General features: G+C 37.8%; 2 protein-coding genes and 1 pseudogene across 3 annotated transcripts; 1 reads left to right on the top strand and 2 right to left on the bottom strand.

Moving 5' to 3' along the window:
- Positions 1-8,930: 8,930 nt before the first annotated feature.
- FANCB (FA complementation group B) lies at positions 8,931-39,003 on the bottom strand. Its single transcript, XM_003261065.3, has 10 exons — positions 38,920-39,003; positions 34,842-34,962; positions 30,495-31,515; positions 25,149-25,301; positions 23,830-23,922; positions 18,714-18,848; positions 16,190-16,356; positions 10,220-10,650; positions 9,867-10,104; positions 8,931-9,345 (listed from the first exon to the last, which is right to left on the bottom strand). The coding sequence occupies exons 3-10, from the start codon at positions 31,443-31,445 to the stop codon at positions 8,931-8,933; spliced, it is 2,583 nt and encodes an 860-aa protein (XP_003261113.2). The 5' UTR covers positions 31,446-31,515; positions 34,842-34,962; positions 38,920-39,003.
- Positions 39,004-39,352: 349 nt separating this feature from the next.
- MOSPD2 (motile sperm domain containing 2) lies at positions 39,353-88,124 on the top strand. Of its 2 annotated transcripts, none has more exons than XM_003261067.3 (15): positions 39,353-39,471; positions 39,623-39,692; positions 58,915-59,070; positions 61,477-61,563; positions 63,254-63,408; positions 66,707-66,767; positions 69,106-69,144; positions 74,978-75,102; positions 77,346-77,522; positions 78,355-78,467; positions 80,598-80,694; positions 81,599-81,695; positions 82,128-82,257; positions 84,620-84,722; positions 85,613-88,124. In XM_003261067.3, the coding sequence occupies exons 1-15, from the start codon at positions 39,463-39,465 to the stop codon at positions 85,748-85,750; spliced, it is 1,557 nt and encodes a 518-aa protein (XP_003261115.1). In that variant the 5' UTR covers positions 39,353-39,462; the 3' UTR covers positions 85,751-88,124. The 2 variants fall into 2 exon arrangements, with proteins under 2 accessions (XP_003261115.1, XP_030663245.1); XM_030807385.1 differs by having other exon boundaries at positions 85,747-88,124.
- A 52,497-nt stretch (positions 88,125-140,621) lies between these two features.
- LOC100586236 lies at positions 140,622-141,139 on the bottom strand (annotated as a pseudogene).
- Positions 141,140-144,179: the final 3,040 nt, after the last annotated feature.

The raw sequence follows: 144,179 nt of genomic DNA on the forward strand, positions 1-144,179 counted from the left end.
GTGCACTGTGCGTGAGACCAAGCAGGGCGAGGCATTGCCTCACTCGGGAAGCGCAAGGGGTCAGGGAGTTCCCTTTCCTAGACAAAGAAAGGGGTAACAGATGGCACCTGGAAAATCGGGTCAGTCCCACCCTAATACTGCGCTTTTCCAATGGGCCTGGAAAACGGCACACTAGGAGATTGTGTCCCGCGCCTGGCTCGGAGGGTCCTATGCCCACGGAGTCTCGCTGATTGCTAGCACAGCAGTCTGAGATCAAGCTGCAAGGCAGCAGCGAGGCTGGGGGAGGGGCGCCCAACATTGCCTAGGCTTGCTTAGGTAAACAAAGCAGCCAGGAAGCTGGAACTGGGTGGAGCCCACCACAGCTCAAGGAGGCCTGCCTGCCTCTGTAGGCTCCACCTCTGGGGGCAGGGCACAGACAAACAAAAAGTCAGCAGGAACCTCCACAGACTTAAATGTCCCTGTCTGGCTGACAGCTTTGAAGAGAGTAGTGGTACTCCCAGCACGCAGCTGGAGATCTGAGAGCCGACAGACTGCCTCCTAAAGTGGGTCCCTCACCCCTGAGCACCCTAACTGGGAGGCACCCCCCAGTAGGGACAGACTGACACCTCACTCGGCCGGGTACTCCTCTGAGACAAAACTTCCAGAGGAACTATCAGACAGCTGAATTTGTGGTCTCACGAAAATCCGCTGTTCTGCAGCCACCGCTGCTGACACCCAGCCAAACAGGGTCTGGAGTGGACCTCTAGTAAACTCCAACAGACCTGCAGCTGAGGGTCCTGTCTGGTAGAAGGAAAACTAACAAACAGAAAGGACATCCACACCAAAAACCCATCTGTACATCACCATCATCAAAGACCAAAAGCAGATAAAACCACAAAGATGGGGAAAAAACAGAGCACAAAAACTGGAAACTCTAAAAAGAAGAGCACCTCTCCTCCTCCAAAGGAACGCAGTTCCTCACCAGCAACGGAACAAAGCTGGATGGAGGATGACTTTGACGAGTTGAGAGAAGAAGGCTTCAGACGATCAAACTACTCTGAGCTACGGGAGGAAATTCAAAACAATAGCAAAGAAGTTAAAAACTTTGAAAAAAAATTAGAAGAATGGATAACTAGAATAACCAATGGAGAGAAGGGCTTAAAGGAGCTGATGGAGCTGAAAGCCAAGTTTCGAGAACTACGTGAAGATTGCAGAAGCCTCGGTAGCAGATGCGATCAACTGGAAGAAAGGGTATCAGTGATGGAAGATGAAATGAATGAAATGAAGCGAGAAGGGAAGTTTAGAGAAAAAAGAATAAGAAGAAATGAACAAAGCCTCCAAGAAATTTGGGACTATGTGAAAAGACCAAACCTACGTCTGATTGGTGTACCTGAAAATGACGGGGAGAATGGAACCAAGTTGGAAAACACTCTGCAAGATATTATCCAGGAGAACTTCCCCAATCTAGCAAGGCAGGCCACCATTCAGATTCAGGAAATACAGAGAACGCCACAAAGATACTCCTCGAGAAGAGCAACTCCAAGACACATAATTGTCAGATTCACCAAAGTTGAAATGAAGGAAAAAATGTTAAGGGCAGCCAGAGAGAAAGGTCGGGTTACCCACAAAGGGAAGCCCATCACACTAACAGCTGATCTCTTGGCAGAAACTCTACAAGCCAGAAGAGAGTGGGGGCCAATATTCAACATTTTTAAAGAAAAAAATTTTCAACCCAGAATTTCATATCCAGCCAAACTAAGCTTCATAAGTGAAGGAGAAATAAAATATTTTACAGACAAGCAAAAGCTGAGTGATTTTGTCACCACCAGGCCTGCCCTAAAAGAGCCCCTGAAGGAAGCACTAAACATAGAAAGGAACACCAGGTACCAGCCCCTGCAAAAACATGCCAAATTGTAAAGACCATCGGGGCTAGGAAGAAACTGCATCAACTAACGAGCAAAATAACCAACTAACATCATAATGACAGGATCAGATTCACACATAACAATATTAACGTTAAATGTAAATGGGCTAAATACTCCAATTAAAAGACATAGACTGGCAAACTGGATAAGGAGTCAGGACCCATCAGTGTGCTGTATTCAGGAAACACATCTCACGTGCAGAGACACACATAGACTCAAAATAAAGGGATGGAGGAAGATCTATCAAGCAAATGGAAAACAAAAAAAGGCAGGGGTTGCAATCCTAGTCTCTGATAAAATAGACTTTAAACCAACAAAGATCAAAAGAGACAAAGAAGGCCATTACATAATGGTAAAGGGATCAATTCAACAAGAAGAGCTAACTATCCTAAATATATATGCACCCAACACAGGAGCACCCAGATTCATAAAGCAAGTCCTGAGTGACCTACAAAGGGACTTAAACTCCCACACAATAATAATGGGAGATTTTAACACCCCACTGTCAACATTAGACAGATCAACAAGACAGAAAGTTAACAAGGATATCCAGGAGTTGAACTCAGCTCTGCACAAAGTGGACCTAATAGACATCTACAGAACTCTCCACCCCAAATCAACAGAATATACATTTTTTTCAGCACCACACCACACCTATTCCAAAACTGACCACATAGTTGGAAGTAAAGCTCTCCTCAGCAAATGTAAAAGAACAGAAATTATAACAAACTGTCTCTCAGACCACAGTGCAATCAAACTAGAACTCAGGATTAAGAAACTCACTCAAAACTGCTCAACTACATGGAAACTGAACAACCTGCTCCTGAATGACTATTGGGTACATAATGAAATGAAGGCAGAAATAAAGATGTTCTTTGAAACCAACAAGAACAAAGACACAACATACCAGAATCTCTGGGACACATTCAAAGCAGTGTGTAGAGGGAAATTTATAGCACTAAATGCCCACAAGAGAAAGCAGGAAAGATCCAAAATTGACACCCTAACATCACAATTAAAAGAACTAGAAAAGCAAGAGCAAACACATTCAAAAGCTAGCAGAAGGCAAGAAATAACTAAAATCAGAGCAGAACTGAAGGAAATAGAGACACAAAAAACCCTTCAAAAAATTAATGAATCCAGGAGCTGGTTTTTTGAAAAGATCAACAAAATTGATAGACCGCTAGCAAGACTAATAAAGAAGAAAAGAGAGAAGAATCAAATAGATGCAATAAAAAATGAAAAAGGGGATATCACCACCGATCCCACAGAAATACAATCTACCATCAGAGAATACTACAAACACCTCTATGCAAATAAACTAGAAAATCTAGAAGAAATGGATAAATTCCTCGACAAATACACCCTCCCAAGACTAAACCAGGAAGAAGTTGAATCTCTGAATACACCAATATCAGGCTCTGAAATTGTGACAATAATCAATAGCTTACCAACCAAAAAGAGTCCAGGACCTGATGGATTCACAGCCGAATTCTACCAGAGGTACAAGGAGGAACTGGTACCATTCCTTCTGAAACTATTCCAATCCATAGAAAAAGAGGGAATCCTCCCTAACACAGCATTGTCCTCATACCAAAGCCTGGCAGAGACATAACCAAAAAAGAGAATTTCAGACCAATATCCTTGATGAACATTGATGCAAAAATCCTCAATAAAATACTGGCAAACCGAATCCAGCAGCACATCAAAAAGCTTATACACCATGATCAAGTGGGCTTCATCCCTGGGATGCAAGGCTGGTTCAACATACGCAAATCAGTAAATGTAATCCAGCATATAAACAGAACCAAAGACAAAAACCACATGATTATCTCAATAGATGCAGAAAAGGCCTTTGACAAAATTCAACAACCCTTCATGCTAAAAACTCTCAATAAATTAGGTATTGATGGGACGTATCTCAAAATAATAAGAGCTATCTATGACAAACCCACAGCCAATATCATACTGAATGGGCAAAAACTGGAAGCATTCCCTTTGAAAACTGGCACAAGACAGGGATGCCCTCTCTCACCGCTCCTATTCAACATAGTGCTGGAAGTTCTGGCCAGAGCAATCAGGCAGGAGAAGGAAATAAAGGGTATTCAATTAGGAAAAGAGGAAGTCAAATTGTCCCTGTTTGCAGATGACATGATTGTATATCTAGAAAACCCCATTGTCTCAGCCCAAAATCTCCTTAAGCTGATTAGCAACTTCAGCAAAGTCTCAGGATACAAAATCAATGTACAAAAATCACAAGCATTCTTGTACACCAATCACAGACAAACAGAGAGCCAAATCATGAGTGAACTCCCATTCACAATTGCTTCAAAGAGAATAAAATACCTAGGAATCCAACTTACAAGGGATGTGAAAGACCTCTTCAAGGAGAACTACAAACCACTGCTCAATGAAATAAAAGAGGATACAAACAAATGGAAGAACATTCCATGCTCATGGGTTGGAAGAATCAATATCGTGGAAATGGCCATACTGCCCAAGGTAATTTATAGATTCAATGCCATCCCCATCAAGCTACCAATGACTTTCTTCACAGAATTGGAAAAAACTACTTTAAAGTTCATATGGAACCAAAAAAGAGCCTGCATCGCCAAGTCAATCCTAAGCCAAAAGAACAAAGCTGGAGGCATCATGCTACCTGACTTCAAACTATACTACAAGGCTACAGTAACCAAAACAGCATGGTACTGGTACCACAACAGAGACATAGACCAATGGAACAGAACAGAGCCCTCAGAAATGATGCCGCATATGTACAACTATCTGATCTTTGACAAACCTGACAAAAACAAGAAATGGGGAAAGGATTCCCTATTTAATAAATGGTGCTGGGAAAACTGGCTAGCCATATGTAGAAAGCTGAAACTGGATCCCTTCCTTACACCTTATACAAAAATTAATTCAAGATGGATTAAAGACTTAAATGTTAGACCTAAAACCATTAAAATCCTACAAGAAAACCTAGGCAATATCATTCAGGACATAGGCGTGGGCAAGGACTTCATGTCTAAAACACCAAAAGCAATGGCAACAAAAGCCAAAATTGACAAATGGGATCTAATTAAACTAAAGAGCTTCTGCACAGCAAAAGAAACTACCATCAGAGTGAACAGACAACCTACAGAATGGGAGAAAATTTTTGCAACCTACTCATCTGACAAAGGGCTAATATCCAGAATCTACAATGAACTCAATCAAATTTACAAGAAAAAAACAAACAACCCCATCAAAAAGTGGGCGAAGGACATGAACAGACACTTCTCAAAAGAAGACATTTATGCAGCCAAAAAACACATGAAGAAATGATCATCATCACTGGCTATCAGAGAAATGCAAATCAAAACCACAGTGAGATACCATCTCACACCAGTTAGAATGGCCATCAGTAAAAAATCAGGAAACAACAGGTGCTGGAGAGGATGTGGAGAAATAGGAAGACTTTTACACTGTTTGTGGGACTGTAAACTAGTTCAACCATTGTGGAAGTCAGTGTGGCGATTCCTCAGGGATCTAGAACTAGAAATACCATTTGACCCAGCCATCCCATTACTGGGTATATACCCAAAGGACTATAAATCATGCTGCTATAAAGACACATGCACACGTATGTTTATTGCGGCACTATTCACAATAGCAAAGACTTGGAACCACCCCAAATGTCCAACAACGATAGACTGGATTAAGAAAATGTGGCACATATACACCATGGAATACTATGCAGCCATAAAAAATGATGAGTTCATGTCCTTTGTAGGGACATGGATGAAACTGGAAAACATCATTCTCAGTAAACTATCGCAAGGACAAAAAACCAAACACCGCATGTTCTCACTCATAAGTGGGAATTGAAAAATGAGAACTCATGGACACAGGAAGGGGAACATCACACTCTGGGGACTGCTGTGGGGTGGGGGGAGGGGGGAGGGACAGCATTAGGAGATATACCTAATGCTAAATGACGAGTTAATGGGTGCAGCAAACCAACATGGCACATGGATACATATTTAACAAACCTGCACATTGTGCACATGTACCCTAAAACCTAAAGTATAATAAAAAAAAAAAGTCAAAAAAAAAATTTTTTTGACTGATTACTAATAGCATGCGTTACTGACCATAGCACTGCTTGTACATTTAGTGGTAAGTGGCTGCTGCTATGGGGAGATGAATAATTAAAGATAAAATTAAGGATGCTAAAGAAACTTTCTAGCTGAACCTAGGGCCATTATGAGCCAGAGTTATGCACACAGGTACTTTTGTCCAACATAGTTGCTCACAGGTGTAGCAAAGCAAAAAATCTGAATAGTCAAAGCATGGTAGGTGTCTGATTTACTGCCCTTACTAAAGTTCAGGACCTGAATAGTATGACACCCTACTGAATAAAAAGGCAAAGCAGGATCATTGAAATAAGGCCCTAGAAAGTGACCAGACCATTAGCATTGCAAGGATATTCATCATAGTAGGATCTTACAGGACAGGGCTATTTTGTTGAGGCAGTAAAGCAATGCAAGTAACCGATATAGAAAGTCCAAAAATGGAAAACAACAAACCCTTGAAGAATTAAGAATAGTGTTTATGTATCAGCATTCTTTCCATTGCACCACACTGTCTTTAGCAGAAGCCTAAAACTCTTCAGATGGGTCACACATGAAAGATCTTTCACTCCCAAATTCTTAGAATGGAAAGTAACATTTTTGTAATTTAGAAGACAAGGAAGAAAATGGAATCCTCTCAATTTCTGATATTGTCCAAGTTTTAGGCAAAAAGGAAAAAGAAAGAAAGGAAAAAGAAAGCAAAGTTTTACACAGGTTTCTAGCCAAGAGAGTTGAAGTTTTTGTTTCTACTGGGGAGAGCAGGTAGAGATGTATGTTAATAACACCTTTTCCTTTCTAACACTAGAAACAATTGAGTAGTCAATTCTACATGGTATAAAGAGATGCTCTGAGGACAATAAGAGAGTCACTTGTGTACTATTAGAATTTTTGAAGGGTCTACAGTTTTTGAAATAATTTGCAACAAGAGTACAGGATCAAGGTGTTTTCATGCATCTCCTTAGCTACATTCCAAAACAAAATTCATTTTCAATTTGGCAGAGTGGATTTGGGAAGACTGTGTTTTTGAGGGGAGTCTCAGAGTTGTGACCAGGGCAGTGGTCAATAAAATATGCTTGTAGATGCAAAGAGACAACTGAATGATAAAAGTGGCAAGAGTGTCATTTCTTCAACTTTGGCTTTTCTAGTTTGTAGTAAGTTAAAAAAAAATACTGGAGTACAAAATTCACTTGTAAGTTATTTGGCCTATCTGTATCTTCTGGTTACATTGATAATTTAAAAATAAGCAATATGCTATTTTTAGTATCTTAACTTCCCTACACATAAACTATTACAATTAAATCCTGTTTAGTTTTTTTTTTTTCCTAAGCAACTCTACTAAGATGACTGTTTAGTTTTTTCACCATCTCTACTTTACAATTTACTTCCTGTATTTTATATTTGGTTGTTCTTTCAGAACATGTCATGGGCAGTTTCAACAGATAGCACATGACACATTTTCTTTCCAGATTTCTACAATTAATCCTGAATTTATTCCATTTCCATTTGCAGAAAGTCTGAAATATTTTCCATTGACATTTCATAGGGATAGAGCTGTAGAGTTCTATCTCAATTTGCAATGGATTACTAGGAAAGGAGGTCTCTTATTATATGGACCATCATAAAAACCAAGACAAGAAACTAATAACCTATATTCTCTAAAAACCATGTGAACGACAAGATCATTAGGTATAAGCATTTCTAAGGCATGAGAGAATTAGCACTTCACAGCCACAAGCACGAGATGCCACATTCTATAATCATCTTTATTTCTTTCAACTGAGATGGAAACTTGCATCTCACTTAAGGATTTTAGAGCAAAAAGGATCAGGAACATTTATTTTGGCCCATATCCTTTTGCGTCTTTTTCTTTCTCCTGACGTTCTCTTATTAATCCAGCATTCTTATTTTTCAAAGAAAAGACTAGGTTGAATTTTTATCCCTTTGAAAGGTATCTCACTGGACCCCTTATAAATCACTTCTAACTGAAGTGAATTTTCATTTATTTTTAAATTTCTCAGTCCCTAAGGAGTACCATATTCTTTATGTTACTTCAGTGAGAATTCTATATTTTAATTTTGCCTAGAGTTGGAATTTCAGATAGCTTAAAAGCGTTTTCATTTTTTTTTTTTTAAACAGTGGCCTGTAAGGTATACTTAGCCTTTTGAAAGAGAGATGCTTTTCTGAAAAATGCCTTACAATTTTCACATTCTTATAGACTTACATAATTTCAGGGCAGCTTTGTAATAACATTCAAATTGACAAGGGTTTCAAAAACTTTCATTTTAATGGTCTTGCCCAGACAATCTGCCATTTAAATTTCTGTAGGAGAAATACTGATATTTACAGAAACTTGTGGATCCTGACAACCTTCCTTAATTGATCTATTTGAAGTTGATTTTTACATGCTAGGTTTTACTAAGCAGAAAGCAAGAAAAAAAAGAAGTTTTTAAAAGATTTAGACCAAAATACTATTATGCCATTTCGGTCTTCACTTAAGTAACTCTAAGACAGGATTTCTCAACCTCTGCATTACTGACATTTTGGGCTGGATGATTCTTTGTTGTAGGGGGCTGTCTTGTGCATAGTAGGATGTTTAGCAGCATCTCCGGTCTCCTCTATCCACTAGACGCCCATAGCACCCCTGCCTCACCCCTTCCTGACCCCACAACTTCTGACAACCAAAAAAAAATCTCCAGACATAGCCAAATGCCCCTTAGGGGTAGAAGAGAGGGAGATAAAATGGCCCTAGTTGAGAACCACTGCTGTTTATTTTGTGCATCATCAAAACTAAAGTTTCTACTACAGTAAGCCTCGGTGTTTATTTTTACAAAGGAGGCATATAGCAAGTAGAACCAAAATCTTATATGGTGGTGAAAACATATTTTAAAATATGATCAAATTGAAATTATAATTATAAATTACTCAGTTTCTGTGCAACAAAGTCTGATTTGAACTGAACCTCAGCTACTTTCAAAGTTATTTCTCTGTAAAGGGCACCACTCACTTTTAGGTTCGTTTGCAACATTTTCTTCTTTTCTCTCTGAAGTTCTTTTCTGTAGGGATGGGTATTTTCCCTTCTGTCTGATAAAGCAGGTGCGACGACACTACTCTTTCCTTTGCTCACTTCACACCTCTGCATAAAATTGCTTTCATGTTTAGCTATGGCAGAAGAAAGAGAACTAAGGGTGACTAGTTCCTTCTCCAAAGTAAATGCCATATTATCAATTAGGAAATTCTCACTTCCTGATTTTAGATTTTTGAGGAAACAGTTTATAGGGAGAATTCTGATGAGATTATGAAGGCACTGGAACATAACTGTTTGATTCCTAAAATAAAAAAACAAACAAAATATTACAAAAATTAGGACAGCACAAAGCAGTCATGTACAATATACTGCAGTAATCAATTAATATTCATTTATAAACACCATAATGATAAACAGAACCAATTATGTACGTGAGCATTGATAAAATTCAGACTATAGCAATCAAATATACATATCCCATATCAAGTCAGTTAATATTAATCAGATTGTTTCCAATTAAAATTTTTTTTTCTGAGTTATAAGGTCAATATAATATTTTTTAAAATTTTACTGTGGAGGAGAGGTAACGGGAAATCTCAAAATAATTACTAGGCACTAAAAAAAGCCAAAAACAAATATAAAATTAAAACAGAGATCTTCAGTTTCTAAATGAAGCCAATGCGTCCATTCATGCTAGGCCATGGCTCTGTATTATTGCCATGGCAATAATACAAAACCCATGCAGATTGCTGATGAACCACACATTGATCACACTCATACACACTAACTTCTCTGGACTGATTACAATTTAATATGCATTACCTGGAATAGATTATTAAAATCCCTTCAAATGGTGTTCTCTGTTTCCAAGTGAAGAGTGTCCCATAGAAACTTCCCGGCCTTTCACAAAAGTACACTTCTGGAAATTCTTTGATTATTTCACACTTCATATGTTCTAAGAGCCACACCTTCATTGAATTCAGGGCATAGCTGGGTGATGTGATTTGAAAACAAGATTTGTGGAATGCTGCAAGAAGTGCAAAAAGATCTTCCACGTGCTCTACAAAAAAAGTCACAAGCTCTATCATTAAACTCTGCCCATTATCAGATAAACAGAATTCTTAAAATGTTCTAATTCAATTAAATATATAATCTAAAAGTGCCAACAAAATTACCTATAGGTTTCTTCTTTGGAAATGTCAGTAGGTACTTCCCAGTTGAAAGATCTTCTAGACTTAAAAAAACTCTGCCACACACAACATAACGATCTTTAGGACAGTTACCACTTTCTCTCTTCATAATTTGTAGCAGTACAGTGCAACAAAATTTACTGAATGCTAAAAGTGGTGAAAGAGATGTTACAGCAGTAATTATCTGTACACACTCTTTCTTAGATGGGTGTCCACAAACAAAGCTTTCCTCTTTCTTGCTATCAGAGGTCAACTTGACCCTTTTTGCTTCCAATCCTATTTCACACGGCATCAAGTATGGTGCTGGGAAAGGATTTGTACTCAACTTAATCACTCTATTTTGACACTTAAGAAGCCGAAATCTGGAGTCATGGGCTTGATCCATTAACAATGATAAAGTCACATCATTCAGGGACCTGTAAAAAACCCAGACTTTGGTTTAATCTAAAAGCTCATTCTTTAAAATCAAATTGATGATTAAATGTCATACAAACAACAGTAAAAAATGTTTATTCTTTCCTTTCCTAGAAAACATCATTTCAAATGTAAAATATATCAAAAAGTTAAGAGTAAAAGCCAAACACATTTTTAAAGGTCCTGTGATAGCACTTCTCAAAAGGCAAGCAAAAACACTGTAACTATGCTAGGTTTTAGGAAAGTAAAATTTTTAAGATAGAGGAATGGTATTAGGAATGATAGTAAGAGAAATTAAAGTAAGACAAAAATTTTTTTAAGATAAAGGAATGGCAAAATAATGCCTCGATTTTATCTTTTAGGTTGGTCTTTTTTTTCTCCTCTTTTTAAACAAGAAAAAACCTACTCATTATTTTTTAAGAGTTTATTTTGGTAATACGTTAGAATGCAAACAGCTCTAAACTAAAAATTGTATTTTTTGTTCCTCTAAATGACTTGAATAAAATCTGTTTTTTCAGTCAGAATATTGTTCATGCCTCAGCAATTATTTCCATATCTACATTTATAATAATTTATAAATATATACAGGCTTATTGTAGTACATTCCAGCATTGCCAAAGTTTATCAAGTAAAACAGGTAAGAATGGTGACATGACCAAAGAACTTTAATGTAGAAATTTAATACTGAAAACTCCTTTAATACAGGAATTTGACCATATGTCTAATGAGTTACACTAAAGATTTAAAAAGAACTCAAAAATCTTAATTTGCACTAATTGAACTATTGTTTTGTTTGGAATGCTGTTTTATGAATACTACATATATACTGTAGAGTAATTATGTAGTAGGTGCAACAGAGAATTGGGATTATCAACAGGGGAGAAAGAAGATATAGAAAGAAGAAGATACATCATGATGATAAGTAAAAACCTTGAAGTTTTTACATCATGGTGATAAGTAAAAACCTGAAGTCCTTAATCTGAATTGGAAGTATCAGAATGGACTTACAGTATATTTTATCTCTAAATAAACCAAAACCACAACAGACCAAACTAACAAAACACATATTTCCGACCTCAGCTTACTAAAAAGGCCCAGAAACAACAACCCACTGAGGATAAATAAGCACCTCTTGCACTCAAATTCTGATTTCTAAATTACAAACTATATTTGAGGGTCTAACTAAATAATTGATGAGAAGAGGTTTCTCTTTATAGAAGTACTCCAGCTAATAAATAAAGAAGCAGTAATAGAATTAGAATACCACCATATTGTAAAATCTAATGAAACAATGGAACTAAGCAATGAGCATCAATAGCTGCTAGTATCACAAAATGAAAATGATCACACTTTACATGCCTCCCAATGGAAGAAAGCAATACTATTAAGTATTCTGTTAACAAAAATTCAGGCATTATTCTGACCCAGTCTCTAGATCTAACCATCAATTTAGAGGAAATAACAGGAAACAGAGAAACATGTTAAGCAATATCACAGGAAGTAATCAGCAAAATCCAGTCTATAGAACTTCACAGGGCAAACTGCCTGGCTTCTATAAAATATACTTTGCATGAAAAAAAAAGACAGAAAAAGGATACCTACAGATTACAAAGGACTTAGAGATAACAGTCAAGTCCAATTTATAGTCCTTATCTGGCTCACGATTTGAAAAAATATTTTTAAATTCAGAGATGGTAAATTTGACCATTTACTGGGGGAATTACTGATAATTTTTGGGGGGTAATTATATAAGTTCTTATTTTTTAGATACATACACTGGAATAGTTACAGATGAAATAATATAATGCCTTTGAGTGCTTCAAAATAATCTGGGGGATGGGGGTGAGGAGTGCATGGAGGTATAGATGAAACAAGATTAGCAATGAGTTGATAATTACTGGAGCAGAGCGATGGGCAGAAGGGTTCACCACACTATTCTCCTTGTATGTTTCAAATGTTCTATATATAAAAACATTTTTAAGTAATTCTATTTAGCATATGAAAAAAAAGACAAGACAGAAAATAGAGAATAAAAAATTACCAGGCAGATCTAAAACAGAAAGAATAAAACTTACGATAATACAAATAATAATAAAACTTAGAAACTCAATGACTGGATTAAATAGCTAAATAGAAAGAACTGAAGATAAAATTAGTGAAAAGAATATAGTTCAGAAGAAATTATCCAGGTGAATAGAAAATATGAAAGAGATGTTGAGACACAGAGTATGGAATGAGAAGGTCTAACAGAGGACTAACTGAAGTTCCAGAAGGAAACAGATACTAGAGAAAGTTAAGAAGCATCAATATTTTGAGAATTAAGAACTAAGAATTTTTTGAATTGCCAGAAGAAAACAAAACAGTTTGAGGAAGCTCAACAATCTAAAGGAGAAAAAAAAAAAATCTGCACTTAATCATGTCATTGTCAAATATTTAGAAAAAGAATAACAGAATACATCCAAATAAAGTAAAAGGAAATAATAAAGGATCAGAAATGAACAGGGAATACACAATTGAAGATCAACAAAAAATTTAATTATTTGAAAAGATCTAATAAAATGGATGAAACTCTGGCAAGATCAAGGAAAAAGAAGACACAAATAAGATTTGAAACAAAAAGACACTGACAAACACTAACAACACAGTGATAAATATCTAAAGAGGATCTTAGGAACAACTTATGCTAATAAATGTAACAATTAATAGAAAAATATAAGCAAAATGTATTCAAGAATAAATAAAAATGTGAATAATCCTGTCACTATTAAAGAAATTGAATCAGTAGTTAAAAGTCACCTCACAAAGAAAATGCCAGATTTCTACTGCATTCCAGGAAACTACAACCAAATATCAAACAGTAGGTAATTGTAGGGAGACCCCCTGAAACTATTGCTACAGAATAAAAGATGAAATGCTCCTGATTACTGTAAATACAAAATTGCATGCAGGATTGTGTAAAGACAATGCCAGGTTGGACTGCCAGAACAAGCCAACAGCACGTGATGTGCTTCCCCCTTCAGAGAGCCTATGAATGGACGTGCAGTCAGGGAGGTTTCACATCACCAAGATTCCTATCCCAGAAAAGCAGATGTTCATAGCTCTGGGAATGGAATGCCACCCTTGTGGAGAGCCTATAAACGGACGCGGGGGGGGCGCCTGTCCATATGGATAAGATAGGGCTATAAATGCCCTCATCTTGCCACGGCTCTTCTAGGCCTCTTTAGGGTTAAGGCATACTCCCTTCTGAGAATTTCTGGTCTAACCGGTTGTCTAGCTTCACATCCTGTTTCCATGGATTGTTTGTAACCAGCTTTTATTGCAATTGTTACTGCTGATTAATATCTTGCTAATCATAGGTTATGGAAAGATTGTGTTTCTGTTTTAAGGCTCTGTTAGGAATTACTGATGCAAACACTATATTATAAATCTTATCTCTGTATACTGTACTTCTACATAAAAATGTACTGTACTTCTACATACAAATGTTATGTTAAAGAATTACTTCATCCCCATGCGACCATCTCACCTCATAATCAAACGACCCTAAATCCCTCACTAACCTACCCCTGCCCTCACTAAATAATAAATGCTGGTATATCCAGTGCATTGTTGGCACTGCGGGACCAGAAGGCAGTGACCTCCCAGACCCAGCTTTCACTATCTTGTGTGTGTCTATTATTTCTCAACCTGCCGATCTGCCTAGGAACAGAGAGAGAGCCCAGTTGCATTGTGGGCTGCTGGCCAGATCCCGCAATAGGTAATTCCAAATTTACACAAACCGCTCCAGAGAACAGGAAAAAAGGAAATATTTCTCAATTCATTTATAAACTAGTATAGCCTTGATACTAAAATCAGGCAAGTATCATTCAAGAAAATTTCAAGCCAATTTCACTCATGAATTTAGATGCAAATATTCTTGACCAAAGGATAGCAAACCAAATCTAGTGACAAACTGTTTATCACAAGAATGCAAGACTGATTTTATAATATAAAATTGATTAATATAGAGTACCACATTAAAGAAGAGAGAAGAAAAACCCAGATGATCAACCAGCCCAAAACAGCTTAGAAATTCACTGAAACAAAACAATAAATCCATATCTCAAACCCACTAGACAAGTAGTCTGGCTCCCTTACTGTGTTAAGCTGCTCAAATATACTGCCATCACCTATTACAAGGCACTACCTGGTTTCTCTCTGTTTGCGTACCTGTGGTTCAAATTCAATGTAGTTACTGTAATGCCTGTATTTAGCCTGTTTTGGCTAAAAAGCTCTTTGTTAGACTGCAGATATAGATGGCATGCACAATACTTCTCTATCCATGATTTCAACATCCCAAAATAGAATATCGTGTGTTATCAGAGAAAGATACTTTGTTATTTAACTAAATTTTTACCTATTCACTTTGGTCAATAGTCTCTAAGTATCCCTAATACCTCTACATATTTTGATTAGAAAGTTCTATATGCTGTTTGATTATCTTCACCATGAGACTATAGCATCTTAATTTCATAAACCTCATCCTCTTCATATATTAACTCAATGCATTTGCATAAAAGAGATACTTCTAGAGCTGTGCTGGCCAAGAGTAGCTATTAGATACATGTGGCTATTAAGCACTAGAAATGTGGCTAGTTGGAATTGTGATGTGTTATACATGTAAAACACACACCAAATTTTTAAAACTTTGTATGAAAAAATAAATGCAAAATATTTTATTAATAATTTTTATACTAATTACATGTTAAAATAATGTTTTGGATATACTGGGTTAAATAAAACATATCATTACAATGGCCAGGCATGGATGCTCATGCCTGTAGTCCCAGCATTTTGGGAGGCCAAGGTGGGTGGATCACTTGAGGTAAGGAGTTTGAGACCAACCTGGCCAACATGGCAAAACTCCGTCTCTACTAAAAATACAAAAACTAGCCAGACATGATGGTGTGTGCCTGTAATCCCAGCTACTGGGGACGCTGAGGCATAAGAATTGCTTGATCCCGGCCGGGCGCGGTGGCTCACGCTTGTAATCCCAGCACTTTGGGAGGCCGAGGTGGGCGGATCACGAGGTCAGGAGATCAAGACCATGGTGAAACCCCGTCTCTACTAAAAATACAAAAAAAAAAAAAAATTAGCCGGGTGTGGTGGCGGGCACCTGTAGTCCCAGCTACTCGGAGAGGCTGAGGCAGGAGAATGGCGTGAACCCAGGAGGCGAGCTTGCAGTGAGCCGAGATCGCGCCACTGCACTCCAGTCTGGGTGACAGAGCGAGACTCCGTCTCAAAAAAAAAAAAAGAATTGCTTGATCCCAGGAGGTGGAAGTTGCAGTGAGCCAAGATCATCCCACTGCACTCCATCCTGGGCAACAGAGTGAGACTCTGTCTCAAAAAAAAACAATAATAATAATTTCCCTTGCTTCTATTTACATTTTTAAATATGGCCTCTAGAACACTTAAAATTGCAGATGTGGCTTACATTAATTTCTATTGGACAGTACTGTTCTGGAGCATCAAGATAGTGTTATCATGTTGGAATTTACTTACAGCTTCAAAGAAGATGTAGTTTTCACTCCAACAACCAAGCTATCATCCATTACACGATACCATATCTTCTCTACTAGCTGTTCTGAATCTTGAAAATTGTCTGATAACTTTTCATCTAAGATATGGACAGAATTTTCTTCTTCACCACAAAGAGGAACAAGACATTCCTTATAAAAAAAAAAAGTTTAAATAACTGATTATAAAATATATACCATATGTAGCAAAACTAAAAAAAAAAAAGTTAAGTGTGCTTTTGACTAGGGCTTATGGCCCAAACATTTAAAAACAAATCATAACATATCATATTATAGATTATACACAATTTACTAAAATGAAATGTATAAAATATATAAAATTCCCTATCTATTCAGATCAAAAAGCATGGCATGACTGGGGTATGGCAAGATGGGGTATCCAACAGAGAGCCAAAAGGGAGGTAAAACTGGAGTCCATTTTGAAAAAAAAAAAGTCTGATAATATGTACCCCAGTTATAATGAAAATAATCCAGTCCGTATTTTATCAGTGACTTGCACTAAGCCTATAACTGTAAACTTTTGTATGAATAAAACTGATTAAACTATCTTTAGACTACTTATAGCTTATTGCTAAAATTTTATTCTTAAAGTCCAAGCCATACTCATTTCCACACACGTGGATATATGACATTCGAAACAGTAGTAATAAGAATAATAGCAATGATAATAATAATATACAACATCTATTGAGTGTTTATGCCAGGCACTGTTCCAAATGCCATTTGTGTATCAATTCATTTAACCCACACAATAACCCTAGTACCTTAGGTCTGTGGTATTATCATCTACATTTTACAGATTAGAAAAATGAGGTACAGGGAAGTTATGTAACTTGCCCAGGGTCACACAGTTAGCAAGTAGCAGGGCTGGGATTTGAACTGAAGCCAACTGGTTCCAGAGCCCATGCTCTTTCTTAACTATTACCCTATACTGCCTCTCTATGTGGTAATTACTGAAGAAAGATAGGGGCATTCACTCAATAAGAGACTAAATATGTTCCCAGGAATCTGACACTTCTGCCAGTAGCTGTGAGTTCTGAAGCAGGCTATTCATCTGAAACCTGGGGAAATTTTTACTACCTGCCAGGTTTGCTTTTAAAACTAACAATGTAAAGAGCCAAAAATGGGGCCTTGCACATAGTGGTTTCAATATATTAATTTCTAAACAACCCTTCCCCTTTCTAAAATTGGCAAAATCATTGAGATGAGGAAAGGAAATGGTGAAACAATTTTAACAATGACTTTCATGAGGTTTCCCAGGAAATTAGAACAGTAATATAGAAATGCAACACAATTTTTTTGTTATGTTTTATTACATTAACAAGATCATATTTTGGACCCAAACCCTTACATGGCTAAGACTGAAATATAAACACAAAGCATAGCCCATGACAAGAATGGTCAATCCAGAAGTCAGAGCTAGGCACTACAGTGACTTGAGGGAATAAAATGCAACATTAGTTCAGTTCTTATTGATTTACTTATAGTGTTGCTATGCTGTGCCTTTCTCTGTATGAAATTAATGTGCATAAATATTATTTTTATGAAGTTTCAGCAGTTTTTGCTAACTTCCTACATTAATATACTGACATAAGTTACCACATAAGAGACCTGAGGAGGTTCTTTTTTTTTTTTTTTTGAGATGGAGTTTCACTCTTGTCACCCAGGCTGGAGTGCAATGGCGCCATCTCAGCTCACTGCAACCTCTGCCTCCCAGGTTCAAGTTATTCTCCTACCTCAGCCTCCCAAGTAGCTGGGATTACAGGCATGCGCTACCATGCCCCACTAATTTTTGTATTTTTAGTAGAGACGGCGTCTCACCATGTTGGCCAGGATTGTCTCAATCTCTTGACCTCGTGATCCGCCCGTCTTGGCCTCCCAAAGTGCTGGGATTACAGGCATGAGCCACCACGCCCAGCCCTGAGGAGGATCTTATGATGATCAGCCACAAGGAAAAAGAGAGTAAAATTATAAAAAACAGATAGAAGGACTAAAAAAATCCATAGCAGTATAGGAACATTTGCTAGAGGAAAAAATAACCTTAGAAACAAACAATCCAACAGCCTAAAAGAACAATCATTATACTAATAATAAAATTATGTCATCACCAATACAAAGTTAAATAATACTCTGTATATTCTATTTAAGAAGTCAGTAAATACATAATTCACTTATGAGTAATTTCTATCCAAACAATACAAATAAAAAAGTTTAACAGTTAAATCTGTAAACAAAAGGACTTGTTCCCCAAGGTTCCTGATAACTGAAATTTTAATATGCTACAGAATTACCTATAAATCGATAAAATATTGGCTCCTTAATCAAATATTTTTCAATGTCATAAAAGTCCACCATTATAACCTCTGCTACTTTTCTTCTTGATCCACTGAGCAGCATTTTCTAATATATTCTAATATTCCAATTTAAATAACTTTTCAATAGCTTACAGATTTTCAATTCATAAAATGATAAAATGGTCACATGATTACTTTTACCTCCTCTGCACTTGATGTATTATCATCTTTTCCTTGAACCAGGTTTATTAAAGCTTTGTAAGATTTTGAAATAATTTTTTCCTTAAGCAAGAGATGCTGCCGTAATTCCCGAAAAGAAGAAAAACAAACCTGTAAAGTAGAAAGAAAAATAGTTGCAAGAAACATGATTTCAAATGAAACCAGACATACCAATAATTCAGGAAATACTTTCTCCAAATGTGCTTATCAATTCATTTTTCTATAGAAAATAAAATACTTCTCAGAGCAAAACTGTTTTGTTTATAGATTTTAAGTCTCTAAGTTTAAAAAATGTATCTTCTTTCAAAGGAAAATATAGAAAATAACTGCAACATAGAGCTTATGTATCAAATTGAGAGAGTGGCAATATATTAGCATGTTTCACTAGTGAGTTATTAAGTAACTTCGAATCAATGTAAATAAAAATCAAGGCCTACAAATACACTCACCCCACACAAAATAACTTTTTCTTTTTGAAATAGTTTCTGCTTCAAAAACAAGGCATCCACATAAGCAAAGACATCATAATGAATAGAAAATATCACTTTTAATCAGATACTGCTCGAAATTTTCTGTTCATGTAACCTTTATATCAAAATTTTTAAATAAAATTAAAATTGTAACAGCCCCCAAACTATGTTTATTTTTGTGCTAATAAACTCAGTGCTAGAGTCTACTGAAAAATACTAAAAACTACCGAAAAAAATAACAATTTGCCTCTGAACTGGGCATAGAGCAATCCATTCCTTTTATGATACCAGATAACTAGATTTCAGCACTAAGGATGAAACATTCACAGAATATATTTTGCTACTGAAAATTTAAAGAGTCATGTCATTGAACTGATAGAAGTCGTTTCATTTCAGGTGGATATCTGAGGCTGTTTAAGTATTCATCTGGCTTTTAATAAAACATATTTTTCTAAATTTAAAAAACAAAATGCACCACTATTTGGGATTCTTTTCTTTTAAATTACATTTCAAAGCAAGTAAATTCTTTTTCTTTTAATCAACAAATAGAAACTGGAGAGTGAAGACTGAATTATTCCTATGTGCTACCTTATTGCACAAAGTATGTAAAGTGTCTAGCTAATATTTTAAAACTTCTTATGTTGACCTAGTTCTGTGGGCTGCGCATGATTCACACTCCATCACTCAGTAATTTGTGACAGGGGGAGGGAGATGTACCCATCAAAGGTATGTAGCCACAACTGAGCTACTGGAGGGGTGGAGAGTAGAAGAAAAAACTATGTGGGCAGATTGAAATGCACCGTTGAAAATTATCAGTGTTCACTCTTCCTTCCTCCTTAACATGCCCCTTACTCCAGGACAACATAGTGATTGAGTAGAGTAATTAAATAATCTTGGCTGTGAAGTTTTGCTATAAAACTACAAAAATAAATTAGACACATGGTAAGAAATTTAAACAATGTGAAAGTACACCTCACCTTCTCTTCCTAGATGCCCAATCCCATTTGCAAAACCAATGGATTGTGTACCTTCCCAGAACTTTTCCACGTGCATGTTAAGGAATGCTTTTTCTTTTGCACAAACAAAAACCCACCCAAAACCAAATACAGGAGCATATCGTACTGCACGACACTGAACCTTGTTTTTTTGTTCTTTATTGTGATCTCTATCATACGTGCAGAAGAATACATGGTATAAAATAACATTTTACAGACTAATAATGAAGCCGACACCGATGTAATTCCACCCAAATCAAAAAGTAGCATTCCAGGAGCTGCCCAGGGGCCCTCCACAATCATAATTGCCCTTTCTCCCCTGGAGTCAATACTATCTTGGCCTTTTAAGATAATTTCCTTGCCTGTCTTCAAATTTTACAACCTTTGTATGAATTCTTAAGGAGTATTTTAAGTTTTTTGTGTGTTTTGCTTCTGAACCTTTTATAAATGGAATCGTTCTGCATGTATCAGGCTTTAGAGTTGCCCATGTTGTCACTAGTAGCTGTAGTTCATTCCTTTCATTGCTTTACAGTATTCCATCATATGACTACCACAATTTACTTCTCCACTCTCCAACTGATGGGTGTTTGGGTTATGCTCAGTTGTGCAGTGTTACAAACAATGCTGCTATGAACATCTGTGTACATGTGTACAAGATTCTCTAAGGTCCTGGTCTCCGCATCTCCCCTTCCAGTAACTGATTGGAATACAAATTTCAGGGGAGAAAGAACAGTGAAATGGACTCTAGTTCTAGCTCTGCAAGTCACTTAACCTTTCCGGCTCTCTATTTGTTACGTCATGTGCAAAATGGTGCAAAGGTAGGCTTGTTCATCTCTAAAAGGCCTTTCAGCATTTAGGACTTTATTATCTACGTTGAAAGCTACTGTTAACATGTGGATACTTGAAACAAAATGGATATTCAACTATCTCTTATCCACCACCTCCATTCCTCTCTTCCTTCCCTTAATGTTGTTTAAAGCCTTTCATATTTTCCCTGTCTCTGTGCTACATTCTGGATAATTTTTCTCATATATTCGGGTTCACTAATTTGCTCTGTATCTCTTTCATCTCTTTAACTGTTAAAGTCATCTATTGAGTTTTTTATTTCAGTGTGTTTTTGCTTGCAAGAGATGCTGTTTGGTTATTTTCTATGAATAATTACTCACGATGCCTTTTTTCTTTATGTGCTTAGTTATTCTGTGGACAGCTCATTTTCTTTGAAAAATTACTTGTGAGATTTACGAGGGCTAGGATGAATGTGTGTTTCCAGACAGGATTTTCTGTCTGTTTCTGTCAGATGCCTGGGGCACCACCAATTTAAGTTCAATACACATGCTCCTAGGGCAAAAGTAGCATCAGTGTTCTGCTTCTCTCTCTGGGTTCCAGCCTTGAAAGTTTGATTTGATAATTTATTCTTATAGTGTCGGCTTTTTGAAGCTTCTAAGAATGTTTTTAAAGGAGACTTCATCTATCATTTTCAGTTTTAATCAGGAGAGTTGGTCCGGCTTCATAAATTAAGCCTTTCATAAAGTCATGCTTTCATAAAGTACTTTGGCATCATTTCTAAATCAGTATAAAAATATACATTATTCTTTTTGACAGCTACATAGTATTCCACAGTTCAGGCACATCACAATTTACTTATCATACTCCTAATGATCTATGTTTAGATTTGGACCAATATTGTAGTTTATAAATACTACATAAACATTCTTGTAAAATCATCTCCATCCTCAGAAGAGATTTCTAGAAGTGAAACCGCAAGAGTAAAAAGACATAAGTAATTCATATTTTAGCAACTATAATAACTTTTCCTCTGAGAAGGTTGGGCCACTATACATTCGCAAAAATACTATAGAAGAATGTACATTTATATTAAGAAAATTAATATTTTGTCATGTATTATAATTTTTTTCACAATTTGTCTTATTTTACTTTGTTCAGGGTACAAAAATTTTGAATAGATCAATGTCTTCATTCATGGTTCTATTATGATGTTTTAGTTATCTATTGTTCAAATTCATGTCTATTGTGTGTTCAATAAGCATTTATTAAAGTGAACTCACTCTAATAATGAAATAGTTGCAAAATAATTTTAAAACAACCTGCAAAGTATAAATATTTACCACCTGGCCCTTTCCAGAAAAAGTTTTCCAACCCTAGGCAAAGAAGAAAAAGTTCAATAACACAGCAAGAAAAGAGACAAATCCAAAAGAGAGGATACAACTAGTGTGGCCTCCTCTTTAGCATAATTTTTAAAAGGGGGAAGGGGGAATTATTCTAGATAAAAAGACCAATAAGAGATATAATCAAATGAGAGTAAAAACTTTGATTGATTGGATCCTGGAAAAAACAGTTATAAAAACATTTTTGTGATAACTAAATATATTTGAATATGGACAAGATAGCAAATAAGATTAAGGGATCATTAATAATTTTCTAACTTTGATAATGGTATTGTAGCTGCATGAGGAGAATATCCTTATTTTTAGGAGATTCCTGCTGAAATACCTATGAGTGAAATATAACATTTGCAACTTTTAAATGGTTCTACAGAAATATATACACACACAAACACAAACACATGAGGCCAATAAGATTTTTTTTTTTTTTTTTTTGAGACAGAGTCTCAATCTGTCACCCAGGCTGGAGTGCAGTGGCACAATCTCAGCTCACTGCAAGCTCCGCCTCCCGGGTTCACGCCATTCTCCTGCCTCAGCCTCTCCAAGTAGCTGGGACTACAGGTGCCCACCACCACACCTGGCTAATTTTTTGTATTTTTTTTTAGTAGCGATGGGGTTTCACCATGGTCTCGATCTCCTGACCTCGTGATCCGCCCGCCTCGGCCTCCCAAAGTGCTGGGATTACAAGCGTGAGCCACCGCGCCCGGCCCCAATAAGATTTTTAAAAGTAACAAGAGTTGAATGTATTGGGGATACAGAGATAATCACTGTATTCCTGGAATGTTTCCGTATATTTGAAAATGCTATAAACAAACAAGGCAGCTTACAAAAGAACATACATCTTATAATCACATTTCTATGTAACGCGCATATTCATTTAAAAATCTGCAAGAATATACATGCCAAAGTGTCAAAATTGGTTACTGCAAAGTAGTGGAATCACAGACAATCATTAGGTTTTTTTTGTTTTGTTTTGTTTCGTTTTGACATTTCTTTGCAAAGCCTCAGTATTTTACAGGGAATGTTCATTACCTTGGTACATTTGGGGAAAAAAAAAAAACTCTTTAAGGGAGCTTTTTATGGAAAATATGAGAGTAAACTGTTCATGTCTGGGATGTATTATGATTTATCATATTCACTGCTACTCTAAAAAGATACTGTGGTACACTGATCTCAGAAAGAATCTGTTTTCAAAAGTGAGCTGCTTCTGTTTTCTCTCATGAGGCTTATTAAATCTATATAGTCTTACTACAAAAAAGGTATCATGTTTAGATGACACATTTATAAGTAATATCATAATATTTGTACAGAGGTGCCAAAAAGATAAAGATCCTTTGAAATACCATTTTTCCCCAGGCACCAAGTTGCTTATACTTTAAGGACCTTTCTTTCAATGTTCTTCCCTTCATTTAGAATAACACTAATGAAGCAAACAGACACTAACTTTCAGTCCTGTTTCTAGAGGTGGAACCACGAGGTAACGATTCTCTTGTTTGTCTTCAAATAAGTCATCTTCATTGCAATCCGATGGTTCACTCTAATAAATAAATAAATAAATAAATAAATAAATAAATACACTAAGACTGAAATTTTGAAACAATTGAAAATTCATAAAACTAACAAAATACAATTAAAGTATATCCAGTCAGAACAGTTTCCCATGCTACACACTATTTTATAAAAGGCAAACTATAGGCTGGACACAGTGGCTCACCCCTGTAATCCCAGCACTTTGAGAGGCCGAGGTGGGCAGATCACCTGAGGTCAGGAGTTCAAGACCAGCCTGACCAACATGGTGAAACCCTGTCTCTACTAAAAATACAAAAAATTAGCCAGGCATAGTGGCACGCACCTGTAATCCCAGCTACTTGGGAGGCTGAGGCAGGAGAATCGTTTGAACCCAGGGGGCGGAGGTTGCAGTGATCTGACATTGCACCACTGCACTCCAGCCTGGGCATGACAGAGCGAGACTCTGTCTCCAAAAAAAAAAAAAAGGCAAAGGCAAACTATATATTTTCCCCATCATCTTCTTGTAACTAGAAAAAAATTATTATGATTCTTACTACTACCACCTAACATTTATATACTGCTTTACAAAGTATCAGCTGGTTAGCTTTCTTTTTAAAGAGTAAACGTTTTTCCATTTATTTATTTAAGAGACAGTGTCTTGCTCCGACACCCAGGTTGAAGTGCAACATAATAATCATAGCTTACTGCAGACTTGAATTCCTGGGCTCTCATTAGCTTTTTAAAAAATCCTAAAATCCCATAACTGGAGAAAATTAAAATTATGCTAATTTTACAAATGAAAAAACTGAGGCTTAGAGAGATTTTGTATTGATCTGAAACTTCAGGGGCGTAATTTCCTTTATGTCCAATATCTCAAGATATTGTGAGCTGTTACTTCCTTTATTAAAGCAGTTTTGCTTCATTTTATTCCTTATTTAATCCAATATTATATTTATTGGTATAAAATATGACTTTCAGAAGCAAGAATAAAGTTAATTTATAGTACTGCCGTCACTTAAGTGTTCACCAAATGCACTATAATTCAAATTTATATCAAAAGCATGGTCAATCTGTACAACATTTGTTGAAAGGAGAGTCAATGTATATATTTAAAAGATTCAATCTATATATTTTTAAAGTTCAAAATTTTAAATATAAAACCACCAATATTTAAATGATAGGTCAAAGCTTTTGAGCACTTAAATTTTCTAAAATGGTTCTTAAAATACCATATAATAAGTAAATAGAACTTACTGAATAGTTTATTTTTCCAAGATCCGTTATTTTAAATGAAGTCAGGCAATCTGAGTTCAAGGAGTCCTTAAAAAGTAGGAGTACTTGTTCAGTTCCACTTCCAATAAAGTCATCTATCAGTACTAAGCTAAGTTTTTCCCATTTAGCAGCAACCTAAAAGAAAGGGAGCATTATAGGAGGAACAGACAAGAAAAAATCAAATGTGAAATAAATAAATTAAGTCCTTTTGTTTCATGTAGTTGTAATTTGTAAAACTCAATCTTATAAATGAGTAATGAAAACAGTAAAAACTAAAATAAAATAAAGATATTAGGGGATGAGGAAATATAAGAGTTATAACAACTTTATAAATAGCAAGGTGCTTAGATTTAATATTTTATTCAGGTTTGTCCAGGGACTGTCACATTCTTGATTTCTATATCAAAATTTTATTGTAATCTATTTATAAGTTCTAACACTTTCCATGACTAACCTTTGGAAATTCTAACATTTATCATGAGTCAAACTCTAGTGAAGATTCTTTCTCTCGCACAGCTAATTTAAGGATGACCCTCATTCCCATAAGTCTTAGTGGATATGTATTTATGATCAGACAAATTACCCAAGGAATTCAGTTGCATTAGGTAACCAGACAGTACTAGTAGACACCTTAAGAGCTCTTAATGGAAAATAACCTATAATGGAGTCAAGATGAGCTTAAAACCTTAAACCCTGACGTGGGTGTGGAGGGGAATACAGCTAGTATCAGGTACACAGGTGACGGGTCCTAAAAGTGGGACAGCCAGAACCATCCTAGCCTCTTGGAATTATTTGGTCAGTTTATATCAGAACCTGAGACCTCAAGTTTAAAATAGAGGACAACTTCTTAAAGGTACATATAGCTGAAAGCCTCAAGATTGGTCCCAGGGTAAACTAACACCATGAGGATCAAATCCCCCTTCTCCCTGAGACAAAAAATCTAAAACCCCTTCTCAGAATTCCAGGAGCACAGATACATCATCTAGATGATACAGGAAGGTAGCTCACATTAGAGCAACAATGAAAGTAAGGCTCTTCAACCCACATACCCAAATATGAATCTTCCCCGATAAGGCTAATTTCCAAAGTTGATTCTTCACTTGTGCAGAGAGACAGCTTATCTGTAAACCCATATTCTCCCTTTCTCCCACCAGTATCATGGAGTATAATGGACTATGGGAAGAGACATTAGTAATAAGAATGTGTTTGGCAGGCAAACAGCACAGAACTATGTATGCATGCATGTATGCACACACATATTTGCAATCTACAGCTCTAGAATAGTGCCATCCAATAGAAAGGTGAGCCCCAAATATAAGGCATATAATTTTAAATTTTCTGGTAGCAGTAAAAAGATGAAATTTTAATATATCTAACACAATGTATCTAAAATATTGTCATTTCAATTCAATGTAATCATTAAAAAATTGAGAGATGTTGCCATTTCTATTCATCTTTGAAATTTGATGGTTGACATTTATAACATGTTTTAATTCAGACTAGCCACATTTCAAAAGTTGAATAACTACATCTCGATAGTGGCTACCATATTAGACAGCACAGCACCAGAACACATTAACCTCTGTTGACAACACACCAACAGCTATGCTTCAGATATACTTGACAATGACCTCAATTTTATTGACAGATGGATTTTTTTTTTGAGACAGAGTCCCATTCTGTTGCCCTGGCTGGAGTGCAGTGGCGCAATTACAGCTCACTACAGCCTTGAACTCCTGAGCTCTAACAATCTTCCCACCTCGGCCTCCCAAGTAGCTGGGACTACAGGCATATGCCACCACACCCAGCTAATTTTTTAATTTTTTGTACAGATGGGGGTCTCATTATGTTGCCCAGGCCGGTCTCAAACTCCAGGCCTCAAGCAATTCTCCTACCTTGGCCTCCCAAAGCACTAGGATTACAAACGTGGGCCACTACACCCGACCAATGACCTCAATTTTGAAATGCCTGCCACATAGATTGTCAAAACTCGCAGAGACAATTTCTACTCAAGAGAGAAAGCCTAAGAAGAAAAAGCTAATCATATATTCCTTGAGATTCAGCTCTGTTTCAAGTCCTATTACCACATTAAACATCATACCTCGGGCTTTTATGAAGTGCTGATCTGGGAAAACACTAACCTTGATTTTCATTATTTACTCTAATTTATGCTTGTTTGTATTTTACCTATCTTTGTAAGCTGGCTTAATTCCTTCTTGGAATGAGGTAATAAAAGGATAGATGGATGGATGGACCGATAGCCAACCCAAAGGAAAACTGCTTCTATTGCTTTCTATTTTGGGGGGAAAACTGCTATCAAACACCCACCTTATTATTTAATAAGGTATTCATCTTATTACTCAAAACCTTTTACAAAATACCACAAACAGTAAATTCTTCTCAGAACTTAATGTTAGAAAAAAATCTTTTCCCTTGTAGTATGTTCCCTTCAGTTGTAAAACCCACCATATTTACTTTTTTGCCTTAACTGTTAAAACTAAAGGTAATTGTTCCAGTGTAATTACTTCTCTTAACCTGGGTTTTGGCATAATTATTTCTATTCCCACTTTATTTCTAGATTCTTAGCTCTTATTTCTGTTTTTTTTTAATTAATTTTTTTTTTTTTTCTTGCAGACAGATCTTGCTCTGTCAACCAGGCTGGAGTGCAGCGGGGCAATCTCAGCTCACTGCAACCTCCACCTCCCAGGTTCAAGCCATTCTCATGCCTCAGCCTCCTGAGTAGCTGGGACTACAGGCATGCGCCATGTTGGCCAAGCTGCTCTTGAACTCCTGGCTTCAAGTGATCTGCCTGCCTCGGCAGCCTGAAATGCTGGGATTACAGGCGTGAGCCATCGTGCCCAGCCTTATTTCTGTTTTTAAAGTAACTGAATATTTTACCCTAAACTAATATTTCCCTTTTTTTTTTAAGAAGTTGAGTATAAATGTAACACCAAGATAGAAGCAGGACCTGAATATGCCCAAAGTGGCAGAGTTAGAGGCAACTTTGAAGCACTTACTTGTAGATATCAGGGTGAATTCCAGAGCTTTTAAAACAGGGCATTTGAGAGCAGGTTAGAAGTACAGAATTCCTGAAGAAGCAACTTAGGGGGTAAGTCAGTAGGGACTTAGGTAAGTAACATGTGGAAAAGATAGTGGTCCATTGTAGAGAGAGTGCACTAGAATACAACTTCGGGTCAGGGAAGCAGCAATTATAGGTCCACCTACAGGGAATGATGCAGTCTCCTGCCTTGGGTAACATGTTAGCGGCAAAGCTTTACAGGGTCCAAGCAGGGGACCCACTTCAAGAGAGTGAGGATTGCAATTAATGACATATAAAGGAATTGTTTTTTCCTTATCTAGGTGTATAGGGGATCTTGAGTAGGTGCAAGTAACTGATGACAGCCCTGGCTTTTGTCTAACAGTAATACAACAGAGTAATAGCTACTACTTACTGAGTTCCTCCTGTGTGTCAAGCTCTGTGCAAGACACTTTACAATGTCATTTGACTTAATTCTCTCCTCTCAGAGTCAGGATGATCCCAAATTTCATAAAGGAGGAAAATGAGTTCACAGGAATTACATTCCTTAAGGTAACACTGGTAAGTGGCTCAGCTGGGATTCAAACCCAGGTAAGTGTGTTCTTTCTATTATATTACCTTGACTACAGTAAAAGACTATAGGGTATACCAGATGTTCTTCCCCTACCATTTCTTTAAAGAAAAAGAGAATAGAAAAAGACAATTCCAAATAACTTTCAAATAAATGTATAATGTGCTTTTAAAAGATTGCTTTCAAAATAAAATAGGATAGCTTTCAAATTATTTTCCTTTTGCATTCTCTATGTATTATAGAGGACACATATGTATTACAGAAATTCAAAATAATCCCTATTAATATAAAAGTACTTGGTAAGGCAAAGCCTGATTCACAATTCCAACTTGACATTCCTCCCCCCACACAAACAATAATGATTCACATTTAAAAATAAATTTCAAACTTTCTAAAACGTTTAACAATATTTCATATAGAGGTGATAATATAATGATATAAATTTTCATTGAGCTTCTAATTAAATGGACAGGGCACACAAAATAAAGCAATATCTGCTTTTTTCTCCTAAGTAGCACAAAAACTAAAAGTTGTATAGTGTACTAATTTTGAAAGAGACATTTCTAACTAGTAATGATGATTTGTCTTAATTCATAAACACTTCAAATCACATAACTGAATACATTTTAAACCAGGAGGATGTAACATTACGCAAAAATACAGAGTCAGAGAAATATTATTGGTGGAGACACCCAGTTACAAAACTCTAATTTCCTATTGGTTTTCTGTGCCTTTTTACCTGTTACTTAACACTCAATACCAGTGAATATTTTAGAGCAATTTCCAAACTTAAAAAAGTGAATACTTGCTCAAAGGTCAGTTCTGCATTTCAAAATATAACATAATAAAAATCTCTGAGTAAGTTTTTAGAAAAAGTAATGCTTACCACTTGTCTATGGAGAACAATTATTTGTCTCTCCAGATTTCAAGGAATTTCTCTATATTTCACTTTCAGAAATGAATCAGAGACAACAAGTAAATTTAAATAGATAATTATAAATGTCTAAAAAGGTAGCCGGACATGGTGACTCACACCTGTAATCTCAGCACTTTGGGAGGCCGAGGCAGGCGGACCACTTGAAGCCAGGAGTTTGAAACCAGCCTGGCCAACATGGTGAAACCCCACCTCTACTAAAAACATAAAAATTAGCCAGGTGTGGTAGCACATGCCTGTAATCCCAGCTACTCGGGAGGCTGAGGCAGGAGAACTGCTTGAACCTGGGAGGCGGAGGCTGCAGTGAGCCGAGATCACACCACTGCACTCCAACCTGGGTGACAAAGCGAGACCCTGTCTCAAAAAATACATAAAAAAATAAAAATAAAAAGATGGAAAACTGATTTGAATTTTCCAGGAAGGCTTATCTATCTAGTCAAATCACTAATAATCTTATTTTAAGTGAAAATGCACATCTACTATCATATTAATAAAAATTAGAAAGTTATAATAGAAAAATAAATACATAATTATAGTTACATATGTATTTACACATTTCCAAACAACTCGAAGGCTTTATGACTCAAAATGGCAAGACAAAAAAAACACCATCAGGTTGTACTCAGATGACCTTAAGAAAAAAGAACAATGTAATATATATCATTTCAAGTACAGAACTGAAAACTGACTTAGACAATAAGACTCCAGAATGAACTCTATGAAGTATACAAATGTTTAAAAGGTCTGAGACCACCAACTGAATTATTATCACAATAAGTGTTGTACCTGAAAGCTCTCTTTCCATACAGCACAAGCATTATTGGATATAAAGGATACAACGAAAAAGAGGTTTCCTCCACCTGAATCCATAAGTTGAACTGCACAAGGATCTCCAAATGGAAGCTGGCACACACTTTTAGGAGTTCCATTCTGAAATGAAATCAGCTGATTCTTTCGAGTAAGGGCAATGAGAGATATTCTTAACTGGTTGTTGATGATCTCAGTTGCACAAATATGTACACAAGTCACCACACTGCTGTAAGCAGGAGGAATAATGTATGTGTCACTTAATACTTCTTGACTTTCAAGAGAATATACACAAAATTTGGTATTCCAAATTGCATAATCTGATTTTGAAGGCTCTTGAGTACATTCTTCCTCAGATAAACAACATTCCTTTAGTCCCAATAAAACCATACCTAAATTTTCAATCTCCCCTGCCCAGTGAATAGAGGAAAAGTTACCTGACAAACTAACAACTTCGCCAGTTTGAGAAGAGATAAAGAAGAATGCTTTGACATGCCTCCATAAAATTAAAGGGCCATTAAGGACCCTTAGGCCATCCTTCATCTCATAGCCTAGTTTAAAACTCAAACGCATTTCAAATTTATTGGTACTGTGAAGGATTAGTAAAAAATATTCAAAAACACTATTCTTTTTATTGTTTTCTATCACAATATAAGGGAGGTTAATTCCAGTTCTGAAATCTGACACACAGTTGCAACACATGATTTTTAAGTGAGAGTTTTCTTCCTTTATGGTAAAAAATCCAGTGGACTTCTGAACAAATACTTTTGTTCCTCTGTCAAATACCATTCTTCTGACATGTAATATGGATGTTTTTGTAGGCTCTTTATCTGCGAAATTTCCTTTAGACAACTGGAAAACAAGGACTTCCCCATTATAACACAAGAGCCTTTCTTGTTCGTTAGATGACATTGCTTGTTTGCTAGTCATTCCACAATATCAAGTCTTTGTGCTGATCTAATTTTCAAATGCAAATTGATTCCAGTTGATGTTTCTAAACCTAAAAAAGAAATGAGGAAAAACTGCCATGAAGTAGGAAGCATTGAAAAGAAAACACGTTTCTGTTAGAGAACTACAACATAGGTAACTACAATTTTATTAAGTAAACATTTTAAGCTTTTTATGCTATTTTGACAATATCATACTTATAAAAAAATCCTAAATATTATTTCTGTAGACGCTTTAAAAAAGTTTGCTAAGAATACAAATAACCATATCAAAAAAGATAACTGAATGTGTTAACGGCATATATTTAAAGCTTTAGATGCTCTATTAAAAGTGACTTCAGATATTTATTCTGGCTCAGAAAATTGCTTAAGGGCTATACTTCTCTGTTTCAAACCTAACAACTCTAATGTGGTTTCCCACGCTCTGCCTTAGCCCCTTTAGAATGACAATTCAATTAGTGGTTTACTTGTCTTGCAACTCACTCTCCCCAAATACGTTGATTTTCAGTTATACTTCTCCCACAGCCCAGGCAATTGGGCTTCTGCTTTCTAGAGACAGGAGCCTATACAGGCTCTAAGACAAAAAAGAAACCCCAGGAATAAAAATAGGAGATGCTGTAACAAGGCTTTAAAAAATCTCCATAGGATTAATAAAAATAAATCTTAGTTTACAAAGGCAATGCATTTGTATGCATTTGTATGACCCAACAAAGTCACTATTCTTATTCAAATTAGGAAAAAATAGAGGATTAACATAATTTATTATAATGAACACAAGAATTAAATAATATCAATCATTCAAGCTTATTATATGGCAGGTACAATACATGCATTATTTAATTCTAATAACTATTGTCTTAAAATAAGTACCCTTATTATTCCACCTTTTAAGCAAGAAAGCCTTATTTTACAGAAGATAAGAAAATTTTCCAAGGTTACAACACTAATCCACAGTTAACAGAAATCAGCAATGGTGCTAGTTTGGAAAAGGGGCCTTCTGACTCCGGAGTCTACACTTTTAACTACCACTCTGCCCTGGCATGCATTCCCTTATTCTGAACAAACTCATTGTAAGAAAGGCAACTTGAGAGAATTAGTAAAATAAAGGACAAAAGAATATCCTCAATATTGAACACATGTATAAAAAAAGTTGTTGATATCTCATTATTCAGTCTTCTATATACTGCATACAAGAAATCCTAGCCAAAGCAATTAGGCAAGAGAAAGAAAGGACATCCAAATTGGAAAGGAGAATGTAAAACTGTCCTTGTTTGCAGATGCCATAATCTTATACAGAGAAAACCCTAAAGACTCCACCAAAAAACTGTTAGAACTAATAAATTCAGTAAAGTCATAGGATACAAAATCAACATACAAAAATCAGCAGCATTTCTATTTGCTAAAAAGTGAACTATCTGAAAAAGAAATCAAGAAAACAATTCAATTTACAAAAGCTACAAAAAAAAATAGATAACTAGAAATAAAGTTAACCAAAAAGGTCAACGATCTCTACAATGAAAACTATAATATACTGATGAAAAAAATTAAGATGACACAAACTAATGGAAAGATCCCATGCTCATGGATTGGTAGAATTAATACTGTTAAAATGGCCATACTACCCAAAGCAATCTATAGACTTAGTGCAATGTCTAGCAAAATATCAATGACATTCTTCACAGAAATAGAAAAAACAATCCTGAAATTCATATGGGACCACAAAAGACCCCTAATAGCCAAAGCAATACTGAGCAAAAAGAACGAACCTAAAAGCATCATACTACCTGACTTCAAAATATACTACAAAGCTACAGTAACTGAAACAGCACGGTACTGACATAAAAACAGACACATGGACAAACGGACCACAATGGAGAGGCATAAATAAATTCATGCACCAACAACCAACTAATTTTTGAAAAAGGTGCCAAGAACCACACATTGGGGAAAGGACAGTCTGTTCAATAAATGGTGGTGCTGGGAAACTGGATATCCACATGCAGAGACCAGACTCCTACCTCTCACCATATAAAAAATCAACTCAAAATGGATTAAAGGCTTAAATGTAAACCTGAAATTATTACACTACCAGAACAAAACATAGGGGAAACATTTTATGACATTGGGCTGGGCAAGGATTTTTTAAATAAGATCTCAAAAGCACAGTCAACAAAAGCAAAAAGAGACAAATGAGATTACATCAAATTGAAAAGCTTTTGCACAGCCAAAAAAAAAAGTAAAGAGACAACCTACAAAATATAAGAAAACATTTGCAAACTATACATCTGACAGGGGATTAATATCAGAATATATAAAGAACAGCAATATCCCAATTTTTTAAATGGACAAAATAACTTAATAGACATATCTCGAAAGAAGACACACAAATGGTCAAAAGGTATACAAAAAAAAATGCTCAATATCACTAATCATCAGGGAGACACAAATCAAAACCACAATGAGATACCACCTAATTCCAGTTTGAATGGCTATTATTAAAAAGACAAAGGATAACAAAGGTTGGCAAGCACATGGAGAAAAAGGAACACTTACACACTGCTGGTAGGAATGTAAATTAGTATAGCCGCTATGGAAAACAGTATGGAAGTTCCTCAAAAAACTAAAAATAGTACTACTATATGATCCAGAATTCCACTACTGGGTCTATATCCAAAGGAATGAAATCAATGTCAAAGAGATGTCTGCACCCCCATGTTTATTCAGCACTATTTACAATAGCCAAAATATGGAATCAACCCAAGCCAACAATGAATCAATGGATTAAAAAATTTGGTGTATACACCAATTTTTGGTGCATAGCGTGGAATACTATTAATACAGCCACAAAATTAAATGAAATCCTGTCATTTGTAACAACATGGATGGACTTGGAAGACATCATGTTAAGTGAAATAAGCCAATCACAAAAAGACAAATACCGCATGATCTCACTAATATCTGGAATCTAAAATTTTTTTAAAAAGAGTTGCTATCATAGAAGCAGCAAGTAGAATACTGGTTATCAGAGACTGGGGAAAGGAGAGAGGATGGGAGGATGGGGAGGGGTTGCTCAAAGGGTACAAAGCTACAATTAGATAGGAGGAATATGTTCTAGTGTCCTATTGCACAATAGGGTAAAGATAGTTAACACTAAGGTGTAATTTATTACTTATTACAAAATAACTAGATGTTTTTGAATGTTCTTAACAGGAAGAAAGGATACATTCATGAGGGAAGGATACACTAAATACCCTGACTTGACCATTATACGATATATATATATATGTATCAAAACATCAAATTGTACTCTCTAGATACATACAATTACAATGTGTCAATAAAAACAGGTAAATAGGAAAAAAGGAAGTCATTGGCTTACTGGTTTGTTGTTAGGCAATTAACAGAAAGATCTGGGACAACAGGCATCACAGAGTAGTTTCAGCTTCATCAGCAAAGAAGATAGGGTAGGTAAATCAAAGGTGTGGCTTTTACTTATGAAACTATGGTTTAGAGAAAATAAATATATTAGTTATATTCCATCAAAATGTATGAATAATAATGTATTTACCAAAGGTCCCATGTCAGGTTTCCTAGATTTCTAGAAAGGAAAAGCATGAAAATTACACATTCTGAGGTAAAGCTCTAAGAATTCATCATCTTTTACTACCTATTCAAAGTTTTTCAGATTTCTTAATATCAAAAACAAAAAACACCTCTGTACGAATTTTATTATTTTAATGTTAAATATCACAACTAATGTTTAATCAGTACAATGCTCTGGTTCACTTACCAATAACTTAAGTGTGATAGGAGTAAGGAAAATCTGATTATAAAATGGTCAGAATTTATGAAAGTTAGGCTCCTTACATTTTGTTCTTTAAATGTCATCAAGTTCCCTAAGTTAAAAACATCTATCTTCCAACTCTGTTCCAGTTGCCACTACTATAGTTCAGGCTGTGATCTCTCAGGCTTGAGGTAAAAGCTTCTTAGTTAGTCTTTCTTAATCTAATCTCTCTTCCCTCCAATATATCAACTCATTTATGCTATTTAATACATCAGTTAATTGTTCTAAAACACACACTTGATCCTGTCACTGTCCACCCCCTAATCCAAAAGCTTACATGCTCCTTGCCTTTCTCAATAGACCTGTGATTCTTGAATTACTACCTGGAAAAATAGATGCTAAACACTGTGTATTGAACATATGAATGGTGTAGAGAAAAAAAGCTTGCAAATCATTGCTATGAAGCTTAGCATGGCATTCAAAACTCTGTTGTATAATCCTAATTCAACCTGCTTTCAATACAATCTCCAGGCAAAAAGCAAACTTATTCTCATGAACTTAAACTGATCTAAAAACATAAATGACTATTTACGACTACTGAGTGAAAAGTTTTTGCAAGACTTATTGAATTTACATATATGTGCATATCCACTGTATTTTATACTGATGCAACATGTTTTGAATCTCGTTTGTTTTTAATGTTTGCTATTTATTATATCTAAGTAATACTTAATCATTAAAATTTAATTCATTGCTAAAATGAATTTTAACTTTTTTCCCAGCTTTATTGGGGTGTAACTGCTAAGACAGTAGATATTAAGTATTGCTGCTGCAACATCTATTTTTAAAGTTCTTGGCATGTGTTCATAAAACCTGCAGGCCATGAAATAACTGGCATTTTTTTAAAAAATAGAAACATATCTGGAAACAAATCAAACTAAGGTTCAATTTAGAGGTTCTTAGTCCAATTATAAGCAAACCCTATTTAAACCCTGCTTATCAGGGCCCCAGGTTTACTATTCTAGCCAATGGGCTATTTGACTTTTTACTTATTAACATTATAACAGTGGCTCCAGAAGATACAGAAGAAGTAACTAGGAGTGGCGGTGCGGGGCAGGGTGGCGGTGCGGGGCAGGGTGGCGGGGCGGGGTGTGGAAACCAGAAAGTAGATTATTTATAAAATACTACATAATTAATTTGAGCTTTTCCTGTTCTATATTACCATACATCAAAGTTGACTGTATCTATTTTATATATAAAATTAAAACAGATGTGTGTGTATACTAGAAAAATGATAATATATACAAGCATATGCTAACATAAAAATAGTAGGCTGGCAATAAAATTATCATCCTCATCTACTCTTTACTGCCCGCCTCTTAATAAACATGTTGTTCATTCTCTTTAAGTGCTCATAAATCATTTTGGCCCTATAAATGTGACAATTCTTTAAATAAACTATCAGTTTGGTTCCAGATTATCCTAGAAGAGCAGATGACATCCAAAAAGTCTAAGAAACCATACTAACTGTGACCAAGAGAAAGTATCCTTGGGAAAAAAGTAGAATTAAGACACCCAACTAAAATGGCACCTAATAATACTGAACATAATTTTATGAAGATAATAATGATAGACGTTGTTTTTCCAAGACATATGACATTGTTAACCAAAGTAAATTAACTTTCCTACAAAATAGGGCCACTGTTAAAAGTTTTTTTCTCCCTACAAAAGTTATTTATTGGGGCCTATACAGAATTGATCTCACCTTTTTCAACATTATCTAATATACCTGAAATGTGAGTAAATGTGAGAGAATCGTTATCAACTAAATTAGAGAATTTGGGAAGATTACATTAAAGAAGATTTTTATGTCATATTAAGGACTTCTAAATTTCTCATATAAGTAATGATAACCCACTGAAAGACTTCAAAAACAGAAATCACAGGACTGTACTCTTGAGTTATAAAGATCGTGGTGACAGTGTTAAAGATGTGAGTGAGATCAGACTGGAAAAAGAGCTAACAATTAGAAGAAAATTATGAGTACTTAAATAAAAGGGAGAGATGACGCTGAAGGTAACTTGGCAGTCAACTGAAATGCATATACCCAGTAGTTTCATTTGTAGATATAAACCCAGAGACATAATCCCACATATGAATGCATTGCTCTAGAATGCTCACTGTGCTGATATTTGCAATATAAAAAAGTAAAAACCTCAATGAACACCAATAGGGGAATGAGTATAGATGGAGTATCAAACAAGAGTTAAAAGGAATGAATTAGAGCTATCTATCTATATATGCGTGTGTATATATATATATATATATAAAATCATAGTTAAATTTCAAAAATAAAATGAATTAAAAATTAAGTTGCAGACAAATGTACACTGCAGTATATTATTTATGTAAATTAAAACAAAACAGCATTATATATGTTCTATTTACCTACAATGGCTACCTACATTCCCTGAGTGCTTTCTCAAGAAATAGTGCCATGTACTATTTTTTTTTTTTTCCTGAAGAAACAGTGCCAGGTACTGCTCTAAGCACTTTGGATTAACTCGTTTCTTCCTCACAACATCCTTATGACATAGGCACTGTTACTATCCCATTTTATAGATGGAGAAACTGAGGCATGGAGTTTCAGGATCTTCTCAAAGGCTTCCAGATAAGAAGTTACAGAGCCAGGATTCAAACCCAGGCAGTATGATCCAAAATAAAAAATGTAAAACTGTAAACATTTCATGCCAAATTCTGAATGATTGTTGATTCTGGACAAGGAAGTGTCCAGGATAGGTGAGTAGAGGTAGGAGACTTTAGTTATATCTGAAATATCTTTTAAGGATGTAGTCAAACAACGTTTAAACAATGTGTTCATTTTTTCCCATAAAAAATGTAAATATATTTAAAAGTCTAGGACAAAAGATGCTAACATGCCATTCTGTCATGGATGACTACGGTTGATGGAAATATGGGGGACTATTCTTTCAACTTGTTTGTAGTTTTCAGTATCTTTCAACTTTAAAAAAGGCAATATTGTATGCGCAACTATTTTCTTTCCATTGTTTTTAACTGACGAACAAAATTTGTTCCAGTCCCTTTAAATCTAAATCTTTCTCAACCTTGACACTATTGACATTTTGCGCTGGATAACTGTTGTGAATTTTCATGTACACTGGAGGATGTTTGGCAGCATCCCTGGTCTCTATCCACTAGTAGCAAGTAAGCATCTCTTTTGCCCCCGGCCCCCAGCAGTGGCGACTAAAAATGTCTCCAGAGGTTGCCAAAGGTCCCCTGGGTGGTAAAACCGCCCCCCCCACACACACACACCCCCACCCCCCGGCTCAACACAACTACCTTAATTAATAAGCCGAAACACGCTTTTATCATTTAACTTAATATAATTATTTGAGATTAAAGATTTCAGAGATATTTTGCTCATTAAGCATCTCACACTCCAAGTTGGAAGGATACTGAAGGGATGAAAAAAAGCTTTAAGCGAATGCAGCAGTTAAAATCCAATTATCATTCAAAGGAATGACAGACCCAGGTCTCGGGATGCCCGCTTCCTTCCCTCTTTCCCGCAATGCGGGGACAAGGGGAGGAAATCCAGTCCCATCGCCCCCTCTGCGAAGTCCCGGGAAGGGAAGACTCGCCAGCCCCATCCTACCTCAACGCAGCGGCAACATACCGGAGGCCCCACGCGGATACAGTAGCCATCCGCTCCAAACCTCCCGCCAGCGCGCTGCATCCTGGGAGGCCGGGCGGAGGCTGCGTTGAACGCAGAGGAGGCGGAGCCTAGAAGCCAGCCAGGAGACGGTTGCCAAGGGAGGCTGAGGAGGCGGGGCCCTGGGGAGTGTTGTGAAAGCAGAGAGCCGGCGAGCTCTCTAGGGCGGAGCTCCGCGGGGGAAGTGCCGGCGATCTCGCGGCTGGCGGGGGCGGGACCGCAGTGCGGGGGATGTCGCGGGGCGAGGCCCGACGAGAATCGAATGGGACCTAGGCTGAGGGCCTGGTCCCGCCTCCAGACCCAGGCGTCCGCATTGGATTGGGCGGTGCGGCGGCGCTTCTGTCTGCCTTCCGTGTCACGCGACCGCTTCCCCCTCCCACCCTTCTCTGTCTACCTCTGGGCGGGACTGCCGGGTGATGAGATACTCGGTCGGCGACGGTAGAACGGGCGACGGCGACAACCGCAATCACATCCACGACCGTGATCATGGCCGAGGTGAGGAGCCTATTGCACCGCCGCTGGCCCCCCGGACCCGGAAGCCGCCTCTGAGGCCCGGGGACCGAGCGCCCGTGTGCAGGTGGGCTGGGTTGAGGGTAAGCGGGTTGATGCAAGTAGTATCTAAGGTCCCGTCGTGTCTCCCATCCAGAATCACGCCCAGAATAAAGCCAAGCTCATCTCTGAAACCCGGCGGAGGTTCGAAGCTGAGTATGTGACAGGTGGGTACTCTGTTCCGGGTGTTAAGGAAGGTGTGCAGTGAGCATCCCCAACTTTGCTGGAGTGTTTGTGAGTGTATTTGTGGGAGGTGTTAGGGACCCTTTCGACCCTCACAGGAATGATGCTGGGCACGTCTCAAAGGTTTTCCTCTCCATGACAAGCCGTGTGCACTGCTTCAAATGGTCAAGTGGTGTGTCCCATGCTCCCTTTAAAGGGTTAATGTAAGTTGGAAATCGGTTAAGTTTTTAGCATGCCCTCGTGTTTATGGAACTTGCAGGATACTTGTTAGGCCCACAACACGAGTGACATTGTCCAGTCCACGGTTCCACTGCTGGCCTTTCACCAGCAACACTAGAGAAAATGTACCTGGAAACTGCCATAATACTATTGATGTGTACTTAATTGGGTATACAAATTCCTTGGATATTTTGTTTGATTTGGCTTTCATACAACCCGCATGCTACCCACAGAATAGGCCCTCCAATGCTGGAACAAGTTCTTATCCCAAACTGTATCTTGCAAAGTACCTATGAGTCCAGAATTGATTTATAGGTTGAACATTCTGTGTCCAGATGTCACAGATACTTGAGTTGTCAGGTACTTAACTGAATATTTAATACTTGTACAGTAAGTTTGTAAAACATACAGAATAACTTATTGTAAATATGGAATTAAATAAGGATTTATATGTTGCCTACCTTAAGATTGATTATAATCCTGACCCTGCCACTAAATAGCTTACTTGTCTATTCTGAGCCCGTTTTCATATCTGTGAAGTGCAAATAATAAAATTAGTAGGATTAATTTTTTTAAAAAAAACATATATCAAACCATCTAGCATGTCTTAACATATAGTAGACTCTCAGTGAATATTTTGCCTCAGTTGTCATTTTGGTTACTGTGAAAGGAGTTAAGCTTCTACATCTTGACTAGTACTCAGCAGAGGTTCCCTGCAACTTTAAACCATCCTAGATTATACATTAGTTGATGACATAGAACAAATATGGAAATCGGTTTCAAATACTTGTCAGCAAATCTTTTCATACCTCCTTGCCAATTTTCTTCACACCCCAAACTTTGTTCCAGAGAATTGCAAAAGCACTTGATTCACTTTTCACCCAGAGTTCCCATTTCTAATAATATAGCTGGTTCCAATAAAGAGATCCTTCTTCAATTGCTTTCTACAGAAATGTCACTATTATAGCTGTTAATACATGGTTTATAATATTTTAAGAAGTAACTCAGAATTCGACCTAATGAGCTAGTAACACCCCAATAGTCATTTATTTATGCCCAAGGGAGGAAGCAGAATACAGGCAGAAATTAGGCAATAAACAAGATCTTAAAGGTCATCTTGGGGTAACCTCCTCATTTTTAAAATGAAGAAAGTGAGGTCTAGAGAGATTAAGAGATTTGCTCAAAATCTCTGATGTTATTGGCTAGGCCAGGACTAGTGCTCATGTCTTCTGATTTTCACTACAGTAATCTTTTGGCAATACCATGATGTCAAGTTAGATCATGTCACTCTCCAGCTTGAAACCCTTCAGTGCCTTTCCAACTGCGTTTAGAATAAAATCCCAATTCTTTTATGGTGGCCTATAATTCAAGGCCATGTGTGATCTGGCTCTTGCCAGCCCCCCACCCCCCATCCTCATCTGTTACTACTCTGCTTGCTTAGTGCAGATTTGACCACCATTCAAAGTAAGATACGTGTTATATGTTGCAACCCAGGACAAACATGTGCACACTCACATAACTGAAGCAAAATTTCGTTAAAGAATACTTCTGAAAACATGTGACTCTCGATGTATTTTTTCTATTTGACTTCCTTTTAAAAAATGCAATTACCCACAAACTTAACATCACAATTTAAAATGTGACCCCCAGTTTGAAAAACCATGACTAGCCACACTGCCTTGTGTTCCTCAAACAGAATGAGGCTGTTTCCGTTTCGGACTTTTCCACTTCTCTTTGCCTGGGAAGATTTTACCCAGGTATTGCGCATGGCTTGGTCCTTTTTTCTCTTCAGTGTTTAAGTGTATCCGAGAGGCCTTCACTGATTATTAAATGTCTCCGTCTTGTTTATTTTCTCTGCTTTACAGCCCTTATCGTAATCTGTAATTATCTTGTTCATTGGTTTGTGTGTTTTTCATTTCCTCCAGTAGAATATACATGGGTTCTGTAGCAGCCTGTAGACATTGAGAGCAGAGGCCTTGTGTGTCTTACTCACCTCTGTTTGCCCAGCACAGTTATCAATATACACTTACTGAATGAATATAGCAATACTTAAATATATACGTAAGAAGATTGGTCCAATTGTAAAGATTTGCATGGAAAAAGAAAATAGAAGCCTTTGAAGACCTTCTTACCTTAAGGTTTCAGTCGTTTCCTGGAATATGACAACAGATAAAGGGAGAATTGGAAAGTGATAATAAAAGGGGTGTTTTTTTTTGTTTTTTTTTTAATTTGCCTGTGTTTTCCCCTTAGAATTTGCTTTTAGAAATTAACTCACCTGTGTTTAGAACATCCACTTTCCTTCTTTTTCTTTCACCCTTTCTATTGTCATTAACAATATTGTTTCAGAAGAGGCTTAAGGCAGACTTAAGCAAAGTTGATGTTTTTCCTAAAGGAAAATATTTATTTTCTGCAAGTGTGTCACTTCAAGCACAAACTGTATTCCAGAAATGCTTTTGGAGGTAGGTTCTTAGGAATCCCAAGCAGATTTTTGTGTCCATAGAAACTAAGTTACCATTATGTATAGATTTTTAGCTGGCAAAAAGAATGAAATATTACCACCTAATTATGGTACTTTTTTCCTTATTGTTTCTGAGAAATTCCATGCTGAGTCTCAAATGAGAAACATTTCCCATTCTTTCTTCCTCTTTCTCATGCCCAAGGAATGAGACCAATCTCTTGTGACAATAATTTATTAAGTTCCTTAAGTACTCATTATATGCCTAATTCTGGGAAGCAGTGTATCTATTAGAGAAAGAGCGGAGGAAGGGTAGAGCCCCTTCTCAAACTACTACAACCTAGTAGAGGCATTAAAACAGAGATAGTTATTAAAATTAAGGCAAATTGTATTAAGAGTAATGGTGCTGAAATATTTTCTGTAAAAGTCAAAGAGAGAAATAACATCTGGCTGGGGTGACTAGTTTAGCACAGAGTTAGAAAAAAATTCATTAAAAAGGGGATGTTTCTCACGAACTTTGGAAGATGGTAGAACTCAGCCAGGTAGAGAAGGTGATCCAGGCAGGTTGAATAGTCTGAACTGAGGCATTGAGGTCAAAAGGCATGGGGCATGTTCGGAAGCAATAGGAAGTCTACTTTGATAACCTTAAGCAGGGTAAGCACACATGGCTAAATACAGTGGGAATACAGTGTAGAGAGCCTTGGGCACCAAAGTGATGTGTTTGTACTTTAGTTAATATGGAGAGCCATTGAGAGGTTTGTGTGTTTTGTAATTAGGTTTGTTGTCTGGCTTTACAAGTATATGAATTCATTTAAATTAATTTGGGTCATACCAAAAATATCTGAAGAAACCCCCATAAACTCACCATTCAGAGATAGGTGTCATAACAGTGGATACATTGTTTACAGTCTTTTTTTTTTTTTTTTTTTTTTGAGACGGAGTTTCGCTCCTGTTGCCCAGGCTGGAGTGCAATGGCATGATCTTGGCTCACGCAACCTCTGCCTCCTGGGTTCAAGTGATTGTCCTACCTCAGCCTCCTGAGTAGCTAGGATTACAGGCATGTGCCACCATGCCCAGCTAATTTTGTATTTTTAGTACAGATGGGGTTTCTCCATGTTGGTCAGGCTAGTCTCAAACTCCTGACCTCAGGTGATCGCCTGCCTCAGCCTCCCAAAGTGCTGGGATTACAGGCGTGAGCCACCATGCCCGGCCTACAGTCTTTTTTCTATACACTTAAGAAAACAAAGTTAGAAGACTATTCTGGCCTAGGCGTGGTGGCTCATGCCTGTAATCCCAGCACTTTGGGAGGCCGAGGCAGGTGGATTATGAGGTCAGGAGATAGAGACCATCTTGGCGAACACGGTGAAACCCCATCTCTACTAAAAATACAAAAAAAAAAAAAACATTAGCCGGGTGTGGTGGCGGGCGCCTGTAGTCCCAGCTACTCAGGAGGCTGAGGCAGGAGAATGGTGTGAACCCAGGAGGTGGAGCTTGCAGTGAGCTGAGATCGCACCTGCACTCCAGCCTGGGTGACAGAGTGAGACTCCATCTCAAAAAATATATATATATATTCTGTATATAATTTTCTGTGTTATACATTTTTATTGACATGATTTTCTCTGTATTTATGAAGTAAGCAACATTGTATATTGCCATTTAATATTTGGTTCTATAAATAAAAGATAGTTTTCTTATCTTTTGTCTTAGAGAGTCCCTTTATGGACATTTAGATTCTTTCCAGTTTCATTTAATACAGTTTTTTGTGCAGTAGTTCAGATTATTTCCTTAAGATTCATGTTCAGAAATTGAATTATTGGTTTTAAGAGTGTTTATCTTTTTCAGGCCCTTGCTCATACGTGCTAAACTTCCTCCATGGAAGTTGCACCAACATTCATTCTTGCCGGCTTGTAGGAGAGTGTTAGTCTTACCACACCCTTACTCATATTTAGTGTTGTTATTTCTTAACTGATGGTTGTTTTAGTTTGCTTTTGATTGCTAATAAGGGTAAATTATTTTCATGCATTTACATCCATTTGTAGTTTAAACTTTTTTTATTAGTATGACTTTTAATATTGTCCTGGGCTTTTCTTGTTTATGTCACTTTTACTTTTTTTCAGTTTTTGAATATATTCGAAATTACCCATTCCTTTGTGGTTTCTTCTATGGCTATTAAGTTAATAGGTTGGTGCGAAAGTAATTGCAGTTTTTGCCATTAAAAGTGACTTTCTAGTCTTTTAATTTTTGTTTTGTTTTGGTTTACTATTTTTTTCTTCTTTTTTTTATTATACTTTAAGTTCTAGGGTATATGTGCACAATGTGCAGGTTTGTTACATATGTATACATGCGCCATGTTGGTGTGCCAACGGTTTACTATTTTTTAATTTTTAGTTTTGGAATTCTGTTTATGTACAAAATGTATAAAACGTGAATAAAATAAACACTCATGTGCTCGCTACTCAGCCGAAGAACTAGAGCCTCCGAGTACCTTTAGAAGCCTCCTGCATATCCCCATGCCTGCTATTCAGGGAACAGTTACTTTTTCTGCATTTGGTGTTACTCATTCTCTTACTTCTCATTAGATTTACAACCTATGACATATTCCTCACCAGTACTTCATTAGGTTTTGCCTCTTTTTGAACTTTATATTAAAGCTGAATATATTTTTTCATGATTTGCGTCTGTTGCTCAAAATTCAGTTATATTGTCAGATATGACTAATTTATTCCTTTTTATGGCTGTATAGTAGTTCATAGAATAAATATACCAATGAATGGGTTTGGGGTTGTTTCTAGGTTTTTGTATCATGTACAGTATAGCTATGAACATCCTTATACATGTCTGGTGCACACGTGCAAGAATTTCTCTTGGGCAGTGGTTCTCAAAGTTGGTTCAAGAACTGGGGTTCCTTGAGACGTTGCAAGGAGTTTGAGAGGTTAAAACTATTTTCATAATACTAAACTACCATTTTCCTTTTTCACCTTCATCCTCTCACAAGCATATGGTGGCATTTTCCAGAGGCTGGGTGGCATGTGATGATGACATTGTTCTGATGGCTGATAGACTGTGTGGTTTATGTTCTCATGTCTAATTCTTTTTCTCAATTTTCATACCTAATACAGTAACTAGCAATAAATATAACCCATATCAACAAAGAAGCTTTCGGGAGGTCCGCAATTATTTTTAAGAGTGTAAAAGGTGTCCTAAGACCAAAACGTTTGAGAACTGCTGCTCTAGGGTTTGTTTCCACCAGTAAAATGGGAAGGTGGTAGAATAGGCACATTGTTTCACATTCAACTTTAGTAGGTAATGCTGAACTGTTTCCCAAAGTGATTGTACCAGTTTTCATTTTAACCAGCAGTATTTGGGCATCCTTGTTTTTCTACATCCTAAAAATAGGCACTGTAACTTAAAAAAAAAAATTGCCCTTCTGATGGGCATGTTGGGAGATCTCATTGTGGTTTTAATGTCTTTGAATACCAGTGAGATTGAGCTTTTTTTTTTTCATACCTTTATGGGACCTTTGGTTTCTGCTTCTGTGAAAATTACTCCTTCCAACTCTTCTTGGCCCTTATTTCTTCCATGTAAACTTTAGAATCAGCTTATCATGTTTCCGCAAAACAACAAAAACCACTTTTGTTGGGATTTCAGTGGTATTATGTTAAATCAGAATATAATTTCATGGAAGTTGACATTATCATGGTTGAGTCTTTTTATCCAAGAACCTGGTATATATTTGTATCTGCTAAAGTCTTCCTTATTGAAAGATTTATCATTTTCCTTATAGTGGTTAACACAATCTTTTGTTATATTTCTTCCCAAATACTGTATGTGTTTTATTTTTGTTGTTGTTATTTAAATGGTATGTCTTAATATATATTTTCTAAATGATGGTTGCTCGTTTATGGGAAATATATATGACTTTTTTCCATTAATATTGAATTTACTCTTATAAATTCTGATAATTTACCTGGGATTTTTTTATGTACATAATAACCACCTTGAAATATTGATTGTTTTCTTTCTAACTTTCCAATTCTTAAATCTTTCAATGCTTTTCCTTTACTACATTGGCTGGAACTTTTAGAACACTGTTGAATAGAACCAGTGATAATAGCCTACTTATCTTATTCCTGATGATAGAAAGATAGCTCTGAACATGTCACCATTAAGTATGATCTTTGTATATACCCTTTATCAAAGTGAAGACATTTTCTTCCACTTTTGGTTTGCTAGTTTGTGTTTTTTGTTTGTTTTGTTTAGTTCCCATCATGATTGATGATTGAGTTTTACCAAATGCAGTTTCATCTTTTGCACACATTTATTGTATTTGATGACATTTTCATTTGGTTTTTCTCCTTTACTGTGTTAATATGGTAGATTACATTGATAAGGTTTTTAAAATAAATTGCTAAATTCAGTTTACTAATAGTTTAAGAATTTTACATTTGTATTCTTGAATTGGCCTATAATTTTCCTTTCTAGTGTTTTTCTTGTGCAATATTGACATCAAGATTATCTAAGCTTCAGAGTGAGTGTTCCCTCTTTTCTATTCCCTATAAGATATGTTCATTGCTTAGCACAACCTGATTCCCCAAACTCACCACTCCCCTAATTTATTATTGTTGTTTTATATATCAGTGTTTGTTTACTTACCATATATTTACTACTATTTTGATTTACCCTTTCTTCCTGAGTTTCAGATCTTGTATCCTGGGTCATTATTGTTTCATCTGAAGTATAACCTTTAGATTTCTCCTGGTGGGATCTGTTGGTAGTAAACTTTCTTGGTCTTGAAAATACCTTTATTTTGTCCTTTTTTTTTTGAAACAGAGTCTCGCTGTCGCCCAGGCTGGAGTGCAGTGGTGCGATCTCCGCTCACTGCAGGCTCCGCCCCCCAGGGTTCACACCATTCTCCTGCCTCAGCCTCCCGCGTAGCTGGGACTACAGGCGCCCGCCACCTCGCCCGGCTAATTTTTTCTATTTTTAGTAGAGACGGGGTTTCACCGTGTCAGCCAGGATGGTCTCGATCTCCTGACCTCGTGATCTGCCCACCTCGGCCTCCCAAAGTGCTGGGATTACAGGCGTGAGCCACCGCGCCTGGCCACTTTTTTTTTTTTAATTAAGCAATTAGCTTTGAGGAATGCCTTCATTTTGTTAGGCTGAAGGAGACAAAGTGGTTAGAGAAATAGGAGAACCAGGAAACTTTATTATTGTAGATAACAAAAAAAAGGAGAATTTCAAGGACAGGAAGATAAGCAGTAAATGGAAGAAACTCCTGTAGGGTAAAGGGAACATATATAACAGGGATTGTCCTTATTGATTACTCTTTCTTGAAAGGAAAATGACATTTAAAATGTAACTATACTACTGGAGAGTTTGCCTACGTGTCTAGACTATGAACCACTCAGGGACCAGCTCAGGCTCCACTCATCTTTGCATCTGCAATACCTGGCTCTTTTAGGCTAGCATGTGGCAAGTGATCAGAGATTAGTGCTCATAGGTAATGAGTTATTATTTCCAAGTGAGGAAGCCTTTAAAAGATAGATAAATAAACAGACACACTTGGATTTGCTTAAATTCTGCTCCATCATTAACATTCTCAAGATCAACCTTTTTAAAGTTGTCATCATCAGAATAAGAGGAAAAGATCTTAAGAGGTTATCAGATGAATGGATAAAGAAAATGTGGTATATATGCAACCATAAAAAAGGATGAGTTCATGTCCTTTGTCGGGACATAGATGAAGCTGGAAACCATCATTCTCAGTAAACTATCGCAAGGACAAAAAACCAAACACCACATGTTCTCACTCATAGGTGGGAATTGAACAATGAGAACACTTGGACACAGGGTGGGGAACATCACACACCAGGGCCTGGTGTGGGGTGGGGGGAGGGGGGAGGGATAGCATTAGGAGATATACCTAATGTAAATGACGAGTTAATGGGTGCAGCATAATAAAAAAAAAAGAAAGAAAATGTGGTATATATATATACAGTGGAATACTATTCAGCCTTTTAAAAAGAAGGAAAGCCGATCATTTGTAGCAATTTGGGTGAACTTGGAGGACATGTTAAGTGAAATAAGTGAAATAAACCAGGCCCAGAAAGACAAATACCACATGATCTCACATAAATGTTAATGTTTTAGATTTTTAACGTTGAACTCATGCAAGTAGTGAATAGAATGTCAGTTACCAGGGGCTGGAGGGGTGAGGGTTGAGGCAGGAGATTCAAGAGATATGAGTCAAAGGAAACAAAATTTCAGTCAGACAGGAGGAATAAGTTCCAGAGATACATTGTACAACATGGAGACTATAGTAAGTACAATGTACTGCATACTTGAAAATTGCTGAGAGTGTAGATTTTAAGTGTTCTCAGTACAAAAATAAGTATGTGAAGTAATGCATGTCAGTTAGCTTGATTTTGCTATTCCACAATATATAAACATCATGTTGTATACTGTAAATATAATTTTTGTCAATTAAATTAATTTTTTAAAAAGTTACCAATTTTTGTCCTTATTACGTATCTAAAAATATCAAGACTGCCTTGGAAAATATCAGATTGTAACTTCACATTGGAGACCAAATTTGGTAAACCTATTTATTTTTTAATGTTTCTTTTCAGTAATGACTTTTTGCAATGCCTGGCAAATATTCTTTGTTTTCTTTTTTTTTTTTACTCATCTCTTTAAGTTGTTTATACCTATTCTTCATATATCCTCATTCTGAATCGTTAGGGAAATGTGCAGCTCTAAAGAGTCTGTTACTAGGTGCTGGGCACGGTGACTCACGCCTGGAATCCCAGCACTTTGGGAGGCCAAGGCGGGTGGATCACAAGGTCAGAAGTTCAAGACCAGCCTGGCGAAGATGGTGAAACCCCGTCTCTACTAAAAATACAAAAATTAGCCGGTCGTGGTGGCGGGTGCCTGTAATCCCAGCTACCCGGGAGGCTGAGGCAGAGAATTGCTTGAACCCGGGAGGCAGAGGTTGCAGTGAGCCGAGATCGTGCCACTGAACTCCAGCCTGGGCAACAGAGTGAGACTCCATCTCAAAAAAAAAAAGAGTCTGTTACTAGAATACTGTCATTTCTAAGATGTCAGTTTGTTTTTAGTCATTGTCATTTGGAAAGCTTACATGAGAGGAGTGGTCTGTTTACCAAATCTACTGTGTGCTCTTGATAGTAGTACTCTATCATATGAATGTTTTTCATTACTGAAAATTTACCCTCTAACAAGAATTTTGGTTTGATAAGATCTCTAGTAGATTGAGTAGTGCTCACAGAAATTCCTAAAGGATTTTTTCTTCCTGCAGCCATTTTGCAAGGAATAGGAGGACAAAAATTTGCTACATTTCAATCAAAACTAGTTTAAGCTGAATTTGTAGTGACTATAAAGATTTGGCATATATGTGTAGAATTTTCTTTGATATTAGATAGTAGTACTTACAAGCTGGGCCATGATTTGCAGAAGCTTTTCTTTACCCATTATACTGCTATATATTCACAACTGACAAAGGACATTCATAGACTATTTTAAAGTTTTTCTACAAGTACTTACTCTATACCCAGATCATTGGAGGAAGAAAACAGATAAAAATGTGTAGGGAAAAATAAAAGGCATGAGAAACCCAATATTCATTTAATCAAACTTCCAGAAGGAAAAAAAAAGAGTGCTATTAGAAGAAATAATAATTGACAGTTACCCAGCATTTATAAAAGATATCAAATCCTCAGATTAAAGAACCATAAGAAAATCTGAGCATCATAGAGAAAAAGAAATTAATCTCAACGCTTATTTTAGTGAAACCAAAAAACACCGAGGACAGAGAAAATCTAACAACCCAAAGAGAAATGACACATTATCCACAAAGAAACAAAAATCAGACCGATACTTGATTTCTCATCAGTAACAGTATTGCCAGGAAACAGTGAAATAATTTTCTGAAAGTGCTGAGGGAAATAACTGCTCACTTAGAACATTTATTCAAAAGTGAAGGTAAAACTTTTTAGGCATACAAAGATTGACCATTGCTGAAAAAAAAAAAAAAACTACTACTCGTCTACTTCACTAGTAAGTAAATAGTACACCAAAGGAAGCAGAGGGATGCAAGAAGTAATGAAAAGCAGAGAAATGGGTAGGCAAATTAGTAAATAAAAAATCTAACTGTGGATAATAAGAAAAAACAGAAATAATAATGAGTAGAAGAAATGGAGGTAAAGTATTACAAGGAACTTTCAGAATGAGGATAGAGATACTAACTGCAGATTTTGTTGTTTTCAGTGTGAATACTTAAAATAAGCATAATCATTGAAAGACAGAAATAAAATGTTTGACTTCCACACCAGTGGAGGAATGAAAAGGGGAATGGAGGAAAAGTCCTCTCCAGGAAGAAGCAGAAAAGGAGAAAAAAAGCAGCATGGTTACCAGAAAACACAGAGGAAGACAGCAGAAATAATCCCAACTTTATCAATAGTTACTACAAATATAAACTGATTTCTACATATTAGATATCAGATTAGATTTTTAAAGATCTTAACTGCATGCAGTCTAAAAGAGACTAACCTAAAATAAATTAATCCTAGAAAGGTTGAAAATAGATGGAAAAAGATATACAAAACAAATATTAACCGAAAGTAATGTTGTTTCAGCAGTACTTTAGGTAAAATGTTACTTAGGGTGAAAGACATTAATACATATAAAAAGGGATACTATTTGTGATATAAGGAACCGTAAAAGGGTATAACACCTAGGAACTAACAACATAAAAAACTACCTAACCATATAACCTTGAAATACTCAAAGCAAAAAGCACCCAGAATCATAAGAGGAACTCAAGAAATCTACAAACATGTTGAAGGATTTTAACAACCCTCTTTCATAAATAGAACTAGCAGGCAAGAAATATTTAAGATTTAGAAGATTGTAACACTACAATAAGCAAATTTGATTAGAGATATATATGTGTGTGTATGTGTATGAGTATATAGACTCTCCTGCCCAACTAGTAGAGAATATATACTTTTTGAATATATATTTGTACTTTCAGAGCTTTTGCAAACATTCACCACATACTAAGTCATAAAAGGGGTCTCAGAAAATTCCAAAGAAGCTACATCATACAGACCATGCCCATACATTATTAAACAACTACATCAGAAGTCACATGTACTTAAAAACATGTCATATGATAGGAAACTAGAATAACACACCTCTAAATAACCCATGGATTACCAACTTCTCAGCAATGTGTTCTGTTAAATAACCTATGGGTTAAAGAGGACATCACAATGGAAATTCCAGAGTACTTAAAGTTAAGTGTATCTTCTAAAAACCTACAGCAAATGTCATGTTTAATTGGGGAACTTTAAAATAATTCCTATAAAGTCAGGAAAAAGACAATGATTTCTGCTATTATTTCAATAACTCTACATTATATAGGATAACTTAGTTATGAATGTGGCAGGAAAATATGAGGTGTAAAGTTTGCCAATCTTGCCATAGGCTTATGATGACAACACAAAATCCTCTAAACTGCCTAATCTAGCAAAGAAACATAAGGCTTTTATGGGAAGATCAAGGGTAACTTCAGCTTTATCTATGACATTCTAGTCCTTTTATTAAAAAAAAACAAGCAAATAACTTAATATTTGTTAATTTTGGGTTACAGCTACATAAATATTTGTTAACATTATTTTCTATTCTATAATTTTTTAACTTTTCAAAAGGGAAGGAAATAAAACAGTTTATTAGTGAAGTTCTGGGTCCTCAATGAACTCAAGATCTACTAGGGGATAGACTTGTACATGGCTAATCATTCAGTAATAAAGATTTAGCATGTACTTGCTGGGTGTTGGGCAGAGTTGGAGGGAGCAGGGTGTGACTTTTCAAAGTCCCTGACCTCATGGAGCTTAGTAGAGGAGACAGCATCAGTCCCACTCCTCTCATGTCATCCCCTATTTGAGGAGCTCCTCTCAAAATGACTGACTCTTACTATTATCCTATTAGTTTTGATGAAATTGGCTTTACATTCTCCCATTTGACCAAAATGAGCCAAGCGAATGGTTATAGATAGTGTGCTTATGCCAAGACCTTGAGGCAGAATCTGTAATATACAGGAATAGACCAAGGTCCATTATATCTAATTAACCTGGATAACTGGCTGGTGACTGATGAGGACCTGGAGAACAGTTTTGAAAGTTTAGCTTTGCTTGTTCAAGTGTACTAAGGAATCCAGCTCTTGAAGGATAAGAACTAAAGCAGAAAGCACCTCCCCTTTTTACAATAGACCAGAGATCAGCAAAGTCCTGTTTTTGTATGACCCTTGAGCCAAGCCTTTTAAAGGGTTGTTAACACACACACACACACACACACACACACGAGAGAGAGAGAGAGAGAGAGAGAGAGAGAGAGAAATCAGCAACAGAGAATATAATAAGAATATAATATGGCCCTCAGAGTCTTAGATATTTGCCATCTGGGCCTATACAGAATAAGTTTGCCAACTCCTGCAGTAGAACAACAGTTCTCAAAGTGTGGTCCCTGACCAGCAGCATCAGCAGTATGTAGGAACTGGTTACAAATACCAATTGTCAGATCCCACCCAGAATTAGACAGTCTAGGGGTGGGGCCCAGTAATCCCAGTTTTAATAAGCCTTCCTAATCATTCTGATACATGCTGAAGTTGAAGAATCACTGCTATAGACCAATGGCTTAATCCCATTATAAAAGATTACCTGTCTCTCAGTCTCACCAGTTTCACAAGAAAGTGGAGATTCAGAATAGGTTGTGGCCAACCAGCAGAGAATAATCTTGAAGGAATATTTTGTTCCTTTGTCTTGATCACACCCATTACTGACATTTACGCAGTCCAACTAATAGAAATAGTCCATCCAACACAAATGCTCTCTTAATGCCCCAGAAGGACTTTTGGTGGATCTATGCTCAGAGTCATGGAGAAATAAGAGATCCTAAGATGTTTTAAACTACTATAATGATCTAGAGTTATATGTTTCCTGCTTTGGAACATTAACTGTTCTCTAGTTTTCATTATTAGAATACTTTTATATTTTTTCAACCTTTATCTGAAATTTAGGCACATTTGTAATAACAATATACTTCCAAGATTTTCCTTACTGGTTAACTAATAGGTAAATTTGAATTTAGTCTTCTTTTCATAGTTAGCATTCTATCGTATGTTGATGGAAATTCATTTGTATAGTGTTTAAGTTTTTCAGTGTTCTTGATCTTTCTGAGACTGCAGGTAGACAAACCTCATTTTCATTTTACAGAGAAGAATAGAAAGCCTAGAGTGACTTGCTTAGCTTCACTATACATAGTGGCATGGGTCTTCCAATTCCATCATTCTACCCTATATCCTGAATGTGGCCAGAAATTTTCTCACATTGTTAGCCTTAAAACACAGTTTCTGACCTGTTGGTAACATCACTGGCCAACAAATGCAAGAGAAAAAAAGAAAAGTTAATAATAAAGTTTGCTATTTTACAAGTAAGAACTATAGTTTCTTTATCTTACAACATAATTTTTAAAAAAATTTTTTTTATTTAAAAAATTGTGTGTGAGAGAGAAACAGTGAGTGAGAGAGAACACACACATGCATGTGTATGGAGAGACATGAAAAGCTGAGACAGGTCATCTTTACCTTGGAACATTTAATACTATGTGTTCCTAGAGACATATCACCATTGTCATGTATCTTTAGTTCTTTCTCTGCCAAATTATGGACTTTACAATTTATTTGGTGCTAAGACACTTGTATAAATAGAAGAACAATTTACAGAGCAAAATTCATATTAGAACAGATAAATAGTAGAAAGGGCCAATGAACCATAGGGTGCTGATAGTTCATTAAGAAGGTTTCTTCATGAAGGATTGGCTGAAATTAGCTATTTTAAAGAAATACAGAGATGAGGCTTAAAAATCTACCACTTGGAATTAATGTTGTTTTTGATGTGGTTTTCACTGGTATTATGAGACAAGGTATCATTCGTGTATGAGGACAAGTATTGGGAGAATATATATATATATACATACACACACACACACATACACACACATCTTTTTATAAAACTGAACCCTTCTGATATGGTTTGGCTCTCTCCCCACCCAAATCTCATCTTGAATTATAACTCCCACAATTCCCATGTGTTGTGGGAGAAACTGGTGGGAGGTGATTGAATTATGGGGGCAGGTCTTTCCTGCGCTGTTCTCATGATAGGGAATGAGTCTCACAAGATCTGGTGGTTTTAAAAATGGGAGTTTCCCTCCACAACCTCTCTCTTTGCTTGCCACCATCCATGTAAGACATGACTTGCTCCTCCTTGCCTTCTGCCATGATTGTGAGGCGTCCCTAGCCATGTGGAACTGTAAGTCCATTAAACCTCTTTTTCTTTCCAGTCTCAGGTATGTCTTTATCAGCAGCCGTTATGAAAACAGACTAGCCGAGTAAATATATATATCTATCCTATTAATTCTGTCCCTCTAGAGAACCCTGAATAATACACCTTCTCACCCTCATCTCTACACTTTAATTGCTGATAGGTAAAGTTTCTCAAAAAAAGTCCTAGGGGTGTGTGTGTGTGTTTGTGTGCACACATGTGTGTTTTTATATCTTTAGATAACCTTTTGGGTGTACATCTTTAGCATCTTTCTGTAACATCTTGTCTTAGTCCATTTTGTGATGCTGTAACAAAATACCTGAAATTTCATCAGTGTTAGTCCGTTTGTCTTGCTATAAAGGAATATCTGAGGCTGAGTGATTTATAAAAACAGAATAGGGTAATTTATAAAGAACAGAAATTTATTTTCTCAGTTTTGGAGGCTGGAAGTCTCCGATCAAGGTGCCAGTACTTGGTGTCTAGTAAGGGCCTTCTTGCTGTGTCCTCCTGTGACAGCAAGTGGAAGGACAAGAGGAGGACGCTGCCACATGAAGCCTCTTTTGTAAGGGCCTTAATGCCATTCATGAGGGAGGAACCGTCATGGCCTAATCACCTCTTAAAGGCCCTACTCTTAATCCTGTCACATTGGCAACACCTGAATTTAGGAGAGGCTTGCTTCAAACCATAGCATATCTGAACTTACCCAAGGACTGGTTTTCTGAAATTTCTAATCATTTGAGGGCTCAGTTGTTTGAGGGCTTTGTGTGAAAGCAGCAAATTGTGTTGATATAAACACAATTATTTATCACCCTTGGCCTTGTGCTTCCAGGCAATGTTTTCTTACCTTCAATGCTCAGTTTATTCTGTTTCTTTCTCTGCCTCTTCTTTCTTTACCTCCCTCACCTTTCTTTTCTCTGTGTCTCATTCTGTTTCTCCTCCTCTCTTCCCCCTCAACCCTCTCCTCTATCCCGTTGTCGTCTGTCCTCTTCTACCTCTACTTTTCTCCTGCCTCTCTCCCCCAACCCCCGTGTGCCTAGCTGTCAAATCTTTGTCTTCTCTTTTCTTTCCCCCACTCTGATTTCATTTCTATTTGTCTAAGGGTAAATGGTCAACAACTAGCATGTTATATGTAAGAACATTAATAAAAATCATTTTAATATAAATGGGGATTTCTGATTTCAAAGATCAACATTGCTGAAAGCTATCAAAGAGCTGTGGGCTTTAAATTTCTTAGTAATGGGCATTCATTTGTTTATGGTATTCCTAGTGATGGTACTAGCAATGGTGGTAAAAATGACAACAACAATAGTGTTTTATTCTTCTTAATATGGCTAATATTTACTGAGTTTTTACCACTTGCCATATATTGTTCTAAGTAATTGGTTTTTAGAATATATCTGGGGACCCTAGGGGATGCGCAAGACTTTCAGAAAGCTGTGAGGTCAAAACTATTTTCATAATAATGCTAAGATATCATTTGCCTTTTTCACTTTCTTTACATTTGCACTGATTACACAGAAGCAATGGTGTGTAATCAGTACTGGCTGCTTCGCCCAAATCAAGGCAGGTTGTCATTGTAGTCCTCATTGTCAGCACTCTTAGTTTAAAAAAAAAAAAAAAGACAATTTTATTTTAGAATGTCCCTGATAAAACAGTAAGTTGTATTAAGTTTTGACCCTTGAGTACATGTCCTTTCAATGTTCTGTGTGACAAAATCGGGAAGTATGCATAAAACACTTTGCATGCTAAGTATGTTTGAGTTGCCAGCTGAATTAGTCACCTGTTTCATAGGCCACCCTTTTTACTTGAAAAAAATTTTTAAAAATATGCTTTGAATACTGATGAACTTTCAAATAGCAGAGCTAAACAACAATCTCTAAGATTACCTATCACAGAACCACTCATTTTATAGATTAGAAATAAATACAACCCAGATATTAAAAGCCATATCCAAAGCAACACTCTTACAAATGCATGATTTATGACCTCTTCTTATATTTTATAGTGCTTTAAATTTCCACTAAATTTAGTGCTTTAAATATATAAAATTAGTGCTTTAAATAAATACTTTTTCATCCGATCCTCACACAGCATTGTGAGTATATAAAACAGCTTAAAGATAAGGAACTTGAGACTCAAAGAAGACAATTCTCTGAATGCATTCTATATTTTCCTGGCCTTTCAGCTATTATCTCTGAGGGCCTGAAATAAAGCAGTGCAAATCAAGAAGAGATAGAATCCATAAAACCTGGCAACTAACTAGATGTAGAAGAAAAGGAAATGAAGGAGCCAGGGAATTTCCTGAAGTTGTTTTGCTTTGTTTTGTTTTGTTTTGTTTTTTGTATGAACCTTAGGAGGGTATGACTAACTGAGAAAAAAATGAGAAGGAATAGATTCCATCAGCAGATGTTTATGGAAGGTCTCTTCATTGGTACTACTGTAATCTGCTTTGGAGGATGCTTAGATGTATAGACTATCTGTCTCTACTGCCTATTTGGGAAATATGTCTTCCGGGCTAGTAACTCTATTTCAAGGTAAAAGTGGTAAGCACCTTAAGAAAAACTTAGTTCAAGTCCCATAAAAGTAATTGCTTTTGCACCAACCTAATACTTCTGGACTCAGGGAAAATTTTATGGAAAAGGGAGCATTTGAAAGGAGACTTGCAGAATGGAAGCATTTGGATGTGCAGAGACAAGGAAAGTTCAGTTACAGAATAATAGAGCAGGGCAAGGAAGGAGGAATGTCTGCTATGCAAGTTAGTGGGAATATAGTGTGTGTGTGAGCAATTGATGAGAAATTATTATTATTAGAAATAATTATTCCAAGAAATTATTGAAAATGTGTTGGCCAGAGTCTGAAAATAGTAAATACCATAATATGGCATACATGATCAGTTTTCCATAGGTACTTAGTTAATTTTTTTTTACTGTTTTTTATTGTTGTTGTTTTTTCTTTTTTTGTCTTTATTTTTGTATTTAATTTTTATTTATTTATTTTTTAGACAGAGTCTCACTCTGTCACCCAGGCTGGAGTGCAGTGGCATAATCTCAGCTCACTGCAACCTCCACCTCCCAGGTTCAAGCGATTCTCTTGCCTCAGCCACCTGGGTAGCTGGGACTACAGGGTGCGCCACCATGTCCAGCTAATTTTTGTATTTTTAGTAGAGACGGGGTTTCTGCATGTTGCCCAGGCTGGTCTCAAATCCCTGACCTCAGATGATCCGCCCGCCTCAGCCTCCCAAAGTGTTGGGATTACAGGCATGAGCCACCACACCTGGCCTACTTAATTTTTTTTTTAATGACACTTGCCAAACAAATGTCTTTTTAAAGTACAGCTTAGTTATTTCTTTACATATGAAATTTCTTCATTTTTCATTGACTTAAGAATTTCAAGTTCAGATAACATAATTAATCTTCCCAGATGTTGGTGTATAGTTTTAGAGAGGGCTGTACCAAATATTTTACTCTGGTGTAATTTTTAACATCTGTAGTGGCTTACTTAAACCTGCAGTCTTTAGATAACTGTATTCTCCTCACACTTGGAAATTCCATCAGTCTTAGTCCATTTGTGTTGCTATAAAGGAATACCTGAGGCTGAGTGATTTATAAAGAAAAGAGGTTTATTTGGCCCATGGTTCTGCAGGCTATACAAGAAGTATGGTGTCAGTATCTGCTTCTGGTCAGGACCTCAGGAAGATTCCACTCATGATGTAAGATGAAGGAAAGCAGGCATCACATGGTGAGAGAGAAAAGGCAAGAGAGAAAGGAGGAGGTGCCAGGCTCTTTTCAACAATCAGTTCGTGCAGGAACTAAGAGCAAGAATTCAGTCGTCATGAGAATGACACCAAACCACTCTTGAGGGGTCCTCCCCATGACCCAAACACCTCCCACCAGGCCCCACCTCCAACACTGGGCATCAGATTTCAACAAGAGACTTGGGGGAACTAAGCAAACCATATCAAAACAATAGCACCATCAATTTTTTAAATGGCACTTTTATCTGAACTACATCCCTGAGTCTATCCTCAAATAGCTTAACTTTGTCTTCAAAGCCTTTCTTCTCCTTTGCCATTAGTGGTCATTTTTCACTGCAGAATTAATCTGACTTGGATGTTTATTACTGTTTTTTCCCTAGATAAGTCAGATAAATATGATGCACGTGATGTTGAAAGGCTACAACAAGATGATAACTGGGTTGAAAGTTACTTATCTTGGAGACATAATATTGTAGATGAAACACTGAAGATGCTCGATGAGAGTTTTCAGTGGAGGAAAGAAATTTCTGTCAATGGTAAGCTGTTCAATTTAACCTTGACTGTAATATATCCTGTATAAATGGTATTGTTTTACATTTATCTAATCATGTATTTGCACATATTCCTAGCAGTCATGATAAACACCAGAATATAATTATTTATAAAGACCCAGTAATACTTTCAGAGGAACAGCTTATAAGTCTTTTAAGTGGGATCATTCGTAGGGAAATCAGATCACCAGAGAGCAGAATCACACTGAGATTCTTCATTCACAGCAGTTTCCTAATCTGTGTTTAATTCAGTACCATTAAGCAATAGCAAGACAGTATTTTTGCTACTAGGCCTAGAAATAAGGAGATACTGTCCATTTTTCTCAGTTGTTGCCTATGCCTTTCTCTATCCCCACAGTTCCTTGTGCTAATAGGTTAATAGGTACACCATATAGAATTGTTAAATGAATGAGAGTCACCCCAAAAATGCAAGCTTATCCCCAAGGAAGCCTATCACAGTCTTCTCTTGTTTTTATTTTTCTGGGTACATAGTAGATATACATATTTTGGGGTACATGCAGCCTTAACTTCTTAATTTCTAAGTCTGCTACTAGATAGAATTTTTTTCCAAAAATGGGAGTTTCAAGTCTTGGAGTTTTATAATGGTCTTCAAGTATATGAAGACCTGTTAGTTCTCTCCTCCAAAAAATTGAACAAGAAGAAACTGGCATAACTTCTGATTTCAGTTAGGCATAAAGCAGAATTTTCTGTCCTTGAGGATTATAACCTCTGAAGTGACTTCAATCTGAAGACTTAACACAAAATAGTCAACAATAAATCCAGAGCAGATACTCTCCTCACTCTTCATGCTTGCAGAAGGAATCCCTGAAAAGGGGATTAGTAAAAAATAATGTGATTGGAAATTTAACAACTGTAGGTAATTTCAACAGTGAAGCATTAACCAAAGAAAGAAATATAAATCTGATATTTTTAAACTATTTAAGTACCGAATAAATATTTAAACTCAACAATGTTTCTTTTCTTACACAGAATTGCTATTTTCTGGTGAAAAATAGCAGAGATATGGTAAAAGGGTTTGGGGAAAGATAAATCTTTGAAAGGTCTTAAGGTACTGCTGGTGAATGAAACAAAAGCATTGGCATTTGCTGCCTTGCTATGTTGGTCCTTAGCCTCCCCAAAAACTGGAGTGGCACTTTGTTCCTCCTGCTGAAGTTCAAGTTCTCACATTTTTTGTTTTCTTGTCTTCTCTTTTCTTTCTTTCTTTATTTTATTTTGAGGCAGGGTCTTGCTCTGTCACCCAGGCTGGAATGCAGTGTTGTGATCATAGCTCACTGCAGCCTTCAATGCCTGGCCTAGGTGAGCCTCCCACCTCAGCCTCCTGAGTAGCTGGGACGACAGGCATGTGCCACCATGCCTGGCTAATTTTTATTTATTGATTGATTGTTTTTTTTTTTTTTTAGACGGAGTCTTGCTCTGTCACCCAGGCTGGAGTGCATGGTGTCATCTCGGCTCACTACAAGCTCCGTCTCCTGAGTTCACGCCATTCTCCTGCCTCAGCCTCCCAAGTAGCTGGGACTACAGGCGCCCACCACCAAGCCTGGCTAATTTTTTGTATTTTTAGCAGAGACAGGGTTTCACCGTGTTAGCCAGGATGGTCTCGATCTCCTGACCTTGTGATCCTCCCTCCTCTGCCTCCCAAAGTGCTGGGATTACAGGCGTGAGCCACCGCACCCGGCCTAATTTTTATATTTTTATCTTTGTAGAGAGGTTGTCTCACTGTGTTGCCCAGGCTGGTCTTGAACTCCCGGCCTCAAATGATACTCCCATGTTCGCCTCCCAAAGTGCTGGGATCACATGAGTCACCATGCCTGGCCATTTTTCTTGAAGTATTTTCCACTTTCCTAAAGGTTTTTAAATGCATTAAAGTCTACTAGATAGCAAACTTCGTATTAGATTGGTGCAAAAGTAATTGCAGCATTTGCCATTATGTTTAATTGCAAATACCACAGTTACTTTTGCACAAACCTAATAGAAAAATACCATTTTACTAAAGAAATCGAAGTGATTTTTTTCTACTAATTCTGAGGCTGCAATGTGGATATTTACTAGAATGTTCTCTTGAAACTCTGATAGTGATATTTGTTTGCAAGTCATTATGTGAAATAATCAAAATGTGGAAATGTATCCACATAAATAATGACCTGTCAAGGGAAATGGAGTTTGTCCATTTTGGTCACCTGTGTCATTATTTAGTTTGTTTGCTTGGTAGGAAACACCACTTTATATTGCCAGAGATTTTCTTTTTGGATGTTTGGGTACATTATATCATTTTTAAAGATCAGAACTACTACATAACATTATCTTTACATTATGAGTTTTATTTTTAAACCCCTAAATTACAACTACTGATCAAAGCTTACCACTTTTTAGACCTTAATGAATCCTCCATTCCCAGATGGTTATTGGAAATTGGTGTTATTTATCTCCATGGTTATGACAAAGAAGGTAACAAATTGTGTAAGTATATTTAATTTATGTTCTGGCTTTTCAAGATTTTGAGATTGAGATATCTATGTCAACTGAGTTAAGAATTGGCAGAAATTTCTCCATCTGTAGCACTCCTCAAGTCTTCTGCAATGAGGGATTGGCAAGACCATTTTTACAGTGTTAGATACTTAGTAGCTGTGCATACTGTTTGCATTATAATAAAGTAAGCAATAAAGGCAAAAAATAAATGCTGCCTCCTACAGCATAAAGAAAGTTATTTAATTCAGAGTCATTATCTTCTTTCTAATCTGACTGTGATATTAAAACTCATCTTAGTATTTTTGTGGAGAATTTTTTTGACAGTTGCTAATGGTTGCTAAATAGGCCTTTTCCTTTTCGAGTCTCCCATAATCTCACTCTAGCTTTTTCTGAAATGTGTATTATAATGAAAGGAACAGTAACAATCATCTCTTTTGTTCCAGTGACTCCCCTGTTATACCTCTCTCCCACTTGCCCTAAATCCAGCCTGGTTTTATACCAGGGATGCAACTTGGCAGGCATGTTCAAGCCCCATACTGAACAGATGTCCTGCACTCATCTTCAGTCCTCCATAGCATGTGGTCCGTCTCTGTTTCAGCAATAGTCTTTTTGCATTTTCCTCTTACTGCCACCTCCTCCTTTTCAACCTTTTTTTCTCATTTTTCTTCTTCCACCTGTCCCTTAAAGGTGTTTCCCAGGCTTTACTGCTTTCTTGCTTCTTTTACTTTACAGCTAAGACAGTCTCCTTGGGTGATCAATCACGAGCATCTTGGCAGCTTTAGCTGCCTCCCCCGGCACAGTATTGACCCCACACTATCCCCAGGCCACATGCACATACCTAGCTACCCACTGACTGCCCCCACCTGACTGTCAGCAGCCTTTAGCACAACACACTACTGAACATCCATGCCCGTCCACTTGCTCACTTTCTGTATTGCCCACCTCAGGCCCAGTCACTGGCTCTTCCTCTAATATAGCTTCAATTTGGCCTTTTTTCCATCCTCACCAGCTACTTCCTCAGTTCAGTTTCTAACTACTACACCTTTGCCCCAGTCCCTTCCCAGGTCATAACCTGGTGGGTTTCCTTCTCTGCCTCCTCCACTCTGCCCTCTGTGCTATTGCCTGAAAGGTGTTCTAACATAGGAAAATCAAAGTGCCCTAGAGTTTCATTCACAGTCCTTCAAGTCCAGTTCTTTCTTATTTAGCTTCTCCTCTCACCACTCATCACATTTCATCTTGGCTACCACCACCTGAACAGTTTACCTTGCTCCACACACATGCACAGCACTGGCTCATGCCTCCATCGCCCTGTGTCAGTATCTTTCCTCTGGATGGAACATTTTTTCCAGTGCTCGACAAAAGCAATGACTTTCTTTTTTGTTAAGCAAAATGCAGAGCACATTTAGATTATTATTAAATAGTGTTTGTTCACCTGTATTTTCTTTTCCCTCTTACAAGTGAAATTTGTTTATTTCCTAAGGGAAACAGTCTGTCTCTCTGCTACTCTTTAATTTAAGCCTCCCAAGTGCAACTGTTTCTCATTGAAAATAAGAAAGAGATGTTTTTGATCTAAGAAATAAAATGAATTGTAAATGAAAAATGTCAAGGGAAAGGCAATATATATGTATAATGATATTATAATGCCATAAGTCTTGTTCTTATTTTTATCTTCTGCTTAAAGTCTGGATCAGGGTGAAGTATCATGTAAAAGACCAGAAAACCATATTGGACAAAAAGAAGCTCATAGCATTCTGGTTGGAACGTTATGCTAAGAGGGAAAATGGGAAACCTGTAACAGTGATGTTTGACCTGTCAGAAACTGGAATAAATAGCATTGTAAGCATTTTTCATTCATTCCAAATCAATGTTTATCATGGCTTCCTCCCTTTCTCCTGTCCTTGCTGCCAACCACATATTGCTGTAAAATTGAGCTAAGTAACTTATATTAGGGATTTATTTTTTCGCCTTGCAGTGTGAGTGTAGTCAAACATGGAATAGGGTTTGCAGAGAATTAAATTTGTTTCTGTATTTGGCGTTGAAACTGTCGATTTCCTAGAAATGTTCCTTGTCTGAGACACAGGATGGAGAGGTAGCATGTCGAGGCTGGCAAGGTATGAATCGATGTGATAACTGTGAACTTTGATATCAAAGCTAATATCCTATAGCACCTGCCCCGGTGTGTGCCACATAGTAATATATTCAGCAAATATCAAGTAAGGTAATATACCATCTCAAATTTGTTATATTCATACCATGTTTTACAGTTGCAAGATGTTCACATGAGTTTTGCACATATAACACTTTGTGATTTTATTGAGTGTTTTTGTTTGCTTGTTTGGATTTGTTTTCTATCTGTTTGATTTGGTTAGCTTTGGAAACCAGTTTTCTTCAGGTGATTTTGCCAAGCTTGAAAAATAAGTAAAACCTACCTGTCTTTAATTTGGGTCCTTGTGACCTTAGTGATACCTACAAACCCTTCAGCAGCAATTGAGATCACTTGGCACATTTATTCTAACTACTGTCTCTTATATTTAATCTGTGGCTGATTCTGATAGCAGTAATGTCGTATTCACAAACGTGCTCAGGGCAGTGTTGAAATCTTTTTGGAATTCCATTTGGCAAATTATGTTAAGAACCTTAAAGTGTTTGTATTTATATTATTTGCCTGGTAACCAACTTCTGGAAATCTATTCTAAAGAAATAATCCTGAGTACAGAAAAAGCATCATACATCAAAATATTTTCTCAGTGTCATTTAAAGTAATGAAAAATTAGAAAAAAAAATAAATGTTCAACATGATGAAATGGCAAATTATGGTATATCTAGTTGATGGAGTGTACATATAGCTATGTAAAATGGTGTTTTTAAGGAATTTATAGTAATATTGGAGAGAACACTTTTTTCTGAGATGAAAAAAGCTGTATGATTATACATACTATAATATGTATGTATACTACACCATGGTGATACAGAGCGCAACAAAGGAAACTGTAGATGTAACAAACACAAAACAGGCTAGAGAGAACTGCTAACAAGAGCTTTCTTGCGGTGGTAGGACCACAAATTTTTTTTCATGTTTCTATTTCTCTTTTTATTTTTCAAGGATCCAATGCCCTGGAGTTTTCCAACCTAGTTTCCATGTCAGTGGTTTTAAATTAGAGAGAGTAAATTATTTTATATCCAAAATCAAAATCAATTTGCCTAGATAAGTAAATATTCCATAAAAATAAATCATGATTCTTTTATCCTTTGGATATGATAGTTTCCTAATTATTAACCCAGAATCATGAAGAATAAATGTTAGTATTTTTATTGCCAAGTATAAGGACAGAGAATTGACTTGAACTGTTTTATTTTTTCAAGCTACTTATATCTCACGATCTTTAATTTGTAAATAAGGTGTATTTCCACTACTATTTAAGTCATTATTGTTTTAAAATACTTGAATCTTACCGAATAATTTATTTTCATAAATGACCCTTTCATGATTCACAAAGAATTTAAGTGAACTTATAAAGATGTCTACAGAATTTCAAGGCAAAAAATAAGAAAATCATTTGTTAGAGTTGGGACACCAGTTTGGCTCTAAGCTTTCAGCTGCCTGCCTGAAAGAAATGCAGTCATTTAAAATTATTCAGCGGCTATCCTTCACAACCAGTGTCTTAGAAGTATATCCATTCCTAATACTTGAACTAGAAAGTCTTTCATGGGTCCTCAAAAGGACGTTTTACAAGATAATGAATAACAGCCTCGAAAACATCCTTATAGAATGCTGAGCACTAGGGTTGATGGAGCTATTTCTTGTAGTACCCATTAATAGAATACACCAGTGACATCTTATCATATCCACTTGAATTAGCAGTAACTCACGATTTTACGAAGAAGGATATTCAATTAAATAAATGATAGAAACAAGAATGTTATACCAAGACTATTTAGACAAAGTCTCTGGAGACCATAAATTATAAACTAGGTAACCAAATTTTTATATAATTGGTTCTTTTCAGCTATTTTCTTTGACCGTTACTTAACTACCAATTATGAAAACTCCATGCACAGTGGCTATAATGATTAGTTACAAAGGTATTATTATATATATATATATATATATACACACAAAGGTATTTTTATATATATATATATACACACACACACACACACACAAAGGTATTATTATATATATGCCCATAACAAATACTTAAGATAGTTAAGGACACTTACTTTTAGTTTACTGCAATTAAAGATGCTGCAACTAACATTCCAGTGATGAATTTATAGACACTTAACTCTAGGAAAACCCACCTTTCCAGTAATTGTGATGGATTTCAGTTTGCTTGGTTGTATCTTTCATCCCACAGTCTTTATAAGATGGCCAATCAGAATTAGTGAATCAGTGTGTGGCCATGGAGTGAAATGACCCATGGAAATAATAACCTTAATGACCTAATTTCCTGTTGCTATGCTCAAAGCAGTAGAACCAACCAGATAGCTATCTTTGTAGTCTCCCAGAAATCAAAATCAGTGAACAACACTGGAATATAAACTAAAAAACTAATTCTAGGTCTCTAAATAAAATGAAAAAAGCCAGAAATGGAGTAGATACAGCAGGCCAATGTGATTAGATTAAGTATTGTGTTAAAAAAAGTTTGATAAAATATATTTTATTGACACTATTATGCGTGTAAAAATTAGGATTAAAAAGCAAATATATGAGAGTTTACATACATGTGTATTATTATCCCAAGTAGTCTGATTATAAACTGTATACTTGTTTCAATAATTCTTCAGTTATTCAACAGATTTTTAGAATTTCTCTATGGAGATTGCTTTTAGATCCATTTTATGCCCCGTTGCCTTAGTAGTCTGAAGTATGTAACTAGTTTGAGGTAATGTGAATAATTTTAAAACAGCACTAAGCATCTAGCTTCTTCGAGTCAGTTTTAGGGCTGATTATTATAAATAGCTTAATGACCTAAAACCTTAATCCTTGAGAATATAGATACTTACATATGAGCTTACTTTTTAAAGAATTTAATAATTGTCTCATTTGTATTTAATAATTTATCACCTTTAGAAATGTGCAATTTTAAGTTCTCTAATGTGGACAGTCTTAAATATTTAATCTTTATTTTAGGACATGGACTTTGTACGCTTCATCATCAACTGCTTTAAGGTTTATTACCCTAAATACCTCTGTAAGTAACTTACTCCTTTATAAAAATATAACATATTGAAACTGTAGACAATGTCTGAGAATTGCGGAGCCTTATGTTATTATAGACTTTCATACCTGAAACTTTGTTTTCTGATGAAGAATTTTAAATATGTTCATAGACATTATTCTAACACATACAGAGGAAAGTTTTTCATAAGTATTCATTGTCCTTCACAGTTAATTTTAAGAGTTTAAGTTCTAAACCATATATATGGCATCCTATAACACACACACCCACTCATACACATAGGTGCATAAAAGCATACATTTATTTCAAAATTATCTCATTTTTACTAATATTTCAATTTAGAAATTCATTTCAAATAGTATTTATTATATAAAACTTCTTGCATACAAGAACAGATAAGTAGTATTGATAAAGTACACTGTATGATAAGCAATATTGATATATTAAGTACACTGTTACCAACTGCTACTTAAAAATTGTCATTAAGAAAATACTTGACTAGAAGGCACTACATTTGAATCTGGCATTTGGAGTTTGTTTGTTTTTCATTGTGACTATTCCATTAATTACCTGAATGAAGAACTCCTAAACCTTATATAGTCCCATTTTTTACTTGTGGAATTTGTATGATGGGTTCCCCCTAGGATAGCCGAGATGCCAACTCACATAAACAGTCAAGTATATTTAACCCCAATGGTTTAAAAGAGAAAAGACAGAAGAGAGGCAACAGGGACTTCAGAAAATGGGAATTTACAGATCTGCCTGAGCGTACTCCTAGAAAACAGCAAATTGGGTCTTTTGGGACTCGTGACTCAGGTGACTTTAGCATAAAATCCCTAAATTATCTTAATTTGGCATATTAATTTTATTGTTAATGTGAAGTGAGGAATAGACAAAAAGCATAATGGATATCAAGAGTCAGTGCCACCCCTAGCTCTATACTCTTATCTTTTCAGAGAGAGTATTCATGAATATTTTTACGTAAAAAGAATGATCAATAGAGTCCAGTTTGGGGAACCTGTACTATCTTCAGTTCCTTATGGATTTTTCCTGTATCTGGCATGTACCCTGATTCCTAAGGCCTCCTGAGCAGTGCCAGTCATTGGTCAGTAGGGAATCACTACCCCATAGTTTTAGTTTGTTGCTCTTATGGACAAAATGAAAAAATATCCACTTGATCATTGAAATATCTAAAGGAGTTTGTGAAGAGCCACTTATCAATAATATAAATATTATTATCACTTTGTAAAATAATCTGAGATTCTTTTGAGAGAACTATTAAAAAGTTAATAGATCTATATAAAGATGAATTGTAATACTATTCATCTTAACTAGAGATTTTATATATATATATATATATATATATATACACACACATATATATATATTCTACCTACATAATATAGTTTTGCAGACATTGAATTTCATGGAATCTTAATTGATTATACTTCAAAATCTGTCATGAAGAATAACCATTATATCTTAAAATCTTGAGTCCACATTATTTTAAGCATATCCCAGACGAAGACTGAGGTATTAAGCACCGGGGTGCCTCTTTACAGATGGCTTTTTCCTTATATGTACTTTACTTGTCCTACATTAATGCAACAACTCTAAGAGGTTCTCTGCTCAGAGAAGAGTGAAATTACATTTTGATTCCTCTGGAATAGAGGAATGAATTGAATCTCAAAAATCTTCTTTGCGGTTTCTGGTTCTTTCTCACAGTTGTCTCAGTTGTTAATAGGGCTGTTTAGTATCTTCAACTCAGTGTGTAAATAATACTTATGTATACTTTGGAATTATTAGCTTCCTGGAGCTCATGATATAAAGTAGAAATAATTTTTGTTTCTGAAAACGTAGTGATGTATTAAAAGGGGAGGGGGCAACTGTGAGACTGGTTTAACAATAAAATCTCTAGAAAATTATAATTGAAACCATAAATTAGACCTGGAAATGATTTTAAAGTTCAGTGGCCTCAGCACTACTTTGACATGCCACATCCAAAGACTCCATTTATCCACTTAACTGTTTTCTTTTGTACCTCCCTGCAAACAACAAAAGCAGTGAGTGACAAAAGAATAGGCTGTTTACCAGAGGACAGTGACAGTGCACTATTGATTTCTCACAAGTCTTCCTCCTGGGCTGGCACCTCACCATTGTGACATGCTAGTTCAGTTCCAGCACCACATGGAATACTATTCATGATACTATACACTTCACTGAATTAGAGCTCAGACAACAAGCTCAGTTTTTACTTAAATTTAGATGACCAGTTTTTTCTAGGCCAGTGTGAGTGATATTATTATAGAGGTATTGATTCACATTCAATGAATTTTTTTTCATCTTTCAGCAAAAATAGTGATCTTTGATATGCCTTGGTTAATGAATGGTGAGTATATTTATACTTTCTTAAAACAAAATGTCTAATTTCCTTTACTTTGCCAATTTAGCCATATTTCTACAATTGTTTAAAGTAATGTTGATATTGTCCTTTGCATGCACTCTTAAGAGACCGGAGCTAGAACACTCAAAGGCTATTCCTAAGCAAACAGGGCTAAAATTTTATACCCAGGATCTGGGGGCACCCATTAGTCTTCTTTAAAAACAGCCTTGCCAGGCATGGTGTTGCACTGCTATAGTCCTAGCTACTCAGGAGGCTGAGGCAGGAGGATCACTTGAGCCCATGAGTTTGAGGCCAGCCTGGGCAACATAATGATACCCATCTCTTAAAAAAAAAAATTAACAACAGCCTCAAATATTCAACCATTAAGGTAATACTCTAGTCAGAAGCCTCAATTTGTCATGCACAGATAAGGTATGTCACAGAACACAGGCCTTGTCTAGGTTTTCTCATGGGCTTCAGGTGTTGAGAAAGAAGATGGAATCAGTCTGAAACTCACCCCAAATCACTGTAGTGACATGACCCTTTTGACAGTCATGATATATTTTTTGGTAAAATTTTTTTGAAAAAGCCATTGATTGATAAACTGTCTTGACCAACTTTAAAATTACTGTAAATTGAATGTTATTTCCAGAATGTACATTCTCATTTGTGTTTGCAAAAGTCAGTTGTTACATAGAAAGCAATAGAGAAAATCAACAAATCCAAAATTTGGTTCTTTGAAAAATGCAACACAATTGACAAGCCTTTAGCTAATAAAGAAGAAAAGGAAAGACTCAAAGTATTAAAATCTGTAGTGAAAGAAGGGACATTACTATTGACCTTAAAGAAATAAAAAGGACTATAGGGAGATACTGTGAATAATTATATGCAAAGAAATTAGATAACCTACATGAAGTGAACAAATTCTTAGAAAGACACAAACTACTGAAACTAATTCAAGAAGAATCAGAATAGAAATATAAAAAAGGAAGTTGAATTAGTAATCAAAAAAAACTTCCCACGAAGAAAAGCCCAGGCCCAGATGGCTTCACTGGTAAGTTATGTGAAATATTTAAAGAAGAATCAACATGAATCCTTCACAAATTCTTCCAAGAAATAGAAGAAGAGGTAATACTTTCCAACTTATTTTATGAGGAAAGTATAATCATAATACCAAACATCACAGGAAAAGAAAACTACAGACTGGTATTCCTTATGAAAATAGATGCAACAGTCCTCAATGAAGTACTAGCAAATTGAATCCAGCAGCATATAAAAAGGATTATACACCATGACCAAGTGGGCTCAACATATGAAAATCAACTAATGTAATCTACCATATTAATATAATGAAGGAGAAAATGATATGATCACCTCAAGAGACACAGAAAAAGCATTTGACAAAATCTAGTACCCTCTCATGATAAAAGTACTCAACAAACTAGCAACATAAGGTGCAAAGAGTTGAAACAACTGCCAAGTTAGACCACAGTAGTCCACACAAGACCACCCCCATTTCTGACACAAACTGCAAGTTCAGGAGGTGCTCAAAATTGCCCTTAGGTTTGATAATTCTAGTGAAGGACTCTGAGAACTTACTGAAAACTATTATACTCACAATTATGGTTTATTACAGGGAAAGAATTTAGATTAAGGTCAACCATGGAAAGTAAGGTGTAGGGCAGAGTCCAGGGAAGTACCAAATGTTGAGCATATTACTTCACTGGCATCAATGTGTGGCAATGTGCATGGAGTATGTCAACCTGGGAAGCTCACCCAAGCCTCAGTGTTCGGAGTTTTTATTGGAACTCCATTATGTAAGCATGATTGATGCCCATGTGGTTGATCTTAGTCTTCAGTCTCCCCCAAGGTCTACTGATACCGTGTAACCCAAACCCCTACCCTGAATCACACTGCTGGTCTTTCTTCTATGGCCAGTTCCTACCCTAAGTCATATTGTCCCATTGTCACTCAAGGCCCCCAGACAAACAAAGACAATCCTATCAGGCATGAAGATTACCTCTCAGAAGCTGAGGGCAAAGTGCAGACCTCTCTTTGGGTAAGGCTAATACTTCACAGAAAAGAACTTCCTCCACCTGTTTCTAAAGGGCATATATGAAAAACCTGAATCTATGAAAACCCACAGCTAACATCTTACTTAGCAGGGAAAGAAAGGATGCTTTCCCCCTAAGATCAGGAACAAGACAACACTGTCTGCTCTTACCACTTCTACTAATAAAAGAAGTTCAAGACAAGGACACTGAAAATTACAAAACACCATTTTAGTAAATTCAAGACCTACATAAATAAAAAGACATGTTGTTCATGGATTGGAAGACTTAATACAGTCTTTCTTCAGTATCCATGGAAGACTGGTTCCAGAACCCCTCCCCCACCACCACCACAGACTCCAAAATCCTTGGATGCTCAAGTCCCTCATATAAAATGGTATAGTATTTGCATGTAACTGACACATGTCTTCCTGTATACCTCTTTTTTTTTTTTGAGATGAGTCTCATTCTGTCACCTAGGCTGGAGTACATTAGCGCAATCTCAGCTCACTACACCCTCTGCCTCCCAGGTTCAAATGATTCTCCTGCCTCAGCCTCCCAAGTAGCTGAGACTACAGGCACCTACCACCACACCTGGCTAATTTTTATATTTTTAGTAGACACAGGGTTTCACCACATTGGCCAGGCTGGTCTAGTCTTGAACCTCAAGTGATCTGCCTGCCCCGGCCTCCCAAAGTGCTAGGATTACAGGCATAAGCCATCACACCTGGCCCCTTCTATATACTTTAAATCATCTTTAGATTATTTATAATACCTAACACAGTGTGAGTGCTATATAGTTGTTCTACTCTATTGTTTCTTATTTATATTTTTGTCATATTGGTTTTATTTATTTTTTAATATTTTCAGTTGTGGTTGGTCAATCAAAAATCCATGGATGTGAAACCTGTGGATATGGAGGGCCAACTGTATTGTTAAGAGGTCAACACTTCCCAAATTGATCTACTGATTCAGTGTAGTCCCTATCAAAAGCCCAGCTGCCTTTTTTGCAGAAATGGATATGTTTGTCCCAAAATTCATATGCAAATGCAAGAAACCCAGAGTAGTCAAATCTTGAAATAGAAACACAGAGTTGGAGGACTTAACACTTCCTGATTTCAAAATTTACTACAAAGCTACAGCAATCAAGACATTGGGCATGTATGGGCATAAGGATAAACGTATAGATCAGTGAAATCGAATTGAGGGTCCAGATATAAACCCTAATGTTTATTATGGTCAGTTGATTTTTTTTTTACAATGGTGCCAAGACTATTCAGTAGAGAAATAAGGCTTTTTAAATAAAAGGTGCTAGGACAACTGGGTATCCACATTCAAAGGAATGAAGTTGGACCCTACCTCACATCATATATAAAAATTAACTCAAAATGAATCAGAGACCTAAATATAAGAGCTAAATCTCTTAGAAGAAACACAGGATTAAATCCTTGTGCTTGGATTGGGCAATGGTTTCTTAGATATGACAACAAAAGCACAAGCAACAAAATAAACAAACAGATAACATTGGACTGCATTAAAATTGAAAACTTGTGCCTTCAAGGACACTACGAAGTAGGTGAAAAGACAATTCTCAGAATGGAAGAAATCATTTACAAACCATACATTTGATAAGGGACTTATTCTAGAATATATACAGAACTCTTACAATGCGATGTTAAAAAGACGTGGCTGGGCATGGTGACTCACGCCTGTAATCCTAGCACTTTGGGAGGCCAAGGTGGGCAGATCACCTGAGGTCAGAAGTTCGAGACCAGCCTGGCTAACATGGTAAAACCCCATCTCTACTAAAAATAGAAAATTAGCCAAGCATAGTGGCACACGCCTGTAATCCCAGCTACTTGGGAAGCTGAGGCAGGAGAATCGCTTGAACCCAGGAGGCAGAGGTTGCAGTGAGCCACAATTGCGCCATTGCACTCCAACCTGGGCAACAAGAGTGAAACTCTGCCTCAAAAAAAAAAAAAAAAAAAAAAACCCCAATTAAACGAGTGAAATATTTGAATAGATGTTTTTCTAAAGAAGATAAACATATGGGCAATAAGCACATAAAGAGATGCTGAGCATCAGTAGTCATTAGAGAAATGCAAGTCAAAACCAAGTGAGGTGTGATTTCACACCCACTAGGGTGGCTAGAATCAAAAAGACATAATAACAGGTATTGGCAAGGATGTGGAGACATTGGAAGCCTCATACACTGCTGGTGAGAATGTTAAGATGGGCCACATCAGAAAACAGTTCGGTAGCTAAACATAGAATTACCATATGACCCAGAATTCCACTCCGTAGTATATGCCCAAGAGAAGTGACAACATATGTCTACAGAAAAACTTGTACACAAATGTTCATGGCAGCATTATTCATAATAACAAAAAGTGGAAACAGCCTAAATATTCATCAGTTGCTGAATGGATAAGCAAATATTGCATATCTTTAAAATGGACAATTATTCAGTCATAAAAGAGAATTAAGTACTGATACATGCTATATTATGAATGAAACTTGAAAACGTGCCAAGTGAACAAAGCCAGTAGAAAAAGCCATGTTGTATGGTTTCATTTATATAAAGTGTCCAAAATAAGCAAATCCATGAAGACAGAAAATAGATTAGTAGTTGCTAAGGACTTGGAGAAGGAGGCATAAAGAGAGATTGCTATATGAAGGTTCTTTTTGGTGTGATGAAAATGTTCTAGATTAGATTGTGGTGGTGGTGGTGGTTGCACAATTCTGTGAATATACTAAAAACTATTGACTTGTATAAAGGGATTTTATGGCATGTAAATTATATCTCAATAAAGTCATGAAAAATCAGATTTATCAAATTAAAGTAGCGTAGTTTCAAACATGTCAACTCACATTTTAAATTGAAATTAATGAAAATTTAAATGTTATGTAAAAAACTTATAGTTAGCTAAAATAAAAGATACTTCTCTAAACCATTTAATGTTTATCATACTGTTCTTATTTTCTGTTTTTTTAATTGACAGTTTTGCAAATTTAATGCAATATTTCTCTTTTAGTTTCTTAAAAATGTACTTAGATTGTCACAGTGAAAATGAGGTTTAAAAATTAAGCATAAATAATAACAGAACAAGATTGTAATTACCAAACAGCTGTGTTTGATAACAGAACAGTGCAGTTCGTGCCACTGCACTCCAGCCTGGGTGACAGAGTGAGACTCTGTCTCAAAAAAAATTTAAAAACCAGTTTATATTTGAGATTTCGTAAGTTTCCCACAATTATATAAACTGCAAGGCCTGGGAGAGAGGCAGAGAAGTGTAGGGTTAGAAAGGAAGGCTGGATCCAGCTCACACTCATAATAAGAAGGGCTGTTTCTTTCTTTTCTGACTCGCTGTTTGAGAAGGTTTTTCAGATAGAGAGTTTATCAGAACCATAAGGTAAATGCCTCTTTCCATACTATTGTGCAGTTATTTCCTGAATCATATGGCTGTTTGATTCAGTGTCTGGAAATCTAAATAGTTGGGATCACTGATGGATTTGTTCAGAGGCCAAAACCCTGATAAGTTTATTAATGAACATCAGGGTAATTTAATCTTCCTGAATCTTCATGGAACATTTGAAACCCATAAGGGAGAGCCACAATGTAAATGCCTACAGAAATTAGAGAATGTTAATTAAGTACATCACGTAAAGATAAATATTAACAGATTATAGCCCAAACTGATTTCAGAAGACCTGGGTTAGCATTTATGGTAAATTAATTGAGAATAGGAATGATGAGAATTTTAATGAAGTGACTGGTTTTTCTTCAGCTGCTTTCAAAATTGTGAAAACCTGGCTTGGTCCAGAAGCAGTGAGCTTGTTGAAGTTTACAAGCAAAAATGAAGTCCAGGACTATGTCAGTGTAGAATACCTGCCTCCCCACATGGGTGGAACTGTAAGTATAATATTTGAAACTTGTTTATAAAACAATACCAGATAATGGCACATTAGGCTGTATACTTTCCTCAAGAGAAAAAGAAAAGTAATATAATATGCAAAGAAATGTCACCAAAATAGCAAGTAGTGTTACACACATTTTTAAAGGTTTAAAGTTGTTAATTTTTTATTTTTTAATAGGTAATATATTTATGTGGTTCTAAACTGAAGAGTATTCAGAAGAATAATGAGAAATAAGTCTTCAGTAAAAATATCACCTCCTACTTCTATTTCCAACCACCATATTCCCTCCCAAGCTGAATTTCTTGTATTAATTTGCAGGGATATGTATTACCCATATAAACAAGTATAGTATATAATTTTTCCTCCCTCTCATCTCTTCTAAACAGTTAGTATATTTATGTGCTAGTGTGCATCCTGCTTTTCTCTTCACAGCATGTCTTATTCCAAATCAATATGTAGCAGGCTCTCATACTCATTTATGGCTGCATAGTATTCTACTATCTAGACATAAGTTAGTGAATTTCCTCTTGATGTGTCTTTAGTGAGCTTCCAATTGTTTGCTGTTCAACAGTCTTTTTAGTTAAAAAGATACTATTAAGCATATACTATCCAGATTTTTTTGAGCTGATTTTTACTACTTATAAAAAAAACTGTACAACTTATGGACTTGGTACACTTTGGGTTAACTTAATAATATTTCACTTATTTGATTTTTTTGCAATCTATTTTTTATACTGCCTGCCTGGCAAAATTGTATTCAATCAGAACTAGCAAGAGGAATAGTTTTGATATGTCCTTCTGTTTATTGTCTTTGATTAGAAAAGACCTGAACCAATATTTTTAATTTGAAGTCTGCTTCTTTCTTATTCTAAGGCTTTATAGTTCACGTTTTCACCTAGAAAAACCAAATACACTTCATTTCAGGTGCTATGCTTGATTTAAAATGTGATTTTATTTATTTTTAATAATTGGCTCATAAAATTGTTATATCTTAATTATAATTAATGTAATTCATAACATTTTAAATGATGTTAATTTTATGTATAGAAAAGGTTATTTTATTTCCCCTCTCTGTTCTTAGTGATATGTTTCTCCAGAATTACAGTCAAAATTATAGTAGGACTACTATTTTTTAACATTAATTTTTAAGTATTTTTTTCTAAAAAGTAATACATATACATGATTTTTTTAATAAAGTAAACACAATACCAGAGATTGAAAAGTATAACAGTACCATGAAAACTACATCTGCCTTCCCAGGTCCATGCCCACTGCCACTCCCTAAAGGCAGTCACCATTAAGTTTTCTATCCCTCTGGAGTTATCTGTTATAGTTTTTTTACACAGTGGTCACATACCGTATATATTGTCCAGTTGTACTTTTTTCACATCTTTTATTTTGCAGGTTATACCATATTGATTCACAGAGGTCTATCTCAGTTTTAAACCAAAATATTCCACTGTCTGGATGGATATAACATAATTTATTTAATCATTCCTCTTTTAAAGGACTGCACTGATAGTTGTATTCTAATTTTTTGCCATGACTAATTTTGCTGCAGTGAATATCCTTGTAATAACTCTTAATATATGGGTGCAGCGAGAATGCATACAGAATAAACTCCTAGAAAAAAAATCTGTGAGTATAGTTTTTAATTTAGATAGCTGTTGCCAAATTTCCTTTAAAGAGATTGTGCCCATTTACCAATAACGTGTGAGAATTCTTGAACCACCTCCTTGCCAGCATCGCATATTCTCATTTTTGTAATCATTACCAGTCTCAGGTAAAAAATATTTCATTGTCATTTTATTTTGCATTTCTTTAATTATAAGTGATGTTGAAAACTTTATGATTCAAAAGACAGTTTTCATTCTTTTTCAATGTATTCTGTATCCCTCTTTTGTATTGTTACAGAACTTATATGATTCTTTAAAAATACACACACACACACACACACACACACACACCATATACATTTAAAGCTTTTATCCATCTGAAATTCTTTTTGGTGTAGAGAGCGAGCTAGAGATCTAAGGTGATTCTGTATAGATGGCTAGCCAATTGTCCCACACCACTTATTGCTCTTTTTCTTTCTGGTTTGAAATGCTTCCTTTATTTTAAATTTCATGATCTAATTAAGTCTGTTTTCTTGGCCAAAGTAATGAATTGTAAATCTACTAAGAGAATTATTTGTCTACCCACCATTTAGTAGGCTCATGTGAAATTATTTTCTTGTAGGATCCTTTCAAGTATAGCTATCCACCACTAGTAGATGATGACTTCCAGACCCCACTGTGTGAGAATGGGCCTATTACCAGTGAGGATGAAACTTCAAGTAAAGAAGACATAGAAAGTGATGGCAAAGAAACATTGGAAACAATTTCTAATGAAGAACAAACACCTCTTCTTAAAAAGGTAACTTTATAAATAAAATGAAACTGAATCACAAGATGTGGTCTATCCCCAATTCTGCCACTAGCCAGCCATGTGATTTTAGGTAATTCACTTAACCTGCTACCCTTCCACATTTTTGTGTGTAAAAAGAAAGAGGAAGGATGGGGTTAGCTGACCAGAAGCACCACTTTAGTGTATTTAAGGTTGATTCCAGGCCAGGGCCTGTGTCTTATACCTGTAATCCCAGCACTTTCTGAGGCTGAGGTGGAAGGATCGCTTGAGCACGGGAGTTTGAGACCAGCCCCAGCAACATAGGGAGGCCCTGTCTCTACAAAAGTAAAAAATTAGCCAGACGTGATAGTGCACACCTGTCATCCCAGCTACTCTGGAGGCTGAGTTGGGAAGATCACTTGAGCCCAGGAGGTCGAGGCTGTAGTGAGCCGTGATTGTGCTACTGCACCCTGACCTGGGTGACAGAGTGAGACTTTGTCTCAGAATAAAATAAATGCTGATTCCATGCTTTTGTATAAAGACTAGCAAAACACATCTAGAAGTAATTGTTTTATCTGAAATTTTTTTATTTGTCTAAAAGTAATTAATTTAAAACTTTACTTTGATTTAATTCCTTTCACTAATTTTTAAAAGAGCACTTAGTAGTTGTCACTCTTTTTACAAGTAATCAGGAACTTGATAGATGGATAAATACAATGTTATAATTTAGAAAAATTTAAAGACTTAAGGGAAGGACCATATTACATTTTCTAGAGTAACCTATGTATAGTAGGCACTAAAATAGATGTTAATGGTCATGTTAATATATGCTAAATAGTTATCCTTTTTTTTTTGTCTTTAGATTAACCCAACCGAATCTACTTCCAAAGCAGAAGAAAATGAAAAAGTTGATTCAAAAATGAAAGCTTTCAAGAAACCATTGAGTGTATTTAAAGGCCCCTTACTACACATCAGGTAATCATCAAAGATTTTATTAGCTATAATTTTATAACGTATCTTGACCACCTTGAGGGAGCCACAAAATTAAGAAAACTTCTGTTTGGTTTTTGAAACTGTAGAAATATAAAGCCAAGAGTAATCTGAAGACTTACCTTGGTTTCCAGACATACTGGATATTTTTAGCTACCTTGCTTTCTTTCATTATGTTGAGTGTCTTTAAAGGGCTCTCATCACACATCAGATAATAAAACTAAATATTTATGTATTAATCTGAATGGCATGTATTTTCCTCACATTACTGATATTATTAGACTTGCCCAAGTTCGGGAATGCCAGAAATGACACTAAAGTAAGGATTTGTTGATTTTACTTTCCAGAAGCCAAAGATGAACTAGAAAAATAGGTTTGTGACTAAAGCCAAACTTCAGGACATCTCTGTTTTTCTGCTAGGTTATTTGATTCAAAAGATTCCAGGTTGTTTCTTTCAGCATTGTATAAAGACCTTTTTCTCACTGATGATGTTTTTGGTTGGTAAATATATTTTGCCTTATGTTAAATTGCTACACCAACTTTATGATTTCATGTAGCATTTTCTGTCCCTTTACTTTAAACCTTTCTGTATAGCTATGTTTTATGTATGTCTCTTATGAACAATATAGCCAGACTTTTAAAAAATCTAATCTGACATTCTCTAATTGATAATATTAGTTTGTTTACATATATTTTGATTACTGTTATATTTGGATTTATCTCCGCCATCTATATGTATGAAAGACAGCAAGCAAGAGAGACATAGATGCACATGCATTTTCTGTTTTTCATGGTTTTTCTTTCCCATTTTCCCCCTTTGGAGTTTATCTTTTTTGTTTGTTTACTTGTTCCCATTTTTCTCCCTACTTATTTGGAAGTTACACATTCTGTTTTCACTGTAAACCTGTCACATCATAGGTCCTTGCCTGTAATTGTAGAGGTATGACAGGAAAAGCAGGCTAGGGAGAAAGCCAGACAGCTTTTCAACTGCACATCGGGCTCTGCTCCTCCCTTCCTCCGCCCCCGGTGAAGTCCCAGAGCTGCTCCTACACAGACACAAGGACCTAACCAACCTCTGTCTTCCTGGAGCTGCTCACAGTTGTGCTGGTTACTAAGAACAATGAGATCCATAACCTTGTGGTTTTCTATGACTTACTTAAGATTGCGCTCCAGAAGAAAGCCAGCAACCAAGCAAATTTACCACCTTGTCCAAAACTAGGCAAAGCCCTTCTGGGAGAGCTCATTCTTAAAAACATGTGTTAGTTAGATTAAAAAACACCCCAAGGTACAGACATTCCTGATATAAAATTAACCTATTTAAAGATGTATCTCAAAATCAAGGGCTCGCTGAAAATTCACTTTGGTTAAATTATTCACCTTTTTATGTAAAACAAAAACACTATTCTTCCCATTGTTTTGAGCCACCTGATACAATTTGGCTAATGTAACTAAACTACACAAACTTTGCTTGAATCTTTTAAAAAATTTTTTAGGTCATAGGCATTACAATGGAAAGTAATAGTAAAATTTAAATGTTGAAGCTCACTGATTTTACTATTTGATTAGTTCTTCCTACAGCTCTCATCCCAAACTTACTTTTATGTTTACTTTTCTCCTTCCCTGTTACTTAGAAAAGCTGCTATATTGTAAGAAATTATTCTGTTAAATACATTCCTAATCATCTTTCTTTTTAAGTTATGCTCTTTTCTGTTGGTGTGTAGAAATATGCCTCATTCTAATTATTTGTAACTAGGTAAAGTTGAAGCAGCAGTATCTTCTTTGCTTTATTATCCATAACCTTCCAAATAGTTTAAATAAGTGCACCTTAAGATAGTGCTGATTGTAGGATTAATCAGAGCCTTCGTAATTCTCTCTTCTGTTCTTCCTGGTTTGCTTTTGATCTTGGGGAAAACCGCAGGACTTTTTAAATAGTGTGCATTGAATCAGTAAGATGAAAATACAAAATTGTATTAGGTAATTGTTTTGTAAGTCTTTTTTGGTGAAATGTCTTTATTCAAATGAGCATAAGATATTAACTATTTTTCTTCAAGCTAATGATTAGATTGTCATTTATTCTGATTATTACAAATGTCTTATGTTTTTGTCACTCCCTAGCCCAGCAGAAGAACTGTACTTTGGAAGTACAGAATCCGGAGAGAAGAAAACCTTAATAGTGTTGACAAATGTAACTAAAAATATAGTGGCATTTAAGGTAAATATCTCAAAGATACAATAAATTATGTTTGAGTATTTGACCTGGGAAGTGATTTTAGACATATTCTAATTGAAAGATTGAAAATTTTGAACTTGTACAGTGTTTTTATTTATGACAATTTTTAGGCATGTTGTATTACCTTCTGGTTCTAACCAAGTGGCATAGCTTTATCAAAAAATTTTCCCTGAGGTCTGTATCTGAATCTTTTATGTGCAGTAATAGGTTAATGTCTAAGTTAATACAAGGGTTTAATGTTTGTTGTAAATAACAACCCAAGAAAAATTACTCTTTACTATGTGAATAATTTAATTTATAGTAACAGTGAAACATAAAACTATAAAATTGATAGTGCATTTTCCCCAAGTGTGGTATATTCTGGAGTGTAGTTTATATCGGATATTAACCTGATACTGAGCATTAAGTGTAACAAGACGGAGTCCGTCACTACCCCATATTGTAGGTTTTCCTGCCTTAAATCTTCTGTTTAATTTAGATGTAACTACCAGGATGTTCCTGATGTGCTTTGATTATCTACTGTTTATTTAATTTCTGAACACCATTGTATTAATAACATGCAATCTAATGTGCATTCTGTTTTTGTGAATTTATGTCATTAAATTCAGGCAATTAACAGGATAAATATTTAACAGATGGATTGTTTTATTTAGGAGGGAGTCTGAATGACAATTTGACTTATTATGAGTATGTTTTTAGATAGGTCAAGATGCTTTTTTCCTGTTAGTGGGGAAAAAATACCTTCTATGCATAACCATCAATGTTACTTTGTAAACTCTTTGTTCATTGATTATTCACTGCTAATTTTTTTTTAAAAGTCATTCCTAAGCCATTTCCCCCAAAAAAAGCATAAAGGTTGTTATGTGACTACTGTGTTTATAAATAGGTGAGAACAACAGCTCCAGAAAAATACAGAGTCAAGCCAAGCAATAGCAGCTGTGACCCGGGTGCATCAGTGGATATAGTTGTGTCTCCCCATGGGGGTGAGTTGTCACTTAGTAGCCACAGCAGGTGTTGGGTGTGGCGGGGGGAAGGGGACCTGGACCTTGGCTCTGAGTCAGCAGAGATGTTGGGCTAGAATCTAGAAATTAGCAGAGTTTCACGAGTCACCTCACCTCACTGTAGACATCTGTTTTCCCACCTGTGAAATGGGATGGTCAAAGAGGCCTCTAAAGCCCATTCGAGCATTAAAATGTAATTGTTTCTAACAAGTAAAATTGTTTAAACTGACACCAATTGAAATTGAATTTCAAAGGAGAAATTCCTCACTTTTAGAACTTTTTCCTTTTTAAAGATATTTCCATTTTCTTCTTTTTCCTTAATATTGAGTTCCAGAATAATGCTTTAAACTACATGCATATCCAACCCCTTTGAAGGTTCCTGTTTATATGCTGAATTACCCTTTTGGAATGCAGGTTTAACAGTCTCTGCCCAAGACCGTTTTCTGATAATGGCTGCAGAAATGGAACAGTCATCTGGCACAGGCCCAGCAGAATTAACTCAGTTTTGGAAAGAAGTTCCCAGAAACAAAGTGATGGAACATAGGTAAGCTTTTTCCTCACATTCTTCTCAAATGTAGTAGGAAGAATCAGAAAGAGAAAAGTGCCTCCATGGACCAGGTGGCCTCCCTTTCTTCTTGCATCTGCTAGGTGCCCTGCAAGGCTCTGGGGATGCCCAGATGAAAGAGACCTGGTGTTGCTCAAGGAGGTCACTGATAGCAGAAACTCATTTGCAGGCCAGTGCAAGAGTCTGGATCTGTCCAGATCACAAACACAGATTGTCTCAGCAGTTCTCCCTGTGGGAACGCTTACCTTACATACTAGAATGTTTTTTGCAGCATTCTTTGTAATAGTGAAAAACTGGAAAGAAAGAATCTAAATCGTAACCAGTAAAGCAATAGTGAGATACATTTGATTATATCCACACTAAAGTGTGCTGCAACCACTCAGAAAGGTACAGCAAGTCTATTTGTTCTGACATGGAAAGACATCTGTAATATATTTTAGAAAACCTAGTGAGAAAAATTGGTTATGGACATTATCCTATTTAAGAGGGGGAAAAACTTGCGTATATAGATATATACATGTATGTGCATATATATAGATATATCAGGTTGTGACAAATTTCTTGAAAAGATATGTAGAAAAGGAGAATAGAAGAGGCTGTATTGTAGTTTTATTTTGCTTTTTTTAAATTGGAATTATGGTTTATTGGAGTGTTCCCATTTTTCCCCCCAGGGGACATTTGTCAATGTCTGGAGACACTTTTGGTTGTTGGTTGTCACAACTGGGGAATGGGGTACAATGGGCATCTAATGGGGGCAGCATAGGGATGCTGCTAAACCACTAGCAGTACACAGGACAGCCCCATCCCCCAAAAATGATCTGGCCCCAAATGTCCATAGTGTCGAGGTTGAGAAATCCTGCTTTATAGGGTAGTTAAGGATGGCCACTCCAATGACATTAGAGTAGGCCCTGAAGGAAATGAGAGAGCAAGCCACATAGATAACTGGACAGAGACCTTTCCAGACAGAACAACAGATGCAAAAGGAGTGTGCTTGGCCTTTGGGAGGAACAACAAGGAAGTCACTGTCTCTTGACTCCAGTAAGGGAGGAGCATGGTGAGAGATGGGGACAGAGATAGTAGGATATCAGATCGTCCCTATGGTGAGGACTTCTGAGTGAGAGGAAAAACTGTTAGTCAGCACTAAGCAGAGCCATGAGGTGATCCGGGCTTATTTTTTTAAAGGATTATTCTAGGTACTGTGTAGAAACTAGACGGTGGGCAGTGATACCAAGTTCACACTAAAGTGGAATTTGCTCTATGCCAGCACTGTTCTAGATGCTTTAGACATATTGATTCATTCAGTCATGAAGACAGCCCTGTGAGGGAGGAAGGCATTTTTCCTACTTTATAGAGGAGAAGCTGGGAAACCTGATAATGGCTATGGTTGAATGAAATCTTCAGGGCCAGGCGCAGTGGCTCACACCTGTAATCCCAACACTTTCAGAGGCTGAGGTGGGAGGATTGCTTGAACCCAGGAGTCCAAGACCAGCTTGGGCAACATAGGGAAACCTCCTCTTTACAAAAAATCAAAGGCTTAGCTGATAGATCATGAAAATAGATTATGAACAGTGAAATTCCTGAGAAGGCTGAAAGTGTGTGGGGGACCAAAGCAGGGGAGATTAGCCTTAGTCCGGAGGAGGGAGAAGCAGATGGAGGTCAGCAGCCTGCCTTGTTTTTACATGTAATATTTAAATTTTCAAATTGTATTACAGGAGGGCCTACTTTCTGTTTTTATCAAGAGTTTTTCTTTTGTTCAAAGACGTGGTTATGGGAATATTTTGAAAGGGTAAGAAACACTGGTATAAAAGGTGTTGTAGATTAATTTGAAGTTCTTATGAAACAGTCCCTCAAAATGAAGGGTTATTTTTGGTTTTGTTATGTTCGAGTTGCTTTGTTTTCTTTGTTTTTTGCTTTACCAATTACTGATGGCTTGCTTTTCTATAACTGCGAGATCACTGTTCTCCTGCAGAAAGTGGGGGGGAGGCTTGGTGGTGGGGTACTGAAGCTCAAGGAAAGTACCTTTCTCCTATCTAGAAAGGGTGATTTCTTTCAAATCTTAAGATATTTGGATGAATTCTACTGAATACCGTATAAAAACTTTCATTTGAATTTTACTGAATGGTATCTGCAATATGTTGTGTTCCTTATACATGCATTAATTAACGAAGCTGGAAGATACATATACACAGAGCAGCTGTCTTAGGTGAACCTGGGGAAGACGAATGAGGACTTTTACCTCTGTTACATAGACTTCTGTGTTTAACTGTTTTCATTTTATATTTTACTTTTATAAGAAAATTCATTAACTTTTAAGAAGTTATGTTTTCTTTTGTTTTAATAGGTTAAGATGCCATACTGTTGAAAGCAGTAAACCAAACACTCTTACGTTAAAAGACAATGCTTTCAACATGTCAGATAAAACCAGTGAAGATATATGTCTACAAGTAAGTATACTTTCTTCCTACCCAAACAAAGTTGTAATGCTGATCAACATTAGAAATCTCTTTTTTTGTCACGGACATAAGGAAAAATATTTGGCATAGACACGACAGAAATACTGTCTTCTTTGTGAAGAGATACCAAATCAGAAATGGTAAGCAGGCCAGGTGTGGTGCTGCCTGTAATCCCAGCACTTTGGGAGGCCGAGGCAGGAGGATCACTTGAGCCCAGGAGCTTGAGGCCAGTCTGCACAATATAGCGAGACCCTGTCTGTACAAAAAAATTAAAAATTAGCCAGGTGTGGTGGCACACATCTATAGTCCCAGCTGAGGCAGGAGGATTGCTTCAGCCTGGGAGGTCAAGGCTACAGTGAGCCATGATCATGCCACTGCACTCCAGCCTGGGCAACAGAACAAGACCATTTCTCAATAAAAAAAGAAAAGAAATGGTGTAAGCAGTGAGTTATTTTTGGAGATCTACTAACCATTTGAAAGCTCTGGCCATTTTTAGCAAAGCACAAGGTGCTTTGGGGAGTATCAAATTTAATTCAGTCTTGCAGAAAAAAGTACCAAGTAGTGCATTTAAATTTGAAAGAGACAGAGGGGCTCTCTGAGTAGCTGAAGGCTGCTTAAGGGTTCCTGTACCTCCAGGAACTGACTGCTCTGCTCCTGTCTCAACTAGAAATTTAGACCTCTCAAAATGAGAATAAGCATAGACATATCTGTCCACCAAACAAATCTAATGCCCTGTTGCACTTCCACCTCCTTCCACTAGCCTTACAGAGTAGTGGGCCCCATCCTTTCAGTGTTTGGATTTCTAGTATTCCTGTTTGTCATGCCCATGATTAATGACTGTTTTATTGATATAAATCTTTCATCCCTTTTTCCCTCTTTAGCTCAGTCGTTTACTAGAAAGCAATAGGAAGCTTGAAGACCAAGTTCAGCGTTGTATCTGGTTCCAGCAGCTGCTGCTTTCCTTAACAATGCTCTTGCTTGCTTTTGTCACCTCTTTCTTCTATTTATTGTACAGTTAAAGAAGTGGTGCCGGGTAGGAACCACGGCTCCTTCATCCATTAGTTGGAAAAAGTAACAGACCTAAAACTCTACCAAGCTACTAAAAACATTGCACATCTGTGCTTCCTAAAAGGAAATATGCAGCACGTGGAGGGGAACACATACATGTCTTGAAAATAAACTGCTAGAATAAAGAAATGCTGGAGAAATTGATTATAAGAGACTATAGCTATTTAGTAAAGTAAGTAAAGGCATATCCATTGTGTAAATTAATAGTTTAAATATAATTTATTTTTTCCTTTTGATCTGAATACTTTTAAAGCTTAAGTTTTATCGTGTAAATACATTAGCTAAACTGAAAAGTATAAGTAACATGCTTTGTTGCAGCCAAAAAATGTAATCTGCTTTTTTATGACAGAATTATTATAGCTGAGCTGACTTACTAGCTTTTCTATACTATGTATATAGAAGAACATGTATATTGAGAAAGAAAACATATAGAGGAATTTATGTAACTATGACTTTGTAATTTTGAGAATTCCTCCTAGTGATGGTCAGTATTCTTTTGGAATGTAAACCGATTTAATGCCAAACCACCTTAACCTTTGTTTCTCAGTGTTCCTTAACAGCCTGCCTTTTATTAATCTCAGGCTTTTTTATGAACACTCATTTCAGTAGAATTTGGAAAACTAAGAGTGGTTGGAATTTCTTTGAATTCTGTTAGTAATGCCCAAAAGAAAAGTCTCAAGCAGTCCCCCTATCCAGTCATTTTTATGGAGTTTCATGTTGTCCGCCGTAGCTGGACACTGAACCTTTTGCCTAATTTATTATAAAGGCCTGACCGTCTATTGTCCCATCTTCACCCCCATTCCAGAGCAGAGGAGTCTCTGTGGACCATGAATTGCACTGTCTCCCTCCTCATTTCTAAATGAAAGGTGTTAGATATAAATTTTTTGAAAAGTTAGTTGTTTGAGATGCTAAGCAGGATAATAAATTTAGATTTTAAAATGTTCCTTGTTAAAGTCAGCCCATGACAAGGAAATTTACAAAATACTAGAGTATCTACAAGGGTGAAAAGAAAAAAATAAAACAAAAAGAAACATAGATGCCCAGTTGTCAGCTCTCCATTTAAAGAATGAAAAATGTAACTCACGATGATCTGTGAAACCTTCAGACTAGGACCAACTGACCTACTTGATATTCTGCCTTTGATATGGTAGTACCCACCCAGTATTCCTAAAATCCTAAAAATCCTAAATTCCTAAAAAAATCCTAAAAAGATACACCTGCAGTAGCAGAGGCAATGAAATGAGTTTGTTTTCTCATTAATATGACCAGTTTGGGTCTATATGGGTTCACATGTACATCTACTTTATATGAAAGAAAAAACAGTGTGCCTGTCAAATGTTGAGTTTCGATTGAGCCATGTTTGGAGATTTTATTACTATTCTGAAGGGTAGTGTTGTTGGCTTTCATCTTCAAGAAGTTGATTCCAAAATTGAGTTATGAAAAATGATATAATGGTTCCTTCAAAATTGGCCTAGGAAATAAAACGTTAAAAGGACACTGGTGTGCTACTTTGTCTTAATTTGGGCTTTTCTGTTTCAGTTTGCCATCTCCAGCTGTGAAACGGACTGCAGTCCACCCTAAGTACTGTGCACAGTATCTCCCTGTGTGTGTGCACAGTGGCTTCCCCTTACATGGTAGATTTTTGGCCTTAATATAATCTAATCCCAAAGTAGTTGTGTATGTTTTCTGTTCCTTGGCAAATAAATGAGGAAATAATTCGCCAAGATTGAAAATGTATTGTCGTAACGGTGTCCCTTTAATGTTTCATATGAAAAATTATGTTGACCCACTAAAATATCCTTGCTCAATGTCTGGTCAGTTGAATTTAATAACATATCTTGTTAATGTTTGTGTGTCTATTAAATGTGACTAAGCAGGATTACTGAAAATTAACTATAAAATCAAAGGCATCTAAACGTTTGTACTTGTCTTGATTAATCATATATTTACACTTGATTTTATTCTGTCTTCATTTGTTTTTATTTAATCATAATTGCATGATTATTTTTGGTACTCTAATCAGTAATTTTATTTTTAATCATGTCATTACCTATTCATGACCAAATTACCAAGGAACCAACATTTAGGTTTAGATATTTGTTTTCACTTAGGAATGGAAATTAGTAGATTTTCCATGAAAGCATTAGTGAAATATCATTACCTTGATCTGCAAGTAGCCTAAAAATGCAATTGCTGGTAAACCTGGCCTCAAATTTCATACTACTATAACTGTTTTTATATATTGCCACTAATTTTGACTGGATTTAATAGCACTTTATTGTACAACTACAAAAAAAAATATTCCTAGAATTGTTGCCAGTGTAATTTCTCTAATGTTCTGGTGCTTTTCATATATTTTCAGTATTTTTATTACTATATTGGTATTTTCTTTGTATAAATTGATTAAAAGAACATGTTTTCTATTTTAATATGTTTTAGAAAAATAATTACATTTATGAAATAAATATCATCAGGAAAAAAAACCTCTGGTCTCTAATTGATAAAGCATCTTAAAGAAAATCAATATTCAACCTCACTCTGACCTTTTAAAGATCATAGTAATTTCTTTTGGATCTGTTTTGCATTTTTATAAGGACAGTGCTGCAGGCCTCCAAAGATACAATTCAATGTCAGGTTAGCCTGTCCTTTAGTGTGTCCTGTTTCTCCTCGTCCCCGTGTCGGGTGTAGCTGCTTTTCAGTGTAGTTCTTCGTTTTCCCCAGACATAGCATTGGACCCACTGTCATGCTTACAGCTCACTGTGGAGCCTGTTGCTGGAGCTTCAATGAGTCAGAATTGCCACGTAGTTTCCCCAGTCCTAGTATCCACACACAGTTCTCTGACAGCAGCAAGCAGGAGGCAGGCTAACAAGAAGTCTGTCTGACTGCCAGACACACAGGGAAGATAGCAGTGTGGCACTGATCATTCTGAAATCAGGCACATGCTCAGGACCTGGGACCTGGGGGGTGTTGCAGAGGGGCAGCAGGGAAGCCCAGGATGGTGATGTTAGAGGTTCTCAGGGTTGTTGATGTCTGGTCTGTCACCACTGAAATATACAACCTCCCAAATGGCAGCTACCTCTCCATAAAAATAGCATGAATGGGACAGATCCCTCTTCTACACTGAAAAATATGTGGAGATAACAAAATCAGGTGGTTAAAGACTCCCAACCCTCTGATAAATTCAAAATAGAGCCACAGAGAATGTTAACCTGCCAACAAACAGCATACCGACCCGGGATGTGAAAGGGTGGTCTCCGACCCTAAAGGGTACAATTTTCTAGGAGGCTAGAGCTCCTGTCAGGAAAATCTCCAGCCAGGTAGGAAAGGATTGGTTACTTTACAACAGTCTTCAGCTCTTTCTCCCCTAAATGTTTACCATCAACTCTAGGTTTCCTGACATCAGAACAATATGGGCCCTCAAAAGCATAGGGCTCCCCCTCTCTCCCTGGCCCAAAGAGACACATTAGAAATCTTCTGTTCCAACTGAAACAATGGTTGTTAGGAGTGAGGGCTCTGAGGTAAGACTACCTGTGTGACTTGCGAAAGTTAGCCAGTTTCAGCCTGCTTCCCTAAGTGGTAATCCTAGTACTACTCCACAGGTTAGGTGTGAGAATGAGAGGAAATAATGCATTTAAAGCATCCATGGAGTCTAGCCTTGCTTTGTTAATATATTGCCTCCACCTCCTTGTCAATTCTCTAAACTTTTTCCTGTTTTTTATCCACTCTTGCATTCTTGGCACCTCAATAAAATTATCAAATCAGTTCTTTCACAGCTGCATCTTAATTTGTCCTTATGTTGAATAAAAATTATCTCCCTGTAATGTCCAAAGAGTCATACCTTCCTCATTCCCCACTCATGTTGCCTGCCATGAAGAGTGAGACCAGTCTCTTCCACGTGTTAAAATATTTGAAGACGACTGGTTTAACTGACAAGAATACAGAGAAATATCTCACTGACCCATAGGGACAAGATTTGTGCACATTTTCAAGTCTTCCTAGAGGGAAAATTTGAGTGGTCCTTGAAACCAGCAGTTTTCCCACACTTATCTTGAGCAGTCTCAAGACAAAACATACTTGTCATAACATGCAAATATGGTTGAGCAACTTGAGTCAGATACCAAATAATTTTTTGGTCATAAGTGGAATACATCATAACATCTTGTCTTTTATAGATAAGGAAACCAAGGGTCCAGGAAGTAGTTTTTTCCCAAAGTAACATGACTAGTTGGTGTCAGAACAAAGAGTTTAATCTTTCAAGTCCAGTGCTGTCGTAACTGCCCAGAGCTGCCACATTTGAGTAGTAGGTTAAAATGCTGAACAGGTAGGTCTGAGAGCGTTACTTTCACCAACAGTATGAGAAGAAAAGAGAATGAAGATAAAATACTTGAGAAGCAGAGGTGACAAAGTGGAATAGCCACTCAGGACCCTTGGTTGGAAGTTTTTTGGTATTCTAAGCTATAAACAGACTGTATTAGTCCATTCTCACACTGCTATAAAGAACTACCTAAGACTGGGTAATTTATAAAGAAAGGTTTAATTGGCTCATCGTTCTGCAGGCTACACAGGAAGCATGGCTGGGGAAGCCTCAGGAAACTTACAATCATGGGAGAAGACAAAGCGGAAGCAGGCATGTCTTATGTGGCTGGTTTAGGAGGAAGAGAGAGAAGGGGGAGGTGCTACACAGTTTTTAAAAAACCAGATCTCATGAGAACTCACTATCACAAGAACAGCAAGGGGGAAATCCACCCCTACAATCCAGCCACCTCCCACCAGACCCCTCCTCCAACATTCCCCAATTTGGCATGAGATTTGGGTGGGGATGCAAATTCAAACCATATCACAGACCTTATTTTCAAAAAGGTTTTAAACATACAGGTTAACATATGTTTGCTTTGTGGAGTGGTTTGATGTGCAACATCAACCTTCAGGGAGGTTTATTCATCTCTCTGTAGAAGGGCATATAGTAGGGTGTGTTGCCACCAGTTGTCTCAGGAGCCATAATCTAGTAGCCTGAACAGGTCTTGTATTTAATAAAATCAGAGCACATACGTTAGTTTTCTATTGCCATATAAAAAATTCCACAAGCTTAGCAGCTTAAAACAGCACAAATTTATTACCATCTCACAGTTTCTGTGGGTTGCAGTGGTACAGCGTGGCTGGGTTCTCTGCTCAGGGGCTCAGTAGTCTGAAATCAAGATGTCAGCTGACTGCATCCTCCCTGGAGGCCCCACTAGGTAAAGATGCACTTTCAAGTGACTTCAAGTTGTTGGCACAATTCATTTCCTTGTGACTATAGGACTGAGGTTGTCAGTTTGCTAGCAAAAGGGACTACTCTCAGCTCCTAGAGGCCCCTCCCAGGTCTTTGCAGCTCCCCACCCCTATAGGCAGTTTACAGCATGGCTGTCGCTACCTCCAATCTTCCTTCAGAAAGGGCCCAGTTCCTTTGAAGGGCTCGCCTGATTAAGTCAAGCCCATCCAGGACAATATCCCTTGGGATCAACTCTAAGGTAGTTTATTGAGAACCTTAATTATATCTGCAAAATCCTTCTTAATCATGGGAGTGATACCCCATCACATTCACAAGCAACACCCCACCCCCGTACTCAAGGAGAGATGCTTGGTGTGTGTTGGGTGGGACCTGCAAACTCATCCAATTCAGTCCCCCAGGAAACAGAGGGTTGAAAAGCTGAACTCAACCTTAAGCAGTGTGACTGACAGCTTTGAATTCACAGATGTTCCACACCTGAAAGGAACTAGACTAGAACTTCTTTATTAGGCACCAAATGGCAGGTGTTGAGACAACATATCTCTATCTTAGTTGGCTTTCTCTAGTCTCGCAGCTTCAGTTCACACAAGTATTCAAACTTTTATAAGTAAATTGTTAGAGGAAAGTATTTCACCACTATTTTAAACATTTATTCAATCATAAAAAGCACTTAAGAAAGATTCTCACAATGAGTTAATTTGCTAGGACAAAGGGTACTTCCAGTAATTGTGTTCTTTTATAAATGAAGCTCTAGTGAAAGCAATTAGCTTTTTTAACTTTCCCTTTTCTTTCAGAATAATCCATTTGCTTCAGTTAATTTGAGTTAGTTTTCTTAGACATAAATATGCTCCGTGGATGTAAGTAAATAAGAAGGTTAAAACTATTAAAAAAAAAAGGAAACAATTCTTACAGAAACCTGCATCATGATATCCAACATTTATACTGTCCAATTTACTTTGGATTAAATTCTAGTGCCTTGAATTCTATTATACCAGAAAAAATCCTCTGCACATTTTCAGGTTGTTCTGGAGCTATGTACACATGTATATGTGTTCAAAAATCTCACTGATTTCTTGGTTCATTTTGGAAATCATGTACATATGTGTGTATTCTTAATAAGTTTCTGAATGCAAGAAATTTCCAAAACTCCTAATATTATGCCTGACATTTTCATTGCTGAATCTGAGACTATAACAAACCAAGAAGCCAATCATTTCTGTTTCTCAACCCAGTACCTATTTATCTCTTTCTGCATCAAGTTTTCACTCTAATACTATCATATAGATTCGTTCAGTAGAACTTATGAAATTTGCCCTGAACTGCCTTCACCCACTACCATGCAAATACGGTTGAACAACTTGAATCAAATACCAAATAACTGTTTTCAGTCATAAACTAAATGTCAAAAATGTGTTTTGGGTACTTTTCCAGTATTCTAGATTCTATGACTCCAGCTACTTCCTTTTAGTGGGGGTGCAGAGGAAGGAAGCTATTATTAGAAGCAATAACAATAGTATGACACAGTCCAGCAGAATTTAATTTTTTTAAATGTGACTGAACTGGTAAGTTACTAAAAAGGATAAGTGAAAGGAAATTGATGTAAAAAGCAAAGCTTCCTTGCAAATCCAGTATTTCCTGCTCTGGGATTTCTTAAACTGCTTAAGAACTTAGTCGTTAAAGGTGGATGTGCATCTTACAGAGGAGCTATATTCTAAAGTCAGCGCTTAGGATAGAATTGAGTATAGTTAGAATTGTTCTTTAAAAATCATTAGGAAGGTGTCAGCCGGGCACGGTGGCTCATGCCTGTAATCCCAGCACTTTGGGAGGCCGAGGTGGGTGGATCACCTGAGGTCGGGAGTTAGAGACCAGCCTGACCAACATGGAGAAACCCCGTCTCTACTAAAAATACAAAATTAGCCGGGCATGGTGGCGCATGCCTGTAATCCCAGCTACTCGGGAAGCTGAGGAGGAGAATGCTTGAACCCAGGAGGCGGAGGTTGCCGTGAGCCAAGATCGCGCCTTTGCACTCCAGCCTGGGCAACAAGAGCGAAACTCCATCTCAAAAAAAAAAATCATTAGGAAGGTGCCACAACAGAAATGGCCATAATAACTCATATCTTGGTGAATTAAACATTCATTTTTAACACCAGGTAAAGTATTTGGTTTACTTTTTATTATTTTGCCAGGAGGAGGGGGTCATGTAGTCTAATAAATATATGTACTATGTCTTTAAAACTAGAATCACCATCAGCAAGATTCTCTTGCTTTAAGAAGCACAAGAGAATTGAGAATGAATGAAAGAAAAACATTTTTATTTACCATTCTACATGTGTGGAGTGGAACAGACCTTCTTCATTCTAAGAGTTAAGATATAAGTGAGGTTGCTCACATAGTCAGGGCCAAAATCCTAACTGAAATCTGATCTTCCTCTTAGACAAACCTCTAAAAAAGGGCCCTCAGGACATTTCCACTTGCATCCCTCTCCTTGTGGTCGCACTCCAGTCTATTGTTTACATCCATCAATCTGGCAAAACAGTACAGTGTACTTGCTATGGCCCAGCAATGACCTCCTTGTTGCTTCTTCGAATGGACCCGCTTCGACTTGAGTCTGAAGTGAGTTCTTGCAACAGCATTTGACTATATCAACCACAAGTTTTGTGAGACAAGAAACTCCCGCTTTTTTCTCTCAGTGATATTCTTCAGTTTCCTTTACTGGCTCATCTTCCTTTGCCAAGTCTTTAAGATGTTAAAGTCAGAACTGAACTCTCTTTCCTCGCTCCCCTTTAGGTTAACTCCTCCAGACCCATGGCTGCAATTACCATCAATAAGCCATTAACCCTTGTATGTTTCTAACCCAGACTTCCCATTTTAAGTCTAGACACACATACACAGTATCAACTCAGCATTTCCAGGTATCCATCAGAAAATGTCAAAACCAACCTATAGCCTTGTCTTCCATCCTCATCTCAATGAATGGTAGGCTAGGCTAGGTTCCACCCATGTGGCAAGTAATGTATTATGCTATGTGCTGGGGACTAGATGGTGAATAATTCATGGAGTGTATAGTCTAATGGGGAGTGAGGAATTAATAAAAATTGTACGAATTTTTAAATACAAGCTGCAATGAGTTTTATGAAGAAAACATGGTGGTGTCATGGGAGAATCTAATAAGGGGACCTCCATCCATTTACACCAGCTAGAAACTGAACTCCATCCTTGACACCACAGAGCCCACCCCTTTCCAATTCTCCCTCTTCATTGCCACTCTCACTTCAATCCACAGCTCTGTCACTTGGACTCCTGCAACAATCTCAAGTGGTCTCTGGTCATCTTCTACAATCCTTTCTCCATACTGATTCAGGAATATTCAGGGCCTATTGAAACTGCACATCCAGTCATATCTCTCCCCTGATTAAAAGCTTCAAGTTGCTTTCATGGCTTTTAAACAACGATTAAACTTCCTAACTTGTCCTACAAAGTCCTGAATGATGGGTGGTTGCCTGCTTTCTGGCCTCATTCCCCTTGCTCCCTCTTCATTGTTCAATCCCATTCTCTGCTTGGAACTCTTCATCTCAGCCTTTCACCTTTACCACTTCAGGATTGCTCTCAGCTCATCATTTGCTCAGAGAATGAATCCCTCATCCCAGGAATGTAGGTAGTCAGGTCCCCTTATCAGATGCTCCCATGATGCCACCATGTTTTCTTCGTAACACTCATTATAGCTTGCATTTAGAAACGTGTACAATTTTTATAATGCCTCATTCCCAATTAGACTATAAACTCCATGAAGTATTCACCGTCTAGTCCCCAACACATAGCACAATACCATACTTGCCACATGGGTGGAGCCTATCTGATGAAAATATTCCTGAACTTTTAAAAATAGACTATTTTTAAGTTCTAGGCTAGCCTTCCTTTTCTTCATTTCCAGCGTTTTGCCTCATGTACATCAATCAACTGATATTCATCAAACACAGCTTTAGGCAAAGCATATAACTTGGTGCTCTAGGGCGAAAAGCATGTATAAGAGACAGTGGCTGTTCTCAAAGAATCTGGAATAGCTGGTCTGCAGCTCTAATGGGAATTATAGGTCAGTAGAGCCCTTGTCTCTCCAAGACTTGCAAAAACACTTCTTCTGTCATGGACTCACTACAGCAGGATAGTGTTTGGACCCACCCAAATGTTTAATGAACAGGGAGCTTCCCCCAGCTTTTCTTACCCTCTACTCACATCACAGCAGGGACAACTATGCCCCATTAATATCATGCTAGAGCAGTTTTTCAGGCGCTGTTTTCTATCTCTGTAGGCCTGCATTTTCTCAAGTAGGTCCCTTAGAACACTAATTCCATAGTTTACACTGGGCCAAAAAGTTTCCCTTGCCATGTAATTTTGAGAAACATTGCGTTAAACAAAATTAAAATTTTCCCCCATAGAATGTCTCAGAATCTTTAGTGTACTAATGTGTATGACAAATCTCTGAGAATATTATGTATTTCCCAAATTTATAAAACCATGGAATCCTCTTTTCAAGCACTCTGTTTTGGGACTAAATATCCTGAGAATACATTGTGTTGAGGGTTTTAACACAGAGTTGAAGGGTCCCTGTGTGCCTGTAAGCCCAACCTGCAACAGAAATGTAAAACAGAGCTGAAGGTGATGGTCAAAGTTAAAATTCCACAACACTGGTAAATAAAAGAGAGGAGATTTACTGCTAAAGCCCAGGATACATCTTTGTATTCTCATTTTCTTAATTCCATTTATAAAATTAATTGGATGTGACAGCATGTGTATTTTAACTAAAAGCTGCATGTAGTCTTGAAGACCTTTCTGTGGATTTGCATTTCTGTGTCCTATTTTGCCCACTACAGCAATTCATAGTTTAGTCAGGGCCAGATTGCACACATCTGACTCTCTTTCCCTTCTTATCCCTATATGGACTAATTTTTGTCTGCCATCTTTCTGTGGATTGGTTAAATATGTGAAAAGTGTTTGAGACTCTCTGGGATGGAAGCTCATCATGACAACCAGCCATTATTGCTCTCTGCTCGCTGCTCAACAGGACTTCAGCCAACCACACACACAGCTTGGGGCACAAGCTCCTGGCAGTTAGGCAGTTATTACCTGCAGGACACACACCTGCCTTTGGCTTTCATTGACTTAGGGGCAAATCCAAGTAGACCTCATGGGCATTATGAGGTTCCTATGCATTTAGGGGACTTCATTATAGATCCTAAATGTAAGTATGCAGATAATACTTGCTTAAAGCTAATGGTATTTTGTAAGTATTGGCAGACTTGGATTTAACTGCATGTAATTCTTTCATCTCAGCCTGCTTCTCTGTGTATGTTAATGGCATTTCCTTTTTGAGTCTTCTTTTCCATATTGCTGTTTCTCTAAAGACAGAAATTCTGCTGAGTTCTTCACCTTCATTCCAGTAATATTTTCTTCTTCACTTACATCTTTGAATTTCAATTAGTAGCACTGAGTTTTGGCTAATTGTACCCATTAACCCTTTCATGTCATGGCTTAAAATCAATATACATTTTTATTAAAGGGTCCAGAAAAAAAAAAGGTAACTCTGAGCTTCCTATATCCAAACACATTTTATTTACCCCAGGTACATCTTTCTGCTACTTATTGTATCTAATGTTCTTTGACTAGATTATACATGAAATTTCTGAGTTCCTTTTCTTGCCCGTGGGACTCATTAGCCAATATTGTATTTTCCTAACCTCCAGTAAACAGCATGTGTAATAGTATTACACTGTTTGCTAGGCAGTCCCAAAGCAGACACGCTTGAATCAAAGAGACTGAGTTCAAAGTTCTATGGTTTCAGAAAAAGTAGGAATAAAAATGTGCCTTGTGTCCCCTTAGCAATAAGCTTGGAAAAGCCAATCAATTATAATGGAGATATAGAGCCATCAAAGAAATACCACTTCTTAAGCAGGGCCAGGTAACCTTAGAGAAAGATCAATAAGTCCTTGGACCTTTGCCAAGAGTGTTTTCAAAGGAATCATTGAAAAAGGAGCCAGAGTCTGATTTAAGAAGGGCTGGGATAGGGCTGTAGAGTCTGCATTTCTAACAAACACCTAGGTTATGCTGATACCAAAGAGCCTAGACCACACTTTGAGTAACAAGCCTTTAGAAATTTTAGAAAAGACACATCTCAGGACTCATCCCAGATGAATCAGAATCTACATATTCACAAGATCACAGGTTCCCAAGTGATTCATATGCACGTTAGAGTTTGAAAAACATTCATTGAAAAGACTCCTATCTTTTATTCAAAAGTCTCTTTTTCTCTCTCTTTTTTTGAGACAGGGTCTGTCTCGCTCTGTCTCCCAGGCTGGAGTGTGGTGATCTTGGCTCACTGCAACCTCTGCCTTCTGGGCTCAAGCCATCCTCCCACCTCAGCCTCCCAAGTAGCTGGGACTACAGGTGTGCACCACCATGCCCAGCTAATTTTTGTATTTTTAGTAGAGACTGGGTTTTGCCATGTTGCCCAGGCTGGTCTTGAACTCCTGGGCTCAAGCAATCCTCCCACCTCAGCCTCCAAAAGTGCTAAGATTACAGGTGTGAGCCATTGCACCTAACCTAAAAGTCTTTTTTTTTTTCTAAATGCCTTCTCATTCTATTTGACTGTTAAACATCTTCTTGGCTGCAACAGTTGTGGTTAAAACTGTTATGATCTTTTGTGGGTTTTGCTAGCCAAGTAGTTTACGGCCATTTATAAGTGGGCTATGTTATGTATGTATATTCTTTAAAATGAATTAAATATTTATTGAGTCTTTTCTAGGTGCTGTGTACTGTGCTGAACATTGTTACAAAGAGGGATAAGATGTGCTATCTGTTCTCAGGGAATCACAGCTGTAGGGTGAAATGATCCTAGCCCAGATTTAACATAGGATATCTCTAAGTGTCACAAGGTGGGAAGTGGAGAGACACTATTTCCACAAAAGGAGCTATTTTTGTCATGAAACATCTTCATTTTATACCATGATCACTAAGGATGACATTTTCCAGCTGGCCATGCTCCAGAAATTCACAGATTCTAGGTGTGTTTACTGTAAATAAGCCTAGACAAACCTTGACAAAAGCATTCTATAGATAAGGACTCCCATTTGCAAATACCATCAGGAAGTCCAATTAGCAAATTCACAAGGACATGTGACCTGGTCATTTCTCTCTGGTGTGTCCCCCTGGGTGAGAAAGGCTGGATTGCAGATCAGCTGTTAACTCTTTCCTTCTCGCTTGCATAGATATGTCACGCGGCGAGCTAGCTGATGAAGTACACTATTTAGAGGGTGGGCTCTTGGTGATGGGGGAAGAACAAGAGAAACAAATTTCTAAGAAGTTTCTGTGGAAAACAGCTTACTGTAGTCTAACAAAACACACCCTGTAAATGTAGCATCTGAAAGAAGATAGGCATGCAATAAACATTCATCAAATACACAAAAATGCAAATCTTCTATAGGGCAAACAGCTTAGAACACCAATTGACTCACAACACACCCCCGCCTCATCTTGAAGACATTAATGATTAACCCACTTTCACACTGGTGGGATTAATCCTGTGTGGGATTAATCTAGCACAGTAAAAAAAATGCAGGGTATTCCCTGACCTCCAACTGGCTGAGTCCAGTTGTTAGAACTGCTGGTGTGATCACTGGTAATAAATGGCTTTATGCTTATTCTCACTTTAAAAAGCCACTTGGACATTCAGCTTTGCAAAATGAATTCAGACGTTTAATGCTCCATTGAGAATTACTGGATTTGTTTAATGTTCAAAACCCATGAACAAAACAGAGCTTATTCTAGAAACCAATTATTCAACATTCTGAAGCTCTCCAGTGCACCAGAGCACATATAAAAGAAATACCTTGGCCAAGCATGGCGGCTCGTGCCTGTAAGCCCAGCATTTCGGGAGGTTGAGGCAGGTGGACTGCTTAAGTACCGGAGTTCGAGACCACACTGGGCAACATGGTCAAACCCCGTCTCTACAACAAATACAAAAAAATTAACCAGGCATGATGGCACATGCCTGTAGTCCCAGCTACTTGGGAGGCTGAGGTGGGAGGATCACCTAAGCCCAGGGAAGTCGAAGCTACAGTGAGCTATGATTGCACCACTGCACGACAACCTAGGCAACAGAGTGAGACCGTGTCTTAAGAAAAAAAATAAAAGAGATAGAGATATCTGAATAGGTACCATTTAGAACTTTTTAAGAAAATACCTGAACAGGTACTGTTTGTTTTTTGTTTCTTTTTTTTTTTTTTTTTTTTTTGAGATAGAGTTTCACTCTTGTCACCCAGGCTGGAGTGCAATGGCACGATCTTGGCTCACTGCAACCTCCGCCTCCTGAGTTCGAGCGATTCTCCTGCCTCAGCCTCCTGAGTAGCTTGGATTATAGGCACCCACCACCACACCCAGCTAATTTTTGTATTTTTAGTAGAGATGGGGTTTTACCGTTTTGGTCAGGCTGGTCTTGGACTCCTGACCTCAAGTGATCCACCTGCCTCGTCCTCCCAAAGTACTGGGATTACAGGTGTGAGCCACTGCACCCAGCCTCTGTTTACACACTACCACATAGGATGGTCCTTGGAAACAGAAAATACCACCCAAACTCTCTCTTGGCAATCACCCGTATTAAGTGAGTGTGTTTCATTTTGGTGCTAATTAAATTAATTTTGCTTTGCTGGATCTGTGAAATCACTCAATTTCTTGTTTAGCTCCTTTAGATAAACCATAGCTGGGCTGGGTGCCGTGGCTCACACCTGTAATCCCAGCACTTTGGGAGGCCGAGGCGGGCAGATCACCTGAGGTCAGGAGTTGAAGAGTAGCCTGACCAATATGGTGAAACCCTGTCCCTACCAAAAATACAAAAAAAAAATTAGCTGGGTGTGGTGGCACGTGCCTATAGTCCCAGCTACTCAGGAGGCTGAGGCAGGAGAATCACTTGAACCCAGGAGGCTGAGGTTACAGTGAGCAGAGATGGCGCCACTGCACTCCAGCCTGGGCGACAGAGCGAAACTCCGTCTCAAAACAAACAAACAAAAACCATAACACTACTAACTTGTCTCTTTTCCTTTTTTAATTCTTTTTTTTGACAGATTTATTGAGATATAGTTCATATAGCATAAAATTCACTATTTAAAGTTTATAGTTGAGTGGTTTTCAATATATTACAGTTTTGCAACCATCGCTGCAATCTAATCTTAGGCCATTTCAATTTTCCTCTATTAAAAAAGGATTTCCTAAACTAAGGCTAGCTACCAAGTATTCCCAGTGTGGAAGAAACGGGCAGGGCCTTTAGATTATGATTAGGTCCAAAGAAATGTCACAGGAAGGCAGATGGGAAAGAAGAGTTGTTTTGTGTGGTACAGCAACCCTGCCTGCCACTCACAAGGAGAGAATAAAAAGGCAAGTTTGCATCTATAAATAGATTCTAGAAATAGCCACTGAATGAAAGCAGCAACTCTCTTGGAGGAGCTTTGCTGCCAACGCAAAGATTAGATTCCTAGTTCCCAAATGAGGTAAGTATTGGGTTGTACTGGGAAAGGCCTCTTGACTCAAAAAGTCCTTTGAATAGATGGTGGGGTAGCAGGATATTATGTTATGGATTTACCTCTCCAATTAGAAAATACAGGGCTTGTGAAATGCACACACACCTATGCAAATCCAAGCACCTCCCATAAATCTTCAGAATGGTTTTGTACCCAAAATAATGCAAACAAAGATCACATAATGAAAAAAAGTGACAGAATTTAAGTGAAGAAAGCAGTATATATAACTATTGGAAAGTATAATTTAAAAGAAAATGCTTAATCTTTCCAGAAAGGAAAAAAATGAAAAGAAAATACAGTGAATTAATAGCAATTGTATCTAATGGTAGAGGACAGATTTTTTCCCAAATTTTCTGTCTTATCCCATTGTTTAATAAGCTTATGATACTACTATACTTTTTTATAACTAAAACTTTCAATAAAGATATAAAACAAAAACAAATTGTGAAATATTAGTGGTATAATTTTTTGATACTTTAAAAATATTTTTTAGCCAACATCAAAAAGCAAAATTAAAAAATGAATTGTCACTGAGTATAAACAGATACGATAAATGCATTTCTAGCACAGGGTCTTACACGTCATAAACATTCAATGTTTCTATGTTCATTTTCTTCACCTTTAAAATGGACACTAGTCCTCTTTCAACTTTTATTCATCAAAGCTAAGAGCTTAAAACCTGAATAATTTTTTTTTTTTTTGAGACGGAATCTCACTCTGTCTCCCAGGCTGGAGTGCAGTGGCAAGATCTCGGCTCATGCAACCTCCACTTCCTGGGTTTTATGCCATTCTCCTGCCTCAGCCTCCCGAGTAGCTGGGACTACAGGCATGCACCACCTATGCCCGGCTAATTTTTTTTGTATTTTTAGTAGAGATGGGGTTTCACCGTCTTAGCCAGGATGGTCTTGAACTCCTGACCTTGTGATCCGCCCGCCTCGGCCTCCCAAAGTGCTGGGATTACAGGCATGAGCCACCATGCCTGGCAATTTTTTTTGTTTGGTTAATGAACTATAAGTGATCAATCTCAAGTCTCATAAGAACCCTTTCATGGAAACCTGATTTGCTAGACAGTGATGTGGACACTGCTGAGGATTTCAGAAATACTCTGCGTACTCCAGCCAGAGCTCCAACCTGTGCCTCTAATCCTCCATACCCCCAAATCACTTACACTTTCTACCTCCTCAATGTCTCCTGAAAGTGTCTGTTTTCTCCAACTCTACTTGCTGCTTCTCTAGAGCAGGAGTTGGCAATGTTTTTCTGTAAAGGGCCAGATAGTAAATATTTTAGACTTTGCAGACCATATGGTCTCTGCTGCAGCAACTCAACTCTGCTGCTGTATAGCAAAAGCGGCCATGGATAATATGCAAATACATGGACATGATTGTATTGTAACAAAATTTTATTTACAAAAACAGGCAGTGGTGGGCTGGATTTAGTTTATAGTTCACAGTTTGCCATTCCTGGCCCTAGAGTGTTCCACCACCTCATTGTTGATGTACCTGGCTCCAGTCTTCTTGCCTTACAACCTACTCTCCACCCTAGTCAGAATGATATTCCTGAAATGTAAACCTGATTATGGCAGTCTTTCAGAGAGATATGGATACCAAATGTACAGAAAAAAACAATACACTACCTAGCCTCCTTCACAACAAGGTATAAATATGTAACAAGTCCTGGTCAGTAATATACAAATTGAAGTATGATGTGAGATTTGAAGACAGGCCCCTTTAAAATTTGGAAGCAGTGCTGGGTGTGATGGCTCACACCTGTAATCCCAACACTTTAGGAAGCCGAGGTGGGAGGATCACTTCAGGACTAGAGTTCAAGACCAGTGACATCCTGTCTCCACAAAAAAATTTTAAAAAAGATAAAATTCGGAAGTGGAGTATTGACTTGGAGTGCAGATGTGAAGATGTGATGGGTAGAATTTCAGCAACTATCATGGCCAGTGCTATCTCTGCTCACTGCAGCCTCTGCCTCCCGGTTTCAAGTGACTCTCCCACCTCAGCCTCCAGAGTAGCTGAGACTACAGGAGCACGCCACCATGACCGGCTAATTTTTGTGTTTTTAGTAGAGACAGGGTTTCACCATATTGGCTAGGCTGGTTTCAAACTCCTGACCTCAAGTGATTCACCTGCCTCGGCCTCTCAAAGTGCTGTGATTACAGGCATGAGCCACCGTGCCTGGCCCCCCTGCATTATTTCTACACCTCAGCTCATGCTCTTTCCCTTCCTACTCTCAGCTTCAGCCATATTTTACTTTCAGTTCCTTGGAGGGGTGATGACTAATCTGCTGACCATCTCCCACGCAGCACCCTCTGCCTGAAATGCTCTCAGTGTTTCCTGCTTCTCCTGGATTGTTACTCGTTCTCTTGTCTCTGCTGAGGTGTCATTCCCTCCAGGAAGGCTTTCTGAGTGGCAGTACCTTCCCTCATAAGTGGAGTTTCTTTCTCACTGATGTTTGGATCCCTGGGGCCTAGCCCAATGTCTGATACTCGGTGGGTTGTAGAACAAATATGCACTGAATTCATTAATTAATCAATGAATCAAAGAAATGATGTACTATCTACAAGTCAAATGCAGTATCTCAGCTGGAGTCTTCATAGCCGGCTTTCCAGGGATAACAGCTGTAAATTAACATGCTTTTCTAAAGTCATTTACTCCTTTTAAAAATTAAATAGAGGTTGCCAACAAAACTACTAAAGCTAATTTAAATAATATAAGTTAAAGATGACAAAAACCTGAATAACATGTAAGAAATATAGACTTTAGAACAATTTCTTACCATGCTGCAAATATTTCTTAATTGAATGCATTTTTTTCTCTGATTTCCTCCAGATTAGTGCCACTGAGTATCAGGCTGGTTCATAATTCATTACTTGCTCATTTAAATATAGAAGTTGAGAGTACTTGGAAATATTGTCACCTTTATAGAGTAAATGAATTATATTTCAATCTAATAATAAAAAATATTTTTGTATTTTTTGTCCTTTTGTTACTTTATTTTTAAGTAAGTAAATGTTAGTGTGTTTTAAAGATGTATGGGTTCACAATAAATAGGAAATTGTTTTAAAAAGTGGTTTTCCCTACTGATAATTTGGGAAGCACTGTGTAAATGTTTTAATCTGGGTTAGATCATCTAAAGCTGTGGTTCTCACTCAGGGGAGTTTTGTTTCCCAGAAGACATTTGGCAATGTCTGGAGACATTTTTGGTTGTCACGACTGGCATAGGGGGAATAATACTGGCATCTGGTGTGGGTAGAGACCAGGGATGCTGCTAAACATCCTACAATGCACAGAAACAGCCTCCAGAGCAAAGAATGTTTGGGTCTCAAATGTCAACAGTGCTGAGGTTGACAATCCCTGATCTAAAGATTTATCTAAACTCAGAACCTAAGCCAGTTTAGGACCAAAGACCAACCCACCCTCCCTCCCTCCCTCCCTTTCTCTCTTCCTCCCTTCCATTCATCTTTCCATCCTTCCCCTCTCTCCTTCCTTCTTTCCTTTCTTTTCTTTTTTCTTTTCTTTCTTCTTTCTTTTCTTTCTTGTTCATTCTTCTTTCCTCTTCTCAGCTGATAACTTGCTTCTTCCCATCAGAACGACAAACAGAAAAATCACGTGCTCACATGCTTACACAGTTAGATTTGATAAAAACTTTCTGCTCTTTTTTGAGTCAAAGAGACTCTTCTTCCTCTTGACACCCTCAGATTCTTCATGGAAGAACAAAAAGAGAAGCACAGTATGATTATTTTGCAGCAGGAGGGTCTCATGACTCTTTTCTCCTATGACCAGTTTTTCTGACAGCTAGTTTTTGTGTTTTTTTTTTTTAAATTTCTCAGGCTTTTATTTAGAATGTGTGTTAGCATGAATTTGAAAGCAATGCTGAGATGTTCTTATTACAAAAACTTCTCTATTGACCCTTCTGGCAACCATCTCAATTAAAATTATTTTCCTGTTGGACTTGAATTTACTGTTCAAGCTTCTTGGAAAATATTTTTTTCAAATACATATAAACAGGCCCTAACAAGTTTTGCTAAACAAAAACATGAAGTGATTTATCTACTGCTGTTTATGCTTATTTGCATTCTCATTGCTACCAGAAATCATTTAATTTCACTTGATTTTCATTCAATGACCTGATCTGTTTTCTTCATTCTGGCAGAAGCACATGTACGTCATCAATGCTGTTTCTAGTTTACTGGCCCCAAAATTAAAATGGTGAATCAGAATGGGACCAAACAGAGGGAGTTACTTTCCAATGCCTCACAAGACAGCCTCAAATTGTGGTCTCTAAACTAGCAGTGTCAGCTGGGTGTGGCGGCTCACACCGGCAATCCCAGCACTTTGGGAGGCCAAGGCGGGCTGGTCACTTGAGGTCAGTAGTTCGAGACCAACCTGACCAACATGGTGAAACCCCGTCTCTACTAAAAATACAAAAAATTAGCTGGGCGTGGTGGCACGCGCCTGTAATCCCAGCTACTCAGGAGGCTGAGGCAGGATAATTGCTTGAACCCGGGAGGCAGAGGTTGCAGTGAGCCGAGATTGTGCCACTGCACTCCAGCCTGGGCAACAGAGTGACACTCCATCTCAAAAAAATAAAACTAGCAGCATCAGTATCACCTAGAAACATAGCAATGCAGATTCTCAGATCCTACCTTAGACCTACACTCTAAGGGTGGGGCCCTGCAATCTATTCAATATATTTCTTAAAACTATCCTGATTATTCTGATACAATAGGTTTGAGGACCATTGGCCTATACTCATGATTTCCAACCCCGGTTGCACATTAAAGATCACTTTGGGAGTTTTACTTTATTTTCATTGTTTTTTGTTGTTTTGTTTGTTTTGAGACAGGGTCTCGCTGTGTCACCCAGGCTGGCACAGGCACAATTGTGACTCACTGCAGCCTCGATCTCCTGGGCTCAATCAATCCTCCCACCTCAGCCTACTTAGTAACTAGGACCACAGGTGTGCGCCATCATGCCCAGCTAATTTTTAAATTTTTTATAGACAGAGGGTTTCACAATGTTGCCCAGGCTGGTCTCAAACTCTTGGGCTCAAGCAAATCTTCCCACCTCAGCCTCCCAAATTGCTGGGGTTACAGGTGTAAGCCACCATGCCCAGCCCACTTTGGGAGTTTTAAAAGTCCAGAGGCCCATGCTACATGCCAGACTAATTAGATTGTTTAAGGGTGAGACAGAAGAATTTTTTAAAGCTCCCCAGGTAATTCTACTGTGTAGCCAAGGTTCAGAACCAGTGGGTTATCCCAGGGTTCCTTAACTGCAGAAGGCTGTTCTAGCACTGCAAGGGGTTTAGCAGTGTCCCTGGCCTCTACCTACTAGAAGCCAATAGAACTAACTCCTCCAACCCCCACCGCCATTGTCATCCAAACTCTGTAGACATTGCCAAAGGTCCTTGGGGGCAAAATTCCAAAATTCCCCCATCAACTGCTGAGGCCTCCCTCCTCCCCCTCCCACTGTGGCTGAGAACCATTGGGTTACAGTTCATTGTTTTCTTTTCAAGAGGGATCATTGACCTACCCATATCAGAATCATCTCAGCTCAGGGCTTATTAGCAGTGCACGTTCTGAAGCCCCACCCAGATCTGAATCAGAATCCTCCAGGAGATCCGGATGCCTGTCAGTATCTATAACTCTTAAGTGGTTTAAAGTTAGAGAATCACTGAGTTGAGTATTCCTTCTTAAGGGCAGATTGATTTTGGTGCTTAAAAAAGCAAAATATGGCCTGTTTGGGATCCTGTTATTTATCACAGGTAGAAAGGAATTGATTTATGGTTCTTCCAAAGATTCTAGCTTAGTCAGACAGTCCCATTTAAGTTTAGACATCTCTCTGATGTGCAATGAGATAAAGCAAAGCTATAAAATTTTAATCCAGTGATGTTTTGTGTAAATAACTATGTCAGCACCAACATAACATTTTATTCAGAGATTCTTGACCGTAAAGGATATTCATTGTTTTGGTCTGTACATCTTGAAAATCACTGATCACAGAATCAGATGAGTTTGCTACATTGATTCCAATTTACTTAAGAGTGTGAGCAGCACCGATGATCATTTTTTGTAACCATTTTGGTCTTTGGTTTCCATTATAGACAGTGTCAATCCTCTATGAATTTTTTTAACTTTTTTGGAGAGCTTCTTGGCCATGTCCCAAGCATGTCTCCACTTACTGGTTACTTTTGTTCTGTACATTGTCTGTGCATATATAAAACACACTTCCCAGTTTAATCAAAATTTGCCATGCCTCAAACCCCCTACCTGTAATGTCACTTGGAATCATGCATTCATTCACTATTCAGGGATGACTATAATAATGAATAGATGCTTTTAGAGGAGCTTTGGCAAAAATCTAAGAAATCTCTGACAAAGGGTCATTTTTCTGCCTTGGGAAATTAGTAAAGTTTTCATACATGAGGAGGCATTTGAACTGGCCTTGTAGGATGAGCAGGAATTCACCAAGCAGAATATAGAGAACTGTTTCAGAAGATAAATTTTATATCAAAGATTCAAAGATTAGATAAGAATCTGTCCTATTTCTGTATCTGAAAGAGTTTATAGTACCATGGCCTGAAACGAAGGGTACTGTAACTGTAAGAGGTCTGTTGCTGGATGCACACAGCAAATCAATACACCAAGGCACCAGATTGTAGCAGAGAAAAAGGTTTAATCATAGGGACAATGAACAGGAAGATGGGAGGAAACTCAAAATCCATCTCTCCAAGGAGTCTGGGGCTAGGGGCTTTAAGGGTTTTGGAGTGGGCCAGAGTGTGGAGATAGTTGATTGCTTGAAAAGTGCAGGGTGAAGTCGTGGGACAGGGAGATGAAGAAGCTGTGTTCTCACACTGATTGGGTTCCTCTGCAGGGGACTTCATATTGGTTGGTACCAGCTGTTTCACTGGAATTCAGGATCTGCTGAAACAATTCTTAAACAGAAGCCTTGTGATTTCTAACGTCAGAGATCCTATTGATAGGAACAATGGGGCTGGAAATGGTCAGGATCTAGTGTTATGTGGCTTGTGGTTACAAGGAAGTGGTACCAAGTGCAGCCTGAGGAATGCTTAATGATTACTCTATTTCTGTCCAGATTTCTTGGGAACTGTGTGAAAATGGCTTCGGTGCTGTTTTATCAATGAGCAAAGAATATCACAGGCACTTTTAGACAATATAATTCCCCCCTAAAGAGGAAAACAAGTTGGAGAGCTTGGCATTCCATAATACTAATCTTTAATATTAAAGAAATACTATTAGTCATATAAAATTTCAAATTTGGCCAGAAAGAAGAAAAAAGAAAAAAACAAAGAAGTAAACCTCCATGCATGCATCAGAAATTCATTTCACTGTGGTCCAGTGATTCTCAACTGGAGATCATTTTGACTCCCAAGGGACATGTGGCAATATCTGAAGACATTTTTGGTTGTTACATCTGGGGTGGGAGTGTGATTACTGGAGACCAGAGATGATGCTAAACATCCTACAAGGCACAGGACAGCCCCTCACAACAAAGAATAAAAATTGTTAAAAACTTTAAAATCCAAAATATCAATAGTGCTGATGTTAAGAAACTGTTCTAGTCCATGCTGTAGACATGGCTAAAGGTACATTTATTTAAACTGGCATGCTTTATTTTGTGGAATGGAAATCAGTGTTGTTCAGCTCTTTGTTCCTTAGACAGTTTAAATGATGACATATAAGATTTACCTTGTCCCACCCTTACTGCTGCACAATTTCATCTATAAACAAGGCCCTCATGAATTTAGAACACTGTGCAAACTCATCTGAATTTAATAACTTTAGTTGAGGAAAAATAAGATAAGAATCAAAGCATGAGGGAAGACATCATGGCTCCAAGGCTGTGGGCCCATCACTGTCAGCCCAACATAAATATTTATGGCAGCACATTCCACTATGAATGTATTTGTCTAGAAAAGAGTTGTTTCATCTCGCTTTAAGCAGAAGCAAGGTTTTCTAAATACAGCCTGTATTATTTGAAATGAATAGTCCTATAGTTGTGCCAGGAAGAAACAGTACAGAAATTTAATATTCAGTCAACAAACATGCAAAGAATGGGGGTGGGAAACAAGACTGCCTTTGTCTAAAACTATACTGCCAATTTGGTAGGCACTAAGTAAATGTAGCTATTAAGCACTTGAAATGTAGCGAGTCCAAACTGAGACGTACTGAAAATGTAAAATACATACTACATTTTGAAGACTTAGTCCAGAAAAAAGGATACAAAATGTCTCATTAATAATTTGTATATTGACTACAAGTTAAAATGATATTTTGGATGTATTGGGTTAAATAAAATATTGTATTAAAATTAATTTAACCTTTAAAAGATTTTTAATGAGGTTACTAGAAATTTTTAAATTTTTATGTGACTTATTTATTTATTTATTTAGAGACAGGATCTTGCTCTGTCACCCAAGCTGGAGTACAGTGGCACCATCTCGGCTCACTGTAGCCTCCACCACCTGGGCTCAAATGATCCTCCCACCTCAGCCTCCCAAGTAGCTGGGACTACAGGTGTGTGCCACCATGCCCGGCTAATTTGCTTTTTTAAATTTTTATAGAGACAGGGTCTTACTATGTTGCCTAGGCTAATCTGGAACTCCTGAGATCAAGTGATCCTCCTGCCTTGGCCTCCCAAAATGCTGGGATTACAGGTACGAGCCACCACATTCAGCCTAGTTTTACATTTCTATTAGACCGTGCTGGTCTAAAAGCACAGATTTCTGTTGTTCGTTTTAAAGCTTATTGTGATGGTCATGAAGGCCTTAGAGTTGAGATTTCTAATTTCAATCACCATGCTACTGGTTCTCAGCTTTGGCTGCTTGGAGAGATTTTAAAAGATATTGATGCTTCAATATCCACAGGCAAAGAAAGAAAAAAATAAAAAGACCCTAGACTGAAACCCTACATCTTATACAAAAATTAACTCAGTGTATAGATTTAAATGTAAAATGTAAAGCTATAAAACTTCTATAGGAAAATATAGAGGAAGATCCTCAGGGTCTAAGGCTAGGCAACACGTTCTTTGGCTTCATTAAAAAGCACAGTCTATAAAAGGAAAAGTAAGTTGGACTTAATCAAAATCACAAACTTCTGCTCTGTGTTAGTCCATGTAATGAGAGTGAAAAGACAAGATGCAACCTGGGAGAACACATTTGCAAACCCACATCTCACTAAGTATGGGGAAGATCTAGACAGCTCCCAAACTCAACAGTACATATACAAATAATTGAATTAGAATATGGGGAAAAGATATGAACATATATCTGACCAAAGAGGATATATAGACGGCAAATAAGCACGTGAAAAGATGTTCAGCAACATTAGCCATTAGGAAAATGCAAATTAAAACCAATGCATATGAGTCTACAATAATCTCAGTATAAATTTCAATTTTAAAAAGTACAAACACCACCCCCATTCAACCTCTTTCACCCACCAGACTCTGATTTAAATGGCTTGGAGTGTGACCTGGGCAGTGAGAGTGTAAAATCTCCCCTATGTGATTTTAATGTGCAGCCAAGGTTAAGAACAATTCTCCTAGGATAAAGAGTATAGCTTAATAGAAATTTTTTAAATAGAGCCTGAAGCCAGGTGAGGAAAAATGCTGATGTGGAGTTTTCTGATTGAGAGTTATCTTCACACTCAATCTCCAAATAAGAGAATGAATGCAGCTCGTTCTCAGGATGGTTTATGTTGCAGCTATAGATCTAGCTATTTCTAGTCACCACAAAGAACAGGATTTGGGCAAATTGACCAGGTGGATATAATTATTAGTGATGCTTTTCTGTGTCCTCTTTTTTTCTCCATTAACTTCTCTTTCCAACTACTAGTTTTCAAATTTGTTGTCTGCACATCAGACTCACCTGGGGTGCTTATAAAATGTTGATATCTGGGTCTTGCCCTGGAGATTCTTATTTTATTGCTGTGGAGTGTGGCTTAGGCATCAGGACTTACAGAAAATCTCTTAGAGGATTCTAAATATACAGAATTTAGAGGACCACTGTTTCAGGCCACTGGGTCTCAATCCTGCCTGCAAATTGGAATTAACTGGGAGAGATTTTCAACATCCTGATGTCTGACATCCAATGATTCTGATTTAATTGTTCTGGGATATGGCCAGGTCATAGGGATTTTTTAAGGTCCCCAAGTACTTCTAACATGCAGTCAAGGTTGAAAACCACCAGTTTAGGCATTTATCCTCCATTATCTTCAACAGAGCTATCATCTGTGTTCTTACACACTGATGATTAAATGCTTCCATAGGGAGGAGAACACTTTATAGGTTGGGGGAGGGGGGAAGACCCAGTTTGGTCTCTTCAATTTTGCTAACTACTTTATTTAATTAATTAATTTAGAGATGGAGTCTCACTCTTGTCACCCAGGTTGGAGTGCAGTGGCGCAATCTTGGCTCACTGCAACCTCTGCCTCCTGGGTTCGAGCGATTCTCCTGCCTTAGCCTCCCAAGTAGCTGGGACTACAGGTGCCCACCACCACACCAGGCTAATTTTTGTAGTTTTGGTAGAGACAGGGTTTCACAATGTTGGCCAGGCTGGTCTTGAACTCCTGATCTCAAGTGATCCAGCCGCCTTAGCCTCCCAAAGTGCTGGGATTATAGGCGTGAGCCACCACACCCGCCCTTACTTTATTTATTTTTATTTTTATTTATTTTTTGAGACATGGTCTCACTCTGTTGTCCAGGCTAGAGTAAAGTGGTGCAATCACTGCTCACTGGAGCCTCGACCTCCTGGGCTCGAGCCATCCTCCCACTTCAGCCTCCCAAGTAACTGGGACTACAGGCATGTACCACCATGCCAAGCAAATTTAAAAAAAAAATTTATAGAGATGGGGTCTCACTATGTTCCCCAGGCTGGTCTTGAACTTCTGGGCTTAAGTGATCCTCCCACCTTGGCCTCCCAAAGTGATAAGATTATTGGCATGAGCCACCATGCCTGGTTGACTACTTTTTCTGTTTGTAAGGCTGGGAAACCATTTTCACTTAGTCTTATTACCAGTGCACAGCATAATATCCCCTTTCCCTTACAAATGGATTCGTCTACCTTGAGCCCACAACCACCAATCCAACTGCCATGAAACTGCTCATGTTGAAGATCAGAAAACAATATCCCAAAGTATGGCACTTGGACATACTGAGTATTGTTTGTGTGTGTGTGTGGAGAACAGGGTCTCACTATATTGCCCAGGCAGGTCTCCAACTCCTAGGCTCAAGCTATCCTCCCATCTCTTCCTCCCTAAGAGCTGGGACTACAGTATGTCCATGCCTGACGGACATACTGAGTACTTTGAACAAAAGAAACAGCTTCAGAACCAACATTTCTCTGAACTTTTCCTGCCTTTGTTTCTCAGCCTTCTGCCTCTCCCAAAGTATAGGGAGGGGCTTTCTCTGAAGGTCCCTTATCTGACTAAGGGAAGTTCCTCCAGAAGGAATGCAGTGGTTTTGAGCCCCCTCCCTAGAATCTCATCAAATGGGGAAGAGTAACTCTCTCTAGAAAGAAAACTAGAGCTGACACCACCAGAACCCAGATGAACTCTGTCTCAGGATATTGTCTATTCATCGGACCCATTCATCTCCTCTAAAAATTACTTACGCTTAAAATTGCCTACATTCCCCACTTCCCTCTCCTTTATGAAGAAGGGTATATAAGCTTTAAATCTCATTGGATTATTGGATCTCACTTTCCTGTGATGCCCTTGTACATGTAATAACCTTATAAGACTTTCTCCTGTCAATCTATTGTCGGCGCATTTTCATAGACTCAAATTAATCAAACCTCCAGAGGGCGCAGGGGAAGTTCCCTTTGTCCCTGCACCCAAGCCAGTGATTCTCAAATTTTGCTGCACATTAAAATCTCCTGGAGATCTTTAAAAAATACCAATGTCTGGGCCCTAACCCCAGAAAGCCTGATGTAAATTGTCTGGGGTGCAATCTGGGCTTTGAGATTTTTAAGTCTCTAAAGGGTCTAATGTTTAGCTAAGTTTGAAAACCACTGGTCAATGTGATATTTGATTTAGTGATGCAAAACTGACTTTTGTACCAAAGATCCTAACAAAACAGTCAACAAGAAGTAGGCCCATAGAATGTCTTATGTTCAAACTAAGGACTCACTATAACATGGTGCAACAGAGAATGTTCGTAGATGTATCATTACTTGGAACACCATATTCCAAATCTGAATCACCCCTACACATGCAGCTAAGACACCGACAGTGCATCAAAGAGTCTCCTGTGTAAACTATGCAGAGTTCATGAACACGCCAAGTCTCCAGATGTGCTGAAGGGAAAGTAGCTCTTCTGCAAAACAGTAACTCTCAACTCATCAACCCTCTACCTCCTAGTGGGCCAACACCAAATGCAAATTAAAGATAAACTAATTTAAGTACTAACTGCCTCTACCTCATCTCCTGAGGGAGTTGGTGTTTGTGATCACACCTCCAAAGTGGTATGGCACCTGCAGACTGCCATTTTCATCTGATGTGCATAATTGCACAGCCTCATTTTGAATATATCTGCTTGCATTCATTTCCAGCTTCCATCACAGTGGAAGATATTATCCCATGTTAAAATATTCTTTTCATCCCCATTCAGAGGGCACTTTCAGTTTCAAGATGAGCATCTGAGAGGAATCACCACCCCTGGGAGCAATCTTTAGGGAGACTTGAAAGAGAAAAGAAATTTAAATAGACATTATAAGAGAGAATCATATGCTTTATGCTATGATTAAAAGTCCAACCTCTTACTGAAAGGGATAAGTGCCAGAAGATGAGTCGTATAGGCAAGAGGAGTGGGATGTATACAGTGAGGAAGAGTATGTAGCAGGGGCCCTAAGAACCATGGCTAAAGGCAGGCAAACATGTGGATTGAAAGCTTGTGGTCCCCAATTTTCTTGAGCTGAGCATTCTGGAAGCAAGCTTTTAAACATCTAGGAGACACTGTGATGGTTTTGCCCAGCTGAGCCCACTGGAAGCTCTTTCCACGTGCAGATGATGATGTGAAGTCAGAATATAAATAAGGGTTAGAATGAGCATTGGTATTTCTAAATTTCCCATTGATTTTATGAATATATATATATATATATTTTCTACATAAGGGGTAGTCTGTCCTGGGGTAAAGAGTTTACTAAATCAGGGAGCAGAATGACTCTCTATTAGGTTCAGCTAAAAAGTTCAGAGATTCTGCCTGCAAAGCTGTGTAACCAGGTCATGGCCAGAAACAGAGAGATGAGAAGCAATTGTATTTTTCATTATACACACTGGCTTTTCCTGACTATCTGTGTTTCAAATTCTAGTAAAATTAAAAATCTATAAAAATGGGCCGGGCACGGTGGCTCACACCTGTAATCCTAGCACTTTGGGAGGTCAAGGCAGGTGGATCTCTTGAGGTCAGGAGTTTAAGACCAGCCTGGCCAACATGGTGAAACCCTATCTCTACTAAAAATACAAAAATCAGCCAGACGTGGTGGCAGGTGCTTGTAATCCCAGCTACTCAGGATGCCGAGGCAGGAGTACTGCTTGAACCTTGGAGGAGGAGGTTGCAGTGAGCCGAGATCACGCCACTGCACTCCAGCCTGGGCGACAGAGCGAGACTGTGTCAAAAAAAAAAAAAAAAAAAATCTATACAAATGCTTCTCACACTTCAGCATGCATCAGAATTACCTGGAGGGCCTGTTAAAACACACCTGGTCTGTTTTGAGTTCTGTAGGTCCAGGGTGGGATCTGAGAATTTGCATCTCCAACAAGTCCCCAGGAGGTGCTGATGCTGATCCAGGGACCACACTCTGAGGGCCACTACTGTGAGGATAATTTACAGGTATTTTGTTAAAGTTAGAGGATGATTTACACATGACTCTGGGGACTTATACCCAAGTATCTTTTTTTAAAAAAATATATTTGGATCGCCAGTAAGTCAAGTTAGCATGGGATTTGAAGTCACATGGAAGATGCTGACTTTGGATGCCCATGATGTGACCATGTGATGGGAACTTCTGATTTCACATACAAAGCAGTAGCTGACTACTAAACAAGGAAAACAATGTATAAAAAACACATGGGGGCATAAATGGAAATACCAAACTCCAAATGCAGAAAGCAGAATGAGTGGGTGGGTGGGGGAGACTGGGAAGACAAAGAAATGTTGTTTTGTGGATGAGATGCTCATCTTTTATATGAAGGACAGACTAGTCCTGAAGAACTAAGCAGGAAGGTTTTGGTTATTTATTTACAAATTTCATGATTATTAATGTCCACGGGGTTGTGCTGAGTCACACATCTGAAAGAATTTTCTAGTTGGGAAGTTTGTGATGTTGAAATATGGTGTGAATGGAGATGAAGTTTATCTTCTTTGAAGATTTAAATTTGGGACTTTGCCATTATTTACTCATCAGCCAGAGCTGGTTTTAGGTAGACTCTCCTTGATGCAGAAGGACGGATTTAATGATCTCTCAAGTTCCATTTCTTCTTTATGCAAAGAAGATATGTAAAGAAAAATTAGTGCTTCAATGGGAAACTATGCATTGTCTATAGCTCACCTTTCCCCATTATTTTATTCTGATTCTGTGAAAGCTATTTTACAACTCTGTAAGCTATAGATAACCAATAGCAAAACAATTTTTGGTTATATGCAGGCAAATTTTGTTTCTTGAAGGTTCAATGAACTTCCTTATTCCACTGAGGCAAAAGCTGGTTTTGGTTTTATATACAATACTGTAATACAGTTCTGATACTAACCACCTGGAGTTAGTGCAGACTCCACAGGTTAAGGGCACAGTCCTCAACAAGACTTCCCTCTCTACAGATGCCAGCTGCAAATTTGGCAGACACTTTTATCATTTGAGAAATTTCGAGGATTTAGAAGCTCCTTTCCGGGAAATGATGAGGACAAAAGCCAGTCCAAATTTTTTGTTATATAATGATCTACATTTGCACATTTAGTTTGATATTGATCTATAACTGTGTCTATTTTTTGGATTTTTTTTTTTTTTTGAGACGGAGTCTTGCTCTGTCACCCAGGCTGGAGTGCAGTGGCACAATCTTGGCCCACTGCAAGCTCTGCCTCCCAGGTTCACGCCATTCTTCTGCCTCAGCCTCCTGAGTAGCTGGGACTACAGGCACCCGCCACCACGCTTGGCTAATTTTTTGTATTTTTTTTTTTTTTTTTTAGTAGAGACGGGGTTTCACCGTGTTAGGCAAGCTGGTCTCGATCTCCTGACCTCGTGATCTGCCTGCCTCAGCCTCCCAAAGTACTGGGATTACAGGCACGAGCCACCGCGCCCGGCCTGGATATTTCTTTCAACTGGTTATAACATCTGCTTCGTTCTTTTGAGTCTTTTAACTCTTAGGTATGTTGGGGCTCAGGACGCATCACCCCAAAATATTTCTCTTTGGGCTCTTGATTATTAGCTGGTTATTTTGAGAAATTGCAGACACAGGAGTAGCTCTGAGAAGCTGTACCTTTGTAAAAGAAATTTACATCTTCTGGGAAATTTTCATCAGTAAAGTTATCTGTCTCAGGAAGAGAGCTGCTCCAGAGAGACCCTTACCCACATAAGAAGGCAATCTTTAGTTACCATATATTTCCTCTTCTCACCCTCCCATAACTTGTCTCCACCACCCCAAGAAGCCCCAAGCCTTTCTTTCTTTGTGTAGCTCAGGATGCCATAGAAGCTTCAATCATCTAGCCCTTCTTAGACTTTCATACTTTGTGGGACTCTCACAGATACATACATAATTAAATATGGTTTTCTCCTGTTAATCTGTCTTACGTCAATTTAATTTGTAGCCCAGCCAAAGAACTTAGAAGGGGGAAGGACGCAATTTTCCACTCCCCTATAGGTATCTGTAGCAGGAGGTATATCAGAAATTATTTTAGACCATCCGCTCATTTTGTAGTTAAGAACCCAGTGCCCAGAGAGGTTAAGTGAAGTGACCTTGGGCCTCACAGCCAGGAAGAACTAACCTAGGATTGGAACTTCTGCTTCCAGATTCAGACTCTATCTGAATTGTATACACCACATAGACAGACCCTTTATTCTTCCTGCCCTTCTTCACAGGTGCTTGGCTCTCTGAAAAGAAGACCATCCAAGCACTTATTTACCCTAATTAGGAACTCCCTGCTTTTTCTGTATGACTCTTCCCTTAGATCATGAACCTCTTAGGGGTAAGTATGGGGCCCTGTCCCACTTTGCATCTGTGGTACCTAAGACAATTCTGGCATGTGAAGTGCTCAATAGAAAACTGTTTATAGAATGAAGGAATACACAAATGGATAATAACAAGTAATGATAGTTATATGCCATAAATTCCTTTCCTTTAATTATTACATGTAAATCTTATAGCAGTTCCACAGATTAGTTACTACTTTTATTACTGCTACTTTATAGATAAGGAAACAGGCTCACAGAGGTCGGAAATACTTGCCCAAAGTCACAGACAGAAGGTGGCAAAACTTGGTGGGTTATTTTCCCCTTGAACTCTTAACCAGCATTTCTCAAACTTGAATATACATCAGAATCACCTAAAGGACTTGTTAAAAACCGGGGGTGAGACATAAAATTTGCATTTCTAGCAAGTTCTCAGGGGATAATGATGATGCTGGCTTAGGGTCCACAGATAAATCACTGCCCTAGGCTCTGATTTGGTTTGGTTAACTTACCGTGAATAAAATCAACAACACAGGGCAGTACAATATAAGAATAAATGCAAGCCAAGTTTTTAATACTGAGGGCAATCTTCTTGTACATTTTTCATTTTTACCAAGCAGTCATGAGCAACCCAGGTTTACTCTTTCATTGTTTATTAAACATAGGATAGGATTGGGGAAGGGTGTGAAATTAAATAAATGGATGTCCTCTAGCATTTTTAGGATGTTTTCTGAGTGGAAAAAATGCCAGCAAAGTTATCTATTTCTATACAGAATTAAAAACTGAAATACGTGGTTGTTTCCAAATCAGAGAATTCTATCAATTTTGTGTTCTGAGAAAATGATGCAGAGGAATGGAAGAAAAAACTCATTTGAAACTCCTTTTTTCTTTTTTTTGCTTTTTGAGACAGAGTCTCACTCTGTCACCCAGGCTGGAGTGCAGTGGCGTGATCTCGGCTCACTGCAACCTCCGCCTCCTGGGTTCAAGCAATTCTTCTGCCTCAGCCTCCTGAGGAGCTACGATTACAGGCGTGAGCCACTGCGCCCAGCCTGAAACTTCTTTTTTCTATCTACGCCTATGCCAACGAGGGAGAAGGTGGTAATTTACCTGTAGCTGTCTTTAGGGTAAACATACAGGCATTGTTCATTAGCCCAGGCCTTTTGCAGGAGTATATCTCCCAGCTGCGACATCATGGTCAGCAGCTCTGCTAACCAGGGTCCATAAAATACTCCTGGTCTTTCTCAGTTTAAGGTGAACTGATCTGGACTGTCAGATTAGATATCAAACAAATACTGTAAGAGTCCTTTAAACAAGTGTCCACAATGATCAAGGAGAAAACTTTAGTGAGAAAGTGGGCCATTTAAAGCAGTGGTTCTCAAATTTAACTGCAAAATAGCATCACCTATGGAGCTCTTATTAATTCCAATGCCCAGGAAATAACCCAGGCCAATTACAACAGAATCTCCTCAGGTGAACCCAAACATTGGCATTTTTTGAAGCTTCCCTGGTGATTCCAACGTGCAGCCAAGTTTGAGAATCAGTATTCCAGGCCGACGCAGTGGCTTACATCTATAATCCAGTGCTTTGGGAGGTCAAGGCAGGAGGATAGCTTGAGCTCAGGAGTTCGAGACCAGCCTGAGCAACATAGTGAGACTCCCCAACCTCCACCCACCCCGCCACTACCATCTGTACAAAATAAAATTATCTGGGTGGGGGTGGCATGCACTTCTAGTCCCAGCTCAAGGAAGGCTAAGATGGGAGGATCACTTGAGCCCAGGGGGCTGAGGCTGCAGTGATCTATGATTATGCCACTGTACTCCAGCCTGGGTGACTGTGACCTGTTTCTGAAAAAAAAAAAAAAAAAAAAAAAGAAGAAGAAGAATCAGTATTCCACAGAAGCACTTCTGAAATTTCAAATTGTACAGGATTTCCCTGAAGATCATGCAGATTCTGATTCAGTAGATCTGGTCTGGGGTAGGGCCTGAGATTTTGTATGTCTAATACTCTCCCAGATGGTGCTGACACTAGAATGTATCCCAAGTGTAAGAAAACCAGCTAAAATGACTGGCAAAGTTGTGCTGTATTGAAGGCAAAGACCTCCTACTGCTGAGACTTGCCTACTTTTGCTTGCCAGTAGTCTTAGTAAGCACCAGAAAATGTCAGGAGAATGTCTGATATTCAGTTCCCATTGATAGTGTTAATATCCTGTTTCTGGTGAGGAGTTAAAGAAGCTCCAGAAACAGAGCTGAAATCCTAATTTCTCTTACGTAGTATCACTGCATGATATGCCCTAGAGTTTCCTAGAATAGCATATTGTGCCCCTTTAGATAGACTGTTGAATTAAATGAATGCTTACAAACCCTATGTTTACCATAGTGCAGTAAAATCAGTTTTCAGGGGACAGGATATCTTTCCATGTAATTTGCACCAGGCTAAGCCTTGTGAATGATTTTCCAAGTAATCAGGCATTTCCCCTCCTTCCATGTCTTAGTTTTTTTTTTTCTGTTGCTATAACAATATCACAGACTAGGTAATTTGTAAAGAAAAGAAACTTATCTCTTACAGTTCTGGAGGTTGGGAAGTCCAATATCAAAGTGCTGGTATCTGGTGAATGCCTTCTTGCTATGTCATAACATGGTGGAGGGCATCACATCTCAAGAAGGCAAGAGTCTGCCAGTTCTGGCCTCTCTTCCTCTGCTTTTTTTTTTTTTTTTTTTCAAGACAGGTTCTCACTTTGTCACCCAGGCTGGAGTGCAGTGGTGTGATCATGGCTCATTGCAGCTTCAGCCTCCCCAGGTTCAAGCAATCCTCCCACCCCAGCCTCCTGAGTGGTTGGGACCACAGGTGTGCACCACCATGCCTGGCCAATTTTAAATTTTTTTTGTAAAGACAGGGTCTTGCTCTGTTGCCCAGGCTGGTCTCAAACTCCTAGCCACAAGTGATCTTCCCACCTTGGCCTCCAAAAGTGCTGGTATTACAGGTATGCACCATAATGTCTGGCATCTCTTCTTTTTATAAAGCCACCAGACCCATCATGGGGGCCTCCCTGATGACTTTATCTAATCCTAACTACCTCCCAAAGACCCCACCTCCAAATATCATCAAAATATTAATTTGGAGATTATATTTCCAACACATGAAATTTGGGGGACACATTCAAACCATAGCCTTCTACCACTATAATTCTATGAAATATATGATTTGCTTTGAGCATATCTTATTCAATGACATCCCATTCTTTTTTCCTAAGCTAGTTGTTCACCAAATCCTATCATCATTTTCCTAACTAGTCTACTTATCCCAACCTCCATGTGACTGGATTTTAGCCAATGGAATGTGAGTAGAAATGATGTGTGCAGACTTGGTCCATAAAAATCTCTCCTTGCGTGAACTTCCAAACACTTTCCTCTGTGCCAACTTGATGAAAATGAACTCAGCAACTTGGAAGCCATGTGCTGAAGATGGCAGAGCCATAAGGTGGAAGGAGAGTACACTAGTCCATTTTCATGTTGCTGATAAAGACATACCTGAGCCTGGGCAATTTACAAAAGAAAGAGGTGTAAGGGAATTACAGTTCCATGTGGCTGGGGAGGCCTCACAATCATGGTAGAAGGTAAAAGGCACATCTCACATAGTGACAGACAGGAGAAGAGAGCTTATGTAGGGAAACTCCCATTTTTTAAACCATCAGATCTCATGAGACTTATTCACAATCATGAAAACAGCATGGGAAAGACCCACTCCCATGATTGAATTATCTCTCACTGGGTCCCTCCCACAACACATGGGAATTAGGGGAGCTATAAGATGAAATTTGGTGGGGGGGTGGGGGCACAGAGCCAAACCATATCATTGTGCCTCTGGCCCCTCCCAAATCTCATGTCTTCACATTTCAAAACCAATCATGCCTTCCCAACAGTCCCCCAAACTCTTAACTCATTTCAGCATTAACTGAAAAGTCCATGGTCCAAAGTCTCATCTGAGACTAGGCAAGCCCCTTCTGCCTATGAGTCTGTAAAACCAAAGCAAGTTAATTACTTCCTAGATACAATGGGATACAGGCATTGGGTAAATACAACAGCTCCAAATGGGAGAAATTGGCCAAAACAAAGGGGCTATAGGCCCCATGCAAGTCCAAAATCCAGCAGGACAGTCAAATCTTAAAGTTCCAAAATTATCTCCTTTGATTCCATGTGTCAAATCCATGGCATGCTGATGCAAGAGGTGGGTTCCCACAGTCTCAGGCAGCTCTGCGTCTGTGGCTTTGCAGGGTACAGTCTCCATCCCAGCTGCTTTCATGGACTGGCATTGAGTGTCTGCAGCTTTTCCAGGTGCACGGTGGATCTACCATTCTAGGGTCTGAAGGATGGTGGCCCTCTTCTTACAGCTCCACTAGGCAGTGCCACAGTAGGGATTCTCTGTGGGAGCTCTGACCCCACATTTCCCTTCCACACTGCCCTAGCAGAGGTTCTCCAGGAGAGCCCCACCCCTGCAGAAAACTTCTGCCTGGACATCCAGGCATTTTCACACATCCTCTGAAATCTAGGTGGAGGTTCCCAAACCCCAATTCTTGACTTCTGTGTGCTGGCAGGCTCAACATCACATGGAAGATGCCAAGGCTTGAGGCTTGTACCCTCTGAAGCCACAGCCTGAGCTCTACATTGGCTCCTTTCAGCTGTGGCTGGAGCAGCTGGGATGCAGGACAAGTCCCTAGGCTACACACAGCAGGAGGACACAGGGCCCAGCCCACAGAACCACTTTTTCCTCCTAGGCCTCTGGGCCTGTAACAGGAGGGGCTGCCATGAAAATCTGTGACATGCCCTGGAGACATTTTCCCCATTGTCTTGGAGATTAATATTCAGCTGCTTGTTACTTATGCAAATTTCTGCAGCTGGCTTGGATTTCCCCTAAGAAAATGGGATTTTCTTTTCTATTGCATTGTCCAGCTGCAAATTTTCCAAACTTTTATGCTCTGCTTCCCTTATAAAACTGAATGCCTTTAACAGCACCCAAGTTACGTCTTGAATGCTTTGCTGCTTAGAAATTTCTTTCACCAGATACCCTAAATCATCTCTCTCAAGTTCAAAGTTCCACAAATCTCTAGGGCAGGTGCAAAATGCCACCAGTCTCTTTGATAAAACATAACAAGAGTCACCTTTGCTCTAGTTCCCAACAAGTTTCTCATCTCCATCTGAGACCACCTCAGCCTGGATTTCATTGTCCATATTATCATCAGCCTTTTGGTCAAAGACATTCAACAAGTCTCTAGGAAGTTCCAAATTTTCCCACATTTTCCTGTCTTCTTCTGAGGCCTCCACACTGTTGCAACATCTGCCTGTTACTCAGTTCCAAAGTTGCTTCCACATTTTTAGGTATCTCTTCAGCAGTGCCCCACTCTACCAGTACCAATTTACTGTATTAGTCTGTTTTCATGCTGCTGATAAAGACATACATGAGACTGGGCAATTTACAAAAAAAGAGAGGTTTAATAGACTTACAGTTCCACGTGGCTGGGGAGGCCTCATAATCATGGCAGAAGGTGAAAGGCACGTCTCACATGGCAGCAGACAAGACAAGAGAGCTTGTGCAGGGAAACTCCCATTTTTAAAACCATCAGATCTCATGAGACTTATTCACAATCATGAAAACAGCATGGGAAAGACCTGCCCCCATGATTCAATTATCTCACACCAGGTCCTCCCACAACAGGTGGGAATTATGGGAGCTACAAGATGAGATGGGTGGGGACACAGAGCCAAACCATGTAAGGGAGCTTCCTGCCAATTGGGAGTACCCCACTTTGACTTTACTTGATGCAGAAATATACTTCTTTTGTGTCTAAGCCATTCTGTTTCTTTTTGTTGTTTGTTACAGCAGCTATCAATATTTTAACACATATGTCTCCCAATTATCACAACTCCACTGACCATGGAGAAACAGAATGTTGGGGTAGGTGAAGAGAACCACGACTCATTAAGGACACACTGTGCCAGCATCTCATCCTGGAAAGCAAGGAGTTTGTTGGAGGAGATTAAAATATTCTCTTCCTAATGAATCTCTCTCTTTCCATGGCTCTATGCTGCTAGACTGTTGCCATGAGGCTTGGCAAAGTTTCTCTACTAAGAGAATAGATAGTGAGGGCTAATTAAGGAGCAAAGAGTTGCTGGTTGCTGGGGTATGCTTCCTGTCTTTGTTTTAAGAACAAAAAGGATGAAAAGACAAGTTCACACATTGCCCAAGTGACCTCATCAAATAAAGAAACAAGGAGGGGACAATAGTGATAATGAGGAGAAAAAGGAGGAGAAGAACTAACAATATTAAGTGTTTAACATATGCCACCACTTTGACAAAGTTTTACACACATTACCTCATTTATTCTTCAGAACAATTCTATTAGTGAGCACTATTAATATCCTCATTTTGCAATGACAAAAACCAAAGCTCAGAAAAATTAACTTGACCATGCTGTAAGTAACAGAGCCAAGATGCAAAACCTAGGCAGTCTGCCTCCAGATCTTATGCCCACATTCATTGTACTGTGCTGCTTCAGGGTCTGGAAGAGGAGACCACCAGTGAAAGGTATGCATGTATCTGTAGTTTCTGCATTCTTTCTCAGGAATGAAACTAGCTGAATAGAGTAGGGATCTGGCAGAATCAGGGATTCCTAACACCTGGGGAATCTTGAAAACATGTGTCATGGCTATAAGAAGCAACTCTTAGCTAGCTCACATCTGGCAAACTACATGGTCAATTTTTCACCATTACTCCTGGCTGAAACCCAAAGTAACACATTTAAACATAACCTCATGTGAACCTAAAATAAATGAATGAATGACTAAATTCATCAAAAGTCCCAGTTTCTTCTTTACCAATTTTTTTCTTTTTCTTTTCTTTTTTTTTTTTTTTTTTTTTTTTTTTGAGACAGGGTCTCACTCTGTCACCCAGGCTGGAGTGCAGTGGTGTGATCACAGCTCACTTCAGCCTCAATCAATCTCCTGCTTCAGCCTCCTGAGTAGGTAGCACCACAGGAATGAGCCACCACACTCAGCTAATTTTTTTTAAATTTTTAGTAGAGAGGAGATCTCATCATGTTGCCCAGGTTGGTCTCAAACTTCTGGGCTCAAATGATCTGCCCGCCTCAGCCTCCAAAGTGCTGGGATTATAGGCGTGAAACACCGCACCTGGCCTATACCTATTTCTATACTATTATAACTTACATGTATCCTCGTAATTTTTGAATTTTATAATCTTAAAAATATTTCATTGTAAAGGCAAAAATTATAGGTAATATATAAGTATATTTCAGGATAAGAAAGTGCATATCTGTGTACTCACCACTAAGCTGAAGACAGCATTCTAAGATATTTGAAATGCCCTGTGTACTCCTCTCCAGTCTCATATTTCTCTATTCCTCTACCCCCAGAAAGTATTCAGAATTACGTGTTAATCATTCCCTTGCTTGCTTTATTGCCTTACTCCAGGGATTCTCAAAAGGAAGACTATTGACATTTTGGATGGGATAATTCTTTGTTGTGGGGGACTGTCCTGTGCTGTTATGGGTTAAATTGTGTCTCTCCAAAAGATATGCTGAATTCCTAACTCTCAATACTTCAAAATGTACCCTATATGGAAATCGGGTCATTGTAGACATAATCAGTAAAGATGAGGTCATACTGGAGCAGGGTGGGCTCTTAATGCAATGTGACTGGTGTGGTATAACTCTACATGAATGGAATAATACTACATGTGTTCTTCTGTGACTTGCTATTTTTTCATCAGTGTTATATTTTTGAGATTTTAGCCAAGTTGCCATATGTAGCAGTAACGTAGTGATTTCTAGGCATGTTATCAGTATGCCTAGTTCCCTTCTCTTTTTTCTATCCAGGAAAAAAGGTGGAGGCAGGTAAGTTTTCTAACTGTCTTCTTTGCATTATAGGTTTATTTCTTGTTCATCCTAACCCTACAGGTGAAGCTCTTCAGGATCCTAGTTTTATGGATGATCCTGAAGATCTTCCGTATCTCCTATTAAGCTCTTCACCTTAGTTTTCCCTAGGCTTTATTCTCTGTTCCCTGATCCCATGCAACCTCTAAAATAGAACTTGAGGATCATCAGATATCCTCATTGTGGAAGCCAGATTGAGCCCTCCTCATTTCCTGAGATTCCCACTTCCCATTGCCAGCCTGGCAGTGTATTTTTAAAACTCATTTTTCCAGGACTGTTATCAGGATTATTAAAACTGAAGGAGTGTGCTTTTATTCTTCCAGGAAAGAAGAGAAACAGTTTTTGGGAATAAACTGAGCAGGCTTATAAACCTTAAGAAATATTATAGTTGAACCCTATAATATCTCAAAAAAATAGTATTTGTTAACTGTCAGCCATCATCTTTCACAACACACTGAGAAAGAGGTCTTGAGAAGTCTGTGTAAGCTTGCCCCTCCAGCATTTCCCTTGCCCACTACATTCCATGTCAGTCACTGTCTTAGTCTCTGCTGCTGCTACAACAAAATACTTTGGACTGGGTAATTTGCAAACAACAGAAATTTGTTGCTCACAATTCTGGGAAGAGAATGGGAAGTCCAAGATGAAGGTGCAGTCAGATTAGGTGTCCGGTGTGGGACTGTTTCTTCTAGATGGTACCCTCTTCCTGTGTTCTAACATGGTAGAAGGGGCAAACAGCTGCCTCACACCTCACACTGCAGATCATTCATGAGGGATCTGCACTTACGACTTAATCACCTCCTAAGAACCCTACCTCTTAAAATGATCACATTGATGATTACGTTTCAATATATGGATTTTCAGGGGACACACTCAGACCATAGCAGTTACTAAACTGAATAATTCCATCATTAAACACATATCTATGCCTGAGGCTAGTTCCAGAAGAATTACCTTTTGCATGATGTGGAAAATCAGAAACATTGAGGTTAGAAGCATCATCTGCATTCTTAGGCTGAATTTATACAGGTCACATGCACCCTCTGCATTCTGTAGAGATTTTGCAGGCCATTCCATAATTTCTGGGTCCAGTAATTTTTCTGTAGATATTTTACTACAATGACTCAAAGCTTTCCCTTGTAAAAGCCCCACAACAGTGCCAGAAGCCAGCTTTGAGGCATCTCTTCTCATCAACAGATTAAAGCCAAAGTGAGAGGCAAACTTTTATGCAAAATGAATAAAACAAAACCAGGTTAGGTAGGAAAGGATGATTACAAATGTTTTGACATATTCCGAGCCAGTAGCTCACACTCCAATGTCTATTCCACTGGTTTACATGTTTTTCTGTGAGATGTCATCTCTTTTTAATTTTTTTTTTTTTTTTGAGACAGAGTTTCGCTTTTGTTGCCCAGGCTGGGGTGCAATGGTGCGATCTCGGCTCACTGCAACCTCCACCTCCTGGGTTCAAGTGATTCTCCTGCCTCAGCCTCAAGAGTAGCTGGGATTACAGGCATGCACCACCGCGCCCAGCTAATTTTGTATTTTTAGTAGAGATGGGGTTTCTCCATGTTGGTCAGGCTGGTCTCGAACTCCCGACTTCAGGTGATCTTGGCCTCCCAAAGTGCTGGGATTACAGGCGTGAGCCACCATGCCTGGCCTTAAATTTTTATTTCAAAATTATTATTTTTTTAAAGGTTCAACCTCAAAATTTTTACTTGTTATGGGTACATAGTAGGTATATATATTTATGGGTTTTAAAATTTTAATGTATTTTTTTCTTTTTCAATGTTTTTTTTTTTTTTTTTTTGAGACAGAGTCTTGCTCTGTCACTCAGGCTGGAGTACAGAGTTGTGATCACACCTCATTGCAGTCTTGACCTTCTGGGTTCAAGCGATTCTCCCACCACAGCCTCCGCAGTAGCTGGGATGACAGGCATGTGCTATCACGCCTGGCTAATTTTCTTATTTTTTGTAGAGACAGGGTCTGGCTATGTTGTCCACTGGTCTCAAACTCATGGCCTCAAGTGATCCTCCCACCTCAACATTCCAAAGCTCTGGGATTACACTCATGAGCCACTATGGCTGGCCCATGCCAGCTTCTTAACAAACACCAAGTATCTGGCCTGGGATTCTCAGGGATCTCTTTTGTGGTTGATTTGACCTCATGGGTCCTCAGATACAATATCAAGTTGAATTGAATTTTATGTTTAACTCCTTTCTCGGAGGTTCCCCTCTCTCCCTCATGTATCAGCAAGTGAGCAGGTGATGGACATTTTGGTACTGCCAGGAGCGTTTCTCCTGACTTAATCAGGTGCAAAGTGCCACTAAGATAGTTTCTGTGGCTCACGTCACCCTTCAACTGACTGCTTTCAATGGATGTTGGCAAGAGGCAGACATCATGATAGAATCACACACCCTAATAACTCTCTCCAAAGCTGTACTCATTGGTCACCAAGAACAAGCAAAGCAAGACTCCGTCCCATGGAAAATCTGTTATGACAGACAGCTGGACCCTTAGAACAAAACTGGTTCTTTATTAAAGTTGGAGCGGGAAAGATATTACTGGCAAAAGTTGAGCAAGGTTTATAACAAAGTACGGGTAAAATTATGCCATTCTTCTGCATAAAACCGTCCAATGACTTCCTATAGCACACTTAAATCCCTTGGCAGGCCCTTCATGGTACATCACATAGCAGGCCACCATCCACTTCCCCAATATCAGGCCTTTCCCTGATTTCTTCATTCACTCTTTTTGGGGGACAATCTTGGCTTCCTTGCTAAGACTGTTCCTGTATCATACTTGTATTTTATGGTCCTTCTCCCTGAAATTATCTCCTCCCAGGGGATGCCCCCTTCCTTATAATTCAGTCCTCTGACCACCATTGATTCACAGAAAGGCCTTCCTAGATTACCCCTTCTCAAATGCTCCCACCCCTAATATCTTAATCTCTCTACACTTTTACCCTGCTTTATTGTCTTCAGAAAACTTAACCCTACCTAAAATTACATTATTTATTTTAACCTGATTACAGTCTATTTTCTCCACAAGAATGTATGGTGGGGACTTGTTGATCTTGTTTACCTCTGTATCCCAAGCATCTCTTTGGGTATGGCACATAGCACATGTTCAATAAATATTTGCTGAATAGTAAATAGTTGTGAATAGTGATATATATATATATATATATATATATACATATATATATATATATATATATAAACACTAGACAGCATGTGCTATTATTTAACAATTTCAACCCATTTTCTTCCTCCACACACAGGGACCACAGGAAGTTTGTCTAACAATTTAAGAGGTCCAGTGTTATAACATGTGAATAAGATGGTGTTAACATTAGAACACAGCTAATTTTTTTTTTTTTTGAGACAGAGTTTCACTCTTTTTGCCTAGGCTGGAGTGCAATGGCGTGATCTCGGCTCACCGCAACCTCTGTCTCCCAACTTCAAGCAATTCTCTTGCCTCAGCCTCCCAAGTAGCTGGGATTACAGGTGTGTGCCACCATGCCTGGCTAATTTTGTATTTTTTTAGTAGAGATAGGGTTTCTCCATGTTGGCCAGGCTGGTCTTAAACTCCCGACCTCAGGTGATCCACCTGCCTCAGCCTCCCAAAGTGTTGGAATTACAGGTGTGAGCCACCACGCCCGGCCAAAACACAGCTAATTTTTAATTTTTAAGCAATGGCTTTATTACCTTTTTTTTTTTTTTTTTTGAGACAAGGTTTCACTCCTGTCACCCAGGCTGGAGTGCAGTGGCGGGCTCTCAACTCACCACAACCTCTGCCTCCCGGGCTCAAGAAATCCTCCTGCATCAGCCTCCCAAGTAATGGGGACTACAGGCATGCGCCACTCCCCCAGCTAATTTTTGTATTTTCAGTAGAGATGGCGGGTCGGGGGCAGGGGGGTGTTTCGCCATGTTGCCCAGGCTGGTCTCCAACTCCTGCCCTCCGGTGATCTGCCTGCCTCAACTTGCCAAAGTTTTGAGATTACAGGCATGAGCCACCGCGCCCAGCTCTATTAGCTTATAATCATGATCAAGTCTCTTTCATTAGGAAAAAAATTAAAAAATTCCTTTGATTCCATTTCTATCTCACGTTGACTCCTAGAAACTGCCCCCTTTTCCATTTCCTTTAAACTAAACTTTGTGTCTGAACTTCTTTCATCATTTACTCATTTCCCAGCACCACTTTTGCCAAAACAACTCTCAATAATGCCATCAGGAACTCCATCCCATAGAAACTTTTCTGCTTCTATCCCTTCCCTGTGGAATACAAAAGAAGCGCCACTGTATGGAAGCCTAGACTAATGGTGCCCAATTTCGACTCATTGTGCACTGCTCTAAGTAGAAAATAAAGGGAAATTTGAGTACCCACCTACTGTTTTATGTTCGGTTATGTATTTATTTTTAAATTATATGCTTATAGTATAGTTTAATATAGTATGTACATTACAAATAAAAGCAAATTTGCAAATATGAAAGAGGCGAAGAAAAATAGATATTAAATGTCTTGCTAATTAGGATGCTTCGTATTTTAATTCACTAATACCTTAAACATGATAGATGCTTAAAAAGTTCTATTCTTAATCATACTGTATGAAAATCCTTATTTCAGGTAATCTTGATAATTTTAAATTTTTCTTAGCTGATTTTTCATCAGCTTTGATTGATTTTCATTACTCATGTGACTGATATAAATCTTATTTTCTCTCTGATGCTTGCGTTATTAGTATTATCTTATTAATATTATTGTTTACTGGTGTCTTTCAAAGCCACTTATACATGTCAGAGATTTAAGTCAGTTACCACTAGATAATACAATCTGTAGACAGACATTTGCAGAGGCCATCTGTCACCATACACTGATAGCAAAAAAGTGAAAGTAGAGGCACCACTGACCATTCCTCCTCATTGTGGGATTCCAGTACTCTCTCCAGATGTCTCATGCACAGGACAGACGGAAGGAATAAGGGGGCCAGTGTAAGCCCTTATGTGACATACTAGAAAATCCTATTTCCCCTCCCCTTTTTTTTAAGAGAACAATAATCTTAAATAGAAGTTTGAATTTTTCCCCTGAACTATGATAGATCATCTTGAGAGGTGTGTACTCTAATTTGCAAACCTGTAGTCTAAACCAGGGGTAAGCAAACTTTGTCTGTAAAGGGCCAGAAAATAACTGTTTTCAGCTTTGTGAACCATGCTCTCTTTGTTGCAACTACTCAGCTCTGCTGTTGTAGGGCAGAAACAGCCATAGCCAATACATGAATAAACAAGCACTGTGGTATAATAAGAAATAGATTTGGTCTCTGTCTCCAGTTCCTGCCACAGAGCTCATAAAATCCTTGGAATTTCCTGAGTAATAGAAGTGTCTTTTGTTAGTCATAAAGAGCCCCTTTTAATCAGACCTGCGTTTACGCTAATGAGGTGACTTAGGGTGGGGTCCCTAGATATCCTCAAGATGGGGCTGGTTGGTCACCAGAAAAACCAAGTGACTGGAAATTTTACCCCAGCCACAGACTTCCGGGAAGGTGAGGAGGGAGCTGGAGATCAAGCTCTATAAAAACTCTCGAAAAATGAGATTTGATGAATGTCAGGATTGGTGAACACATCAGGGTACTGGGAGGTTGGTGTACCCAGAGTGGGCACAGAAGCTCCACGTGTCCCCCTACCCCGTAACTTGCCCTGTGCATCTCTTCCATCTGGCTGTTCCTGATTTGTATCCTTTATACTAAACTGGTAAACATTAAGTGAAGTGCTTTTTTTGAGTTCTTTCAGCCACCCTTGCAAATTATCAAACCTGAGGAGTGGGCCGTGGGAATCCTCAATTTATAGCTGGTCGTCTAGAAGTGTGGATGGTTGGACCTGTGACTGCCATCTGAGGTGGGCATAGTCTTATAGGACTGAGCCCTTAACTTGTGGGATTTGACACTAACTACAGGTAGTGTCAGAATTGAGTTGAATTGTAGGACATCTAGCTGGTGTCCAGAGAATTGCAGAATTATTTGGTTTGGGAAAAAATCCATGTATTTGGGGTCAGAAGTGTTGTGTAAGTGTAGAGAAACAGTGTTTTCCCACAAGCATAGCTGTTGTTCCAATATTGCTTTATTTACAAAAGTGGGTGGCAACCAATTTGGCCAATAGCTGTAGTTTGCCCATCTCTTGGTAAGAGCAGCAAAAACCCAGATTCTCACAGGGGGAATTTGACAAAGAAGAGCCTTGCTCACAATAATGGAAGAAATAGTACAAGATGACAAATGCTTTTAGGTTCAGAGAATTCTAAATGTAGCTAAGGGTTAGGAAAGCAGGTGCAGCCTTCCAGCTCATTGAATCAAAGCTTTGGAAAGTAAACAACCAGGTCTCAAGATTAGAAAGATTTTCATGGTGTGCATTAGGTTGAACTAGAAGAAAGTGCTGATATTTGACCATTATTGACAAGCAAAAATGGCAGCTTCATATGACTGAACTTATATATTTGCAGAAATAATACTGATGGTTAGGTTTTACTGAGTGCTTACTATATTTTTGACAATGGACCAATATTTTGCATGCATTCTTTTACTTATTTCTTATATCAAATCTGTAAGGTCACTATTATTATTTACGCTTTCCCAATAAGCAAATCAATAGCTGTTTACATACCCTGCCCAGAATCTCACAGCTAGAAAATGCTGGAATAGAAAATACTGTAACTGAACTTTAGGCTTATCGAATCAAAAGTTCTTCCTCTTAGCCATCAAAAGTTTTCATGTTAAAAACAATTTTTTTTTGTAGAGATGGGTGTCTTGCTATGTTGCCCAGGCTGGTCTTGAACTCCTGACCTCCAGCAATCCTTCCACCTTGGGCTCCCAAAGTGCTGGTATTACAGACATGAGCCACTGCACCTGGCCTGAAAATAATCACTTTGGAAAAGTGAGGCTATGAGTGAAGAAGAAAAAGGGCACAGTATTATTTTGATGCACTATTATACAAATGAGCCAAATATGACCTCTGTATAATGGCCCCTGTGTTGCTTACTTCTTCACAGAGTGCTGGGAGGCTATAAGTGCCAAACTCAAATTCTTATGCATCCAGTTATTTTAAGTATAGCTCTCCACAAGCATATTTTGTAGCATATTTTATATCAACTTATATATCTCCATGGTTTTATTTTTATATTTTTATGCAGGAGAATAACTTTATTACAATGATTATTTGCTTTTTTTAAAGTTTTTTAAAAATTACACTTTAAGTTCTGGGATACACGTGCAGAACATGCAGGTTTGTTACATAGGATACACGTGCCATGGTGGTTTGCTGCACCCATCAACCCATCATCTACATTAGGTATTTTTCCTAATGCTCTCCCTCCCCAGTCCCCCACCCCAACAGGTCCCAGTGTGTGATGTTCCCCTCCCTGTGTCCATGTGTTCTCATTGTTCAACTCCCACTTATGAGTGAGAACATGCAGTGTTTGGTTTTCTGTTCCTGTGTTACTTTGCTGAGAATGATGGTTTCCAGCTTCATCCATTTCCCTGAAAAGGACATGAACTCATCCTTTCTTATGGCTGCGTAGTATTCCATGGTGCATATGTACCACATTTTCTTTATCCAGTCTATCATTGGTGGACATTTGGGTTGCTTCCAAGTCTTTGCTATTGTGAACAGTGCTGCAGTAAACACACATGTGCATATGTCTTTATAGTAGAATGATTTATAATCCTTTGGGTATATACCAGTAATGGGATTGCTGGGTCAAATGGTATTTCTGGTTCTAGATCCTTGAGGAATTGCCACACTGTCTTCCACAATGGTTGAACTAATTTACACTCCCACCAACAGTGTAAGAGCATTCCTATTTCTCCACATCCTCTATAGCATCTGTTGTTTCCTGACTTTTTAATGATCGCCATTCTAACTGGCATGAGATGGTATCGCATTGTGGTTTTGATTTGCATTTCTCTAATGATCAGTGATCATGAGGTTTTTTTTTCATATTTTTGTTGGCTGCATAAATGTCTTTTTTTTTTTTTTTTTTTTTTTTTTTTTTTTTTTTTTTTTTTTTTTTTTTTTTTTTTTTAGACAGAGTCTCACACTGTCGCCCAGGCTGGAGCTCAGTGGCATGATCTTGGCTCACTCCAAGATCACTTGGCAACCTCCACCTCCCAGGTTCAAGTGATTCTCCTTGCCTCAGCCTCCCAAGTAGCTGGGATTACAGGTGCCTGCCACCACGACCAGATAATTTTTTTGTATTTTTAGTAGAGATGGGGTTTCACTATGTTGGCCAGGCTGGTCTCGAACTCCTGACCTTGTGATCCACCTGTCTCAGCCTCCAAAAATGTTGGGATTACAGGTGTGGGCCACGACGCCCGGCCATAAATGTCTTCTTTTGAGAAGTGTCTGTTCATATCCTTCACCCACTTTTTGATGGGGTTTTTTTTTTCTTCTAAATTTGCTTAAGTTCTTTGTAGATTCTAGATATTAGCCCTTTGGCAGATGGATAGATTGCAAAAATTTTCTCCCATCCTGTAGGCTGCCTGTTCACTCTGATGATAGTTTCTTTTGCTGTGCAGAAGCTCTTTAGTTTATTTATATCCCATTTGTCAATTTTGGCTTTCGTTACCATTGCTTTTGGTGTTTTAGTCATGAAGTCTTTGCCTATGCCTATGTCCTGAATAGTATTGCCTAGGTTTTCTTCTAGGGTTTTTATGGTTTTAGATCTTACGTTTCAGTCCTTAATCCATCGTGAGTTAATTTTTGTATAAGGTGTAAGGAATGGGTTCAGTTTCAGCTTTCTGCATATGGCTAGCCAGTTTTCCCAACACCATTTATTAAATAGGGAATCCTTTCCCCATTGCTTGTTTTTGTCAGGTTTGTCAAAGATCAGATGGTTGTACATGTCTGGCTTTATTTCTGAGGGCTCTGTTCTGTTCCATTGGTCTATATTTCTGTTTTGGTACCAGTATCATGCTGTTTTGGTTACTGTAAACTTGTACTATAGTTTGAAGTCAGGTAGCATGATGCCTCCAGCTTTGTTCTTTTGGCTTAGGATTGTCTTGGCTATATGAGCTGTTTTTTGGTTCCATATGAAGTTTAAAGTAGTTTTTTTCTAATTCTATGAAGAAAGTCAGTGGTAGCTTGATGGGCATAGCATTGAATCTATGAATTACTTTGGGCAATATGGCCATTTTCACGATACTGATTCTTCCTATCCATGAAAATGGAATGTTTTTCCATTTGTTTGTGTCTTCTCTTATTTCCTTGAGCAGTGGTTTGTAGTTCTCCTTGAAGAGGTCCTTCACGTCCCTTGTAAGTTGGATTCCTAGGTATTTTATTCTCTTTGTAGCAATTGTCAATGGGAGTTCGCTCATGATTTGGCTGTTTGTCTGTTATTGGTGTATAGGAATGCTTGTGATTTTTGCACATTGATTTTGTATCCTGAGACTTTGCTGAAGTTGCTTATCAGCTTAAGGAGATTTTGGGCTGAGATGATGGGGTTTTCTAAATATACAATCATGTCATCTGCAAACAGAGACAATTTGACTTCCTCTCTTCCTATATAAATACCCTTTATTTCTTCTCTTGCCTGATTGCCCTAGCCAGAACTTCCAATACTATGTTGAATAGGATCCATGGTTTTATTTTTTTAATTAAACATTTTAACATGTTTATTTTGAGAAATGAGTATAAAGTGTTTTAATATTCTTTTATGTATATCTGCTGTATTTCAAAAAAATGTTTAAAATAAATACCAGAAGGCAATAATTTGCCTGAAGACCTGTCTGATCAAAAAGAGAAACTGAAATTTTAACCAAATAACTTGACTTTTAGTGCATGTGTCCTGTTAAAGTAAATAGAGACTGGGCCTGAAGAATCCTTGGGAAGACAAAGCCAGTTAGACCTCATAAATGACCTTAACCTTGCTTGATTTGCAAACATAAGCAAAAGCTAACTTGGACTATTTCTTGTAAATGCCTATATTAGAGAAAAAAAATGAAACTAAAGGCTAACCAATCAGAAGCCATAAATTAACTTATATAACTAGGGACTTTCCTGCAGGATACACAAATAAGGCAACTCCATAACTGTACCCAATCAAATATTCTCCTTGCTTTACTTTCTTATTCATCCTATGAAGGACTCCCCTTGCATTCCCTCAGCAGAACCTTTGAACCACTTCCAATTTGGAGCTGACCAAATCATGAATTGCTGTTTGCTCAAGTAAACCCTTTAAAATTTTTACTGTGCCCAAGTTTACCTTTTGACAGTTCTTAATCTTTATACTTGTATCTTTTTTTTAAATTTATTTTTTTATTATACTTTAAGTTCTAGGGTACATGGGCAAAACATGCAGGTTTGTTACATATGTATACATGTGCCATGTTGATGTGCTGCACTCTTTAACTTGTCATTTACATTAGGCATATCTCCTAATGCTATCCCTCCCCTCTCCCCCATGACAGGCCCCGGTGTGTGATGTTCCCCACCCTGTGTCCAAGTGTTCTCATTGTTCAATTCCTACCTATAAGTGAGATCACATGCAGTGTTTGCTTTTCTGTCCTTGTGATAGTTTGCTCAGAATGATGGTTTCCAGCTTTATCCATGTCTCTACAACGGACATGAACTCATCCATTTTTTATGGCTGCATAGTATTCCATGGTGTATATGTGCCACGTTTTCTCAATCCAGTCTATCATTGTTGGACATTTGGGTTGGTTCCAAGTCTTTGCTATTGTGAATAGTGCCACAATAAACATACGTGTGCATGTGTCTTTGTAGCAGCATGATTTATAGTCCTTTGGGTATATACCCAGTAATGGGATGGCTGGGTCAAATGGTATTTCTAGTTCTAGATCCCTGAGGAATCGCCACACTGACTTCCACAATGGTTGAACTAGTTTACAGTCCCACTAACAGTGTAAAAGTGTTCCTATTTCTCCACATCCTCTCCAGCACCTGTTGTTTCCTGACTTTTGAATGATCGCCATTCTAACTGGTGTGAGATGGTATCTCATTGTGGTTTTGATTTGCATTTCTCTGATGGCCAGTGATGATGAGCATTTTTTCATGTGTCTGTTGGCTGCATAAATGTCTTCTTTTGAGAAGTGTCTGTTCATATCCTTTGCCCACTTTTTGATGGGGTTATTTGATTTTTTCCTGTACATTTGTTTAAGTTCTTTGAGGATTCTGGATATTAGCCCTTTGTCAGATGGGTAGATTGTAAAAATTTTCTCCCATTCTGCAGGTTGCCTATTCACTCTGATGGTAGTTTCTTTTGCTGTACAGAAGCTCTTTAGTTTAATTAGATCCCATTTCTCAATTTTGGCTTTTGTTGCCATTGCTTTTGGTGTTTTAGACATGAAGTCCTTGCCCATGCCTATGTTCTGAATGGTATTGCCTAGGTTTTCTTCTAGGGATTTTATGGTTTTAGGTCTAGCATTTAAGTCTTTAATCCATCTTGAATTAGTTTTTGTATAATGTGTAAGGAAGGGATCCAGTTTCAGCTTTCTACATATGGCTAGCCAGTTTTCCCAGCACCATTTATTAAATAGGGAATCCTTTCCCCATTACTTGTTTTTGTCAGGTTTGTCAAAGACCAGATGGTTGTAGACGTGTGGTATTATTTCTGAGGGCTCTGTTCTGTTCCATTGGTCTATATTTCTGTTTTGGTACCAGTACCATGCTGTTTTGATTACTGTAGCCTTGTAGTATAGTTTGAAGTCAGGTAGCATGATGCCTCCAGCTTTGTTCTTTTGGCTTAGGATTGTCTTGGCAATGCAGGCTCTCTTTTGGTCCCATATGAACTTTAATTTTTTCCAATTCTGTGAAGAAAGTCATTGGTAGCTTGATGGGGAAGGCATTGAATCTATAAATTACCTTGGGCAGTATGGCCATTTTCACGATATTGATTCTTCCTATCCATGAGCATGGAATGTTCTTCCATTTGTTTGTGTCCTCTTTTATTTCATTGAGCAGTGGTTTGTAGTTCTCCTTGAAGAGGTCTTTCACATCCCTTGTAAGTTGAATTCCTAGGTATTTTATTCTCTTTGAAGCAATTGTGAATGGGAGTTCACTCATGATTTAGCTCTCTGTTTGTCTGTTAATGGTGTATAGGAATGCTTGTGATTTTTGCACGTTGATTTTGTATCCTGAAATTTTGCTGAAGTTGCTTATCAGCTTAAGGAGATTTTGGGCTGAGAAAATGGGGTTTCCTTTTTTTTTTTTTTTTTTGAGACGGAGTCTTGCTCTGTCGCCCAGGCTGGAGTGCAGTGGCGCAATCTTGGCTCACTGCAAGCTCCGCCTCCCGGGTTCATGCCATTCTCCTGCCTCAGCCTCTCTGAGTAGCTGGGACTACAGGCGCCCGCCACCATGCCCAGCTAATTTTTTGTATTTTTTTTTAGTAGAGACAGGTTTTCACCATGGTCTTGATCTCCTGACCTCGTGATCCACCCGCCTCAGCCTCCCAAAGTGCTGGGATTACAAGCGTGAGCCACCGCGCCCGGCCAGTGGGGTTTTCTAAATATAGAATCATGTCATCTACAAACAGAGACAATTTGACTTCCTCTTTTCCTAATTGAATACCCTTTATTTCTTTCTCCTACCTGATTGCCCTGGCCAGAACTTCCAACACTATGTTGAATAGGAGTGGAGAGAGAGGGCATCCCTGTCTTGTGCCAGTTTTCAAAGGGAATGCTTCCAGTTTTTGCCCATTCAGGATGATACTGGCTGTGAGTTTGTCATAAATAGCTCTTATTATTTTGAGATACATCCCATCAATATCTAATTTATTGAGAGTTTTTAGCATGAAGGGCTGTTGAATTTTGTCAAAGGCCTTTTCTGCATCTATTGAGATAATCATGTGGTTTTTGTCTCTGGTTCTGTTTATATGATGGATTACGTTTATTGATTTGCGTATGTTGAACCAGCCTTGCATCGCAGGGATGAAGCCAACTTGATCGTGGTGGATAAGCTTTTTGATGTGCTGCTGGATTCGGTTTGCCAGTATTTTATTGAGGATTTTTGCATCAATGTTCATCAGGGATATTGGTCTAAAGTTCTCTTTTTTTGTTGTGTCTCTGCCAGGCTTTGGTATCAGGATAATGCTGGCCTCATAAAATGAGTTAGGGAGGATTCCCTCTTTTTCTATTGATTGGAATAGTTTCAGAAGGAATGGTACCAGCTCCTCTTTGTACCTCTGGTACAATTCAGCTTTGAATTCATCTGGTCCTGGACCTTTTTTGGTTGGTAGGCTATTAATTATTGCCTCAATTTCCGAGCGTGTTATTGGTCTATTCAGGGATTCAACTTCTTCCTGGTTTAGTCTTGCGAGGGTGTATGTGTCCAGGAGTTTATCCATTTATTCTAGATTTTCTAGTTTATTTGCATAGAGGTGTTTATAGTATTCTCTGATGGTAGTTTGCATTTCTGTGGGATCAGTGGTGATATCCCCTTTATCATTTTTTATTTTGTCTATTTGATTCTTCTCATTAGTCTTGCTAGCAGTCTATCAATTTTGTTGATCTCTTCAAAAAACCAGCTCCTGGATTCATTGATTTTTTGAAGGGTTTTTTGTGTCTCTATCTCCTTCAGTTCTGCTCTGATCTTAGTTATTTCCTGCCTTCTGCTAGCTTTTGAATGTGTTTGTTCTTGCTTCTCTAGTTATTTTAATTGTGATGTTAGGGTGTCAATTTTTGATCTTTCCTGCTTTCTCTTGTGGGCATTTAGTGCTATAAATTTCCCTCTACACATTGCTTTAAATGTGTCCCAGAGATTCTGGTATGTTGTGTCTTTGTTCTCTTCAGTTTCAAAGAACATCCTTATTTCTGCCGTGTTTTTGTTACGTACCCAGTAGTCGTTCAGGAGCAGGTTGTTCAGTTTCTATGTAGTTGTGTAGTTTTGAGTGAGTTTCTTAATCCTGAGTTCTAGTTTGATTGCACTGTGGTCTGAGAGACAGTTTGTTACAATTTCTGTTCTTTTACATTTGCTGAGGAGTGCTTACTTCCAACTATGTGGTGAATTTTGGAATAAGTGCGATGTGGTGCTGAGAAGAATGTATGTTCTGTTGATTTGGGGTGGAGAGTTCTGTAGATGTCTATTAAGCTCGCTTGGTGCAGAGCTGAGTTCAATTCCTGGGTATCCTTGTTAACTTTCTGTCTCGTTGATCTGTCTAATTTTGACATTGGGGTGTTAAATTCTCCCATTATTATTGTGTGGCAGTCTAAATCTCTTTGTAGTTCACTAAGGATTTGCTTTATGAATCCGGGTGCTCCTGTATTGGGTGCATATATATTTAGGATAGTTAGCTCTTCTTGTTGAATTGATCCCTTTACCATTATGTAATGTACCCTAAAACTTAAAGTATAATAATAAAATTTAAAAAAATTAAAAAAATAAAAGACCATTTAAAGATTTATCTCTTCTAGATTTTTAGTGAGAGTATAGGTGTGCAATATTTTAGAGAATATAAAATATTCTGGTTAGTCAAAGTTCTGATTCCTAGAACTTTAACAAGACATAGAATATCCAAATTTAAGGAATCAGGATTCAGGAAGATAATAATAATGCTGTTTTTTTTTCAAACCACAAATGGTCAATAAATAATGCTGTTTTTAAATGGAGTCCAATAAGAAATATCATTGAGTTTTTTATGTGCTAATCACTTTAGAGTGTTTATGTAATAATCATTCTAGTATGCTAATCATTATCTCTTTTAATTCAATATTACACATATTGTAAACTTGGTTCTGTAGAAAAGTATAATTGAACTTGCCTTTGTACTTGTGAAAAATAAGATGGACTAACTGATAGAAATTTACAAGTCATAAAATGGTTGCTAAGTAAACTTATTACATGAAATGAAAAAAGAAGGGAAAATGTTGACAATAGAGCTGCATAGAAATTAAAATAACAGATATATTAAAATTGAATAGATTTTAGTGAATTAATCTTTTTTCAGTTTTCCAGGTAGCCGGTCACTATGAGCCACCAAAGAAATTGAGACCATAAAGTACACACAGATAAAATGTACACGTAAGTGCTTCCAGTTTCTCATGAGGGTGAACTAGATAATTAAGATCAACCTTCCTATTGAATATATAAAAACCTTTTTCAAATTAAAACAAAAAGACAGACAATGCAAAGGAAAAATGGGAAAACCACCTGAACAGGCACATCCCAATAGAGGAAATAGTAGCACATGGAAAAATGCTCAACTTCATTGGTAATTAGGTAAATGCAAATTAAAACCACAATGTACTGGCACTACATACCCATTGGAGTGGCAAAAATAAAACATCTGATAATACACATGTATGAATATGGTGAACATTTTTTAAATATATAGCATTGCCAAGTATTTCTTTCAGGCTGAGTTAGTTTCTTTTTATTCTCTTGGTAATCTCTTCCAGAGTTAACTACTCTGTTGTAGGTGAGGAAATGTATAAGGCTCCACTTAAAATGTTGACATTAATATTAGCATGGTCTTTTCCTTTACTGCAGTTCAGAATTAAAACTTTTTATTTTTTTTTTAGATTCTAGTCTCAAAAGTAGTTTCTACTGTACAAGTTACCTGATAACAGTCTTATACTTTCTAGTAGTGGCCTACAACCAGGCTCTAGCTTCTCCAGGAACATTACAGCATAGATTTAGTTTAAATATGTATTAAATTAGGAGGCATTCTCTCAAATGAGTTTAAATGCATTTTATTTTTCTACAACTGACATGTTTTTTTTTTTGTTAAAAACAATGCCTCTACTCCAAATAAATCACAGTCACAGTAAATGAGATGCTCAAGATGATATCAGTCCTAGTGTTGTGTGGATGACAAGCAGCAGCCAGTTATGATGACAGGCAATTGATCCAAAGTAACCGCCAAATTTATTAATACTTCTCCATTTCTAAACCATCCTTAAAGAAAACCATATATGGATCATATTATTCTCATGGTAGTCCAATAGAGCCACCATACCATTAGTATTCATGTTTTCACCAATGAAGAATTGGTAGTTTTTGAAATTAGCAAAGATGTGCTTGATTTGTTCTGCAGGCCCTGTCACAAAAGCTTTTACTCTTTCTGGTTTCTGTTCTTCAAGTCTGCCTTTAATTGATTTCATGTAATGTTTGATGTACTTCTTGTAGGCTTCTTTTGTGAAGCTGGTTTCCTACAAGGGATGGTTCATGACAATATCAACACCAATGATGACTGTGCTTTTGGTACCTTCACCCTTGAGGCCTTCAGTGGAGGCATTTCCACCAGTGAGTGAGTCATCAATGTTACCCTCTGTCTTATCAACTATTTTTCCCTCTACCTCCAAGCACAGCTGGTCCATGATCTTTCATATTTTGTAAATGTCAGAGAACATCTCATTGTGTCTGATGAGGTCCCAGTAGATAATCATAATGGTGGCTGAAGGGAGATTGTGGTAGCTTAGCAGGAGCCTGGAGCTCAGAGCAAGTGCACTGCAGTCAGAGTGGCACTCGGGAGAAGGAATGAGGGAGTGGGCAGAAAAGTGGCATTGCCAGTTATTAACAAGGATGTGGAGCAATGAGAACTCTCATGTACTGTTGATGGGAATATGCATTGTAAAATCACTTTTGAATAATGTCTGATAGTACATCTGAAAATGTGTATAGTCTATGACCTAGCAATTCCATTTATAGGTGTTTGTATCTCACATAAATGCATGCTTACATGCACCAGGAAACATGCATTAGAATGTTCATAATAACATAGTAAATAGAAGCTCCACACAGGAACAACTCAATAGTAGAAATGATAAAAAAAATAGGGGTAGGTTTATATCATGCTATACTATACAGGAAGCAATGAATAAACTACATAGATGGATAGCTCTTAAACACAAAAGACTGAGCTAAAGAAGCTAGGCTAATACTATATGATCCCGCTGACACATATTTTTAAAATAGTCCACATTAAACAATTATTAGCAGCATGAGAGTCAACATAGTGGTCATTGGTGGGGGTAGGCTAGTATTATGGTCAGAAAGAGACAGGTGGAGGGCTTCTATGGGGAAGATGCCATTCTATTGTTTTGGCATGGAGGAAGACACATTGGTGTTTTTTAATAGTTTGTTAAACTACATGTTTATGTTTTATGACCATTTTGTATGTTCTATCACAAGATGATACATTACAGAAACTTACCTCACTGATATTTCAGAAAGATGAGTTTATTCATGCCATAAATATTTAATGGGTGCTGTCTTAGTTCATTTTGTGTTGCTATAAAGAAATACCTGAGACTAGATAATTTATAAAGAAAAGAGGTTCACTTAGCTCACGGTTCTCCTGGTCGGAAAGTTCAAGGTTGGGCATCTGCATCTGGCAAGGGCCTCAAGATGCTTCCACTCATGGTGGAAGGTGAAGGAGAGCTGTTATGTGCAGAGAGCACATGGCAAGAAAGGAAGCAAGAGAGAGAGCAGGAAGGTGCCAGGCTCTTTTTAACAACCAGCTCTTGTGGAAGTGAATAGAGTGACAACTCACTCAACCCTGAGGGAGGACATTAATCTGTTTATGAGGAATCTGCCCCCATGATCCAAAACCTCCCATTAGGCCCCAATTTCAACATTAGGGATGAAATTTCAACCTGAGATTTGAAGGGTCCAAACATCAAAAGCATAGCAGATGCCTAGTGTACCTGGGCCTCTGTTAGAGATAGTTTATTTCAAACCAGCTGAGCCAAAATAGAACAAAGGTAGACTAAGAGAGTTTTACTTATTTTGTTTAGAGTTATCAACAAGGAGTATGATTGGAAAATGCTCTAGTTAAAGATGAAAGGAACAAAAAAGTAGGTGACTGAATAGGGTCAAAAGACTACAAATGGTCCCAGAAGTCTTTAACATCTGGGAGGGACTTTATTCACTAATGAATTTTCTTTTCAGTTTTTAGCTCTATCCTCAAGCTTGCTTGAAAATTACTTGACTTTTTTCTCAAATTCTTTGTACTTTTTTTCCACATCATCTGTAAGATGTTTCTATTAATTTCCTTAAACTACTGACCAAGCATTTGCTATTTGGAGAAAAATAAAAGAAATTAAATTCAATCATTTTGAAAGCCCCTGACTAAGTGTTGGAGCCTACGGGGTAAACACAAAAATCAAACTTGAGAACTTTTGACCTTCCCCTCACTGACGTGTGTTGAAAGCAATTATGTGAATTTGTATTTCTGGCCTGGAAAAAGGAAGAAAAACAATAACAACAAAAACACTTGTCTAAAACTAAATTTTCTGCAAACAGCTTACTGTGCCATTTTTGACAGCTTCCTCTACTACTATAATTTATAACTTTGGATACGACAAGAGATTTTTTTAGCAAAGTTTGCGACTCTTGAGTTAAGAAGTTTAGAAGTTGACTCTTGAACAAGGCAGTAGGTCTTTAGTCAAAATGTACTTCTACATCAACCAGTATACTGGCTAGAAGAATACAGTATTATAATGAATCACAATTTGCTAAAATTTTATTGTGAGTGGCACAGAAGACTAAGTTAGAATGCAAATCCCTGAATTAAAGCAAGCAAATGTGTGTTTTACCACTGCAGCTAGGTAAGAGTGGGCAGCCAAGAAACTTGGAATAGATTTAATTGTCATAAAGACTATGAATAAAGTATGACGTCTGAGATGAAAGTACTCTTATCTCTATTAAAATACCTTGCTATATGCTGTTTAAGTACCTTTTAAAAGCATGCTCTGGGAAGCTTAGATAGTAACTTCAAATCTTTTCAGAAAGGCACATCTACTATTCGCACTAAGTGTGTGAATCAGCTATGGTTGCTAAGAGACCAGAACTTTAATTTAGTTCTACTTTCAAAGGGCAGGGTTAGGAGAAAGAAATCACTTTCTCCTAATTGGGAAAAGGAAGTGTGCAATTTAATGCTAAACAGTAAAGGGTGTCACTGTTCCATCTTATGGTTTGTTTGTATGTTGCTGGAAATCATTTAGAAATACATGCCCACTAATTCCTGGTGAAACATTTTGCACCAAAAAAATGTTAATTAAGAAAAACTGATGTCTGTTCTTTGATTAAAATACATGCAGAGAGTTAAGAGTATTTTTTTTCTAGCAAGATGGAGAAACTTCCAAGATGTCAATCTCATAGTTGTCCTGTTTCAATCCAGTGACCCTCACTTCCCCATCTACTTAAGCCTTCTATGATTCTTGTCACTTTTAAAGACATACCACTGCCTGAAACTTTTCTACCTCTAAAATTTTGGATTCTGAAGTTCCTCTTTCAGTTCACAACTTCCTATGAAATTATTCTTTCATTCTCTTACTTTATGACAAGACATGATGGAGAGTGGCAGAGTCGTCAAATTTTGACTCTTAGGTTGTCTACCTTTAGCACTTGGGAAGATTGTAGAGGAAATCTACTAAGTGATAATGGAAACACTACATACCAAAACCTATGCAATACAGTGAAAGC

This window comes from Nomascus leucogenys, chromosome X (assembly GCF_006542625.1).
Source record: "Nomascus leucogenys isolate Asia chromosome X, Asia_NLE_v1, whole genome shotgun sequence".
Classification (NCBI taxonomy): domain Eukaryota; kingdom Metazoa; phylum Chordata; class Mammalia; order Primates; family Hylobatidae; genus Nomascus; species Nomascus leucogenys.

What these genes read in the sequence shown, in the direction of transcription:
- FANCB (XM_003261065.3), bottom strand. Translation starts at nt 31,445, where the DNA reads ATGACTAGCAAACAAGCAATGTCATCTAACGAACAAGAAAGGCTCTTG. An exon ending in ACTACATCTTCTTTGAAGCT is followed by an intron (nt 10,651 to 16,189) that starts GTAAGTAAATTC and finishes GGTTTTTTACAG; the next exon opens with GTCCCTGAATGATGTGACTT. An exon ending in ATTTTAATAATCTATTCCAG is followed by an intron (nt 9,346 to 9,866) that starts GTAATGCATATT and finishes TTTTTATTTTAG; the next exon opens with GAATCAAACAGTTATGTTCC.
- MOSPD2 (XM_003261067.3), top strand. An exon ending in CAAAGAAGGTAACAAATTGT is followed by an intron (nt 61,564 to 63,253) that starts GTAAGTATATTT and finishes TTCTGCTTAAAG; the next exon opens with TCTGGATCAGGGTGAAGTAT. An exon ending in GTGAAGATATATGTCTACAA is followed by an intron (nt 84,723 to 85,612) that starts GTAAGTATACTT and finishes TTCCCTCTTTAG; the next exon opens with CTCAGTCGTTTACTAGAAAG.